Source organism: Polypterus senegalus, chromosome 11, assembly GCF_016835505.1.
Source record: "Polypterus senegalus isolate Bchr_013 chromosome 11, ASM1683550v1, whole genome shotgun sequence".
NCBI classification, from domain to species: Eukaryota; Metazoa; Chordata; class Cladistia; order Polypteriformes; family Polypteridae; genus Polypterus; species Polypterus senegalus.
Genome location: NC_053164.1, coordinates 111755310 through 111870693, shown reverse-complemented (window position 1 = coordinate 111870693; position 115384 = coordinate 111755310). Strand labels below are relative to the sequence as shown.

Below are 115384 nucleotides of genomic sequence, written 5' to 3'. Positions count from 1 at the left end.
CCAGACACTTTCTTCATTAGTCACTAATAATGGAACATATTTCTTCTATCTTAATTTTAACTGACTTGATTTTTAAAATTCAAAACCCTTAATTGTTTCTTTTTTTCCTTAACCAGCATCCATGCAATAATATGATAAGCAAGCCAACAGGCCTATCTCAGGGTTCCCAAGCACATTTACAACCAGTTTCATAATTTGAAGCCAGTTATGGTTGTTAATAAAACACATTATTTTATTCTATGGCTTGTTAGTGCTGTCATTCTGCCACATCGTTGCCTCACTATCTCAAAATGTTCAATGTACTGTTACTATCTTGCATTGTTTTTTTGTCCTTACACAAAAGCTGCTGTAACAAGATGTGTACGTTCATATAAGATCTTTCTTGTTGGTTTTTTTATTTAATATGTTTAGCAGTTAATAACATTAGTAAAATGTCCCATTGCGATATGTATTCTTTATATAATATATATGTATTCTTTACTGCGGAGGGCAGGCGCCCTGCCCAGGGTTTGTTACCTGCCTTGCGCCCTGTGTTGGCTGGGATTGGCTCCAGCAGACCCCTGTGACCCTGTAGTTAGGATATAGTGGGTTGGATAATGGATGGATGGATGGATGTATTCTTTATATAATATACTAGGCCCTTTGTTCAAAACACGACATTTAGAAATTAGACAACTATTGTACAATAAAAAACATGTTGACCTGCTGTTATGAAGATCTTTTTAGAAGAAATATGAGCTGCATATAGGCTTTTTAATTAACTGTGACTGCATCGAATATAATGTAAAGACTTTGCCTTATGGTAACTTAAAATTTTGTAATATAATTTTTTTTTTCTTGTGGCATATTTATTTTAGTAAGTGGTCAGGTTACACTTTAAGGAATAGCTTCATTTGATTTTTTTGTTTTTGAGATTGACGCCCCACAACAGACACCACTCCAATTATACTTCCTATCCCCTGAGCAAATCTCTGGCTTTCGCAACATTTTCATCTCGCTGCTCAGGAACCCACCCAAGCTGTTGCTGTCCCACCTAGCTGATATGAGGTGGCACTGCTGGAGGATGAACTCAAGACTTGGCATTATAAGCAACAAGCGTAGGTACTGCAAAAATGCAACTAAATTTTTCATTTACTCTTATGTAAATAGTCTTTAACAAACGCTTCTTTGGGTCTTCATAACACATAAAACAACATTGGATAGGTTATTCATCTCTGTGCAGTGCGGCATATTGAAATGATGGTAAAATGACTTGTTAATATGAAGGATTTATAGGTCTTATATTAAATATGGAATAGCAAGAGAAATGTTTCTCAGACCACTCCAGAGTAAAATGTTGTTAGTAGGTCACATTGCAGAGATGAATAAGCACTTTACTGATGCTTTGTTAGTGTTATGAAGAGCCAAAGAAGTGTTTGTTACGGTCTTGTTACATAAGAGTAAATGAGTGATAGATGCATTTTTGCAGTACCTAAACTAAACTGTTACCAAAGTTGACAGCAGAATTAGATTTTTTTTTTCATGTCCAACCTACATATAATATGTCACCACTCTCTGGCAGTACAATAAATAAGGTTCTTTAAAATAATAACAAGTTACAATCAGAGACACTTGTACAGTTAAAACTACGTTTAAGAGCTTCAAAAGTGCATAAAGCTGTCTTGGGGTCACATCACACTATCTCCAGTTATGATAACTGTCATTGGCAGCACATCTACTGAATGCTCCATGGTACACATTTATAATGACCAGAATTTACCTTTGTGCTCACTTGACTGAAATGCACATGGTATAAGCAACTGTTAAAGCTAGGGGACTGATAGGTAGGATATAATAATCATGTGGACCTGTTTTTCTCTTTTGTTGGAAAACAGTTAAGAATTTCAAAAGTGTTTCAGGGCGGCACGGTGGCGCAGTGGTAGCGCTGCTGCCTCGCAGTTAGGAGACCCGGGTTCGCTTCCTTGGTCCTCCCTGTGTGGAGTTTGCATGTTCTCTCCGTGTCTGCGTGGGTTTCCTCCCACAATCCAAAGACATGCAGGTTAGGTGGATTGGCGATTCTAAATTGTGCTTGGTGTGTTTGTGTGTGTCCTGCGGTGGGTTGGCACCCTGCCCTGGATTGGTTCCTGCCTTGTGCCCTGTGCTGGCTGGGATTGGCTCCAGCAGACCCCCGTGACCCTGTATTCAGATTCAGCGGGTTAGAAAATGGATGGATGGAAAGTATTTCAAACAAATACAGTACAGTCCAACTTCCATCCATCCTTTATCCAACCCGCTATATCCTAACACAGGGTCAAGGGGGTCTGCTGGAGCCAATCCCAGCCAATACAGGGCGCAAGGCAGGAAACAAACCCCGGGCAGGGCACCTGCCCAACAGTCCAACTTTCATTTAAATAATTGTTACAATGAAGTCACAGTGCTATCGAGAGCAAAACTGTTCCATAGAGAAATGAAATGAAAATACCAAAAATGCTCATAGATGTTGTACTGTAATATTGTCTTAATGATAACTAAAACTTTTAAATTTCTTGTTCCTTTATTGTAAATTTAAGGTTTCCTAGGTTCTTCCTGCCTTGGGAACTATTATTTGATTCTCATTTATTTATACATTTCTATAAATAATGAATAAGAATCATTCATTCATTCATTTTCCATCACTTAACCAGGAGCTACTCACAGGGGCAACAGTCTTAGCAGTGAGGCTCATAGGTCCCTTTCCACAGCCACATTTGCCAACACATGCTGTGGGATCCCAAGGCATTCCCTGACAATCTGGGAAGCATAATCCTCCCAGCAAGCCCTGTGTCTTTCCAGGGGTCTCCTCCCAGCTGGTTGTGTCCATAAAATCTCCACAGGGAGGCATCTGTATCAGATGTCTGAACCACCTCATTTGGCTCATCTCGATATGGAGGGTCATCAGCTCCACTCCGAGCCTCTCCCAGTAGTTTGCACTTCTTACCTTATCTCAAAGGGTGGGCCCAGCTACCCTGTGAAGGAAGCTCATTTTGGCCACTTGTACCCTCAATCTGCTTCTTCCGCTCATTGTCCAAAGCTTCTCACCATAGGTGAAGGAAGGGATATAGATGGACTGGTAAATCGAAAGCTTTACCTTCTGACAAAGGTCCTTCTTCACCACTACAGATTAGTATAACAACTGCATAACTGCGCTCACCACCATGATCTGTCTGTCAATGTCAATATCTCTTTTCCCCTCCACTCATGAACAAGACACAAAATACTTAAACTCCTCACATTGGCCGAGAACAGATCCATCAATAAACCATTGATGTTCAGAGAGTCCCTTTCTGTTGCATTGTTTTTCAGAATACTGGATATTTTGCTTCTGTTTGTGGTTCTTGAGTACTGGATTTCATACAGAGACCTGCTTGCTCTGGATAAATTTTAGGAATACCTTTAGGCCATTTTTGCTTAGCCTTTGCTGATTTAAAATACATTTTTCATTTGTAGAGAAGTTTTTTTTGGACTTATCCCTCAGCGGAGAGGAACGATATACCCTCTGGCTAGATGAGACATGTTTTGTGCATTTTTTGTAATTTTTGGAGTATTTATATTACATTCTAAACCTTTGAAGACAAAAACCCCTTTAGGCCTGCATACGCCAAAGCAGGCCAATAGAGTTTGGGAGCAGGCTGCTTGGGGTGAGGCTTATTTCTGGAAAGGCTAAGGACTGCCCTGGTCTGAGGTTCCATGTCCTTTCACAATTTTGATTGCACTGATTCACAAGATTATTTTCTCTTTGTTGTTTGTGTTTTTATATTAAATTCTTTGTGTGTTGTTATGTCACACACATGTGCATAGGGGGGGGCCCCTTTAAGGCTCAAAAAGGTAAGCACTACCAATTTGGCATTGTTGCTAACAACCCTGTTTCTCCCTCCACAGCTAAGTAATGCAGCCAGATGACACCTGACCACGTCTCCATCCTAGGTCCCACACCTTAAAGGCTAGGAGGTATATAAACAGAAGTCGGGGTCATCATTTGACCCATTTCTGAGAGAGAGACCTCTGAATCCTCACTGAATTAAAGAGTGTACTGATTGGTAACAGTGTTGGCCAATAATTTGTTTTGTACCATGCTATTTTTGTTTTCTTATTTAAATGGAATTTGCTGGGTTGGTACCCAAAAATTTTGAAATTGTGTTCATCCTTCCTTTCTACAATGGCACTGAATACATTTTGATGTTCTTTCATTTTGTTTTGTATAATTAATTTTTGTCTAGATCATTAATCATTTTATACTTTATGTTAAATCTGTTAGTTATTGTGTTTGTTATGCTCCTCATCTTCTATATGTTGAGCCCAAGGGGGCCGGCTACCCTGATGTAGCTATGGGAACTGCCCTCGGTCTATATAAAGCCTGAAGAGTCCTTACTTCACTGCTGAGACATCTGTTTCCCCACTTCTTTGTTTGTCTTGCACATATTCTTACAAAGTAGATATCCCTTGAGAATTGTATGTTCTTGTTTTTGATTCTTCAGTTTTTTGGACTTTCCACTCTTGTGATTTTTGAATTGGACTCTGTTTGTTTTTAGGCTGCTTTCTTAAGCAAGCAATATTTTGTAATTATTTATGTTTTCCCCTCTGCCTCTTGAAATTTACCATCTTGGCATGGCTGTTTTTTGTTTGTTTTATTTTCTTCTAGGCCTCAAGGGAGTACTGAGGACCAAATTTTCTTTTACTAAGGCCTGCTTTTAAATTTTGAGAGCTATCAGTTCATAACACCTTGAACATGTCTATCAAGCTGCAATTCTCTGATAAAAGTAAGAACATATAAGTGGCAGAGAGCTGTTACAACGTAAATAGGCACAGTGGGTGGTGGATAGAACGAGAGTTAGTCAAACGTTCTAGGCAGTGTGGTGTAGTTTTTAAAGCTTTGGACTTCAAACCCTGAGGCTGTAGATTCAGTTACAACTACTGACTCTATGTGTCCTTGAACAAGTCGCTTCACCTGCTGTGATCCAATTGGAAAACAAAAAAATCCAAACAGTTGGATCTTAACTGTTGTAATCCACCTTGGATAAAGGTGTCAGCCAAATAATAGGTAATTGGCACTTAGAAATGCTGTAAGATGAGCAAATTGTGATACACGCTCAAAATATATGATGCCTGAAATGCAGTTATTTCCACGGGATTATCAGCTACATGCAGCATACTGATTTGGCTACATAACAGTCCATCCAATCTGCTTGTACCATTTAGAAGACATTTCCTTCTTAACATGAGCAGCAAGTTCTCAATGTCAAAGACTACCTAGCATTTTTAGTTAAGTAAAACGTGTTCAGACATTCACTCCCTTTCACATTCACTCTGTGCTAAGCAATTAGTTATGAAAGATACTGAATAGAGGAATTGGCTCAAAACATGGAAGTGCATATCAAAGCTCATTAGTAAAGTTCTTAACAAGGCTACAACTAATATGAGGAAAACCATGAATACAGGAAAAAGTTGTTTATTAAACCTTTAGTGCTCCTTGTTTTATTTCATTATTATCATTTATTTCTTGAGAAACAAAATACATAGCAGAAAGGTGAGGCATCAAATTTTGATTGCAGCAAAGATTTGACTCTCACCTCTGATGCCTCCAGCAATCTGTAATACAGCCTATTTGTCCTTTTTTGGGAAGGAGACTCTGTGAATGTTTCTTTTATGACTCTTCAGTCACGGCCAAAGGTTTTGAGAATGATACAAATATTAATTTTCACAAAGTTTGCAGCCTCAGTTTTTATGATGGCAATCTGCATATACTCCATAATGTTATGAAGAGTGATCAGATGAATTACAATTAATTGCAAAGTCCCTCTTTGCCATGAAAATGAACTTAAACCCAAAAAACTCATTTCCACTGCTGTTGTGAAGAAGGCTTCAGGGCACACAACAAAGTCCAGCAAGCACCAGGACTGTCTCCTAAAGTTGATTCAGCTGTGGGATCGGAGCGCCACCAGTGCACAGCTTGCTCAGGAATGACAGCAGGCAGGTGTAAGTGCTTCTGCACGCACAGTGAAGCGAAGACCTTTGGAGGATGGCCTGGTGTCAAGAAGGGCAGCAAAGAAGCCACTTCTCTCCAAGAAAAATATCAGGGACAGACTGATATTCTACAAACGGTACAGGGATTGGACTGCTGAGGTCTGGGGTAAAGTAATTTTCTCTGCTGAATCCTCTTTCCAATTGTTTGTGGCATCTGGAAAAAGATTATCTGGAGAAGAAAAGGTGAGCGCTACCATCAGTCTTGTGTCATGCCAACTGTAAAGCATACTGAGACCATTCATGTGTGGGATTGCTTCTCAGCAAAGGCTTACTCTCAATTTTGCCTCAAAACACAGCCATGAATAAAGAATGGCACCAAAACATCCTCTGAGAGCAACTTCTCCCAACCATCCAAGAACAGTTTGGTGACGAACAATGCCTTTTCCAGCATGATGGACCACCGCGCCATAAGGCAGAAGTTATAACTAAGGGGCTCGGAGAACAAAACATCAAAATTTTGGGTTTATGGCCAGGAAACTCCCTAGACTTAAATCCCATTGAAAACTTGTGGTCAATTCTCAAGAGGCGGGTGGACAAACAAAAGCCCACAAATTCTGACAATCTCCAAGCATTGATTATGCAAGAATGGGCTGCCATCAGTCAGGATTTGGCCCAGAAGTTGATTGACAGCATGCCAGGGTGAATTTCAGAGGTCTTGTCTTGGGAAAAAAAAAAGGGCCAACACTGCAAATATTAACTCTTTGCCTAAACAATGTACTTGTCAATAAGTGCCTTTGAAACTAATGAAATGCTTGTAATTATACTTCAGTATACCATAGAAACATCTGACAAAAAGATCTGAAAACACTGAAGCAGCAAACTTTGTGAAGACCAATGTTTGTGTCATTCTCAAAACTTTTGGCCACAACTGTAAATTGTCCCGCGGAGAGTATGGATTTGTGTGTGTGTGTGTACTGCATTGTTTTAACAAACTCGCCCAGGTTTGGTTTCCAGTGCTACTACTGTGGTATTTATTGAGCAATTAAGAAATTGTGACACACGTATTAATTGTTGCTTCTGCATTAAATCAGACAATTGGAAATTCTGGTTGAGTTCTTTTAAAATGTGATGGGGTTAATTCTATCTCTTTCTCCTCCACTCTCATCTCCTCTATAAGCATAAATCCTCATAACCTCCTGAATCATCTGACTGTTGGTCACAGTTTCTCTTTAGGCTTATATGTCACAGATTGGAGAAAGTTGTATACACAACCTTAATCAGGTGTCCTCAATGGCAGGCAGGTACATTTAGAGAAAACGATTTTAGGCCGTGTCGGTCCTTTTTTGTGTATTTTTTTAAACTATTCCATTTACAAGATCCAGTCATGTCAATAACATGTAAACAGGTCAACTAAATTACAGAGGCCCTGACAGGCCTGATGATAACTCAAAGTGAACTCAAAGTTCTGTAAAAACAAAGTACAGGCAGAAACATACCACTATATATAAAATAGGAATATTCCCATCTACTATATGATAAAACGCTGAAGTCTGTGTGTGTGTGTGTGTGTCTGGTCCATCTAAGCAATCTAATTCGTCAGCTCGGCTTTGGAGACACAACTGAAAGTGTAAGTGCAAGTGTAAGGAGGAGTAAAGGTGTATGAGGCACTCTGAGAGTTGCCTCCAAAGACAGGAAGTATAAAAGCAGACAGGAGGGAAGCAAGTGTCTCGATGCGACAATCTGAGAAGCAGGCTTTGCGGAAATGTGAAAGATGCTGAAGGTACATGCAGGGCAACTAATATTTATTGTGTGTGGCAGATGGCTGGGGGTCCTGCCCAGCCGGGTCGCCTGGAGGGTCCAGGAGAGGAGCACTAACTTCCCTGGGTCACGAGCGGGCAGCTGCCCTGGTCTGCGTGTAGGCCACAGGGGCAGAGCCTGGAAGCTCATCCCGGTTGGGGCCCGTGGTCACCACCAGGGGGCGCCCACATACTTATGGAGCCCTGGTGTGGCAGAAGTGCTGCCAGAAGTGGATTCCAGGTACGCCTGGAGTGCCTCCGGGTGCAAGAGCAGAGCTTCCGCCATACCAGGATGTGCTGCTGGGAGAAGATCAGGAGCACCTGGAGCACATCTGGGGGAGGTATAAAAGAGGCCGCCTCACTCCAGCAAGGGAGCCGGAGTCAGACGGAAGTGGACAGAGCTTGCCTGGGAGGAGTTGGAGGTGATAGAGAAGAAGAAGAAAGTCTAAAGGACTGTGTGTTGGTGATTACTGCACTGGGAGTTGGGTTAGTAAATAGGGGTTGTAATTAAATGCGTGTGTTTTAAGACGTTCTGTGTCTGCCTGTGTGTGTCGAGTCTGAGCATTTCCACATCTGTTATCTACCTTTGACAGGTAATGTGGCTAATATAATAGAAAACTTGTGGTTTGTCTCTTCCCTATTCCAGTTGTGGTATTGTCAGCCTGTGTTATTCTTTCAGGATGCTAAAGGTTTCTAATATTAAAGGGACTGCATTAATGAACTAATGCCCTTTCTTTATCCATTAAGGAACTCAGTCGGTTGGGTGAGAGAAAAAGCCAAGTAATATTTTAAAGTTCAGCCTTTTGGGTGTTCAGATTGGGGTGCAGGCCACACTCCTTGCTTTAGTCACATTTACTGTATATTGTAAACCTATTAAACAGTGATCCATCTTATGTTTTATTATTATTAGTATTAAAAAAGGAAATATTGTAACTGGATTTACTAGCCCAAAATCAAATGAACAAGACTTGTGTTACACTTACTCTCAGTGAATTAATGTAAACTGCAGCAAATAACAGTACAGAGATTTTCAACAGAAATATTTTATTGAAGCAATCAGCAATGAGAAATAATTCTGAAAAACAAAAACTTTTTATTATAGTTGTTAGGCATCATCATCTGATTTGAAAAAGTTAACTATTAGTGCAATTACATACAAAATAAACAGCAGTAAGTGCTATTTTTCTTTCACTTTAAAAGTGATCATGCATTTAAAAAATGTAGAAACTGCAAAATGCATCTTTTTTCATGAAATCAGGAGTAAGTTTTAATGTTTTAACAATTTTTGGCATTTATATTTTACAAGTATTCGAAGTTGGTTTAAAACATCAAATATGCCACAAAATCAGTTTACGGCATCACTGGGCATGAAGAAAGAACCAACATTAGATGGTGTGCCATTTCTTCAGTGGATACAAACAATATCAGGGAAAGCAAAAGATCTAAAATTAAAAACCCAGAGAATGCTTAAGGTGACTTGCTATTGCCTGTTATGACACTCCACATCCACAAAGATACAGCACAGAGATAATAACCTCCTTCTGATAACTAAAACAATAATTCAGTTATGGCAAGCCAAACTGACGAGTAATGCTAACCTAAAATACATCCTAAAATGTCTTAAAATCACAGAACTGATACTGCAGTATATTCTGAGATATAACTAATGTATTTGAATGTAACCCAAATACATTTTCATTTACTGCAAATTTATTTTCTTAAAATAACGTTTTGAGATATCTTTTGTGTTTTTGATCTCTCAAAACAGTATTCTAAAACACTTTTGTTTAGGTACTGCAACACTGCATCTATTGCTCATTTACTCTTGTTAATTTAACAAGACTTTAACAGAACATCAGTAAAGTGTTTATTCATTTGTGCCTACTAAGATAACCACTCTGGAAAAATCACAAGTGTCTCAAGTGAGACATATTTCTCTTAATATTGTACACTTCACTGTATGGCCCTTCATAGTAGCAAGAAATGTTACCAGGATATCAAATACCACACTGCACTGTACAGATGTTTTATAAGTGTCATGATGACCAAAAGAAGTGTTTGTTAAAGTATTGATAAATAAGAGCAAATGAGTAATAGAAGTATTTGTACCACAGCTAAACCTAAGTCTTGGCCAATATTCAGAAATCTTTTAAAAACATCTTTTAAAACACAGCAGAAACACATTTTACATTATCAGTGAAAAATCAAACATATCTAAAAATGTATTTTTGATATCTCAAAAATTAGTCAATGTGAAATATTTGAAATATGTTCTACAGCATAAGATTATCTTGAAATAAAAATGTGTTGAAATATCACAAGTGCATTTACAGATATCTTAAAAAAAATTTATTTTAAGATATTTCAAATCAATTCTGAAATATTCAGTTCATTTTTGTATGGCACTCTTCACTGAGTGCAGGCACAGCAAGAAGTTCTTAGGTAAACTACAAATAAAAACTTTACAAATTACTAATTACATAAGGCATATGCATAAAAACACATGATATAAATAAGCCATGATGTTTCAGTGGTTAGCACTGCAGCTTCAGAGATCCAGCACCCTGGATTTGCAACTTACGCCTACACAGTTTGTATGTATTCCTAACGTTTGCGTGTCCGAAGATGTGTGGTTTAAAATTAACAGGCCACGCTAAGTGGGCACCAGTGTGAGTAAATAGCAATGGTCCAGCACCATGTCTAGCGTTGTTTCCTTCTGCCTGATGCTGCTGATTCCAGTCCAGTTTAACTCTGAACTGGACTTGATAATAAATGAATAAATATGTTCTAGACAAATTCTTTTCATACTATTATTCTTCACAGGACACCTTTGCACAAAGCGATTTATGAGGATTGAGATACAGTATCAAACCCTTAACTAGTTCTCTAATTTTATTTAAGTCCTACAATTAAAACATTTTTGTGATATTATTTCAAAGCAGTTAAACTCAAAATTAGTTTTTTTATTTAATATTAAGAGAGAATAAAGGAAATAATCAATACAGACAAATGTTTGTTGCACAAACATCTCTGAGTTTGTTGGACATCATGTTCCTAAACCGTGGGCAGTATGATGGAGTTTGCCTCTCCTTTGTGGCTGTAACCACCTCCACTCTTCTGGGAAGGCTTTTCACAAGATTTTAGAGTGACTCTGGAAATTTGTGCCTACAAAGCCAAAAGTGCATTTTTGAGTTCAGGTACTGACGTTGGATGAGAAGACCTGGCTGGAGATTGGTGTTCCATTTCATCCCAAAGAATTTCAGCAGGGTTGAGGTCAGAGCTCTGTGCAGACCACTCAAAATCCTCCACACCAAACATGTCAAACCATATCTTTATGGAGCTGTCTGTGTGCACCAGCGCACAGTCATAGTGAAATAGAAAAGAGCTTTCCCCAAACTGTTTCCCACAAAGTTGTAAGCACTCAATTGTGGAAATTGTCTAGAAATAACTTTACTGTAGGCACTATGCAGTCCAGAAGTCGTACAATGGTGACTTGCTTTACACCACCCCAGCTGACACTTGGCCTTGCACACTGTGATTTTAGGCATGTGTGCAGCTGCTCAGCCATGGAAACCCATTTCATGAAGCTTCCAATGCACAGTTCATATGCTGAAGTTGCTTCGAGAGTCAGTTAGAAACTCTGTGGTGACTGAAGCATTTCTACACACTGTGCTCTTCAGCATTTGGTGGCTGCACATCGTGTGTTTGTCTGGTCATGACTGAGTTATTGTTGCTCCTAGCCGCTTTCACTTGACCACAATAGTATTTAATAGTTGAATGGGGCAGAGCTAAAAGAGCAGATATGTCACATACTAACTTGTGGCAGAGGTGGCATCCTATGACTGTGTCACATTTAAAGTCACCAAGCGTTTCAGTATAACCTTAATGGAGATTACACAGCTATATGTTTGATTTTATGCACTTATTAACAACGGGTGGGCTGAAACTTCTGAACCTGGGGCCTCATGCATAACGTCATGTGTAGAATTCACACTATAACATGACGTAAGCACAAAAACGGAAATGTGCTTATGCACAAAAAAATCCAGATGCAGAAATCTGTGCGTTCGCCCACTTCCACATTCATCCACTACCTAAATCCTGGTCAGCGTGAAAAGAAACGCATGTGCAGCACCTGCTGTCCTGCCCCATCTCCTTCCAGAATTATGTCTCTTTGAATATGCAAATCAATATAAATAGCCCTTAAGCTCAGTGTTCTGTGAAAAGGCAATGGCAAAAGTACGGGGGGAAATATAAGAAGTTCAGCGAATACCAAGCGGAGGCAAAGAAAAATGTACTATTTGTTTGGTAAAAACAACAAAAGGAAGTTGATCGAGTGAAACAGAGTGTCGGAGAAACTCAAAAGCTCAAGTTTACAAAATCGCACAGTGCCCGAAATTAAAAAGAAGTTGTCACATATCAAAGTCTCCGTGAAAAGGTGAGTTGTAGCCCACCATCTGAGTTCCATATGAAAGTTTATTAGGGTACAGAGAAAAAAAAATAGGCACACAGTGGGGAAAAAAGCACAAAATGTCAACTTTAATCTCGAAATTTCCACTTTATTCATGTAGTTTATTTTGTTATTTATGTAGAACATCATAAACTTAATCTTAAAATCATTTAATTCCCATTGTAACTAAAGTAGCACGTTAAATGCTTTGTTTTGTATTTGATCTTCTATGTGCTCTATGTGTGTGAATCACTACGTGCTTCTTAAACCGGCTTTCTCTTCCTCTGATAGGACACAGAATCCATTACATTCGTAAATTACAGCTCTCTGAATAATTAAAATACTGAGATATATATGTGATATCATTTTCATGATGATAGGGGTTAAAACATGATATTAAACATGCGAACACGGTGGCGAAGTGATTGTTCATGTCTCATGCAAGATGGATGCTTGCTTTGCCGTGCACAACCTTCGATGAACTAATTTATTGTAGCAGTACTGTCTCTTTCAAACGTACTAACCCCCAATTCCTGTCCTTACTTTTCTTTCTCCAAATACCTAATCGCCACACAATCAGCTCTGTAATAGACGTTAAGCCATCTGTAAGCTTAGAACGCCGATTCTTCAGAACTTTTAAGGAACATTGAAATATCTTCGTAGTACATGTTAAAATATTCTAACCTTCCAGTGTTACGTCAGTCCCAGCAAGCATACAGCACAAGGCAGGAACAATCCATGAACAGAGCGCCAGATCCTTGCTAGTGCAGTGACACCGTGTCCTCACATGTTTAATTATTAACAATATAGATTATTTAAATTAAGTTAAAGTTTTATCTGTATAATATAATAAACATATTTTTATGCATTTCATCTTGAAAATGATATCATCATCATATGTAAATACGTGCTTTATACAGTGGCTCAGGTTGTGCGATATTATAACTATAGTGCAAGTTTACAGTGGGGTGATTGTACTTATAAGTACAAACAGTTCTACAAGGAGCACTTGATGTACTGATTGCGTGCGTTTATAGTTCTTGAGTTGAAACTGTTTCTGAACTGCAAGGTCCGTACAGGAAAGGCTGTGAAGCGTTTGCCGTGTGAGAGCAGTTCAATAGACAGCATGGCTGAGGCACTGTGTGCTTGATGCTGTATACCGATAATTCTCTTTCTGATCAGCTGCAGTGGTGCAGTGAGAGTAATATGGAAAAAGATGATCTGCTGTGGCAACCCCTAATGGGAGCAGCTGAAAGAAGAAAAAGAAGGTGCAGTGAGAGTAACAACGCTAAACCAGCTATGGTATTTGGAATAGTTTGACCATTCTGTGGACCATTATATTGTTACTGGTTAATTACAATCAGATGCATTAAACTAATAAACAGTATGCAGTTAATTTCAGTGTATTTATAAAGCCCCATCAGGGATGTGGTAACCACACTGGAACAGTAGCACTGCTTTGACGCTGTGTGCCGCCAGTCTGCAAAACCGAGCACAGAACTTGCGTACGCCAGGGTATGAGCTACTGTAGAAATGTGCGTGGTTTTACACCAGGTTTATGTTTTATACATCGCGATTTAAACATGGAAATAAGCTTACACAACATTTTTGTGCGTACGCACCGTTTATACATGAGTCCCCCAGTGATTTAGAGGGGTGTCCACATACTTTTGGCCATATAAGGTGTGCTGTTTGCCTAGGTATCCCCATATTTTAATACTCTGAACAGCCACCTTTTCCACTAATAACACCATTATATCTTTAGGGTTACAATTTCCTAGCTTGCACACTGTTCTGGAGTGATTTCACCCGTTTTTATAGACAGATTTGCCCAAGGTTGGTCAGATTATTTGGATGAGGCTTGTGCACTACACTAATTGTGATTAAAACTTTCACAGGGCATTCAGTTTTTCTCATTAAGGAACTCTAAGGTTACAATGGTCTTGTGTTGTTGATCTAGTTGAAAGAGGAATTTTCATTCAAGCTTCAGTTTTTTAGCAAACCTGAGTAATTCCTACAATGGTAGAGGCAGCAAAATTCTGTGGGATGCTTTTCATCAGCAGAAACTGGGTATTTGGTGGAGGTGAAAGCAAGAATGCATTGTAGAAAACATAAGCAAATACTTCAAGTGTGGTTCTTGATTTTTACTACTGATGCGAGAGTATGCTGTGCTTGACTTGACTGATGAAAAGCATCCCACAGCATTTTGCTACCACTACCATTGTAAGTATGGTGTTTATTGTGATGTGGGCAGTGTTACATTTGAATCAGACATACTGTATCTCTTTGAACTTTGGCTAAAATGTTCTGTCCTATGCCCATGTGATCAAAAAACCTTTTCCCATAGAGTCACTCTGATGCTTTTTGGCACACTCCGTAGGTGTTGCCACATGGTTCTTTTGGCTTAGTTTGTGCTAACTCCCTATACAGGCCAGTTTTATATTGTGATATTGCTGACTGGCGCAGCTTTTCTAAGTTGCTTAACCCTGTAGTGCCAACAAAATGATGTTCACAGTAAAGCAACCTTCAATGGCTAGCACCTCAGCAGCATAATGTAGCTTCTACTTCTTGATAATTGAACCAGCAATCCCCAATGGGACATCCCAGTGCTTGAATATTGTGTGGACCATTTTTCTAATTTACATATTCATATTAATTTTCAAATTTTTGGAGCCATCCTTCAGATTCACAACCTTAATAACTCCCTTAACTGTAGACTTTTTTATTGAGAATAATGTGGCAGTTATTTTAATGATTCCCTAGCAGAGGCCAATTATAAGGAATTGTGAACTTAGGCAACTGTTTGTCACCTGTGTAAGTTCGCAGTTTCCACAACAGATGGAATGACTACTTATAAACACAGTACACTGGCTATTTTTTTTCCTTTTTTTTACTACAGCATAACCAGTGTTACCCTGAAAATATCACAAAAAATAAATTTCAGTATACAACTTCAAGAAAATTAGAGAATTGCTTCAGGGATTAAATACTATTGGTGCACTGAAAGGTCAAGTGACTTGCTGAGGGTCACTCAGTGAGACAATCTAACACCATAATCAGAATGACACGCCACCTACAAGACATTGTAATGCTTTACAGTTTATGAACATTTTAAAATGCAGATAATAAATGAAAATACAATTTACACAATTGCTAATTCATTGAGTAACATTAAAACAAAAATCAAGTGATATCTTTATATATAATACGCTACCGTGGCTGTTCATTTGTCTGTCCGGTGTTTTAAATCATGTGTAGCTCGCAAACCGTTTGAACTATTGACCTGAAATTTGGTACACATATACTACGTGACGTCTACTATCCGATTTCTGGGTGATGATTTTTGTTAATCATTTTCTTTTTATTTTATTTGATTGTAGAATCAACTCTTGGCAGCGCACAGCAGGGCGGCCGTGCGGCGCATGCGTATGGCCGCCGTTCTTGTTCCCTATCACCTTCGCTAATCATTGTTCAGACAGATTGAAATGAACATTTAACGAAAATGTACTAAGTAATTGCAACACAAAAACTAACTTAATCAGTTTTAACGCAAAAAAATGCCAACAAAAGAGGAGAAGCAGTGGGCCTCTAGGTTGGAAAAAAGAAGAGCTGCTCAGGAAGCAGCAAGCATATCAACCTCTGAGCAAATGAATGCTAAACAGAGACAGAGAAAGAGTATGAAAACTAGGAATGCTCAAGTCAAGTGTATTCACTGCACGTTATCGTGCAGTACGCTGTTACTGTTTTAAAATAATTCCTTTGATTTCACTGTGAATATGACATTTGCAGAATTCCAGTGTGACTGTGTAAATGGATAAAATATCCCGAAAATTAACTAATCATTATTGTAATTGACTACAAAATATTGTTATATAGTTTTAAAAATAAAACATGCCAAGATTTTTTTACTTGCTATTTACACTCATTAAAGATACAGATGCCAATTAAGATATGACACAAGGATTTTTGTCCTTTGGTTTTGAGGGTGGAATGGGGGCTGTCCTCCGATTTGATGACGTCTGTAAGTAGTAGTCTGTTCTTGCCGTGGTGTAATTGGGTGTGGCTGCTACTCTCTGAACTGGTGTTGAGTTTGGTTGTGAAAAAGAATAATTATTATATACACTACTTCCTGTTGAGGTGTTTAATGTTACATCACTAGCATAACGGTTCCTGACTGATGCTGAGGAGTTAATTTTTGTTGTACTGGTAGCAGAAGTTGTGGTTGACACGTTTGGATTAGACGTTGGCGTGTTTTGCACTAGACTTGATGGTGAATACATTGATCGGATATATGCAGTGCTGCTTGGTGAGTAGTTTAGGGCTTGTGCTACTGATGTAGATGTGGCTGGAGCTTTTGAAACTGATGCGAGAGGATGCTGTGCTTGACTTGATGATGACTGCTGTGCTTGACTTGATGATGACTGCTGTGCTTGACTTGATGATGACTGTTGCGCATTGCTGTAATACATACTTCTAAGTGACGAAGAGTTCACTTTTGCATTATTATTTACAGTTGTGGCTGGCAAATTTATTGAATTGACTGCTGCTGCACTGTTAATAGAGGAGGATATGGCGGGTACCTTGGCAGCAGAACCTGAGCTGATTTGTGGTTTGTTCACTGCTGGACTGAATGCCCCGGATGCATTTTGTCTAAATGCACTGTACAATGGGTATATTGTTGTTACAGTATTAACATTTTTGATTGGTGCATGGCTTGTTAATGTGGAGTCTACTTCATATATATCCCAGTCATTGTCATCGTATTCTATTATATACTCAGGATATATCTGGTGTTTTTCAAAAACCACATAAATTGATGGATTCAAAATATTGTCGACACAACTGTCATAAAAGAATGTATCTCCACCATCTTTTGACGGGGGCCGAACATGGCTGGACTTTCCTTCAACAGAGTCACCCACCAAAACTCGGACAACAAACATGGTTTTCGGCGATGAGAGACCTGTGAAACCATTTGAATATTGAGCATCCCTTGCAAAATAGCTGCCTGTAATGGAAAAACAATAATAAAATTATTAAAGAAGGTGCAAATGATGTAGATATATACCAAAAAACTAACAGTGCTAAGCTATGCACATGAAAATATATTTATGACATTGCTCACTCTGTGGAAGTTTATTTATTTTCTTAACTCAATTACTGGAATATGGAAACAAGTGTTGTTGAAGACAATCAGCAATCTCAATCTGTAGGGGGTGGCATTTACAGCAAAGCACTATATCTCACACTAGGCAACCCAAGTTGTTTCTGAAGACTCCTGAGAAAAGTCACATAGACACAGAGAGAATATGCAGACTTAGTTCTAAACATTATGCAATTTCTATCTGAATAATTCTCTTCCTTAAAATTCTCTCTTTGCTATTTACGTATTTCATAAAACAGTGTGAATATTTAACTTAACATACAGCTCTCAAACCTGTTGTCACACATATCATCAGAGGATTGCTTTCTGGACTCCTCTATAGTAAGTGATATCAACCCGGGGCAAGAGGGGGCACTGTCCCTAACAGTATTGTGTCTTCTTAACACCCAGTAAAGGCAACTAGTAAAAGCAACTGACTCTTCCTCATTTGTTGGATCACTATAAAAGCTTGGATGCCCCCAAGACAGACACCTCAATCTGGATCTGAAATGCAACCATAATGCAGCTCCCAGAAAAGACCCACTCTACTAAGCTGTTAGAACACAAGAGTCATGAAGACTGCCTTTTATTTCTGTTGTTTGTATTAGTTTTGAGCAATTAAGCAATAGTTTTCCTTAATAATATTTACAACCCCAAACCAGAAAAAGTTGGGGCGGTATGGAAACTGCAAATAAAAAAATAGCACAGTGATTCTTAAATTCACTTTGACTTTTATTTCATTGCTGACAGTATGAACTGAAGATATTTCACGTTTTGTGTGGCCAACTTCATTTCATTTGTTAATGTTCATCCATTCCTACATTTCAGGCCTACAACACATTCTGAAAAAAGTTGGGGCAGTAAAGCATTCACCACTTTGTGATGTCGCCATTACGTATCAAAGCACTTCAAAGATGTTTTGGCACTGAGGATACCAAACAGCGAAGCATTTCAGGTGCTATTTTGTCCCATTCTTCCTGCAAACACATCTTAAGGTGTGCACCAGTACAGGGTCATCATTATCACATTTTTTGTTTCAAAATGTTCCACACATTCTCTACCTGTATCCTCTTCTTCCACAGCCATGCCTTTGTAATGTGTGCAGAATGTGGATTTGTACTCCCTTGTTAAAAAAATGCATGGATGTTCCTGGAAAAGATGTTGTCTTGAAGGCAGCATACTGTATATTGCTCTAAAATCTCACTGTGCTTTTCTGCATTAATGCTGCCATCACATAAGTATAAATTACCTTTGCCAAGTGCACTGACACAACCTCATACCATGACAGACCCTGGCTTTTGGACTTGTTGCTGATAACAGTCTGGATGGTCCTTTTTGTCTTTGGTCCAGAGCACATGGCGTCCATTTCTTCCAAAAAAGATCTGGAACACTGTGTGATGGTCCATCCCAGATGCCTCCGAGCCCAGGGAAGTTGACATTACTCCTGGACATGGTTAACATCTATCCATTATCCAACCCACTATATCCTAACACAGGGTCATAGGAGCCAATCCCAACCAACACAGGGTGCAAGGCAGGAACAAATCCCGGGCAGGGCACCAGCACACCGCAGGGCACACACACACACTAGGGACAATTTAGGATCACCAGTGTACCTAATCTGCATCTCTTTGGACTGTGGAAGGAAACCGGAGCACCCAGAGGAAATGCACGTAGGCACGAGGAGAACATGCAAACTCCATGTAAGGAGGACCCGGGAAGTGAACTACCACTGCGCCACCGTGTCGCCCATGGTTAACATAAGGCTTCTTTTTTGCACAGTAAAGTTTTAAGTGGTATTTGTGAATGTATCTCCATATTGTAGTGCTTGACATAGGTTTGCTAAAGTAATCCCTTGCCCATGTGGTTATATCACCTATTGATGTGTCACATTTCTTAATGCAGTGTGGTCTGAGGGATCGGAGATCACGGGTGCTTAGCTTAGGCTTAAACCCTTGCCTTTTACTCACTGAAATTCCCCCAGATAAAAATGATTTTTATGCACTGTAGAGGGGGAAATATGCAAATCCCTTCCTGACTTTCTTTGAGGAACATTGTTTTTAAACATTTCAGAAGAAACTGGAGATCCCCTGCCTATCTTTGCTCCTCAAAGGCTCAGCCTTTCATGGATACTGCTTTTCTACCAAATCATGATTACCATCACCTGTTTGAAATCACATCATTATTTAATTATGTTACCTCATTACTGGCCCTAATTTGCCCCATCCCAACATTTAGAATGTGTTGTAGGCCTGAAATGAAGGAATAGATGTATATTAACAAATGAAATGAAATTGACCAGATAAATATGAAATATCTTGGGTTCATCTTTCCACATTGTTTAATCCAAGATTGGGCACCCGTCTACCACAAGATCCACTCACTTACACACTCTCATGGGGCCAATTTAGACTCTAACATGCACATCTGTGGGGACATGGGATGAAAACTGCAGTACAGTTAAAGGTTAGGCACTGGATTCAAACCCAGGACACAAGAACAATGAGATAGCAGCACTTATCACAGAACAAATGTGCTCCACCATTAAATACCTAAAGGTTATACCTAATTTATTAAAGCTATCTGTTTATTTTGTAAAAAAAAAAATACATTATAAACTTATCAACATATCAATCAGGAGATAAAAATCTAATGCTTCACCTTTTCCATAAGCGGTGCCATTTGTTCCACAGATTCGCCAGTCAAAGTTATGTTTACATATGGCATCGATGTTCTTCAAATCAGTTCCATGAAATAGATTCTTTTCATTGACAGGTTTGCCATTTTTTGTCTTTCTCATTTGTTCTTTTTGCCTGAAATTAAGCAGTTTAATTAATTAGTTAAGGAAATATAAATATCATTTTTTATCACAACAAACATACCAATCACTCAAATTCATGTAATCAGTACATCTAAACATGCATTTGATGAATTTAAACGGGCTCAAAAAAACACTTTGTTTGAAATAAAACATGTTAAACTAAGACTGAAAAAGTGCTAACTAACAGAGATGGTCACAGTTTAGCTGAATCAACTATAAAATACTTTTAAGTATTGTGGCAGACGACCGGAGAGCTTGCCACACCAGGACACCTTGTGATGGAAGGACTGGGAGAGGTGGCATATTGGGGACAATACCTCCCCCAGAACACAAGATGGCAACCCCCCTGAAGCACGTGGGACCACAGGCTTGGAGCTTGGAAGCTCAGCCCTGTTGGGGCCTGTGGTCACAGCCAGGGGGCACCTGGACAATTCCGGAGACCTGGACTGCAGCACTTCTGCCACACCAAGAAATGCTGCTGGAAGAGCATCAGGAAACAACTGGAGCACATCCAGGTGCAACATAAAAGGGGCCGCCTCACTCCATTCGGAGAGCTGGAGTCGGGAGGCAGAGAACAGAGCTTGTGGGAGAGGACTGGAGGCGGCAGAGAAGAGAAAGAAAAACAGAGAAGAAGAAAGAAGGGCTTGAGCTTTATTGTGGCTGAGTTGTGCACTGTGTGCTGGAAAAGAAATAAATCCTGTGTGATGTTGGGACTTCTGTGAGTCCTGTGTCTGTCTGGGTCCAGGCTAATCCACAGTATCTACTGTATAAATATTCATTAAGTATGCTATTAACAATTAATTATACTGAAATTTGCTAGTCATCTTCCATTGACTCATATCATGTTAAAAGGAGCTTATAACATTCAGATTGTTAATTGCTCCTTATAATGTTTGCCTAAGCCAGGGGTGGCAAACTCCAGGCCTGGAGTGCCGCAGTGGCTACAGGTTTTCATTCTAACCCTTTTCCTAATCAGTGACCCATTTTCACTGCTAATTAACTTTTTCCCCATCACTTTAAGAGCCCTGTTAGAAGAGTTCAGCCCTCTGAATTGATTCCTTTCTTCATTAAATGACAGCCAAGCAGAAATGAGATGTGAAATTAGCTAACAGATGACCAGCTAAACTGGGGCTTCAGACTCCAACCAATTTCACTCCAGTCACTTACTTAATGAGAAGTCAATTCTTGCTGTTAATTAAACGCGTTATTTAATTCCATGGTTTGTTGCTGATGTCATTCTGCCACAGTACACATTTCAAAAACTGTTGTTTTTCTATTCTTTCTAAAAGCACCGTCAAAATGTTTTGGTGACCTGAGAGATCAACCTTACCAAGACCATCACCTCTCTTTAATTTCAGATATTGTGTAATGGGCACAGAGGAGCTGGTCATGTGGTAGCTTGTTTTGTGTCTCATTATTGTTTGGCTGCTAATTAAAGAAAAAAAACAACTATGGGGCCTGAGTCAAGCTAAATAAAACAAGTAATCGGCAGCACAAACTGGTCACTAATTAAGAAGATGGTAAGAATGAAAACCTGATGCCACTGCGGCACTCGAGGCCTGGAGTTCGCCACCCCTGACCTAAGCTAATTTGTGACCACAAAGTTGTTACATATTACTAGGACACAGGGTCAAGCAATGAAATAAACTAATAATTATAAAAAGAGACACAGGTAACAATTCTTTTTCCAGATTGTCTTCATTTTTTTACAAAAATAACAAAACTTTGTCAAACCCCAATTTCCTCTAAAATTTCTGAAAGTGTAGTACAAATAGCCAAGGAGGATGTGAGAACATTCATTATATATGGAAAACAAACTTAATTTAGTATCATTCATAATAAAGATCTCAAAACTATTGCAAAGACAGGAAAACAATGACCTAAAGAAGCTGAGAGCTACTATAACAACAATGATTAAGCTACAACTTGCAAAGCGTATTCATATAATATCACTGTTGTGCAGTCATAAAGCATTTGATATAGTAGGAGAAGGTTGCACATGGACTAAGAGATGCCAGAATGAGAACAAGGCCAAAAAAAAACAAAGCAAGTGTTGAAAACCAGTAAGACAAAAGAGAACTGATCATCAAAGCTCAATACCAGAGATAAAAGTCAAAAATAAACTTGTGAAAAGTCCAAGCACTAAAGAAACCAAAAAGCTGTTTTAGAAATAGCAGGCCACCATTTTACGTATGAGAAAAGTGATGAAATAGCACATCATTGTGACTGTAAAATTATGGCAGAGTCTAAGTAGAAACACACAAAATAGTATCCCAATCAAGACACAAAATGGTGATATGGAAATGTCACAGAGAAGAAGATACCAATTACAGTAATCACAAAACAAAAATAAATGCTTAAAACAAGCATGGAAATGAGCTGTGGAGGGTAAAACCCCCAAAATGATGAGGTCAGCATTCAGTATTTCAGCTTTCTGGTATTCTTTTAAAAGCAGTAGTGACAGAATTAAAAACAAATTATGAATTCATTTAGAAAAAAGTTTTATTTCTACCCCAATCATTAGAGGGGATTTAAAATAAGGACTTCCCCCAAGCCTATAAATACTAGATCCCTAGCCACAGTATTACTTTACGTGGTGTGGATAGGCAACCTGTCTATAGGAACTGTATTAAATTTCTCTCTTTTTCCAGACTATTGACTAACTTCAAGGTGCGCACTCCTAAACAGTATTAAGCAATAAGGTCAAAGTTAGAATTTCAGATAAGGAACAGACTCAGTTTAAAAATGTACAGGTCTGTCTCGACAGAAATGATCAAAAATCTGTTAATGTTGGCATCCAAAGGTATGAAAAATATCATCATCATTCCTCCTCGAAAACACATCTAAGGTAATTCGTTTATCTTGACTATCTATCTCTGCTCTTAACCCCTTCGAAATGATACTGTTGTGCTAGGACATGATAAGTGTTTAATAGAATCTTCCGTTAAAGTGCACAACATTAATACTGTAATAAGCAATCTCAATGCACGTAGAAAATCTAGGAAATACGGCATATACTCCAATAATCTAATTAAAATTACTATTTTAGAGGAACAATGTATTAAAACTATAAAAACTGATCACAGATTAAACAAAAAATACACACAGAGCGCTAATAAAATAATTTAGTTCCTATTCCAAATATCAATAACGCACATAGTATTCATCTCTGCACCTCCAAACATTAAATATGGCACTATTAAATGTTAGAGCTTTAACTAACAAAACGTTTTTTTATCAACGATCTTATTAGTGATAAAAAAATAGATTTTATTGCACTAAATGAAACGTGGCTTAACTCAGATGCGCTGTTTTTTAATCGAATCTGCCTCCGATTACAGTTTTACTCGTGCAGACCGCCAGGGAAAAGGGGGCGGATTGGCTAACATTTACTCGAGCGATTAAAATGTAAAGATGTCAGTTTTGGTAAGTTCAAGTCCTTTGAGTATCTCGCGTTGTTATCATGGAGATTCTCAAGTTCTAGTACTATCCGTGTATAGACCTCCAAAATATAACGCGTCTTTTTGAGGAATTCTCTGACTTAATGTCAATTTTAATTACTAACTATGACACACTCCTAATAGTTGGCGACTTTAATTTTCATATAGATAATCAGTGTGATCTAAAAGTAAAAGAATTTATGAACCTCCTGGATTCTTTTGATTTGAGACAACTCATAAATCAGCCTACACATAAAGCAGGTCATACGTTAGACTTAGTGATTACTAAAGGACTGAAAGTTGATATAAAACAGATCATTGATATTGGTCTATCAGACCATTTTCTTCTACTTTTAATATAGAAATAATGATAAAAACACTCATGAGAAGCATATTGTTAAAAACGCTTCTTTGATTCAGCAGCAGCTTTAAAACTTACAAACATTTAAGCAATCAGTCCGTTTATAGTGCCAGCTATAATAGCGAGGATAATGTAAATAGTAAGGTGGAAAGATTTAATACTAAAGTGAGAGCTGCTGTTGACATAGTTGCACCTGAAAAGACAGTGAAAAAATCTTCTAGTATTGTTATACCATTGAAGAGCCAAAGAGTGTCTGATTTAAAGAGAACATGCGAGAGCTGAGCGTCAATGGAGGAAGACTAAACTTACTATCCACCATGAAATATTAAAAGTCAAAATAACAGAATACAATAACACTGTCCGTCTTGAGAGAGCTGCTATTTCTCTAAGATTATAAATAACAATGCTAGTAATCCCAGAGTCTTATTTTCTACAATTGATGCCTACTAAACCCAGGTAACTCAAAGGAATGCCTCCTAAGTGCTTCCAGTGAAACCTGTGAGGCTATCGCTGTATTTTCAATCAAAAATTAATGATATTAGAAATAACATAGTATATCTCCCAACACTAAGGATCCTCCTAAACCCCAGCATCCTGTTATAAACAAATTAAACTCTTTCACTAGGATAGATTTACCTGATTTACAAAAATAATATCTCAATTAAAACCTCCACCTGCCCTTGACCCGATACCAACAAGGTTTTTCAAAGAAGTATCAGGCGTGCTAATTGATAATGTTCTGACATAGTAAATTCGTCATTAGATACGGGGTCTTCCCAGACTGTCTTAAGACTGCTGTAGTTAAACCCCTACTTAAGAAACATAATCTTGACCCTCGCTCTTGAAAATTTTAGACCCATCTCTAACCTGCCTTCTTAAGTAAAGTTCTGGAGAAGGCAGTCATTATGCAGTTAAATGACCACCTAAATAAACATGCTATTCTTGATAAATTTCAGTCGGTTTTAGAACAAATCACAGCACAGAAACTGCACTCGTTAAAGTAGTAAATGACTTGCGGTAAATGCAGACAGAGGCCATTTATCTGTTCTCATCCTCTTAGATCTGAGTGCTGCATTTGACACCATTGATCACAATATTCTTAGAAATCGCCTTAGTCAATGGGTGGGCCTCTCTGGCAGTGTCTTAAATTGGTTTGAATCCTACCTGACAGGGAGAAAATATTTTGTTAGTTGTGGAATTACAACTCGAAGACACATGATATCCATATGGTGTTCCACAAGGCTCTATCCTGGGTCCGCTGTTTTCTCAATCTACATGCTTCCGTTAGGTCAGATTATCTCAGGGCACAACGTGAGCTACCACAGCTATGCTGATGACACACAGCTGTACTTATCAATAGCACCTGATGACCCGATTCTATTGATTCACTAACACAATGTCTGACTTGTATCTCAGAATGGATGAATAGTAACTTTCTCAAGTTAAATAAAGAGAAACTGAAATCTTAGTGATTGCAATAATGGATACAATGAGGCTATTAGAAATAAACTGGATACATTAGGATTAAAAGTCAAGACGGAGGTAAAAAGCTTAGGGGTAATTGTTGACTGTAATCTGAATTTTAAATCACATATTAATCAGATCATTAGGACAGCATTTTTCACTTAAGAAACATAAGTAAAGTTAGACCTCTTATATCACTGAAAGATGCTGAGAAATTAGTTCACGCGTTTGTTTTCAGTCGACTAGATTACTGTAACACTCCTCTCAGGACTACCCAAAAGATATAAATCGTTTGCAACTAGTGCAGAATGCAGCTGCTAGAATCCTAACTAGGAAAAGAAAATCGAACACATTTCTCCAGTTTTGATGTCACTACACTGGTTACCTGTGTCATTCAGGATTGACTTTAAAATTCTGCTTATGGTTTATAAAGCCTTAAATAATCTCGCCCATCTTATATATCGGAATGTCTGACACCTTATATTCCAAATCGTAACCTCAGATCCTCAAATGAGTGTCTCCTTAGAATTCCAAGAACAAAACTTAAAAGAAGTGGTGAGGCGGCCTTCTGCTGCTATGCACCTAAAATCTGGAATAGGCTGCCAATAGGAATTCGCCAGGCTGATACAGTAGAGCACTTTAAAACACTGCTGAAAACACATTACTTTAACATGGCCTTTTATAACTTCATTTAATTTAACTTAATCCTGATACTCTGTATGTTCAATTCTTCATAATAACTATTAATGGTGGCTCTAAAATCCGTACTGACCCCTACTCTCTTTTCTGTTTCTTTGTGGTGGTGGCCTGCGCCACCTCCACCTACTTAAAGCTTCATGATGCTCCAACAATGATGGATGGATTAAAAGGCAGAAGTCTACGTGACCATCATCATCAAGTCCTTCCTTGAGAACCCTAAATCCAAAGAGGACTGTTTCATTTATGTTAGGTAGAATGCCCAGAGGGGACTGGGCGGTCTCATGGTCTGGAATCCCTACAGATTTTATTTTTCTCCAGCCGTCTGGAGTTTTTGTTTTTCTGTCCCCTGGCCATTGAACCTTACTCTTATTCATGTTAATTAATGTTGATTTATTTTGTTTTTTATTGTGTCTTTTATTTTTCTATTCTTTATTTTGTAAAGCACTTTGAGCTACTGTTTGTATGAAAATGTGCTAAATAAATAAATATTGTTGTTGTTATCATGAACCACCCACAGTAGGCCATATTGTTTCAGAATGCTCCACATTTATGATAAGTTTGTTAGAAAAATTTACATCTGTCAGAATATTGGATATGCTTCCTTGTAATCCTTTAAAGACATTATTTAGAAAAAAAGACAAAACGGACTAAGCATGTGCAACAAAAATCCAAGATTTCATACTGACTTATCTTTCTCAACAAGAACACAAACCCACCCTACATAATCAATGGGAAAGAAATTTCTTACATTGTCTAAAACTAGAAAGAAATTAAAATATTTATAGTGAGAAATGCTCAAAAGTTCCTTTAAAGCTTCACATAAATGCATTAACTCTTCTAAAATAATCTTCTTGTCAGTTGCTACAGTTCTCTAGGTAGACAGGAGCTGTTGAGTGTTGGTTATGACTAGCGTTGGATAACGAAATTTGCAAAATTTGTTTTCGCAGCAAATACGCTGTGTTCACCATTGACATTCTTCACCAAATACTTTCCTGCAAATCTGCTGTGATTTTTTTTCCCCATCACCGAGGCTAGCGTGACATCACAGATCTGCTGCAGCCATGTGCAGAGATTTCATACATGGAACTACATTCATAACGGCTAACACGGTACAACACCCTAGTACTACATTCATGCATATTGTAAGACAACTGCCCATCTGCTTTGAGCAATCCAGTCAATTTATACCCTGTATTTATTTAAAAAAATACTGCAAATTTTTATTGATTTATTTATTTTTATTTGAGGGTAACTTAGCTGATCATAATGAAAATATTATGAGTACTGCAAAAGGATTTATAATGCTGATCCCTGGGCACTGGCTTAATCTCCTGCATGCAGCACCAACTTAACTAATTACAGTATGCATGCCTTAAAGGAGCCCTTCCTTCTCCTCAAGTCAAAATGAGACTCTGTGAAATAATAATATGAAAAGATTCATTACTATTTACAAGGCATTTCTGTCTTCTTGATGAGGAAGAAAGGGAAAAACATCTGCATAGACAGAACAGAAACAAAAAAAAAATACATTCCAGATATTCCTGGAGCTGTGACTTCAAACAATGGAAGGAGCCAGTCCCACGCTGCTGCTGCTACTACATGGCGTGATGTGGCCATTTGTTGCATGTTGTTTGTGGTTATCATTCTTGTGTGTCTTTTGTTATTTGAGGCACAGTGGCGGAGTGGTTAGCTCTACTGCCTAACAGCTCAGGTTAGATTTTTGGGCACAGTAATAAGTTCAGCATAGCTGGCATATGATTCCCTAGACCTCAGGGACACTTAAAAGACCACTGCACTATTATAATGCACGTAAAGCTAGTTCAGTTCCTTTCTCCCCATTGACTTCTATCCATTTTGTGGAGTTCGGCGAAATTCCCAAACATGTCCATGATTTCGACAAACTCATGGTGAAGCAAACTCCATTGGGTTTGCTCAAAACAAATTACTATTTATGACTTAATGTAATTACATTTTAAGCAGGAAAATGTAGACTAATTAAACTATCGATTGATCTAACTTTTACATATTAAATTGTAATCTTTAAGTTCAATAAACTCACATTGGTTGTAAAAAAAAAATATATATATATATATATCTGAAAGAACATACCATTGAAAGACCTCCCAGAGAGCTTTGTTCTGGATCCGCTCAATTTTTGTAATTTGAAAACCATACATGGTCTTTTCAAAATGTTTCTTCACCTTACCGTACTCTTCACTTGATTGAAGCAAGGTGATTTTCTATAAGATTTGATAACAGAAAAGTGTTCTATTAGTGATTTTCAAACTTCGACAAAATCTCCCTCCACAGAGTGTAGCCTTTTGACATGACCGTTAGGCCTTTTAGATGTCACAGATGGGCCAAGCAATGTACTGCAGATAAAGATGGAATTGGCACATCAGTTGACAGAGTTAGGGAAGACAAATAACTACTGTAGTTTTCTATAGTAGCACATAAAAGTACAGAGGAACACTAGAGATATATCACTGGTAATCACACAAGTACTTGTGAAACAATGAAAACAATTCCTAAAGTAAAAACAACGGATAATCAATAAAACATTTTTGAGCCAAGCAGTAATGACCAGGATTGTTGAAACGTTGAGAGTTGGTAAAACTTTCATATTGTGCAGAAGGTATCATGACATTGTCATGATCCTTAGTCCAAAAATATTTTAGGTCTCTTAATTGTGACTCTAATTCTACAAATACCAGAAGGACTAGAATAAAATGAGGAAACTGGCATCAAAGCATTCAAATGGGACTAACCTTGTGAAAGAGTTTTTATGGCACTCCTGGAATACACTGCAAATAGCTGGTCTTTCTGTCCATTTGGCAAAAGATATTTCAGCGCCAGACTAACAGAAATCCCAGCACAATAACTCAATCCCTTCATCTATACATTTTTGTAAAGACCATGCCTGTTCCAGCAAAAATTGGTAAAAGGTGGGTGCCAGGCTATTGCAGGGCATACACACACATATACACACTCACATTTACTCATACTGGGCCAATATGGATTTGCAGATTAACGCAGGACACGTTTTCGACAAATGAACCATGTCTGAAACATGTAAATGAAAAAGGCTCCATACAAAGGTTAGTGTCCAGGAACATGCCAGTGCCAACTCAGCAGTAGTGGTACATACAGAAAAGATCCTCCACTGTACATAAGTTGCTGTACTAGCACAGAGTACATTAAAAGCTTTACTTGCACATCCAGCCACCAGTGAAGTAGGAGAAAAAAGATACAAGGTGACAGACGAATATTAAAGAAGGGGAATGTGCTGGTGACATTTAATGACCAGATAGCAGTATAAGTCATTGGTCACAAGATGATGCACAAATTTAAAATGAATAGTTTTATCTTTAGAATAAAATGAGATACTTTTGAAAAACTGTATTGATGGTGGATTTAAGTATCACTTACAAACTGAGTGTGAAGGTAAAGATATTATAAGGTTTTTGATGCAAAGCAGCGCACAAAGTGGAGATTGGCTTTTCATAGAGAAAAAATATAAAAAAACAAAAAGGCAGAGGGATAGAATAGGAGAAGACCGCAGAAAACAGATGGATGAAAGAAAGAGGAGGAACTGGAAAAGATAAGAGAACCTAGATCTCTGCAGTTGCTGTGACTGAAGCCCAGGGTCATTTTAGATGCTTTTAAGAATGATAAACCTAAATAAGAATAAGAAAGAAAAGAGACTGAATGCCCAATGATGCAAACAGCCTCTTTATGAAAGCCAGGAGAGTGACAGCACAGACTCAGATCAGTTATCTTCAAACCTAATAACACCATGTCATAAGACCCAAAGTTATGTCAGAGAAAAGGTGGCTTTTCTTACTATTGCAAGACGTGTACGCCTGACTGTTTTTGGTTAATGGTCATGTCATGACAGTTGCATCAAATATGCAATGATTTACAGAATTGTAATTGCTAAAAGTGCTTACATAGAAGTCGACTAAGACAAGCATAGAACATTAGTGTCCTGCTGAAGCAGAATTATTTTTACTTCGAGATCAGAAGATGAAACAAGAACAAAATGGATTGCGCTGGGTCAAAATCAACGAGACAGACCAATCACTCAACAAGTGAAAAATGTGAGACAAGTATCAGAATCATAAAGCAGAAAGTAAATCTGAAAACTGAAAATGCCATGATGTGCATGTTAAATCTTGTAGTTTTATCTAAAACACATACCCAAATGGTGCATAAATTACTTTTTTAAAGGGTTGTGCTGATGAGGTTGCCTCAGCAATGGCTGATGCGAAAGTCACAAAACAGTGCCACCCATCAATAGTCAAAATGGTGCTGTAATAAGATGCTGAGAATTTACAATAAAGCCAAGAACCAAGACAGGACGAAATAAATGCCTTAATCAAATCCCTCAACCTCAGAAACCCCAGAATAACCACCAAGAAATTTCAAAAACCCCTCGGGAAAATGTAAAAAAAAAATTTAAAAAGAACACCATTCACAATAATTAGGACAAAGCTAGATTATGAAGTAAACAACTTGGTTCCTCAAATTGATTACTGAGTAATGTCTCTGCTGCAGGGATTTTAGAGGGTTTTTTTTTCTTACTTAAGTTACTTAATCTGCAAAAGAAAGTGCCTTTCACTAATTAATAAGAAATGCCAGTGAATATGCCACTGCTCCATGGTGCTATTCCCCTATAAAGATGTTTGTTATATTCATTAGTTGGTTCCAGTTCTTGAAGAAAGGTGAATTGCCTCTACAGTTAGTAAATTGTGAGATTTTGATAATTAAAATACATATCAAGTGCACCTTTCTGATTATATGCTTTTGTTGCTTCCTTGCAAAATTGTAGAATATTTATGAAACGTGATCTCCTCTGTTTAAACCCATGTTGACTGACTGGTAATACTGTATGTCATATGCATTCCTTAAATTATCTTTGATTGCTTCCATTAGTTCATCTATGATACTGTACTTATTCAGCAACCTGGCCTGTAGTTACTAGGTTTGGCTAAATCACCCTTTTATATAATGACATGACATTGATTTACTGTTTCATTTGTTTTCCCTATAGCGTCTGGGAGGTTTTTGACCTGCTGAAAGGTTTTTGACTTTTTTGTCTTGGACAGAGCAGGATGCTAATTGTTGAAATATCTTGTGAAGCAAGGTTGAATGTCAGGTCGCAATATCATTAGATTGTCAACCTCTCCAGGAAGTTTTTTGGATCATTTTCTGAATCAGATTCCAGCCTCTCATCTGGGAGATTATTTGGAACACTCACTGGCCATGACAACAAGGTGTTTAAGAGTATAGGAATTAATGGTATGATTCTCCAGGGAAAATAAAGGGCAGCAAAGAAGAGTCATGTCCCATGGTGTCTGTTTGGGACTTGTCCTTTTAAAGTAAGCCAGATGACTTCTCACTTTCTTGATGTAGTAAACACTGCTCTTAAACATGCAGGAATCTGTAGTCTTTGCAGCAAGCTTGTATCCTGCGGCCGGCTCTACGCTGAGGCAAGAGGGGGCAATGCCCCCTTAAACAAACATCCTGCCCCCTTAAACTTTTACAAGTTGAGAAAGAAAATAATAGATTATCCACAAACTGAATATGGACACGATTTACTACAGTAGTTCAAAAATCCACTAGAAAAGGCACAAATGAGATGATAGGTTTCACCACTTGTTCGCTCTTTCCCTCTTTCCCTCCGTGCACTGTTTGTCCACAGGCTCACACAGCACTTGGCAGAGATCCCCCACTCACCCTCCCCCCAGCTAAACATCCAATCACTGTTAGTATGCAAATGACTCGGTGTCAGGTTTCTCAGTAGGCAGGGATGCGCAACAGAAAGGAGGCTTTGAGGAAGCAGCAAATTTCTGTCATCAAAATCATAGCAACTCGTGAGATAATTAACATCAACTAAAAAATACAGTGCATCCGGAAAGTATTCACAGCGCATCACTTTTTCCACATTTTGTTATGTTACAGCCTTATTCCAAAATGGATTAAATTCATTTTTTGCTCAGAATTCTACACATAACACCCAATAATGACAACATGAAAAAAGTTTACTTGAGGGTTTTGCAAATTTATTAAAAATAAAAAACTGAGACATCACATGTACATAAGTATTCACAGCCTTTGCTCAATACTTTGTCGATGCACCTTTGAAGCTCCATCAGGTTGGATGGGAAGCGTCAGTGCACAGCCATTTTAAGATCTCTCCAGAGATGTTCAATCGGATTCAAGTCTTGGCTCTGGCTGGGCCACTCAAGGACATTCACAGAGTTGTCCTGAAGCCACTCCTTTGATATCTTGGCTGTGTGCTTAGGGTTGTTGTCCTGCTGAAAGATGAACCTTCTCCCCAGTCTGAAGTCAAGAGCGCTCTGGAGCAGCTTTTTATCCAGGATGTTTCTGTACATTGCTGCAGTCATCTTTCCCTTTATCCTGACTAGTCTCCCAGTTCCTGCCGCTGAAAAACATTCCCACAGCATGATGCTGGTATTGGCCTGGTGATGAGCGGTGCCTGGTTTCCTCCAAACGTGATGCCTGGCATTCACACCAAAGAGTTCAATCTTTGTCTCATCAGACCAGAGAATTTTGTTTCTCATGGTATGAGAGTCCTTCAGGTGCCTTTTGGCAAACTCCAGGCGGGCTGCCATGTGCCTTTTACTAAAGAGCGCCTTCTGTCTGGCCACTCTACCATGCAGTCCTGATTGGCGGATTGCTGCAGAGATGGCTGTCTTTCTGGAAGGTTCTCTCTCCACAGAGGACCTCTGGAGCTCTGACAGAGTGACCATCGGGTTCTTGGTCACCTCCCTGACTAAGGCCCTTCTCCCCCGATCGCTCAGTTTAGATGGCCGGCCAGCTCTAGGAAGAGTCCTGGTGGTTTCAAACTTCTTCCACTTACGGGTGATGGAGGCCACTGTGCTCATTGGGACCTTCAAAGCAGCAGAAATTTTTCTGTAACCTTCCCCAGATTTGTGCCTTGAGACAATCCTGTCTCGGAGGTCTGAACAATTCCTTTGACTTCATGCTTGGTTTGTGCTCTGACATGAACTGTCAACTGTGGGACCTTATATAGACAGTTGTGTACCTTTCTAAATCATGTCTTATCAACTGAATTTACCACAGGTGGACTCCAATTAAGCTGCAGAAACATCTCAAGGATGATCAGGGGAAACAGGATGCACCGGAGCTCAATTTTGAGCTTCATGGCAAAGGCTGTGAATACTTATGTACATGTGATTTCTGTTTTTTTATTTTTAATAAATTTGCAAAAATCTCAAGTAAACTTTTTTCACGTTGTCATTATGGGGTGTTGTGTGTAGAATTCTGAGGAAAAAAATGAATTTAATCCATTTTGGAATAAGGCTGTAACATAACAAAATGTGGAAAAAGTGATGCGCTGTGAATACTTTCCGGATGCACTGTACATCTATATTTGTACAGTCAATGGAGACTAGTCCATTGTTCTTCTCACAGTTTCAGTCTGGTAGAAGTCTCGATCCCACAAGCACCACTGTGAGCCTGTCTGCTGCATAGAGCCGACTAGAGGACCTGTGTCTGTCTGTCAGACCCCGACACAAAGCCCCACCCCAGCTTTCAACTCTGCACTCAACCGTTTTCTCATTTCATATACTGATGTAATCCCAGCGATTTTAATAAAGCTTATTCACTTTCAACCCCAGTTTCTAGCAGCTCACAAAGGGAAAGTTAATGCTGTGAGATGCATCCTTTTTTCCAAGCTTTTTAAAAAGTGTGGCGCTGCTCCTGCCTGTACGAATAGCAGTAGCAATGATGCTGCTGCTGGTACATCAGAGACAGCAGCTAGCATGTCTACTCCTGTGGCATCAACAGACACTGCTTCTCCGGTACCTCTGCCAACAATTGCTGCCCCAAAGCAACCTGCTCAGCTACCCAGTGACTTAAAATGGCAATACACCATCCCAGCCAATACTGGGCAGTTACCCCAAATGTGTACTTGGTGGTACTCAATCCTCCATACTCTGTTGTGCGGGACGCATGCTTTTGTTTCCCCTGTCGGAAATATGGCAGCACAGTTAATAAGAGGGATGTAGTTTTTACCTTAACTGGTTTAAACAACTGGAAAGCAGCACTTGATCGAGACAAGGGGCTACAGAGGCATGTGTCCAGCCACAACCATGTGCATGCTTCAACCATCTGGACTGAGCATAAAAGCAGAGAGGCCACAGGGGGGACTGTGGATTCAATGTTGGTTGGTAAAACACAACCTGAAAAAAAACATTATTATGTCAAGAGTATTGATAGCGCTATAAGTTTTCTCTGTGTAAATGAGTTGGGGCACCGTGGGACTGCAGAAACCTTGAGATATGACACAGCGGGTAATGATGATGACATTGCTTCAGGTATTTTTTTGAAAACTGATGGAATATACCTTAGAGAAGGAAGAGAAGCTAGCAAGCATTGCCAAGGGTATCCCAAAAATGCAAAATACACATCTAAGGATATCCAAAATGAAATTATCCAAACACTGGCTGACATGGTGCTTGGAGAGGTCAGGAAAAAATATGAAAGTGCTGATTCTGCAGGTTCTCGCCTCAAAAGTGATGGGATTAAGGATAGCTGCAATGTGGAAAATTTGTCTGTGATAATATGGTTTGTCAGAAATTCCATGCCAGAGGAGCATCTTATTGGGTTGCTTGACTTGCAACAACTTGATGCAGAGTACATCACACCTGAGATGCTGTTACACCTATCTGATGCTGGCTACAGTGCTGACAGTATACTTAGCCAGTGTTATGATGGAGCTTCTGTGATGAGTGGGGTTAGAGGTGGTGTACAAGCTCTGCTCCAAAAGAGGCTTGACAGATATGTTCCATACATCCACTGCTACAACCACCAACTGCACTTAGTGGTTCTAGTTCACTCTACAACTTTTTTCACCACCACTATGTGCTCAATAAACATGATGCACCTTGTCTAAAAAGACTGCTTGAGATCAGATGGACAAGAACTATGAGGTGACAAGGTGCACTGTGGACAATCGAGAACAAATCCTTAGTATCCTATCTGAGATGACAGAGGATGATGATGCTGCAGTTGACCTGTGCACCGAGGCATCAGGCCTGCTATGCCAAATTAAGAGGCATCACTTCTTTGAGATTGGAAAGTTCCTAGTGCGGGTGCTTGGTGTCTTGAAACCAGCAAATGCTATTCTACAGTCTCAGTCAGTTGATCTGTGCTGTGCTTATGAGGTTGTTAGTGCAGCACTGGACTCCTTAAAAACATCCGTGAGGATGACTGTTGGGGAGTGTCATCTCCTGCTGAGGATGAGTCACATCCAACAAAGAGAAGGAGAGCAATGAGCAATCGCTTGGGTCAAAGTGTTGTGCTCTCAACTTTGGGTCATACAGACTCTGATGACCCTACCATTTCCCCCAGCAGTCTCTGAAAAGATCCCTGCTCAACATCCTTGACAGGGCCATTTCAGAAATGGAAACTAGATTTTCACACAAGAATATTGACCTGATGAGAGCCACATCTAGTCTTGCACCCAAATCTAGCGCATTTCTAGATCCCACCCTGTTTCACCCTCTGGCTGTGATGGCTGGCACTGTAGCAGATGTTGTAAGTCTGAAAAATGAAGTTCTTGTGGCAAAACAGTTCAAAGGAAACAGACCTGTCCACTGTGTGTAAACTCCTGCAGGAGTACAAGGAAGCCTTTCCTAAGTTGCATAAATTGTATGTAACAGCCCTGGTAGTTGGTGTCTTCAGCACCATGTGAGAGTTCCTGCTCCACTTTGTCACGGGTCCTAACCCTCTATCATCACACCATGTGACATAAAAGAAAGAGGAACTTGGTGTTGGCTATGAATGAATTTGTAAGGGTTTTTGAAAAGGGAAACAGGAGACTGTTGTTGTAGAGTGGATTGTGGAGAAAGGAGAGTGGAGCTGTTCAGTTGCAAACAGAGAGTTCAGTTGCTTGAAAAACAAACAAGCTTAAAACAAGACAAAAGTTAAACTGTTCTGTTCTAAATCTGTTGCGTTCTACAAATTAGTTTGAGAATTGTACGAAAAGACATGGTGAATTGTTTTGTTTTTTTAAATTACTATGCCAGCCCTTTTTAGTTTTGTAAATATTGGCTATATTGAGAGGTCTTATTTTATTCTTACTTTATTTTGGAAATTTATTTGAGAATTAAGCCATCCAATTAAGGTACATTTTATGTTGTTGGTTGTAAAGATCTGGATGGACTGGCATCCCGACTGGGATGGAGAGTCTTGCCTTACCCAGCCCGGTGACCATAATGGACAGACTGCATGGTTGGAGGTACAACCTGGCTGGGATGGCTCTTGATTCCTACCCAAGTCTGGGCAATCAAAAAATAGATGGCCTGGGGGAGACTGGTTCAGACTCCAAGGTTACAGAAGCTTGAAGGGCTGCCCTGTCAGGATTTTTGGGTACTACCTGAGGTTGCTGCGGGGAGAAGGTCTCCCTACTTTGCAGAGCTTTAGCATTAGCTGGTCGTGATTTCACCAGGCAATGTCATAACATCAGAAGTAGTCCTGAAGAAGTCACCATACCTCATTTGAGGAGTCAGACTTGGGAGGCAGTAGAGGACACTAACCTGGAGTAGCGCAAAGAGAGGGAAAAGACTGTATATTATCTTTTGTTGTATTGGTTTTGACTTTGTCTATTGGAAAAGTTACTGTGACACAAACAAGAAATGTTTTTGAACCCAGAACTGGGTTTGGTCCAATTGTGTCTGAAATTGGGGCTCAGTTGCACTCTGTTGTGGTCACAGCTTACAGGGAAATACATCAAAATCCACATAACCTGCAATAATGATGAAGTAGTGCTAAGAACTAACCTCAATTAACAACTTCATTTATGTGTAAAACCTCTTTTGTGTTGCTTATTTTTAAGTGATAGTTTAACAGGCAAAGCATGCTGTTCTGCCCCACATCTTGTTAGTTGAGACTGTTATTTGTTGAACTGTTCTCCCCCTTCATCTTGTCATTTATTAGCACACCAGTCAGTCACGTCCCACACTCACAGTGGTACTATAAAAGTCTATGAAACTCGCATAATGCACGTAGGTCCCATAATAAACATTTGAATACAATACACCCCATGTCTCTCATGTAGGCACCCCTTTATCTCTGTTTCAGTCACATCCAAAACGTATCCTTAGGGTATATAAACCCCTGGATCTGGTTAGTTGTGGTACGCAGCAATTTGAACCTCTGTCTACGCGCTTCTCTTTGTCTTGATCCATCCATGGAAATCACTCGCCTTGTAAGTGTCTTTTAAAGCTTTATTGTTTAACTAGCAAAATACCCGCGCTTCGCAGCGGAGAAGTAGTGTGTTGAAGAAGCAATGAAAAAGAAAAGGAAACATTTTGAAAATAACGTAACATGATTGTCAATGTAATTGTTTTGTCACTGTTGTGAGTGATGAGTGTTGCTGTCATATATATATATATATATATATAAATATAAATATATATATATTTACACACACACACAAACATATATATATACATATATATACATATACATACATATCTACATATATACACACACAGCTATTTCAGATCAGTGCAATACGCTGTTTGTTAAAACGGATGACACCCGCTCTTACGTGCAAGTCTGCGTGGATATTATGAACTATCGTATTTGTTCAAGTTCTATTTAAATTTTAAATAGAAGGAATTTTTATTTAGTCGACAGAAATATCTTTGGTAGGAATGGTAAAACAGACAGGAATATTATTCCTGAATAAATCAACTCAAACCTTAAACAACTTATAATATTTTGCTCTCCATAAAAATATATCCTGTCTAAATTATACAAGTTAGAAATAAAGTAAACATTAAAAGAACAAACATTCAAATTTCTTTACTCTTATGTAATTTTATATAAAAATAAACTTAGATTTTAAATATCCCAAAAGATTTTGCTCTCCATAAAAATATATCCTGTCAAAATTATACAAATTCAAATATGAACATGCTGCATAACAAAACCTGGAAATATAAATAAAATGTGTTCCTTTCAGCAATAACAAATCAAATCATTCAGTTGTCTTTGCTCATATGTCATTTTAGAGCTGGACGCCTGGCATCTTTTTGGCACAGGTTCGTTTCTGTTTGGTGTGAGGTTCTGTGTTGTGGAGATTCTCAGGATGGATTGCAGGTGCTCATCAGTGAGGCGACTCCTGTGTGCTGTTTTGTTAGTCTTTATCACTGAGAAGAGCTTCTCACACAGATATGTGCTACCAAACATGCACAAGGTTCGAGCCGCATGTAGACGGACTTTTTTTGTTCTTCAAAGTCACCAAAGCGGCGTGCAAACTCAGTGCGCTCAGTTTATCAGCAAAGTGCGTGTTTGGGAACACCGTAGTGACGACTTGGTTTAACATTACTTGGCAACAGGGAAAGTGGGGCAAGTGGTTGTGTCTCCCATAAAAGCAGCTTCACTTGAAATCACTTTGTGATTGTGCACGGGTAAAACGTCCGCTGAAGTGTCAGATTCTTATTTAATTCTTCTGCTTTCTGTATCTTCTGCATTGCATTCAGGTCTTTCAGGTTACCCTGATGTTTTGTCTCATAGTGCCGTCTTAGATTAAATTCTGTAATTACAGCCACATTAGCTCCACAAATGAGACACACGGGTTCAGTAAACATATACTCAGCCTCCCATCGGTTTTAAAGGCTCTATTTTCAGAATCAACTTTTCTCTTCAGCATCGTGTGAGCTAGCTTCACAATAACTTGCAGCATCATAAGGTAGACTTGATTAACGCGGTGTTCGGCAAGGCAGCTGAAGCGCTGCATTATGGGATCTGTAGTTTATTGTGTTACCAGCGCTTCATATACCCGGGCCATTAATAACAATAATACAGTATATAAAATGATCTCGGGCGGATATAATTACACTGGGCGGATGTGGCCCGGCCCTTGAGTTTGACACATATGGACTAAATAGAACTTGAAAAGATATATTTTTCAAATGTGATCGCGCAATTCAGATAGAGTTGACGCGCACTACAGCCTGCATGCCTCAATAAGTCATCCTCCCTCGCTTACTTTTTACCGTTCATCTAATGAATACACTGAGTATGGCTTTACCAAAACAATCATTGATGGCGAATAAAGTATCCATTATTCGAGTATGTAGATCGGGTATATATATACATATATATATACCCGCGTATCACAGCGGAGAAGTAGTGTGTTAAAAAAGCTAGAAAAAGAAAAGGGAACATTTTAAAAATAGCGTAACATGACTGTCAATATACAGTATTTGTTTTGTGAGTGTTACTGAGTGTTGCTGTCATCAAGGATTTGATTATCATTATTTCTTTCAATCAGGTTCGTATTTGTAGGATGTGTTGTGTTCAAGTTACATTCCGTGTTTGTCAATCGTTGTAAAGATGACAGGTTTCATTCATCGATTCGTTTCTTACTGCATCAATAAACAGCTCGTCTTCTTCTTTATCTGAGACCTGACACACTGCATGCACGGGTTTTTTACACTGTCTTCCTTTAGCGGGACATTGACTTTTTCCAACGTGTGCTTTGTTTCCGCAGTAGTTGGATTTATGAATATGCTTGTATGTATGAGACGCTTCATATTTTTGCTGCCTTTTCAATTGTGTAATTGGTTTTGTTCAGCGCTCTTTGGAACTGTTGCTTTTATCTGTGCACTGCGTCCAGTTCACGTGAGCCACTCGGTGTACATGCATCGAAGGTTCCCAGCTGTGCTGGTGCCATCTCCTGCTATGTCCATGGCTGTATTTAATGTTACCTTAGTCCTGGCACTTAAAACTTTCTCTCGCAGTTTCGCTGAGTTTGTGTCAAACACCACCCTGACCATCTCATCTTCCTCTCCATAAGCACAGTCCTTCACCCGTGAATATTTAGTGGCAGTTTGCTATTGGATTGCCGCTGACGGACGGCCTTATATGGGCAGGCACTAAATTACAAACGCCAGCGCAGCCTGTCTATGAACTTAATTTAAAGTGTAGGTTTACATCGTGCTTTGTTTCCGAGTAGCAGAACTCATGAATATGGTTGTATATGTCACTTTCGCTTCGCTTCTTATTGTTTCGCTGCCTTCTCAATTATATAATGCATGTTTTCTTCAGCGCTTTTTTGAGGTCTTCCTGGTTTTCTATGTACTGCGTGATTACGTGGGAGGCGTGATGATGTCACACGAAACTCCGCCCCCACGGCGTTGAAGCTCATCTCCATTACAGTAAATGGAGAAAACTGCTTCCAGTTATGACCATTACACGTAGAATTTCGATATAAAACCTGCCCAACTTTTGTAAGGAAGCTGTAAGGAATGAACCTGCCAAATTTCAGCCTTCCACCCACACGGGAAGTTGGAGAATTAGTGATGAGTCAGTGAGTGAGTGAGTGAGTGAGTGAGTGAGTGAGGGCTTTGCCTTTTATTAGTATAGATGTACACTGTCTGCTATGTATTGCTTTGTAAATCATTATTGTCTTTGATTGTACACCTGTAAATGCCTGTATGTTTCTTTTGTATATATTTCAGTTTACAACAAAGTATGTCCAGTAAAAGCCTACAAGATAGCTCGCTCACCCCTTGTCGTTTTCTATGTGGATGTGCCGAGTTGTTTAAGCTCTCTGTGGCCGCATTGCACAAGACAGTGCAGAGTGAGGCAGAAAACATGTAATATTAGACTAAACTACAATGAAGTTAAGTTGTTTGTAGTGTAAGCATTTACTCAGCTATGTGAGATAACAAAGAAAAAGTACTGCACTAAAACATTTATTCCAATTAATTAATCAAGATCCTGTTTCCTAAGATACTTTTTATTATCACAGTAAAAGTACACAACGCTTAGTCACCACTTCCAAGTAAACATCTTAAAGCAAAGCAAAGAAACTTGTCAGACACACAGCGTGTTAGGTAATAACTGCTTTGGATTCAGCATCTTGTTTTCTCAATTCAAGAGAGTGTACAAAATATACTAAAAAAAAGTCTACAAGGCTTCTGTCACAGACAGTGAGTAGGCTGAGATGCTCTATTTCGTGATTACAACACTTGTGATTTCTTAAATTGGAAGGAGAACAATTTAATTTCTATTTTAGATGAGCTTTCTTGAGTGTTACAACTGACAGATGGAGTTAACACTATGGCTGAAAAGTGCCAGGTTTACAATTCAAATCGTTACTGTATTTGAAAATTTTTTTCTTGGATAATCTTTACATATAGCGTGAAACTAAAAACAGCAAAACTTGCCAAATCCATAGTGAAAAATGTGAGGTAAAAAGCCCTTAAATTAAAAAGACTTACTGACGTATTTTAAGATAATGTTGACTAAACTACAACTCTCTAAAACTCATGTCTGAAAGTCTTGGTTGAATACCAGCTAAATACAAATAATGAAAACTGAGTTTGAATGTTGTTTCTACCTTTGTGTGTTAAAATAGTTAGGTTGCCAGAAAAGTTGAGTCAACTTTTCTCCATTTTAACTGGCTTCAGGTGTGATTGCTATATTGCCAGCACATGTTTCTTGCCACAGGTGAGTTCAAACGAGCATCATACACTGTGTGCACAATTATTAGGCAAGTGAGTATTTTGACCATATCATCATTTTTATGCGTACATTCCAACTCCAAGCTGTATTAACTTGAATGCTTATTGGATTTAAGCACGTCAGGTGATGTGTATTTGTGTAATGAGGGAGGGTGTGGCCTAAGGAGATCAACACCCTATATCAAGGTGTGCAGAATTATTAGGCAGCTAGTTTTCCTCAGGCAAAATGGGCCAAAAAAGAGATTTAACTGACTCTGAAAAGTCAAAAATTGTAAAAAGTCTTTCAGAGGGATGCAGCACTTTTGGAATTGCTAAGATATTGGTGTGTGATCACAGAACCATCAAACATTTTGTTGCAAATGGTCAACAGGGTCGCAAGAAACGTGTTGAGAACAAAAGACACATATTAGCTGCCAAAGATTTGAGAAGAATCAAACGTGAAGCTACCAGGAACCCATTATCCTTCAGTACTTTCATATTCCAGAGCTGCAACCTACCTGGAGTGCCCAGAAGTACAAGGTGTTCAGTGCTCAAAGACATGGCCAAGGTAAGGAGGGCTGAAACCCAACCACCACTGAACAAGAAACATAAGTTGAAACGTCAAAACTGGGCCAAGAAATATCTGAAGACAGATTTTTTCAAAGGTTTTATGGACCGATGAGATGAGAGTGACTCTTGATGGACCAGATGGATGGACCTGTGGATCAGTAATGGGCACAGAGCTCCACTCCAACGTGGAAGTGGGGTACTGGTATGAGCTGGTATTTTTAAAGATGAGCTAGTTGGACCTTTTTGCATTGAAGATTAACTCAAAATCAACTCCCAAACCTACTGCCAGTTTTTCGAAGACACTTTCTTCAAACATTCCTTGATACAGGAAAAAGACCATGATTTTTATGCAGGCCAATGCTCCATCACTTGCATCGAAGTTCTCCACTGCGTGGCCAGCCAGTAAAGGCCTTAAAGATGAAGGAATAATGACATGGCCCCCCTTCCTCATCTGACCTAAACCCTATCGAGAACTTGTGGGCACTTCTTAAACGCTAGATTTACGGGGGAGAAAAACAATACACCTCTCTGAAGAGTGTCTGGGAGGCTGTAGTCACTGCTCCACAAAAGCTGATCGTCAACAGATCAAGAAACTGACAGACTCCATGAATGGAAAGGCTTATGACTGTTATTGGAAAGAAGGGTGGCTATATTGGTCATTGATTGATTGATTTATTTTTTGAAATGTCAGAGATGTTTATTTGTAAATTTTGAGGTGTTTGTTTATTATTCTCACTATAACAGATGAAAATAAACAAGTGAGATGGGAAAATTTTCATTTTTCCTTTAGTTGCATAATAAATCTGCACACTAATAGTTGCCTAATAATTGTCGCACATATGTATTCCCCTGATTATGTTCACACTCACATTTCCGTTGTGAAACATTCAGGTTTCAGGTTTATTAACATTTTGGATGACTGATAGCACTGTGTTTGTTCCATATTAAAATTAATCCTCAAAAATACAACTTGCCTAATAATTCTGCACTCCCTGTATGCTTGAAATAAAACGATTTACCCACAATTTTGAAAAGGTGCCAATAATTTTGTCCGGCCCGGTTTTTGAGTTTTATGTGAAATGACGTCAGATTTGGCTTTTTTTATCTGTTTTTTTGTGTTGTTCCAAAGCACATAAAGGAAATAAACGTGTATACCAAAACATTTGTAATTGCAACAATTTTCTGGGAGAAATGGTGCATTTTCTGGGAAAAGTCTAGGGGTGCCGATAATTTCGGCCATGACTGTATGTCTGTTTCAGACTGATAACAAGGTGGGGTTTGAGGCACGTACACACATTAACAAGAAGATTGTGATTTATAAATGTAATTTGGGTAGAAATGTGCATACGCCAGGTTTTATAAAGCATGTTTTTTTCTATGGCGTACACATTTTCAAGCATGAATCCACGCAAAGTTTTATAAATAAGACCACAGTCTTATCTCTGTGGAGTTTGCATTCTGTTCCTATGTCTGTGTGGGTTTTTCTTCCAAATTGTTCCCAGTGTGAGTAGGTGTGGGTGTGTGTGCCCTGTTCAGGATTGCACCCCATCCTGTGATGACCTGGCGACTTGATCAGAACTGCTTCCTGCCTGCACTCAGTGCTTTGATCCTGAATCAAATTAAGCAGGTTTGACAGTGCATGTTTGCATTTCATAAATATATTGTATTTGCTGAGATTTATTTGAAAACATTTTTGCAATGGTCTTCTTATATGTATGAAGAAATACTGCAAGACAATTTTGAACAAATATCAAATTATTTTAAACTTGCTTAAAAAACAATACTTTTAGTAAACAACACAGAAATAATGAATCTTATCACAGTTTTATGAGAAGTTAATTACTTTACCTTGTATCCAGTCTCAGGTAAAAGTGTTTTGTCCCAGTAAGATGGTACAGCCTTAAAACTTGCAGCACAATAACTTTTAGGTGCTTTTTTGCTGTTCAATACAAAAAAGTGTCTTTTAGTAATAGCAAATTGTAAAATAAATCTAAAGTAATCAATTATATCAGAGGTATCAACAATTAAAAAATAGCATATGTAAACTCCTACAGTTAACTTTGCCTTATTAACTCAAACTCATTGAGATGTCATAAGGAATGACGTGAACCCTTGTACATGGATCCATGGAGTTACAGTATGTCTTACATGACAGGCTAAGGTGGCCGTACCGCTATAGTGTTTTGCTGAATATGCTACATGTCAATCACATCTCGGTCTACAAAATTTCCTGCAACATCAATGAACTGGATCTGCCAGATTTCTTAAAGTTAAATCATGAATCACATACTCAAGGACCAATGGTGGATATTAAGGGTTGATGAAATCTGAACTAAACCACGGAGTAATTTAGGCAAAGTAGAACCCTTGAAGGAGTTTAAAAAGACGATCTAGCTATTAGCTAACCAAATACGCCTGATAGATTAAATGATCTTATGTTTTCACATAACTTGCCAAAGTATTCCTCAGCGTAACCAAATATTTTATTACTAGCAGTTGTAATTCACAATATGCCTGATATCATGACAACAGGAAATTTTGATGGCATGGTTTGAAATAAAATTTTCTATGTTGATGACAAAAAGGTAAGTATTAGCTGCCACTGCTAAGATTTTTACAGATACACTATAACGTCAACATTATTGAGTTCAGGTGTTTTAGCCACACCCATTGTTAAAAGGTACTTAAAATCAAGCCCATGGCCATACAGTCTCTATTGACAAACATCAGCAGTAGAACTGGTCGTACTGAAGAGCTCAATGACTGTCATATGCTGCCACCTTTGCAACAAGCTAGTATGTGAAATCTTCACTGGTCAACTGTAAGTTCTACTATGGTGAAGTGGAAGCATCCAGGAGCAGCAACAACACAGCTACAAAGTAGCAGACCTCACAAACTCACAGAGTGGGATGGTTAAGTGCATATCACATAAAAATCACCTATCATCTATTGTGTTACTCACAAAAGAGTTGCAAACTGCCTCTGGAAGCAACAACAGTACAAGAACTGTGAGTTGGAAACTTCATGACATGGGCTTCCAAGGCTGAGCAGCTACACACAAACCTATGATCACTATGCGTAATGTCAAGTGTTGGCTTGAGTTATGTAAATCATGCTGCTAATGGACTCTGAGGCAGTAGAAATGTGTCCACTGAAGTGATAAATCATGCTTCACTATCTGGTAGTATGATGGACGAATCTGGGTTTACCAGGAGAACACTACCCTCTAGATTGAACAGTGCCTACTGTAAAGTTTGTGGAGGTGGGTTAATGGTCTGGAAAAAGTGGAGGCTGTCATAGCCATAAAGGGGGGAGGGTGCAATTCCAAAATAAAGTTTATGGTTTTGAAATAAGATGTCCAAAAAGCTCAAGGTGTGATGGTCAGATGTCCACAATATATGTTGCACTATAACATTATTTGAGGTGCAGTACTCATAAATAAGGCCCTTTTAATCTTGATGAGTTTTTTGATGTCCTATACTAGTTAGAAATTTTTTCTCATTACATGCTGTATTCATTAACCTCAAATACATTATTCTTCTCAACCTGAAGCCACATGCAAGGCTAATACTGACCATCCTGTCAATTCAATGCAAATTCAACAACCAACACTTTATAGGATGCACATCCATCATTGGAATCAATTTTAGAGTTGGAAATTAATCCAACACTCACATCTATCAGACGTGAAAGGAAATATATGTTGCCTCTCAGATAGGCTCCAGCTCCTATGAACACTAGAATAAGAACGTTATGAAAATAATAATACATTTTATTTTTATTATGTCTTGAATAAAAGAGAACTTTTCAGCTTAAGGAATGTCACTTTTTGTAAAAAATAACCAACTTTTAATGCTTTAACAAATATTCAAATGTAAAACTTCATACTTCACACATACTTCAGCTGGAGTTTTTTTGTTTTTTCTGTCCCCCCTGGCCATTGAACCTTACTCTTATTCGATGTTAATTAATGTTGATTTATTTTGTTTTATTATTGTGTCTTTCATTTTTCTATTCTTTAATATGTAAAGCACTTTGAGCTACTGTTTGTATGAAAATGTGCTATATAAATAAATGTTGTTGTTGTTGTTGTAGTTGGCAGTAATTTGCACTAAAAAGCATTTATACTCTAATTTTAGTTATTACAGCAAATTAAAATTTATAATCACTAGAACACTGCATTTTTTAGATTGCTATATTAACAAGTAAATGCTGAGAGGGAAATACATTAACGGATATGAGTATACTATATGCTTACTTGACTCTTAAATGAGAATTCACTATTTCAGTAATAAAGGCCAACAGTTTTTGCAGAATATTAGACTTGTACCTTTGTTTGATTTTCTCTACATCCTGTTTAGAGAAAAACTTTGGCCGTCTTAGCACAGCTCTCTTAGTTTGGTAGTAACAGTTTATCTGAATCATATCTGCAAGAAAAAAGGTCAAAGTAATGTAACAATTGGGAGTTCTCTTAAATTCTATCTATTTAAACACATACAGTATTATGATACAATTGTCGTAATGTGACTTATGTATACAGTAATCCCTCCTCAATCGCGGGGGTTGCGTTCCAGAACCCCCCGCGATAGGTGAAAATCCGCGAAGTAGGAACCATATGTTTGTATGGTTATTTTTATATATTTTAAGCCCTTATAAACTCTCCCACCCTGTTAACATTATTAGAGCCCTCTAGACATGAAATAACACCCTTTAGCCAAACATTTAAACTGTGCTCCACAAGACAAGACAGAGATGACAGTTCTTTCTCACAATTAAAAGAATGCAAACATATCTTATCTTCAAAAGAGCGCCGTCAGGAGCAGAGAATGTCAGAGAGAGCGCTCTATAACAATCAAAAGCATACAATCAAAAAATCAATACGTGCTTTTAAGTATACAGAAGCACCGCGATAAAGCGGCATTTTGTAGAGGAGCGTCCGTGTCCTCTGTGCAAACAGCCCCTCTGCTCACACCCCCTCAGTCAGGCAGAGAGAGTGAGAAAGATAGAGAGAAGCAATCAAGCTCCGCGTGGGAAGCATATCTTATATCATTGAGGAGTTTTAGTTAATATGTAATACATGCTCTGATTGGGTAGCTTCTCAGCCATCCGCCAATAGCGTCCCTTGTATGAAATCAACTGAGCAAACAAACTGAGGAAGCATGTAACCTAAATTAAAAGACCCATTGTCCGCAGAAAGCGGCGAACCAGCGAAAAATCCATGATATATATTTAGATGTGCTTACATTTAAAATCCAGATAGAGTGAAGCCAAAGTCGGCCTTGATATAGCGAGGGATTACTGTACAGACATCCTCTGAATTAAATAAAACATCTTTACAAAAATGTCAGTACACAAAGAACAATGGCAAAGCAGAATTTTTGCAGATATTGTCAGGCTTGGGTCACAGATTTGCACAGAAACACGGGAAGTTGTAGAGACATGAACTTTATTCAGACACTGCAAACAAACATGACAAGACAGAGATGATAGTTCCGTCAGGAGCAGAGAATCTCAGAGAGAGAGAAAAGCAAAAACAATCAATTCCAATACTGACAGGTGCTGAACAAGCTTTTAAGTATATGGAGTACCGCACAAGAGGTTTATCACACAACAGAGTGTAAATAAGGTAAGGAGCAATGTGAAGGTAGTCTGTCAACATTTTTCAGGGGTTTTGCCAGGAACGTCTGTATTCTCTGGGGGAGCAATCAGCGCAACAGCTCACAATATAAAAACGACTTTTCAATGTGTCCCTACTCCTAGCTAAAGTCGGTCAACTTCACATGTTTTGCTCACGTGTGTACTTGTGATTTCATGTCACATTACCTTGAACATCATTGCTCTGAAAACAAAAAAAAATCACAGAAGAGTTGGACCATTCCTTTGAGTGTGAAACTTGGGGTCATTAAGACATGTAGATACAGGCGAGCATAACAAAGATGAAATGCATGGTCTAAACACTGTTTGTACAATTTATCTGAGTGATTCTGTAACTCCTTCTCCTGCGTATAAAATTACCCACAGTTCTTAGTGAATTGTGGCTTACTGGTCTATGTGCTTAACATTATGGATGGTTCAGTTTAGGTGTGAGGGACTAGTGTTGTATATGTTGTTTGCTAAACCACAAAAGGGTACAATGAAAGCAGGTATAGTCTTATTAAACAGTAATTAAATAAGATAAAGTATCTTATTAGGGCTTGTTTTGATGCCTAATGTTGTTATTGAAATAAATGTGTCAATTGTCATGGAGTTATTCCAGGAAAATGGAAGTAATTGTTTCGGGTCTGGGACACTTAAAAATTTTTCCTGTTTAAGTTAATGGTTATTATGTGTTAGCGTTAAGAAAGTTGACCTTATGAAGGTGTTTTAGCAATGGCTTACGTTAACTTAACAAGGCGGTGGAAGCCTCTATACTGTACATTCTCAAACCTGCAAAGTGGCTGGAACCTTTTCTGGCACAATTTTTTATTTTTTTATTATAATATTAGCCAGTTGCACAGCTAAGTAGTAGATAGCACTGCTGCCCTACATAGCCAGTGTCCGGGGTTTGAATCTTGTGCCCACTCACTGCTCTTAAGGGTTTGCATATGGGTTCTTCTCCAGAAGCTCTGGTTTTCCTTCTATATTCTAAAGACATATTGGGTGAAATTAGGTGACATTGGCCCTGTGCAAGTGTGTGTATGAGTGGACCCTATAATGAACTGGCAATGATTTCAGAGTTCCTGCCTCACAGGCTCTGGTGTACACAACCCTAAAATGCATTAAGCGTGTTTAAAAACTGATGAATAAAGGCAGCACGGTGGAGCAGTGGGTAACTTCCCGGGTCCTCCCTACGCAGAGTTTGCATTTTCTCCCAGTGTCTGCGTGGGTTTTCTCCAGGTACTCCGGTTTCCTCCCACAGTCCAAAGACATGCAGGTTAGGTGTACTGGCAATTCTAAATTGTCCCTGGTGTGTGCGTGTGCCCTGTGGTGGGCTGGCGCCCTGCCCAGGGTTTGTTAAAAATTAAAAAAAAAATAAATAAAAATTGATGAATAGATATTTTGTATGATTTTTTTACAAGCAGATTTAGGCTATATTTAAATATATTAGGTATAAAGGACTTTCCCAGGAACCAATGATATACCATCATGGTTGTGGTGAAAGATGGTAAATTTTATACAGTCTTTTCTGTTTTTACAATTGCTTACAATATGTACAGTATTATACATTGACTGCATAAGTAATAATACAGTTTTAACCTAGCATATGTTGAATTTAAATTAGGGTAACAGTAAAAGTTTTTTATTCTGACAATCCAAATTTCTAGCATGTCATGTCACTAGAATAACTGCAAGCATATTGACAGAGTTGGTGACTTTTAATTTCAGTCATAAAAGGGATCGTGACTGTGGACAATTTACTAGACGCAACAATCACTCAAGACTGCTTTTTATAGTTTAATACTGTACTGCACTGCCAAACAGATGCCGCCTACCATGCTGGCTACCAACCAGATTTCTTCAGTTGATTTCCAGCTCTCAACACTGGATAATGAAGGCTGACAGCAGTATTGTAGGAACCATATAAAATCAAGAAAGCATACACCTGGCCATAAGAGATAGGACATGATATACAGAAAAACACTCAATGAAAAAGTCTAAGACTAATAGAAAGCATAAATGCAATAAATAGTGAAGATGTGTTAACAGAATAATTAGTGACATTGAAAGCTAAGATGACATACACAATAAGAGTAAGAACTGAAAAGCAGTACCGACTGACAGATAGTTTTTAGTATTTATCTCAAAATAAACATGCAGTGTTAAAGCTACTAACACACAAATTCACACAGAACTCACTTAAATACTCTAAAGTAAGATTTATTACAGGTGGGTCATTAAATAGTTAATGAACATTGAACTCACATTAATTATGTTGTCTAAAAGACAGCTTCAATGTAAAATTATATTTATGATTGAAAGGGCAGTAGTTTTCAATAATTAACTATCCTCTTTAATAAAAGCCCTGTGTGTGCCCAGGTATCCGTGTGTGTGTGTCTTCTGCTGAAGTGCGCATGCGCGGGGCTGCGACGCACATCGCGACCGCGCCCATGCACAGCACCTTGGTCGCACACACACTCGAAGCTGGGCACACAGTGAATTGCCTTGCCGCGGCAGCGCATGATAAGCAAATAAAAGACATCATTGCTGGGGAGATTGCTAATTAGGTAGTCGCGGCCGCGCACATAAAATCCGTTGCTGGGGAGACGCCACACGTACAATAATCAGCTACACGCCAGCACAGATTAAAATACTTGCTGGGGAGACGACACAGTCACGATTATCAACTGCACACCACACATTACATCAGTTGCTGGGGACACTCTGCTGATTGACCACTGTTGTGACAGAAAATTAAAGTCATATTACGGACATCAAAGCCAGTATTACTGTCAGAGAAAATTACAGGCATTTTACGGAAATACAAACCAGTATTACTGCGAGAGAAATTTAAAGGCACACAATACACTGGTGCATATTATAGCCACATACAAGCCAGTATTACTGTAAGAGAAAATATTACGGACATATCTACTAACAACATGCCACCCAAAAAAAAAGGACACGTCATGTAGGACAAAAGACACAATCAAATCCTATATAAGTAACATCTCCTGGATGAACGGTCAGCTCAACGAGTAAAAATCAACAAAAGAAAGGCTGAAAGACAAAAAAAAAACACGAACAAATAGATCGATTGAAGAAAAAGAAAAGGAGCGTCAGAAAAACGCTAAAAGAGAGAGACTCAGAAGAGCGAACCTTACAAAAAGTTGGCATTTACTTGCCAGAACCAGTATTCAGCCATGATCAGTTATATGTTGCATTATCAAGAGTTAGAAGTTATCCAGATGTTGTTGTCAAGGTTGTAGATGGTCCTGAACAAGGCAAACTGTTACCAAACTCAGACAGAGTATTTACAAAGAATGTTGTCTATAATGAAATTTTATAGAAAAAGTTCATGAGGTAAAAAAATAGACAATTTTTCCTAAATATCTTCTTCAGATTTTGTGTATTGCAGATTGTTACAAAGGTTTACACTAAGGCAATATTAATTATACTTACTGTATTGTCATACATTTCTGTTTTATTTTTATTATTATTTTACTTTAGGATTCTTGCAAAAATATTTTTGACAAAAAAAAAAAATTAAGACAAGAAACAGAATGAGGTCAGGGTCCCTTTCCATTTAATATACAGTAGACTGTTCCTACTAATGTTTATGCACTACTGTTCTAGCGCCCGTTATTGTAACCGGCTTAATGTCTAGTACATACATAAAAAATCACACAAATTAATTTAACTGGGATAATAATGACAATGAGAACTATATTGACAACTTACCTTTGAATTTAAGCTCATATTGTTGGCCCCCTGCTTGAAATTGGACAATTGCATTTTTGTCTTCCAGGTATTTTTTTTCAAGATCTTCGCTTGAAATAGATGATGTATTGTGAGCCCCATTCTAAAAATGTAATTGTGTAATCCAAAAAATAGGTTAGTTAGAAATAGGGAAAAAAGGACCCAAACAAAGCTAACCACTTTTCTTTAGCTCTACAAACTTCTGTATAATGTAAAATGTGAGTGTATTTATACAATCACTTAACAGTTAACCAGTCACCTCATCTGCCATTAGCATATTACACTATTTTTGATCATGGACAACTTAGGGTGTGTTGTGGCAATAAAAGATCAAGGTTCCAATTCTCAATGAATTTAACCACTTCATCATTTTACTTCACAACACTTTTAATCTAATTTTTCTGATGAGATCAAGGTGGAAACATGCTAAGTGGGACAGACTAGTCCAATACATCAGAACCTGCGTTTTCTAGCTGCTCACATGGAATTTCTGGATGTTTCCAGGGTGGTTGAGAGATATCATTCTTCTAGCATGTCCTTAAGGTCTTCCTCTAGTGGGGATTTCCTGGAACAGAGTGGTACACTCTCTGTGGAAGATGTCCAGGGATACACTTCTCATTCAACCCACCTCAACTGGCACCTTTCAATCCAGTGTGGCAGATGCCTGGAGGGGGTGACCCGGCCGGGATGCCTTGGAGGACCTGAAGAGGGCATACGCCCACCTCAGACCACGTGGGAGTGACTGGTTGCTATGGGGACCACGGGTACAGAGCTTTGAAGCTCGACCCTGTAGGGGCCCGTGATCACCGCCGGGGGGCGCCCCGATGCCTTAGGAGCCCTGGACCTCAGCGCTTCCACCACACCCGGAAGTGCTGGGGAAAAGACGTGCAGGGACACCCGGTGTGCTTCCAGGTATGCAGCTGGCACTTCTGCCACACTGGGGAGTGTCGGTGGAAGACTGCCGGGAAGCACCTGGAGCACATCCAGGTGCATATAAAAGGGGCTGCCTCCCTTCAGACAATGACTTGAGTCGAGTGGAAGCAGGACAAGGTCTGGGAGGAGATCAAGAGGCGGCCTGAAGAAGTGAAGGCATTGTGTGTGTTGGCCAGGATTTTGGGGACTTTTGAGGACTGTGGCACTTGTGTAAATATGGAGCACTATAATAAATGCGTGTGGGGTGACTTAAACATGTCTGCCTGTCTGTGTCCGGGTCATGTTCCACACCAGATAAGAAGCAACTCTGTTCAAGTACCTTAATTTCATTGTTTCTGCAAATTTTTTTCCCACAGAATTTGTGATGACATGTGAGGTTGGGGATGTAGACTGACCAGTAAATTGAAAACTTTGTTTTAGGTCTTAGTTCCATGTCTTCAGTATCATAGTTTAGTACAACATCTACAAAACTGCTACCACTAGTTACAGCAACAGTAACCGCACCCCACTTGTAAATAACACCCAAAGGACCTAGAAATCCTCCAAGTGGGGCACCTGTTTCCCCAAGTACAAGGAGAGAAAAAGCCATACTTTTCAGGAAGAAAACTAAGACCTTATAATTGGAAGTGGTAATTCTCATTCCTGACTGCATTCCAGTGTGCAACACAGATAAAAGACTGATAAGGCTAAGTAGGACAACATCATCAAACAGCACAGACACAATCCTTAGTTCACCAAACTGGTCACTTTCTAAACCTCAGCTGTGCCCTAACAGACCGCTGATGAAAATCAAGAATAGGAAAGGAAACAAGGCACATTCTTAGTGGAGTTCAATACCTACAGTTCATTGAACAGACACAATTTATTGTGGCTGTCAATTCATAAATATAATATATGGCATTTCAAAAGATGCATGCTGACAAAATAAGCAAGCAGTTCTAAGAACCCAAAAAACCTGAATAAGTTTACTGCGTTGAAGCCACAACCAAGTCAGATAAACAAGATGATAAATGGAATACGTGCTGTCTAGCAGGCCTCTTGGACACCCCTTTTTGCTGATGTCTGAGGTGTTCCCATATTTGATTTGATATACTTTATTAATCCCGGAGGGGAAATTGTCTTTTTGCATGGCCTTTGGGGATATGAGCACAGGGTCATCTATTGTATTAAGCTTAAACGCATATGGAGAGAGGGAGGTGTGGGGGGCACATTTTCATTTAACCACAAATATACATTATTTTGGAGCAGCACAAAGATTCTTTTGAATGTAGACTTAGACTTACTGATGTGCCATACTCAGACCACTGGAAATATTCATCCTGCCAATACCAGAGCCAGCAGGTTGTCAGGATATAGCTGGGTTTCGTAACAGAGGAAGCTGTTGACAGGCGTCTGACTTTAGCTGCTCCTCGAGTCATTGAAGAGAAATTTATAGAAAAATTCCCACTGCTGCAATTTCAAAAGGGAGATGTTTTAATTTGGACGTGTAGTGTACGTCTAAGCAAGCTTACTTTCAGGATACACCTAGTTTTGGACTTGCTTCTGACTATATTCACACAACTTCTTTCACTATAATGACAATGAAGGTCTGATTAACCAATGATTAGTTTGTAGTTAATTTTCCTTTTAAGTAGGACTTCACAGGTTTTTGTCTGTTTCTTTCCGTCATGTACTGAATTAAAAAAAATGTTCTCATCATCACCAAAGACGTACGTTAGGTTAATTAATGTTAATTGTTGCCTCTAAATTGTGGGCATGTGCATTACTCTGTCCTGCAATTGACTTCCGCTTTGTCCAGTAAAATTTTCTAATGTGTACCTAAATGCCGGCAGGACAGGCTACTGCCACTAGTGAGACTATGTTATATGGGTTGGAAAAAGTGGCGCTAACAAAACGACAGGAGACAGAGCTGTAGGCGGCAGAGTTAAAGATGTTAAGATTTGCATTAGATGTGACGAGGATGGAAAGAATTAAAAAGGAGTACATTAGAGGGTCAGCTCAGGTTGGATGGTTTGGAGATAAAGACAGAGATGCGAGATTGTGTTAGTTTGGACACATGCAGAGGAGAGATTCTGGATATATTAGGAGAAGGATGCTAAGGATGTAACTGCTAGGCAAGAAGAAAAGAGCAAGGTCTAAGAGGAGTTTATGAATGTGGTGAGAGGGGACATGCAAGTGGTATATGTGACAGAGCAAGATGCAGAGGACAGGAAGATATGGAAACAGATTATCCATTTTGGCAACCCCTACCAGGAGGAGCCAAAAAAAACAGAAAGATAGGATTTATTATTTTTATTTTTGTTTATTTTAATTTAAGCCATATTCAGATGCCTCTTGATAATATCATTAATGGTGAGCGTTGTTGTAATAAAGCCCCATTTTGCTCAGTGCGCATTTATGTCGTGCAACACTGCATGTTATATCCTGAGAGCCATATTTAAAATGAAGCAATGTATTATTAGTTAGTGTATGCAATTTTTGAAAGTAAAGTTTTGTCAAGCCACTTAATTCAAGAAGTTCTAGCGACTTTGACTTTGTTTTGCCATTTTATGTGACTGCTGTTTTGTGGTGAATGATCTGTGCTATGTCATCAATCTTGTAAGAAGAATTTCTCTCCCACTCACAGGTTAAAAGCAGTGGTATTGATTTAATTCAGTTTTATTGGAAATCAAAACAGTTACAGCAAAAGTGATCTTTATGGCATTATGGCTGCAGAATGTTGTACATGCTTACATTGGTTTATAGGAACATTTTCAATGATTAAAACAGTTGCATAAATGACCATTTTTCCCACAGTCTGTTGCTGTGTGTACCATGCTTGGCATTCATTGGCCACTAGTTCAGGAAGTACTAAATGAGTATTTTCATAAATGTTATTGATATTTTAACATTTATTATTGTATTAAACCATTTTTAAATATTTTACCTTTACATTTAAAGTGCAAATGGCACATTTAAATAATAAATGTTTTAAGTATGCTGCTGGAGTCATAGTGGATAAATGTTTACTTTATAATCATTAAGATGAGGAGTTCATATGTAAACTTTGCTTTAACATGTATCATGTACTGCAGTTATACTTCAGTTTATTTTAATTCTGGTATACAAGATTGTTATTGTTCATGGCTGCTTCTAAAGATTCATAATTGCAGATGACAGCCTAGCCACGAGCAGTAAAACCTTGAGTAACAAATCTTGTGTTAATGAAAATTTAAAACAAAAGACAAAATGTGCTCAGTCTGAGTTTTCTCCTAATGTTGATCAATAAGGGACTTCTGTCCAGACAAAAGAAATAATCAGCTGCAGTGTTCTCCCAAGCGTCTTTCAGCCGGGTGCTTCGCCCGGCTAATTTAGTTGAGCGCCCGGCTGTCATCTCGCATGACATTGTGCGATTACAGCCACAGATCCACAGGCACAGGCAGATCTAAAGATCTGCAGAGATGGCAAGGGATGAGCGGGCGGGTGGGCAAATATTTTAGAAGCAGGATCGTATGTGGCGAGGGGAGAGGCACGGGGCGGGATGTTTGCCAATCACTCTATGCTAAACAAGCTAATAGCGGGGACGAGGCAGAGCGGAGTTCACAAGCAAAGAGTATGGAGAGGTGGGCGGGCGAGAGGGGGCTGTACATGCTAATAGCGGGAGAGGAGAAAAGTTCTTTACTAGACTGCTCTGGCCTATGCTGTATTCAATCGCCGCATCAGAAAAGACGTAACAAATCTGGCCACAGACTAGAGAGACCATGGTCTGGGACTCCATGCATTTCATCGAAGTACAGTGTGTGCTTCACACTTTACAACAAGAAAGCAGACGTGCTAGCTAAGAATACTGACTTTCACCACTAAAGGCATGGATGTAATTTACAAAACACCTAATCTATATAACTGAAAGATGCTGATTTTTTTCAGTAAAGAAAACTATTCTGAAATTGTACATTTTGAGTGAAAAATTCCATAAGGAAGCCAGCTGCAGTTGACATGAAAAGATGAGTTGATCTTGTGACGGACATCAAGTGAGGACTTGCATTCCACCCCGGAACAGTTAATCAACCATTACCTGGCCAGGATGCCAGTTTGTTGGAAGAACAGAGGGAGAATTGCATAGACAGTTTTCCTCACTGACACAGCAGGTGGCAGTCCTGTTGGACGATGGTACCTATGTAGAGGCCCACACCGCAGGCTGGCTGGGTTTATAGTCTAGTAGCAGAGCCCTGCGGGGTTACATCTGTGCCACAAGGGGGAACTGCAGGGGCATGTTGTCCTTGCTTCAGGGAACTTCCACCTGACCCTTAAGTGCCTCTGGCTGGTAGTGTCGTGACAACAGAAGTTCTCCTGGATCCAGCATAAAAGAGGCAAAGTTTCCTGTAGATATGGTCAGAGTCGGGAGGCAGTGAACAACGATCATCAGGAGGAGAGAGAGAAAAAAAAGGGATGGAAGAGAAGGAAGAATTGCATTCTGTGATTATTACATCACATTTTCTAATTTAGTTATAATAAAACTGCCATTTGAATTCACATTTTGGTTTGGTGTTGGTATATTGGTGGGTTTGAGGTTCAGTGGTGACCCAGTGTGGTCACAATCTATATATTTCCCTCTATTATAAAAAAAAAAAAAATCTTGGAAGGAGACAAGACGTGATTTTCTCGGAGAGACACTTATGCGTCCCGCGAGACGAGTCTACGCCTGGGGCCAGAAATAAAGGACAAAGAGTTGATGACAAAGTAGAACATCATAAAGAATTCAGAAATGTTGGCGCGGTACACATGCAGAGCAAGGTAGAGATAATGGAAGTACGAAAATTTAAAAGTCTCAAAAAAAGGATTGGAAAGATCGCATTAGCACAAACAAACAGAAATTATTACTCGGTGAAATAACGAAACAGCAAAAAGAGATCGAATATATTGTTTGGATTTAAACTTTAAGTCGGAGACTTGTAGATCATCTAATTCGTGTTGCTAGCAAGAATTAAAGGATTCCAAAACGTTGGCATGGTATGAAGTCCCGTGAGACTGAGACTTTTAACATGAGATTCTTTCAAGTCACACCCTACTTACAACTATTTTCAAACAAGACTACAGTCATCTAACCTCAGTCGTGTAAATGCTTTTGGAGAGCTCTCAGCTCTCGTTCTAGATGACACGTCAACGAAGCGAAGAAGAAAGACCATGGACAAACATTCAAAAAAGTCGTTTTATTTACTAGAGAGAACGATATTTACTCACAGGCAGTTAAACGTTGCGTTGTCACAATGTAAGTCCAAACACGGAATCAAAATTCAATGCAATCTTGAAGAAAGGTTAATTCCAAACATTGTTTTTACTAAAGTTTTAAAGTAAAAGTGAAAATAATGTATATGTAACAATTCACATGAAAATAATAACTGTATAAATTATAAAATATAAAATTGTATATTCGGTTAACCAAATCTGGGGGTGGGCGGGCGAAGCGAGCAGGAGGCAGAGCCTTCTAGTGTATTAAAAAAACAACAATCAGGGAGCCATTCAGTATCTAATTACATTATATTTGCATGTACTATAATGCACAACTAAATACCTAGTAAATTATTTCATTAGTTTTTTTATAACATTGTAGTTCTAGTGTGATTTAAGAAACACACAGCCTTCATTTTTATAGTCACAATGATTACCTTCAAACTGTCAATGTATATCCAACTCACTTCTGAGTGTATGCTTTACTTATGGGCCCTCAATAAGGTCTTTTTCTCTAGGTAGGAGGTGGAAGCCAACCAGGGACAAGAGGTCAGTCTACTTTTTCTTATGGGACTTGAACTGTATTTTTTAATACATTTATCACTTTAAGAACTGTTCAAGTGAACTGAGCTTGTTTTTGAATAAATCAACTTATAGTTTAAGATTGGCTGCCACCACTGTGCCTTTGTTTGTTTTACTCTGCCTCTCACTTTAACTTTGGTACCAGTAGGCACCAAACTACTAGCAAGCTGTCTGTTCCACAGTTGGCTTGTAACACTGGGCACACGCACTCAGTCATATGTGGCAAATTTAGAAGTGAAATTAATCAAACACATGCATCTTTAGAAAATGGGAGAAAACCAGAGCATCTAGAGAAAATGTCCCATAGACAGAGGGAGAATTTCATACGCCATACAAATAGAAAATGGACTGAGATTTGAGACAAAGACTCTAGAGCTGTAAGATAGCTACATGAATCACCATGGCACTGTGATATCCAAAATAGATTCAACCAATTGTTTAGCATGTTAACTATTAAAAGGCACAAAAGAGTCACTAATTACTATTACATGTTCCATTTTATACCCTAATGTATCCGATCTTTATGCTAATGCATTGTCTTTACCAAGAACATACATTATTTCAAATTAAATGCTGCAAATACTGTTTTTGAAAAATTATTACAAACCTGCAAGTTCTAGCTGGATTACAAAATTCCTTTTCAATTTGTTCATTGTCTGTGAGGTCTAACCAGCCTAGGCCATCCCATACCTGCCACTGGTAGGGCATGCGATGGTGTGCTTCAAAACATTTGTCTAAAAAAACAAGCAAAAGATCAAATGATTCAGACTTCAAATTAAGGGTCCTACAATGTAACAATTAAATGTTTCTAAATCTGTAGCAAGGCTATTTAAAATATTTTATACAACAGATTTTAAATGAATAAACACATACTTACTTCCATGTTTGCAATCTTTTCTTACAAAGAATAAGCAGATCTCAGTTTTACCTGCTGACAGAAATATTTTGTTAGAACTTGTTAAGAACTGACAGTTTTTATTTTGCAATGGTTATATAATATATTGTGACTTAAGTGTTTTACTTTTCTCTAAATATCTTAAGTCTTCTTTTTATTGCTGAGCTGAACTGTTTATGATTCCCTGTGTCCATCTAACCTTTTTCTGTTTGCTTTTCTTCCTTTGAAATATAATCACTGCTAGATAAAAACACAAGTGATTCTACTAAAACACAGAGAAAGCTTGAGCATATTCATTAATGTGGGTAAAATATACTGATTAAATTAAATCGTCAATTAAAAGAAAGTGAAGTATTGTATGAAGAATATTTAATTAACATGCCTTCTAGTGTAAGTTCACAGTGAATTGTGTACCAACCCTAAGCAGGAAACACACATGCACACACCTACACTCCCTCACACTGAACCAATTCTGAGTTGCCAAGCTTCTTTGAGATATTTTCTTATTTATATTTGTCAATTTCTATAAATACTTTATTGTGGACATTAACATTTTTGTTTGTTTTTGTGGCCAACTGCACCCATGCCTTTTGTTGGTGATGACAGCACCTGTTGCTACCATGTGACATCATTGTATGATGGCAAAGTGCTACAGCTGGCACCCAAGTTTCTAAAATCCCTCAGAACAAATATCCGTGTGTTTAGTGCAGAGAGGGCTGAAGAACTTAAGAGTTATTGTCCCTGACTTATCTTTCATCTCCCAGCTTATCTCCTGTCCTTTGGCTTGCCATTTTCCAATTTGGTTCTAACACTTCTCTTTGAGTTTCTGTTGCTACTCAATGTCCTTGGTGACTAGCAGCAGTTCTTAAGCATATACACTTTTAATATAATTTTCACATGCTTGCTTGTGAGTACAATATTCTTTTCTTGCCCCTTGCCACTTTATATGACTTATGAATCTCCTCTTACAAATAAGCTTTAACTCGCATGCAAATTCCTTTCAGATTAAGAAACCTGGTGTATGCTTGTTTATGGTGGTAAATATTACAAAGCATGTAAAACTGACCTTCTAATGTAAACTAAAATACAGAGATTTCACATAGAAATCAATCATGAACACCTTTGTGATGTAATATTAAACAAGAACCACACCTCTGAACCACCCTCAGTACAAAGAAAAATTATTTCACATTTCTCCAAAAAGAAAATAAAATGTTGACAGTCTTTAAGGCCCCGACCACATGGGCGTTCAAATTTTACTTAAATGAATTCACTCTGGGCGACCTAGACTTTTAAGTTGCATTCTGTAGTGGCGCTTAATTAACTTCAATATGACGTTACATTTACATACATTTGCCTCTGGTAAACGCCAATCTGCAGCGCTTATTGTACTTTTGTGTGTTCTCCTGTGGGGGGGCAATTATCAGGCAGTCCAGCGTGTTTTTAAACTGGGGTTTGATGTTCATCCTTCATTGGATTCATGAAATATGGAACAGTTGGCTTATTTGACCTGGACCTTGACCTCCTTGTGTTAAAATTCCTACTGATATGGCGACACAGGCAGAGAAAGCATTGCCGCCAGTACTGGGTTCACCCTCTTACAGCACAGCATGTGTGTAATCTATGAAGAAATGCAACAATTTCTGTACAAATTCTTCAAATGCTGTTAGATGTCAGTTTTGAGTTTTGATTGCCTACTGCAGCTGGTACAACAATATTTTACACATCGGTCAACCAATATGCAAATCAATATTAGCCCTGAAGTCAGGCTACTTGTCACCTAAAGATAAGCAATATTCAAACAGTACTCGCATATATATGCACTCACCAGCTGTCATCAGTTTTCCATAGTAGCTAAGGTTACATCATTAACACAAACCTACAAACTGTTTTTGTTGATAATGTGTTTAAATGTCTATAATAATGTCTACAATATATATATTATGCAAGGACCGGTGGGAGAGGGCAGCCCCCCTGGACAGTTTCTGAGCCCAGGGTTGCAGCACTTCCGTCACACTCAGAAGTGCTGCCGAAAGAAGATCTGGGAACACCTGGAGCACTTCCAGCATGCCCTATAAAAGGGGCCGCATCACTCCATTTGAGGAGCCAGAGTCAGGAGGAGGTGAATGAAGCTTGCGGGAGAGGAGTTAAGGCGGTAGAGAAAGAGAAGAAGAAGGGACTTTGTTTGCTTATTGGTGCCGTGTTGACTGTGCTGTTGGGTAGGGTGGCTGGTTCGCCCCCTGGTGGTCCATTATATATATTGTGGCGGACGGCCGGGATGCCCCTTTGCTATATGTTCAAGGGGCGTAGCCTTGGAATGTGCAATACCTCCCCATGGACGCTAGATGGCTGTCCCCCTGGGTTGGAGCGGTGCCTCAGTTTCCCACAGGGCTCCATGGGAATTGGAGTTGGGTGCCGCCCTGTTGGGTCCCGCAGGAGTCACCAGGGGGTTATGAAGTTCTACTTTGTCTTTTACTCTTTCTTTTAATTCTGAGCCGGATTGGACGTGCCTTTATTTCAGTTCCACTTGTTCTGGGCTGATAATTACTTTTCTTATTTTCTGAATTTGCACCTCGATTATTCTTTTTCTTTTTTGCTCTTTTTTCTCTTCAACGCTTTTGAGTTTCTTTTCTCTGCGCTACTTTCTTCTTCGCTTAGATGTCAACATTTCATTTATAATGTATTGTCCTTATACGCTTTATATGCGCTGAGACCCTGGATCTGTGTGTGCTCAAAGCCTCCTTTACACGACTGAATGTTTTGCTGCCTCTTGGCTTATTTGATATTGATTGTAAGAGGGGCGTGTCTTGCAAGAATCTCATGTTCCACGTCATCGTGAAACGGTCTTGGGTCAATCTCTTGGCACAAAGTCTCATGTTTAAGGTCCCCGCAAGACGCTCCGTGGCCATCTCGCGATTTCTTTTAAATAACTCTTACTCTGATCATGGTCCTTGTCTCTACAGCAGTTTTTATACTCAAGTTAAACCAGCATTTCAAGTTAAACACTTCTGTTTTTTTCTTTTTAATACTTAAGTGTGTCATTTTTTTGCTTTTTGTTTTGATGTTTGTGTGGGTGTTTTTAGATTAGCACTATACTAGAGATAAAAGAGTATTTTTCTGGGAGACTGTATATAGGTGACATTTTCTTATTTATTTGTTATTTGAACTAGATGTTTGTTATTTTAACTACGGTAATATTAATTGCTACTCTTAAAATTGACCAAAATATTCCACATGGTTAACTCATTTTATCTATGACCAGCGACCAGTAGCATAACAATATGATGGACAATGAGGAAATTTGTTAAATGGATGGAGGGATGGAAGACTGTTGCCTTCACATAATAGAAACAACAGATTGCTTTATGCAATACATTTGATTTTTTGCTTTCAACACCTTTAATTATATTCAAGCTGTTTGTTAAGGAAAAGGGAATACACCAAGCAATTAGTGATTACAACATGACCTTTCCTAAAAGATACCTTTGCACAGACATTCCTCTTAGATACAAAGTAAATATGTATTTTTGATAGTATACATGTAATTACCTTACCCTTATCAGTTGATGCAATGTTGCCATTTTTCATATTCAGTTTATTTAAGTAAACATTCTGAATACTGGAAATCAGCTCAGAAGTCAGTCCCCGGTCTTCTAGCATCTTTAATGCTTCACCAGTGTGCAGGTCATGAGACTTGTAACAGCTGGTGCCCTGTTTGCAGGACCCCTCAAGGAACTTCTCACATATATGGAGTCGTCTGCAGTTAGCCATGTCAGGGCAAGCACCATACTGCCCACTTCCTCTATTATAGGAGAAACACACCTGTGAAGAAAAAGTGTGTTTAACATGTGTGTATCTAATGCTAATTTGTTTTAAAATGATAATTTGAATAATAAAACTTGTAGCTTAGGTGCTTTGCTCTGAAGCAAAAAACAATTAAAATTGGGGAGGGGGAGTGGTAGGGAGCACATCAAATGTCTTATGGTTCACCATCTAAAGCATTAAACCTCATATTTGGGTGTTTGTATGCACACAAGTCCCAAATGTGAAGGCTTCTAGTTTTGTGTCAATGCTTTTGTCATGTGCCTTGTGAGTGGTCCCTTAAGAGGTGAGACCCACTGCCCACAGCCTTACAAAGGTGAGGATTGCCAACAGTTCCTAGCAGTTCATTGTCGAATGCGCTACGCAATGGTGAGTTCTTATGTTTTTTATAATTTACTTGCGCTTTTCTGATTTACTTGTGCTTTTGAGTTTTTGACTCCACTTTGGATTTGTGATTTAGATTTGCCTCTCCATGCATGGAGCTTTTTGTGTTACAGAGCATTTTTGTGCAAAATAAATCTTTTTATTTTATAAAGATTGTACGTGGCCCTCTATTTATTTTGATGGGATTTTCTTCTCTTGTGGGCACTTTTGGAACTATTCAGAACGTATGCTTGGTAACTCTCGAGTGGCATAACAAATGCATTGACACATAGGCAAAATCAAATACAAAGAAAAATTAAAATAAACAAAAATAATATTAATACAAACACAGAATCAAAAATGAACAAAGAAGACATAAAATATATGAATCCCAGCCAGGAGAAGCACTCTAGCTGAAATATAACACTAGTCACTAGGAAAGTTAAGTAAATATGAAATGCTCTTTTCACTTTTTGTGCAGACACTGGGATCTGACTTTGTGGTATGGTGACAATGATCATTAAATCAACTCATTCTCTTTCTTTTTTTCATTCTGTGCTTCATTTTTCATAATTGTTGCTCAATTCTATTTGCAGAAACTGCAGCAAATTATTACGTATAAATGTAATGTTTGAAGTGACTACTTTGGTGGCTGATGCAACTCACAGCAATGTGTTAGCCCAAACATTCAATGAAGTTCAAAAATTAGCCATGCAGTTTTTTGTTTTTTTTTAAAGAAGCACAGAATAGATCAGTTTAAGCAACCCTCAGTTTTGGTACACAGGCAGAAATCACACTATTAAAAACCTTAGAACAGTACAAGACAGAATGCTTAGGAAATTGTGATCCTAAGTTTCTCATCTATTTTTTCCTTAGTACCATTTTGTGACCCCAGGGGCTCAGGGCTTCAGCCTTAGTAATCCTGTTCATTAGTAAGTCATTACTTTGCTCACCATCTCAAATATAAAAGTACAATGGTTCAAGGTTGGTTTTTTTTTGTTTTTTTGTTTTTTTTTACTTATTCTAAAGGTGCAGAACATTACCGGAGGGAGTAGTGTTTGTTCATTCTGGAGCAGTAACTGGCAGAGTTCCTTCTGATTCAAATCCTGCAGATTATTGTCTCTGAGAACCTTGGAGTTCTGTTCTGATGAAAGATCATGGCAGAATCGACATCCTCTTCTGCAATTGATATAATCCATTAAGTTGCAAGAAATAATACATATAAACGGTGTCATCATGCAGATATTTTCAGCAATCTGTGTAATATTTACTTGCAATGATAATACTTTACTAGCATATAGGCAGAAAGCACATGACAGGCAGCTATACTTCATAATGACAGAGCTAGTGGGGTTGTGTTGTAGGTAGAGGTCATGGAGTGATATGCATTTTAAGTATGCTGGATGCTCCAGAAGGAGATGGAATGATATAACATCATAAATGAGAGAAAGAGTGGTGCAACCATGAGGAGAATAGATGCAAACATTTCTAAAATCCTGTTTTCCCTTTGTCGTGCTAGACAGTAGATTTATACTTAATGTGGGGAAAAAATAAATTTAAATGATTTTTCAACAAGGTTGCTACATCACAAAATGTGGAAAAAAATGAAAAAAGTGAAGGTGTTTTAATTCTTTTTAATGCACTGTAAACACTCTCACTGGCCATTTTATTAGGTACACCTTGCCTTTACTGGATTGGATCCCTTATTGCTTAGAATCAACAGGGTGCTGGAAACATTCCTCTGGGATTTTTCCCTATTTTCATATGATAGTATGCAGCTGCTGCAAATTTTTAGGCTGCGCATCCATGATGTCAATCTCCAATTCCACCACATCCCAAAGGTGCTCTACTGGATTGAGATCTGGTGACTGTGGAGGCCATTTGAGTACAGTGAACTCATTGTCATGTTCAAGAAATACGTTTGAGATGATTTGAGCTTTGTGACATGGTGCATTATCTTGCTGGAAGTAGTCATTAGAAGATAGCTTGACAATGTCTACATGACTAAATAAATCGAGCCATCTGATTGGCTGATTAGATATTCATCTTAATAAGCAGTTGAACAGGTGTAACTAATAAAGTAGCCAGTGAGTGTATATACTCTGTGTGTGTGTGTGTATATATATATCTATAGTAATAAAAGGCAAAGCCCTCACTGACTCACTCACTCACTCACTCACTCATCACTAATTCTCCAACTTTCCATGTAGGCAGAAGGCTGAAATTTGGCAGACTCATTCCTTACAGCTTACTTACAAAAGTTGGGCAGATTTCATTTCGAAATTCTACGCGTAATGGTCATAACTGGAAGCTATTTTTCTCCATATACTGTAATGGAGTTGAGCTGGATGGCCGTGGGGGGGCGGAGTTTCGTGTGACATCACCACGCCTCCCACGTAATCACGTGAACTGACTATCAACGCCGTAGAAAACCAGGAAGAGCTCCAAAAAGCGCTGAAGAAAACATGCATTATATAATTGAGAAGGCAGCGAAACAATAAAAAGTGAGCAACTGACATTTACAACCATATTCATGAGTGCTGCTACTTCGGAAACAAAGCACAGTGTAAACCTAAAGTTTAAATTAAGTTCATAGACAGGCTGCCGCTGGCGTTTGTCATGCCCACAGGTAATGCGGGATACAAGTTTAATGAGAGGACACAGGATATAAACGAGAGTTTTGATCACTTTGTAACTAAGTTAAAATTGCAGGTGAAGGGCTGTGCTTATGCAAATTCCGAGACTGTGTTTGTGGGGATTGACAGTTAAGGGTGGGGAGTCACGTCATCATCTCCCCTCCCATTCATCTAATTTCGCTCTGAGCTGAGCTCCGCGGCTAACGCACGCAGTGTTAAGGAAGCGACTTTGTGACGCTGCCACCAAATACTCACAGAAAAATCCACAAGTTAATACACACCCTGTCTCTAGAGTTTCTCCACACTCAATGTATTCCTCGCGTCCCCTTTATACCCTCTGATCTCCCATTTCAGTTCAGATGCCTCCAATTTCCAGTAAGGCTCTGCTGCGCGATGACAAGTAATAAGTCTCAGGGACAGACCCTACAAAACGATGCCATTGATTTCAGGCAAGATTGCTTTTCTCCTGGACAACTATACTTGCATTCTCAAAAGTGACCTCGCGCAGCTTCGTCATATTACAACCGGAGTGCAGCCAGAAACTTTTAAGTGCAGCCAGAAACTTAAGTGCCGGGTCTTAACATTAAATTAACCCGTGGACATCGCAACATCACACAAGAGAGCAGCTCACGTGAACTTACTGAACACAGTACGAGTGATCACTTCCATGCATCAAACCTGTTCAAAAATTACACAATTGACAAGGTGATGGCTTTATATTGCATTCGTTTATAAAGCAGCGAAGAGGCTGTGTGAAGGCAACTACACAAAAAAACAGCAGAGCGCCACACTCTGAATGTATTCCTGTCATCACCGTTATACCCCCGATCTCCCATTTCAATTGAAATACCTCAAATTTCCAGTAAGGCTCTGCTTCGCGATGACAATTAATAAGTCTCAGGGGCACACCCTACAAAAGGTTGCCATTGATTTGAGGCAACATTGCTATCCTCCTGGACAAAACTATACGTTGCTTTCTCAAAAGTAAATAATATATATATACACACCCCGATCTACATACTGTCAAATAAACGAACCACACACCCTAGCGCAACATGAGAGGCTTCGCCTTTAGCGCTGACGTCTGAGGTTCGATTCACGAGAGTGGGTGCAGTGAGTGTGTACTGCCTGATGAGCCCATCAGGCAGTTGGATTTAGTCTTTAAATTTCTATGGTGAAGAAAAATTTATGCAATGATGATTAAATTTAACTTTCATTCCTACTAAACATATTTCTGTCAACCAAATAAAAATTACTTATATTTAAAATTTAAATAGAACTTGAACAAATACGATAGTTCATAATACCCACGCAGCACTAAGTACACGTAAGATTGGGAGTCATCCGTTTTAACAAGCAGCATATTGCACTGATACGAAATAGCCTGCCCATTTAATTATTTAGGAATGGATAGATAAATTAAGATTTTGTACAAATAATGTTTTTAATTTTTCTTCCTCAATGGATTCTGGCACCCCCAGCAACAGCTGCTCGCACCACAAAGGAGATATATATAAATATATAAATATATAGATAGATAGAAGATATATAGATATATATAGATAGATATATAGATATAGATAGATATATATATAGATAGATAGATAGATAGATATATATGTGTATGTAAATGTGTGTCTGTATATATATGTATATGTATAGATATATATATATGCCAGCAACACTCATGACAATGACAAAACAATTACATTGTCAATCATGTTACGTTATTATTACAATGTTTCCTTTTCTTTTTCATTACTTCTTTAACACACTACTTCTCCGCTGCAAAGCGCGGGTATTTTGCTATATATGTATATGTATATGTATATATGTGTATGTATATATGTGTATATATATATGTATATGTATATATATATGCATATATATGTATATGTATATATATATGTGTGTGTGTTTGTGTGTGTGTATGTGTGTGTGTCTGTGTCTATATATATGACAGCAACACTCATATCAGTGACAAAACAATTAAGCTGCAGAAATATCTCAAGGATGATCAGGGGAAACAGGATGCACCTGAGCTCAATTTTGAGCTTCATGGCTAAGGCTGTGAATACTTATGTACATGTGCTTTGTCAATTTTTTATTTTTAATAAATTTGCAAAAATCTCAAGTAAACTTTTTTCACGTTGGCATTATGGGGTGTTGTGTGTAGAATTCTGAGGGAAAAAATGAATTTAATCCATTTTGGAATGCGGCTGTAACATAACAAAATGTGGAAAAAGTGATGCGCTGTGAATACTTTCTAGATGCACTGTACATATATATATTAATAAAAAAAAAATTGCGATGAGAAGTGATCTTTTGAAGAGAGACAGATTAGAAGAGAGACAGAGAGACACTTTCACGCCCCACGACATGATCAAGTCACGTCATACTGACATCCTTTGGAAGCAAGTCCCGTAAGATGGTGACCTTGGCAAGTCACGCCCTACTTACAAACATTTTAAAACGATATCATGCTCATCTAACCTCTCAGTTGTTGCTACAAACAACTAAGCAAAGAAGAAAGAGTAGCTCTAAAAAAATGTGTAAGTTAAAGATGACACATCCACGTCTAAGCAAAGAAGAAAGAGCAGTGCGTTAAAAAAGAGACCCAAGAGCATTAAAGAGAAAAGAATGCCAAAAAATCGGCAAAAAAGAACAATAATAATCTATGTGCATATTCTGATAAGGAAATTAATCAATGACTAAACGAATAAGAAAGATCTGCATCGTCTGTCGCAACATTACATTATTAATGTGTATCTAAAAGTCAAAGTCTCTTCTTTATTAAATCTAATCAAGTAAAACTTAGAATGGAACATATGCAAGGTCTCATTGATCACGTTCAAAATACAAATATCAATAGTTTAGATAAATTCAAAATAGGTAAAGCAGTAATATTACCACCATCATATTAAGGTAGTCCAAGAGCATTGCAACAGTTATATCATGATGCAATGGCAATATTTCAAACTATTAGTTGGCCAGATTTATTTATTACAATGACGTGCAATTCACAATGGCCAGAAATCTGCAGATTCTTGAGAACAATGCCACCGGCTACATCGGCTCTGGATATTCCCACTTTTGTAAGTAGATTGTTTTATCAAAGTCTTATTTTTATTGAATGAACTTGAAACAGTGTTCGGTGAAATCAGAGCCCACATTTGCATGATCAAATTTCAAAAATGGGATTTTTCACATGCATTTATTGGTTACTTTGCAAAATAATTTATTAACTGCTGATGATTTACATTGCTTTGTCTGTGCTGAAATTCCAAACAGAGAAACCTATCCTGAATTTTGGCACAAAGTCATGAAACACGTCTTACAGACCACGTTTAAAAAATTCAGTATGTTGGGACTCAAAAGAAAAAAAGTGTTTAAAGAAACTTCCAAAAGCGTTCGTTCAAACAACAGATATGACTAAGGCTGGCGTTACAGATTATCGCCGAAAAGATAATCATCACGAACAACACACTTATAACGGAAAAAAAGATAGTAAAATTGTGATGCTCGATAATTCAATGATTGTAACATATAACCCATATTTGCTCAAACGATTCGATTGTCATATTGATGTCGAGTATTGTGCATCGGTTATGAGTATTAAGTACATCTACAAGTACATTCATAAAGGGCACAATAGAGTACGCGTAGCTTTATCGAAAGAACAGTCTCAGGACAAAGTTCAAGCATATTTAGATACCCGGAACATCAGTGCAATGGAAAGTGGGTGGCATTTAATGGAATTGCAAATGCACGGTTGAAGTCATTCTGTTGAATTATTAACGATTTATTTACCAGGTAAAAATATGATTCAATTTAAAGAGGGCGAAGAAACAGAAGCTTTAGAGGTAGCGAAAAATAGAAATACAAAATTATTGGCTTATTTTGAACTTAATAAAACAGACATAAATGCAAAAACATATACGCATGCGCAAATTCCTCAACATTACACATGAAAGAAACAAAACAGAGTGTGGCATCCAAGAAAAATTAATTGCAAAAGTGTTGCTCAATTAAATATTATATCACCAAAAGATATCGAATGGTTTCATTTAAAATTGTTGTTACGTGAATTGAAAAGAGCAACATCGTATAAAGATGTTCTAACTATAGATAGAACTACGTACGGTACCTTTCAAGAAGTGGCATGAGCAGCTGGCTAATGTTTGAAATGATGTTTGATGCCACTTCTGTAATGATGCCTGACAAATTAAGACACTTCTTCATATACTTAATTATGATGTGTGAAGTTGATGTTTTACAATTATGGGAAGCGTTCAAAGGACCATTATCTGAAAAGTCGAATGAACAAACGGCTCTTTCGAACATTAAAAAAATGTTAGAAGCAGAAGATTTAACAAGGCAGCAATTTGGACTTCCACAAGAAATTAACGAATCAGAGGTAAAGAAAGAGATAACAGCAGACGGAAATTTAACAGTGGAAGACCATAAAAAATTATATCAGAAAAAGTTAATTCCAAACATTGTTTTTACTGAAGTTTTAAAGTAAAACTGAACATAATGCATATGTAACAATTCCCATGAACAAAACAATCTCTTTAAATTGTATTTCCATAAAAACAAACCGGGGCTTGGCGAGCAAAGTGAGCAGGTGGCAAAGCTCCCTATGTATATATTTATATATATATATATATATATATATATATATATATATATATATATATATATATATATATATATATATATATATATATATATATATTGTGGAGGATGGCCGGCCGTTTATCCTGGCCAATACCCTCAAGCCGCCAGGTGGAGCCCTCCTTGCAGCATTGAGGTCCCCAGAAGACCAGCAGGGCATCATGGACAATGGAGTTTTTATGCACCGCCCTGCTGGATGCCATGGGGGCCACAAGAGGGAGCTGCAGGGAGGACCGAAGATTTCTTCGTGCCCTATGACCCGGAAGTTCGTCATAGGAAGAGCGACAGGCTTCCGGGTTGAAGAAAAGAACTTTTACCTGACCCGGAAGTGATTGAGAATCACATGGACTGGGGATTGGGAACACTTCCGGGTCAGGGAATATAAAAAGGACTGTGGGAGCTCCCAGATGGCAAGTTGAGCTGGGTGGAAGGGTGGCAACGCGTCTGGGAGCTAGAGGATTGTATTATTGTGTTTATTTGTGATTGATTTATGAGTATAGTGGTGGAGAGTGTGCTTTGTGCACTGTGGAGATTAAATAAAGTCAACTGTTGGACTTTTCCCTGGTGTTTGGAGTCGTGGACAGGGGTTCAAGGGAGCGAGAGTGCCCCCTATCTACCACAATATATATATATTGTGAATGTTACCCGGACACAGACAAGCAGACATGTTGTAATCCACCACCACACGTTTATTTTACAACTATTTACAAAGTCCAAAAGTGCACAGACCCCAAGTCCCCAAAGTCCTGGCCAACACACAATGCCTTCACACTTCAGGCCACCTCCACTCTCCTCTGCTTAGTCCTTCTTCCACCCGACTCCAGCCTCGAATAAAGGGAGGCAGCCTCTTTTATTAGCACCCGGAAGTGCTCCAGGTGAACTCCGGCAATCACCCACCGACACGCCCCTGTGTGCCGGAAGTGCCGGCTGTTCTCCCGGAAGCTCTCCGGGTGTCCCTTCTTCTCTTCCTCCCAGCACTTCCTGGTCTGGAGGAAGTGCTGAGGTCCAGGGCTCCAAATGCATCGGGGCGCCCCCTGGCGGTGACCACGGGCCCCTACAGGGTTGGGCTTCCAAGCCCTCTACCCGTGGCCCCCAAAGCAACCAGGGTGGCGGCCCCCATGTGATCCAGGGTGGGCGTAGACCCTCTTCCGGTCCTTTAGGTCGTCGCCCCTGGCATCCCTGACAATATATACACAACATGTATATAAAAATGCATGTACCGAATGTACTGTAACTGGGTCCAAATTTTCAATATATTTTCAATATATTTACATATTTTATGTATATCCAAATAAGATCAGACTACTTTTGGAGCAATATGTGTGCACACCTCCTTTTGTTTGTCAGTTTATGAGTCTCTAAAAATTATAACTCAAAAATAAATCACTCAGTCCAAATGAAACATAGCACAGTCATTATCATTGTGAAATACTGGAAGCCTCGTGATTTTAACTGAAGTTGCTCCAGGAGATGTTGCTGTAGTGAAAGAGATTTTTTTGTGTTGTTTTTTTTTTTGTATCCCACACCCATCACAGGCAATGATGGAGAATATAATTTTGTTCAAAGAGATATTATTGTTCCATTTCATTCCACATAAGAAATCACAGTTTCATGCAGAAAAAGTCATATGTTGGACTTATCATATTTTTAACCCTTGTATATTGTGGACTTTAAGGAAACACTATTCCATACCTTGTAATCAAGTCACCAATAACTAATGATGCTACGCCGATTTACATTGGCTAATTTTCACTACAAAAGACTGGATTGGTGATTGTTAAACTGGCCAATCAGACAAAACGATTTTTTCAGCATCTGGTTTTCTAAGCTTCATGGTAATTTACTTGTGGTGACCCTTTGTGTGAGGTATTTAAAGTAGTCTTTTTTTTTTTTTGCTGCAAACATCCTGTACACAGACATCATTAAGGCAAACTTTACTAGAGAGAGAGAGAAAACTAGAATGTTAGTCTTTACATTGAAGAAAACGGAGTAATTAACTGAGAAAAGGGAATCAGCGGAGTTGTCCTGTGGAATTAAACAAACAGTAAGAAAAGCTACTTGAATGGATTTAGACCTTTTTATTTTGTTCTTTAATTAAAACGAACGCTGCTTGGATGGAGTATCAGCTTGTGTTAAGTATAGCAGCTTACATTTTTAGTTAGTAAAAGGAGATAAAAAAGAATGAAATTGCTGCTTAGTAAACAATAGGCATGTTAACTTAAAATCAAAATGTATTTTATGTGTAAACCTGTTAACCATGTTAGCTTTGCATCTGCTTGATAAACATTATATAAACATTTGATAGATCTCTAGCTTTTTTAAAGGTTTGTACTGTGTTTATTATGTGTTTGTGTGTCTCATACAGTATATGTTTTGACAAGAAACAAGTGCTGAGTAATTAAAATGGTAATTCATATTTATAGTTATACCTCAAGAATTAAAAATGTCTGACTGGTACACTGGAAAAAAACATTTTTGGTAGTAAATTGTTGTGAATAAAATGAATGAAGCACAACTGTGAGAACTGCATCCACACTGTTTCATACGATGTCACAGTCTGCTAGTTGCCTGAGGTACGTATGTATACCAGGGCAAAAACTGATAAGCAATGGGTAGAGAACAGTGGCTTGAGTGTTTTAAAAAATAAATTGATTGGTGTGCTGAAATATCAGTTGAAAAGGAGTTGCCAGTTGTGTATTTGTACTTACTGTATACAATTGCACTTAACATGTGAACTGGAAAAAATCAATTTCCAGCTCACTCAGTTAGACATAAAGAGAGGTGACCGCTTATTTATGATAAAAGTGTTACTGCAGATATTTATGCCTTTGCATTCATATTTACATTTGTATGGAAAATCAATGTTTAATTAGATTTTAATATATTAAATATTAACTATAGAAATTCTATAAAATGTTTTTATATTCATATTTAAATTTTAAAAAAAATTTAGCAAGATCTTGCTATTTCATTTATTAACTATAAAATTTTGCTTAAAATTACTTTCATATTTAAATTTGTAAGGAAAATAAATGTTACGTAAGATTTTACCATATAATTTATTAACTCACTTAAAAAAGGTTTCACTTTACTGTTAAAATTTCTGGATATATATTTTTAAGTAGGCCTGATGCCTTCGCCAACTTTGTGATTTACACAGCCGAAAGAAGAAGATCAGACATGACATGGGAATAAAAGAATTTTCTCATCCTTGAGGTATACAGGTTTAGTCCTCAATTTATTTTTTTATTTTAGGAATTCAGTTCTTCCAGAACTAGTTGCACAATTCAGAAGTGCATTTTCTTTTAATTGTGACTTGTTTAGCAAAAAATGTTAAAAGACTTTACCCCTTAGCCATATAGCTTACTGTGTGGAAAAGGGGTAACTCTTAAGTTAATTTATCCTGCCTACAGGGTTGCCAGGCATCCTAATTTGAGCGGATCTGTCCCGAGTTCAACAGACAAATCCAGAGGCCCAAATTGCCTCTGAAAATCCCGACTGAATAAAACTTGTATGTAGAAAAAAATCTTAATACAATCCTTATATTGAATATCTAGTTAACGAGGCTTGCAAAATATCAGTAGACAGACCAGCGTACCCCCTTTTATGAATCTGTAACTGTCAGCTGAATCCGAGTGTTTGAATCATGTGTATTCATGTACATCGTGTGCTTGTGTCGTTGTACATTGTGTCTCTTGCTCATTATGGCTGCTCGTGCTTGTGTGTAATTCATTTTGAAAGTGAAATGATACTGATTAACACTTTTCGATTAATAAGGTAGTTTGTATCTGCATATCTGCATTCTATTTACATACAGTATATCGTGTCATATTATATGAAACATAAAATATGTTACAAGTTAAATCAAACATACCTGTACTTCTACTTTATATATGTTCTCTTCTATTTATGTACTTATTTACATATACTTATATGATTGCATTATACATGTTTATACACTCACCTAAAGATTTATTAGGAACACCTGTTCAATTTCTCATTAATGCAATTATCTAATCAACCAATCACATGCCAGTTGCTTCAATGCATTTAGGGGTGTGGTCCTGGTCAAGACAATCTCCTGAACTCCAAACTGAATGTCAGAATGGGAAAGAAAGGTGATTTAAGCAATTTTGAGCGTGACATGGTTGTTGGTGCCAGACGGGCCGGTCTGAGTATTTCACAATCTGCTCAGTTACTTGGATTTTCACGCACAACCATTTCTAGGGTTTACAAAGAATGGTGTGAAAAGGGAAAAACATCCAGTATGCAGCAGTCCTGTAGGCGAAAATGCCTTGTTGATGCTAGAGGTCAGAGGAGAATGGGCCGTCTGATTCAAGCTGATAGAAGAGCAACTTTGACTGAAATGACCACTCGTTACAACCGAGGTATGCAGCAAAGCATTTGTGAAGCCACAACACGCACAACCTTGAGGCGGATGGGCTACAACAGCAGAAGACCCCACCGGGTACCACTCATCTCCACTACAAATAGGAAAAAGAGGCTACAATTTGCACGAGTTCACCAAAATTGGACAGCTGAAGACTGGAAAAATGTTGCCTGGTCTGATGAGTCTCGATTTCTGTTGAGACATTCAAATGGTAGAGTCAGAATTTGGCGTAAACAGAATGAGAACATGGATCCATCATGCCTTGTTACCACTGTGCAGGCTGGTGGTGGTGGTGTAATGGTGTGGGGGATGTTTTCTTGGCACACTTTAGGTCCCTTAGTGCCAATTGGGCATCGTTTAAATGCCACGGGTTACCTGAGCATTGTTTCTGACCATGTCCATCCCTTCATGACCACCATGTACCCATCCTCTGATGGCTACTTCCAGCAGGATAATGCACCATGTCACAAAGCTCAAATCATTTCAAATTGGTTTCTTGAACATGACAATGAGTTCACTGTACTAAAATGGCCCCCACAGTCACCAGATCTCAACCCGATAGAGCATCTTTGGGATGTGGTGGAACGGAGCTTCGTGCCCTGGATGTGCATCCCACAAATCTCCATCAACTGCAAGATGCTATCCTATCAATATGGGCCAACATTTCTAAAGAATGCTTTCAGCACCTCGTTGAATCAATGCCACGTAGAATTAAGGCAGTTCTGAAGGCAAAAGGGGGTCAAACACCGTATTAGTATGGTGTTCCTAATAATCATTTAGGTGAGTGTATATCTATAATTATAATTTAATTAAAATTATGTTTTTGTCTTCCTTAGTTCCTTAACATTTTTTTTTTTTTTTTGGTCGAGCGAAATAGTGGATGTCCCAATCTGTGATTCTGGAAATCTGGCAACCCTGCCTTCTTATGTCGCTGCCAGTGCCAAGTCACACAACCTTTGTCACCCTGCTTGTGCCTGAACCTAATGTGCCATCTTATCTCAATTTATTGTGCTTGCTTAATCAGACTGGCATTCTATTTGTACACTAACTTCTTTAAAGTCAGTAAGTCTGGAAATTTAGCAGCAAGTACACACATAAGGTGTCACTTACATTAATACTACTGTATATAGTTAGAGACATCTAAAATAACATGTTGTGTACAACCAACAGGCTTTTAATCTCTCAGTAGGGCACAACTCATTTGTCCAGTACTGAATCTACATAATTCACTCCGGGGTCAAGGGTTGTAAATATCAGGAACAAGGCAAGGAAAAATCCCACAAAACGGTGCTGATTAGGGCAGGGCAGGTTGACCCAATATTTGACGAACATCTTTGAGAAAATTAGAACGTTAAAATACGGAGAACACTCAAACTCCACACAAAAATTGCACCGAAAGCGTCTTTGACCTTAAACAATGCCTGCCATACATCTGGGCATTTTGAATAATTCTGCTTCTATGTGAAATTCGACTGCCCTTATAATCCAGCAGCTTTTGGACTGGGAAGATGGAGGAGCGCCAGCAGGAACATTCACGCGCCTTCCAGTTAATTGTTCACTTGTTTACCGAACGGCACATCTTTGAACCATATTGGACTGCCCAATGAAATCGTGTGCACGTAATGAGAAAGATAAATTTGACGTTTATTCGTGCTTGACACCGAAACATGGCGTCATCGTGTCGCCCCAGGATCACTTGCTAAACAGAAACGCTTGTCCCAGTTACGGATCAATTTCTAGCCCGCTGATGCTTTTCTTGGTCGCTTACCTGGTCCGATTGAACCTGCAGTCCCCGAACAAGTAGAATTTACACAGGTGTAAGCCAGAGCAGCCCTGGCAGCCTTGGGCTTTGCACAGTTTTACCGACGTCTTCGCTATGATCCTTCTGCTGCCGTCGGCGACTGTCACTACGGCGAACTTCTGGTAGTCTGCGAGAGTCCTCTCGAGCTCCGAATCACCGCCGACGTTGGCCAGCAGTTCGTCGTATCCCATCGCTCCATTATTTGCACACAGTAGTCTAGTAACAGCTGCAGCTAACATGGTAGCCACGCGGTTGAGCCTCCCGTTTTCTAATCTTGTAATCCTCTCTCTACCAACCTGCCTATCCCTGGTACTTTGTTTACCCCTGCGAGTCTGCACTGCAAAGCCAACTTCCTATTTAAAAGAAATGAAACCGAAACTAATTCGCCAGCATAATCTTTCTCCCGGATGTTACCTAGCAAGCAAATCTTCACTTCGATTATTAAATAAATACAAATCGGTCTGTGCAAACATTGTCACTGTTGTACAAAATTTGACAATGCGTTAATTGTCATCTTTAGTGATTTAAATCGATGTTAGATTAAATGATGCAACCAAAGTGTCAGCTCCAGTGTTGCGCCAGATGTTACTCTGTGGAGTGTGTAAAAGACAGTCCGGAAAGTGGATGAAGATTTACATAATATAACTAAAATTCGATCATAACGTTTATTTACCGCTAGCAAATGAACAGCAAAACTACTTTTTGCCTTGTCCACAAAGTGTTGTCCTTCACCCAGAAAACAGAAAAATAAAGGGATTGTGATCAGTTAGAAGGATGTGGGGTGTCGTTCATCACCAGCAGTAACAAGATAAGACGATGTACCCACACAATCACAGGACATGATTAACAGCATATACGGCCATGTGTGAGTGAGCGTCCTCTGGCATCCCATCCTGGGTTTGTTCTAACATTGCTCAGAATGAATGGATAAGGGTTTGCAAAGTAGATGCATGCACCCATCACCATTACATTTAAGCCTACCTCAAGGACATAAAAATGTAAGGCAAATGATGACCTCAGACAGCCAGGCTACCTTGACACATACCTGATCAATTTAAAGTTACCAGTTAACCTATCGCACACATCATTTTGGATATTCTGAATGTGGAAATATTATACAGTGTGTGAGATTTGTAGCGTGCTGGATCTGGGCTGTGGGAATATTAGAGGACAATGTTGACTTCTTCGCACATCTTACCACATCACTGTACAGCTGTCACCAAAGTACAATACAAAGTAAAACAAGTGCAGCTGTGTATGGAGGAGTGAGTCTGCAGAGAGCCTTACAAGAAATGCCCATCATTACTCAACAAGTCCATCTCTGCAGTTACCTCCCACAGCATTGCTGTGAGCAGAAACAAAATGGATAATTGAAACAAAGTAAAGTGCATGTATGAGTCTGATAAACAGATGCAAGGAAGCACAGCAGACATGAGAGAAATTCAAAGTACAGGCCAAGGACAGATTAAGGTGAAAGTGAAGTTCAGACAAGCTTTGTACATTCTCCTGACATGATATAGTGGTACCAAATATACAACAGAGAAAATAGGCAGTATGTAAAAAAAAATCTTAAAGACCTCAATGTACAGTATTTAATTATCTTGTGATAACAAAGGAATAGAGATATCAAACAACATCTTGAACAAGCAAGCAAAAAGGAGAACATCAACAAAAAAATGTCCACAGTATGTACACAAAAGGCTGCTGGTTGCATTTCTGATAATGCACTAACACTGAGGAAGAAAAGGCTGTCAATCTATGATGAAAATAAACTTATGGGAGAAAGGGATTGTTGAAATCTGATGATACTGAGTGGGTGCTGTTTATGAAAGTAAAAGGGGTGCACCGAGGGGACCACCCTCCACAAGTTTTCGATGCCTGATAATACCGACTGCTCGCTATAGATGATGAAGGGCAACATCCGTCAACCCACCTAGGGATTCCAAATGGACTTTGACCAGCACCGGAAAACATAACACAATATACTGTAACATTTCTCCAACCTGCTTAATGCAGATGAGGGTCATGGGGAGCTACAGCCTACCCTCACAGCATTGGGCACACAACAGGAAACCCAACTACACTAACACTGACACATTGCAGATTTAAAACTACCAGTCAACTTGACCAATATCTTTGTGGATGTGAAGGGTAAACTGAAGTACCCTGAAGAAATCCTACACTTTCAAAAATCCTGGTTCTTTAAAGGCATTTAATGGTTTACTTTATTGTTTTACAAAACACTGTTTCATTCTGGGAAAGGTTCTTTGTATATGTACTTGGTTCTTTGTGAGATCTTAATATGTATAAAAAACAGAAATCCTTAATGTATGGTAGGCTACTTAGCAGGAAACTAATAGATTAAGAAAACCTGGAAGTAGCCTGTGTTACTGTATGCAGCAATGGTCCTTTTGAAATCAGGACCCATTGGTAATTATTGGAACTATTACCACGTAGTCCTGGCTATTTACTGCATGGAGTGTGTTTGGATCTAAATAAGTAAAGATTCTTTCTGGAACCTTCATGTGGATGGGTCTTTTGGGACCCAAAAATGGTTAGCCTATAGCACTGCTCTAAAGAACCACTCTGACACCTTTATTTTTAAGAGTGAAGAGACACAGTAAGGACTGGGAGTGGGAGTCAAACCCAGGAACCAAATGGTCTGAATGTCAAGGCAGTCTGCTTCAAGGTGGAGTGACAATGCTGTTATTTGCATTCATTTATACTAATAACAATTACAAAGCCATCTACTTTATAGCAGACTTTGCACTTTTTGACATTTAAGTTTTGTTTACTTTGTAAATTAAGTAGCAGTGAACAAGACAGATCAGTCAAGGACACAATCAATACTACATCTCATATATTTATGCTCTACAGTATATCAAAATTAACACCCCAATCTTACCCAGTTCAGAAAACATAATATGATATTAAGACATCAAAACAATTACCTGAAGTCCAGTTTTATTTAAGTACAGTATAAAGATTGTGAAAAAAATATTGAGGTAATCCCTTATTTATTTCTAATTTTAAATACAATAAAACACCATTCCATGTTCTGGAAAGTGAATTACAACTCAGTATGACAATTCGCATTGCTAGTCTTATTATAACTATATTTTGAATAATCCCAATCGTTGTTGGTGTGTGCAATGTACTATTTTTAACTGAATTACACCACATTTTGTATAAAGTGATGCAGAGTGCCTCTTGTTGATGCCTAAGTTCTGTTCATTATCTGTAATTAAATACTCTAAAAGCTTTTGTCCCTGAAGTTGCTTTAGATAATTGTAGAGGTGCACTGTTTAAAAAGGTGGAATATGAGGATGAAGCCTGTATCATTATCATTAATATTTAACTACTTTAGATAATACAGTCCAAACATGTGGCTTCTTTGCCTTAAAGGAATACTCCACCCAAAAATTGTGTTTTTTTTAGTTTGTTACTTACAGCCTATAGAAACCTGACCAGAAAGCTGTTATGGCTACCAAAGCTGCATCGACTAAATCCTGACATTAAGGAGGTCAATCCTTATTTGATCAGTTTATTGAGTGTGTTTTATTGTCATACTTTGTAAAGATCTGTTTCCACTTTGACATTAAATAGTCTTTTCTGTTGATTGGTTTCAAAAAAGCCCAATTATATCCACTGTGATTCAATATTGGATAAAAATAATGTGAAAACCTCAAAGGGGGTTGTAATGAGTAAACCAAACAGTCATAATAAAGGTAGAATGAGAAACAGGAAAGGTCAAAACTAGAAGCTGAAAAGGAGAGCGATCAAAACCAAATCACAAACCAAAAATCAAAGTCAAGGAGGAAAGTCATTTCAAGACCCAGAGATAAAAAGTAAAGAAATCCACAAATCATAGTATGCTATCAAGTGATCCCTCAATGTCAGGACCCTCGAGGCCACACCCCAGACAGCCGGGACTCACGTCATTGAGAAGGAGTCCACAAATGTTGGCGTCCATCATCAAAACAAAATGGTGTCCAAAAAAGACGTTAAATTAAATTTAGTTTTAAAATGAGGGCTCCAAGTAAGAAGAAAATTACAGAATTGAACTCCATGAGTATAAAACCCCAGAAAATGACAGCAAGCTGATACTCACATCACAAGGAAAGTCCAGAAAAATTTAAATTACAAGGGGAATAACAAAGGCAAATACTTTTCATTGGTACTGTATGATGTTTTTTGTCCATTTGTGTTATAATTGATCCAGGGCTCCTGTTATGGCTGGGATTCTCATTTCTTTCTTATGTTTTGTTTGTTATGTTATTGTTACTTTTGTTAATTATTTGCCTTATTCCTATAGTTTCATGTATAATTTTATGTCAAAGTATCCATGTTTGTGCTACAAACCATTTGCTTTGTGGGTAGTACCCGCAAAAGGTGGGGGCAACCTGTCTGTGACTGTCAAGAGACTGCCCTTGGCCCTATAAATGAAATCTACAGTCCCTTGTGGTTCATTGAATGCGCTGATGTTGTTGGTGTTCTAGTGTTGATTGCTTTGTTTATGATTTATTGTCTTGGATTTTGACCTTTTCCTGTGTTTTTTTTACTGTTTTTTCGATTTATGTATTGTTCACTTGCAGGATTGCCCTTTTAGGATTCTCCTTTTGCCTTTTGTGCTCTTCCTAGCTTTTTTTTGTCACAGAGCATTTTTGGTGAAAATAAACATTTTATCTATACTGTACAGGTAGTCTTCAACTTACATCCTATGTGTCTTACAACCATTCGACTTATGAATGCTACTACATCTCATGGGCAAACAACAGTTTTCACCATGCCAGCTCCGTATGCCATGACTCATTCATGTCAATCTCAGTTTATTACCTGCAGCGGTTTGAACTATGTTCAGTTACATTTGTCTTACAATTACAGGAAAAGGGCAATTGATCTTGATACAAAATTGAAGATGATCAAGCAGTATGAGGGAGAAAATAAAGCAAATGCAATTGCATGTGACTTTAAGTTATCCCATTGTAACCAGAGTGTGCCGTGTGTGCTGTACTGCTGCGCTCTGGTTTTCAATCCAGTTAACCTCCAAAGCTTCTGCGTTGTGACTCATGATGTGCCGCTTCATGCAAACTGCCACAGAGTGTTAAAGGAACCACTCCTAAAAGAGAAAAGATATGAGTGCTCAAACTCTGCTGGTACAATTACTCTTCTCACAGCTAACACAATGAACACTGGGAGAGGCCCACACTGATGGCGTAACATAACACAGACAAAGAAAAGATTCATGAAGCTATTAAAGATTTAGTACCCATGTGAGTAACAGTAATAATGAAACAAAGTAATAAAAAAAATGTACAAAAAAAATGATAAAATATCACAATGTGCTAAGAATGATGATAAAAAAGGATAAAAAACAAACAATATGACTTAAGGAACTTATTATACTATTATACAGTATTATGCATACGGTCAGGTTTATATATATATTGTTATGCACGTGCGAGTAGGGGGCCGTGGACGGACCCAAATGATATCGCAAAATCATATGCCAGGAGGGAGTGGTGGGGTACTAACCTTTCTCTCTTTGTTTCCCGCAGAAAGAAAGACGTACCGCCGCCATGAATCTGCCTGCACCACTACCCGCACTACGCTACTTCCGCCCTTCCTCAGTATACTATTTGTGACGTCAGCAATCCCACCATTCAACTTGGCTCCTACCCAGCATACCTCTCTTCTTCCGGTCGCTCCTCCATAAATGTTCCTCCTCTGCCATCTTTGGGCGGTCGACTCTGTGATTCAATCACGCATTGACCGTTGTGGATGTATTTCATAATTTCTTTGATATTTCTACAGTATACGGGGCCGGAAACCCCAAACCTTTATGCTTGTTGGTGTGTTCTTTTACAATATATATGTATGTATATATATATATATATATATATATATATATATATTATAAATATATATATTCAAGGCATTCGTAGTCTGACTCACAGTCTGACTGTATGGGTGTGGTTGGTCAGCAAGTCAGCTAACATTCGCCACGGTGCCCTCTTTCAGTTGCGAAAAGCAGATCATAGAATGGTTGAAATAGTTTTACTGTCAAATAATGCAGAGAGTACGCGACACGTGTTTCGTCCTAATTCTGGGCTCATGTGTCATGTACTCTTTGCATTATTTGACAGTAAAACGATTACAACCATATATACAGTGGTACCTCAGTATACGTCTGCTTTGGAATAAGTCCAACTTGGTATACGTCCTGTTTGGACACAAAAAATTTTGCTTGGTATACGACCTTTGTTTGGAATACGACTCGCGTGCTAACCTTGTTTACCTCTCTCGAGACAAAGCCACGACTGCCCACGAGTGTTAGTGTGGCAGTTGCTAGCATTCAGTGAACAACCCGCGCTATAACTCTCTGTGAATTTCACGTGTGTTATAGCGGGTCCACAGCTCCTGTCAAAGTCCAGCTTTAAAATAAATAATCACCGAGCTCGCAGCTTGGTGAGGGGGCGCGGTGGTTATGTGGCTGAAAGTTGTCAGGGCGATTAGCAATGTGGGCGTTTCTCAGCAAAGTGCACTTGTGAGGGGCCGTCCGCATTCGTGATTGTTCCTGGGGCTGCTTATCTTGATAAACAGAAGCGCGAGTTGGCTTGAAGGGGAGTAAAAAGAAAGAACAGACGGGAGGTTGAGTGAGTGAGAGAGAGAAGGCTGCTTATCTTGATAAACAGAAGTGTGAGGTGGCTTGAAGGGGAGTAAAAAGAAAGAACGGACAAGAGAGAGAGAGAGAGAGAGCGCATGTATGAAGTGGCTGAAGCAGGCAGTGCGAAGGTCAGCTGCAAGTAGGGCGACTCCCCAGTTGAGAAGCAGGCACCGGGCTTGTTGTTGTTTTTTTTTTTTAAAGAATGCTTCCTGCTTTTAACTTCGTTGTTATTAAGAAGACTTTTTTCTATTGTTTTTAACCTCCACGTTTCACTTCTGATTATTCATTGGAACTTTGGAGACTGCACTTTAATTTGAACACCTTGTTTTGTTAATTGTTTTAATAAAAGCACTTTGCACTTTTTCACCATCCCCTTGCTTTGTTGTTACCGCAGCAAGGCACATTACCGACGGTGTAGGATTTAAGGGCTCCTCGGCAGCAGATGGGAGCATACAGCAAACCTGCATCGTCACAACGTGATTTTGTGTTTTTTTCATGTAAATTTGAATTGATTGTTGAAAAGTATGAAGGTGGCATGTGTATCCGGGACATGGCTGTTGCATACCATTTGCCGAGAACGACGGTATCTACGATTGTGAAAAACAATTATTAAAAAGTAAAGTGAGGTAAAATTTTCATTTATTTCATCTAATTGCTTTTGTATTTATGTATTTTAGTATTAAGCAGTGTTTAAATTATTTTATACAACCCCATCAATGTATAATATGCCAATAGCAATAGGATTTTTTTTTTTCATGGGAACGGATTAATCATTTTCCCATTATTTCTTATGTGAAAAATTTGTTTAGTATATGTCCTGTTTGGTATAAGTCAAAGGGTCTGGAACGGATTAAGGACGTATACCGAGGTTCCACTGTATACATTATATATAGGCACACTTATAAAAACACAAACGTTTTTATTTATTCCTTGTTCGTGTGGAACGTCTTCCCTGTCCCCAAAACCACACCAGAATTCTTACTCCTCTATCTCCACTAATCCTCTCTGGCAAGCTTCATCCACTACCACCCGACTCTGGCTCCTGGAGTAGTGTCTGCTGGTCCCTTATATAGGTCAACTGGAAGTGCTCCAGGTGCTCGTTGACAAGTTCCGACAGCACTTCCAGGTGTGGTGGAAGAACCGCTCAAACGGGCTCAGGAATAATTGTAGCACACCCTGGTGGTGTCCCCGGATCACGGCTATAATGAACTCCAATTCCCATGAAGCCCTGCGGAAGTCCAAGGTACTGCTGCCCTCCAGGGGGGCTGCCATCTAGTGTTCCGGGGGAGGTGATGCTCTGTCCACACTTGTTCCCCCGGCCCTTCCAAGGCAGAGAGTGTCCATGATAATATATATATTGTGGAATGCCAGCCCATATCACAGACAGAGTCGCAGACTCCCAATGGAGTAAGACGGATGTGCTCCAGGTGCACTCTGACTATTTTCCTGGTATGGCAGACGTGCTCCAGGTGTGCCCGAATTCTCTTCCGGGCAGCAGTTCCTGGTGTGGCGGAAGGCTGCAGTCCATGGCTCCAGGACCATCCAGGCACCCCCTGGTGATGGTCATGGCCTCCAATAGGGTTGTGCTTCCAAGCTCCAATCCCATTACCCCGATGTAATCCAGGGGGGCTGACCTCTTGCGTCCCAGGGGAGATACTGCCTCTCTCCCAATCCTTCCGTTCTCCAGGCGTCCCAGCCGTCCGCCACTATATATATATATATATATATATATATAGCATGCACATCGATCCCAGAGAATCCTGAAAGTGGCTGGAATAGCAAGAAATTCAGGCTGGAATTCAGGGTTTGAATGTGGAGAGTTATGACGATATTCCAGAAGATGACATGACTATACAGTAATCCCTCCTCGATTGCGGGGGTTGCGTTCCAGAACCCCCTGCGATAGACGAAAATCCGCAAAGTAGAAACCATATGTTTGTGTAGTTATTTTTATATATTTTAAGCCCTTATAAACTCTCCCACACTGTTAACATTATTAGAGCCCTCTAGACATGAAATAACACCCTTTAGTCAAAAGTTTAAACTGTGCTCTATGACAAGACAGAGATGACAGTTCTTTCTCACAATTAAAAGAATGCAAATAGATCTTCTCTTCAGGAGTAGAGAATTTCAGAGGGAGAGAGAGAGCGCTCGCAAAGAAAAGCAAACAATCAAAAAATCAATACGTGTGCTTTTAAGTTTGCCGCGGCATTTTTTAGAGGAGCGTCAGTATCTTCTAAGCAAACAGCATCTGTGCAAACAGCCCCTCTGCTCACATCTACTCGTCAGGCGCAGAGAACGTCAGAGAGAGAGAGCGAGATTAAAGCAAACCATCAAAAAATCAATAAGTGTGCTTTTGAAAGCACCGCGATAAAGCTGCATTTCTTAGAGGTGCGTCCGTATCCACTAGGCAAACAGCTTCTGTGCAAACAGCACCTCTGCTCACACCTCCTCCATCAGGCGCAGAGAATGTCAGAGAGGGTGAGATAGAGGCAGAGACAAGCAAACAATCAAGCACCACGTGGGAAGCATATCTTATACCATTGAGTAGTTTTAGTTAATATGTAATACATGCTCTGATTGGGTAGCTTCTAAGCCATCCGCCAATAGCGTCCCTTGTATGAAATCAACAGGGCAAACAAACTGAGGAAGCGTGTAGCATAAATTAAAAGACCCACTGTCTGCAGAAATCCGCGAACCAGCGAAAAATCTGTGATATATATTTAGATATGCTTACATTTAAAATCCGCGATAGAGTGAAACCGCGAAAGTCGAAGCGCGATATAGCGAGGGATTACTGTATTTGGATAAATGTATATTGTTGTACATAAATAAATATAACACATCTCCTGAAAATAAGCCCTAGTTTATCTTTTGGAGTAAAAATTAATATAAGACCCAGTCTTATTTTCAGGAATATACTGTAGTACCAAAATATTAGCAGACTGGAGAGGTCCTCCCTACTTTTTCAACATAAAAGGATGTCGCACTTTTTAAAGGACCTCACTATTCCACCTTCTAAGAAACACTTTTATCAGAGTATTGAACCTAATGAAGTGAAGAATAATATACTGAAATAAGTTGTAAATGGAGTAGTGTCCTGCACATAAAAAAACTGGACTAAGTTGTATAGGTTTGCCAAACTGATGTATATTTTTTGGCCTTTTAAAAACAACATGTAGATCTTGAACCAGTGGCTTGTTTTATGGCATTCATGCATTCTTTTGGACCAAGAATTTGATTTTTATTGTAGTCATGTGACTGGTCCCGAGTATACTCAGCATTGTGTGATATGATCAGAATGATTTGCACCCCAAAATATGAGGTTATAGTCACCACCTAGAAAACAGTAATTTGCTCTCTGTACCCCAAATGATAAATATTAAATGTCCCAAGGGCTTGTTCATGAGTAACGTATCTTTGCTAAGTTAACCAATAGACCACGACAGTACTGTATACCAATTCATATTTTCAACCAATAGACCACGACAGTACTGTATATCAATTCATATTTTCATTTAAATGATCAATCTACAACTTCATCTTTACTGAGGTTAAAAAGTTTTAGGTGGAACAAAAGGATTAAGACAGCAAAATAAGGTACCTTATAAGCTCCTGGGCCTCTCTCAGGGTAGACCTGCTCTGCTCCTCTGGATTTGATAGGACAATCTTTTGAGGAAACCCCCTTAGAATTACCCATAGGTGGTGTATCTAGCATGGTATACTGTAAAGGTGGGGTGCATTAAAATCTATTCCTAATGTTCCTAAATGGTTATATCTATCAGGTAATTTGGAAATATTTAAATTTCCCAAGAAGAGTGGAGTATTATGGGATATTGACCATGTGTATGTGTAACTTATGTATTTTACTAAGCTTGTAGAAATATGGATATCGTGCTGGCTGCTCGTTCTCAGATACTGGAATGGAAGATACAGAGTACTGGGTGCCAGGGCCATTGCTGCATGCCACTCACTGAGTGTGTTTGCTGAGCTAAAGATCTATACATACTGTATATTTTTATGTAAAGTAGGTGTAGAACTCTTCAAAGGTGGCCACTTGCCTGTTTATTTTTGCAAATGGTATATCAAGGCCCCACCGAGGTGAAGAGAAAATCAGTTTTTGAACACATTGCTTCTGTTTGCAGATGATGATGTCTTCTTGGCTTCATCATCATATTATCTCTTGCATGTACTGGAGAAGAGAACTGGATGAGAATTACAACCTTCAAATCCAAGTTTATAGCCATTTCCCTGAAAATCTAACTTGGTTTTTGCTATTTATTGCAAATTCTAGTTGTTCCAAGAACCTCAGAAGTTCACTATTCACACTTTTTTTCACCTCCGGTGCATGTAAAATTCTCTCATTTGTTCATTTAGCACACCCTTTACAAATCTCCTGGGGGACTGGGTCTCGTGAGTTATCCAATACTACTAAACATTTTAATGCCACAGACTTATTTCACAAGGGCCTGGAAGGAAACATTTCAACATGCTCCTTTATTCAGGCCAGTCCAGTTAGTGGGGTTCTGTCATCATCCTATCCCTGCTGGGCCTTTTTCACATCCTGATGGGATGACCCTCCTTGAGGGTTCATGGCACTGCTACTTAAAATTCTCAGCACTGGCAGCCCTGCCTTTCTTCTGATTACTGCAGAAGCAGTCAATCATTAGGCGACAAAGGCAGTTACTAGGGCGCCATCATCTGTATGCTGCCATATATGAAAGATAATGGCTGTACACTGCAGACAGTGAGGGGGAAGTTTGTCAAACTCTTGATAATGTGTGAGTGCTGTTACCCGCTGGGTGCCATTTATGAAATATGCATGCTCCATACACCAAGGGGAGCACCATTTGCGCAACTAAAGAGGCATATACTGCAGCCACCGAGTAGGAGCCCTACAGGTGGTTGAAGTCTAATAATATTGACTACCCACTATGGATGATGAGTGACACATCCATCAACCCCGTCAAGGGTTCCAAATGGGCTTTGACCGGCAGTGGTCACTGCTGTAGCAGATAACATATATTAATGGTATGGCAGAACATGTAGTACTGTTAACTTCCCTTGCACCTGAATCCAGTGCTACGAGAGCCCAGGTTCAGCTTTGGGTTTCCGTACGCAATTTGTATTCACTGTGTTTCTCTTCTATGTCTATATGGGTTTTCTTTTGGGTACTCCAGTTATGTTCTCACAGTAGCCTAGGAAGGACAAGGAAGCAAAGCATCTCCTTTAGCAAGCCTCAAGAGGATTTGTAGGAGAGCCTTGCACAGTCATTAATGTTTGCCTTGGTCTCAATGATGCTGGAGAGCGGGGTGGGGTTGACATTGCAGGGAAACTGGATAAGGTTAGCCGTGTGTTGTTACTCAGGTTGCATTTCTTATTTTGGAGACAACAAGTGGTAAGCGTGATGTAATCAGTCTCATTAAACTCATACAAAAACACAAAAAATAAGAATATGATGGTGGAGCTTATTATTGTTCAAAAAACAAGCCTGTTACTAGTCTAAAATTTTATTGATTGTAGTTCAGTCTTTCCATTTCAATGATTGCTACAACATGCTCAAACACAAGTTCAGAAAATGATCATTTTGTTTATCTTTAACCTGCCTGACCTATGAAATGGCATGCTTCTGCCTTCTATCTTAACTATTAGAGCTGCAGTGGTGGTCTATGCATTTTATTTTATGGCATGCAGTAATGACCTTGATTCAAATGATAAAATAGTCATTTTAATAAGGCACACACTCCATCCAAGTACACGTCTCATGAAAAGTGGCAGTCGTGTATCATACTGGTCAGAGGTACAAGGTAGTTTGACTTTTGATTGCAGCTTTTGTATCTGTATATGATGTGATTCATCCATATTAAATAGCCATTAAATAGGCACATACTAAGTGACATAACAAATTTACTGTATATTCAGGATTTTTTTTTTAGACAACCCATTGATTATCATGGATTTTCTCACACTTTGCCCAAGTGTTGCCCTGATAAGATCCAAAAGTAATTCTTAGCTGAGCTGCTTCTTTGCCTTCCCATCTTGCTCAAGTTCCTGCCTCTAGTCCAACAGGGATATTGAAATAGATGGATTTGTCTGTTGAACAAGTCTGACCCTGGTAGGCAGATAGATGGGGGGGGTCATTGATGAAAGATGCAATAGTAGTATCACTATGAGTACGTACACTGTTATTACCTGTTTAGCAACATTAGAATAGAGTGGATAGAGATTGGGGGATATTTTCTACTTACTAAATGCAAGGATGCTGTATAATCAATCAGAAAACGTATACCACTATACATATAATAACGGTGTTTCCCATCTTCCCCGGGAAATATCCTAAAACAGTGAGCCTTAGTTATAGTCATGGCATTTTCTAACCTGCTCAGTCCACAATAGTCGTGTTGGTGGAGAGGAGTTTGAGCCATTTCTAGCCGGTGTAAGGCACAAGGCAGGAACAAACCCTGAACAGGCTACTAGTCCACTGCAGGTTGATCATATACACACAGGCCAATTTAGCATCACCATTTCATCTAACCTGCCTGTCTTTGGATAGTGTGAGGAAACAAGAGCACCTCCACGCAAACACAGGTAGAGCATGTAAAATCCATGCATGGAGAACTCAGGATGCAAACGCTCGTCTCCTTGCTGTGAGGCAGCATTGCTACCACCGCACCACCCCATCCTTAGTTATAGTCCCATTGGTTAATCTGATGTATCAGAAGTACTATGTAATGAACTAACATTTGTAGATTTTTTACAGGGGCAAATATTACCAAAATAGCTCACTGGAGCTGCTTAGTCTTGAACACTCTACATACAATTGCCCATGAATAAAACATTTCTGCCGTAGATCCATTCCTTCTTTTCCTAGTGATTTACTGGCTTTTGGTGATGATCAAAGAGAAACACAATTTTACAGGAAGCTGTATTCTTTTGAATTGAAACAGGTTAGATAGATAGATATATACTTTATTAATCCCAAGGGGAAATTCAAATAATCCAGCAACAGAATATACTGATACAAAAAAAAAACAATATTAAAGAGTAATAAAAATGCATGTAAAAACAGACAATAACTTTGAATAATGTTAACATTTACTCCCCCGGGTGGAATTGAAGAGTTGCATAGTGTGGGGGAGGAACGATCTTAGTAGTAATCAGTAGTAATGAGAATTTTGAGCATTTATGTGCATCTGTCTTAATGCTTTCTCTCAGCCCAGCTCAGGATAAAGCAGGTTTACAAAATGAATGGTTGGATTACAATTATTGAGTTATTATATGTTAAACAATGTTAATTTGTTTACATAGTTAGCATTAGTTTTTGTACATCTCAAAGGACTTCAACTAGAGAGTCCATAATAGGCTGTGGTAAAGAAGCCTCCATCCTCGTTGTCAATGTTACATAAAAAAAAATGAAGGAGACTCAGCTTTTGCACACATGTCAACAGCTGTTACACACACACATGTCAGGTGGTCCTTTGTTTGAACATCCCATAACTTAGACCAATCTGCCATCGAGCAAGGTCATCAACAATTATTGTTCTGCTGACAGAACACAACTAGCACACACTCACTGCCTTAACAGTAACAATGTGGTGATTGCTTCACACCTGTCATATTCACCAGATCTCACTCCCTATGACTTTGTGTTCCCAGAATTAAAACTGAGACTGAAGGGAAGATGATTGCTACTGTGTTAGAAATCTATGCAAAAATTGCTCTAAGCATTGTAACAAAAGTTCAGTATAGGAAGTGTTAACAGAAATATGTGAAGCTCTGATTCAAGTGTACTGCACCTCCAGGTAAGTATTCTGATAAAGGGAATTGAATAACACTTTCTCAACAATTCCAGGAATCTTTGTTGCCCCCTTGTGTCTGTCTATATGTTGCACTGTATATACTATTTGTTTTTTGGTACCACATATTATTTGTCAGCTATTCTGAGTAAACATGCGTGTAAGAATTGCATTAAACCATGTACACACGACAGTAAACTTGACATGACCATCTGAACAACTCCCTGTTGGACTTTTTCCATACTATCTGCCGCATGAACTAACTTTGTTAGAGTGGTTTATGTACCATGACATGTTGGGGGTGTGGCTGCAGCCTAAATTATACTGTGTGCAAAGGCAAAAAGTGTTAGACAGTCAGAAACTTGGTCTCTGATTGGGTTGTGACTTTGGGTCTGCCAGATCTCATCCTTATGAGGTTTTTTTTGTTAGTTTGCAGTCTCATCTGGATTTTGTGGGACACCATACTCACTGAATATTTTTTTTTTGCAGTTTTTCTAAATGAAAGACCTGCACTTGAAGGGCAGTAATGCTCTGTCTCATTTCATTTGTTAATCACTATTTCCTTACCATTTTATCACTGGAGTATCGCTCGAGTAGCACTTCGGAGGGTGTAGTATCAGTCTATTGCAACTCTGCTTTAAAACAGACAGGTATTGCAACTCTGCTTTAAAACAGACAGGGGGGTTTTAGGTAATCAACAGAAGTTGGGACACCTGTGCAAATTGTATGCTTACATCTGCAGAGATTTATTTTAACTGCTGCTGTGGATGAAATCTCAGACCCGACAGCAGGTGCGGTTATAAAGCTGCTTTATTTTCAGAGTCACGGTGAGAAGAGTTTCAGATAAACAGACACTCAAATATACATGACAGCGTCAGGGCTCTTCTGAACCCCGTCTGTTGGGTGGGGTCCAGTTTCATACCCCCTAGAATGCGTGATTTAATATTATAAAATGTAACAGTGAACACATTTATTATACACAAACCTTGAGCCCCTTTAACGTCCCTTGTAAAACTTGATTTCTTGGCTCCTTTTGTTATGGCGTTCAAATGTAAGCGAAGAGAAAACGTGATAAGGCAGACTCATGTGTGGAATGCTTAGACCTTGAGTCCTTTGCACAAACATTTTTCTGTTTGCTAAAACAAAGCATGCTATTACATGGTTTTGTAAAGCTTACTTCTCAGACATGAATTAGTACAAGGGAACGAAGAGAACATTCGTCTTCCACACTGCACAACATCTGTAGATTGTAACCTATTAGTTGTTCCCTGAAGAAGGCCCATTTGTAATATTGTGATGTTTCCTTTTTTATTCAGCTTTTGCTAACCTACACTTTACAATTAAACCTCTGGCAGTTTACTGCCTACATTTTCGCCATTTTAGGTCATTCATTGCATTACAACCAATTCAATTTAAAGAAAAACTGGAAAAACTGGTGTTTGAATGGTGCATTTATACAGGCAAAAAACATATAGTCAAGCAATTAGCAGTCATTTATTTACAATGTTTTGTTTTCAAATTATTTTAATGTTTAACCTGTTTTATTTTTGTCAACTCTGAATGAAGCTGAGAAGGCAATTTTCATGTCTTCTTGTGTGAACATGACTAAATACAACCCTTAAACCTGAAGCCTTAACCCTTATTTAATTAGGCTCTGACACCCTTTGTTCCTGACCTGAATGAAAAGACAATGTGTTGTTTTCTGCACGAGTCTTCAGAAATTTCCCAGAGCAGTTTCTGCTGCAATCTTGGTGCCACTGAATGGATTGTTGAGCTACTTTTCTATACTTAATTACCGTTTGCCAAGGCCTGATGATGGATACAATGCTACATCCCAGGCAGAGTTCTGGGGAGTCACCTGGATAAACAACAATAAAGATGATCTGCAAACAAAGGAAAAAAGGACGAAAAATCAATGTGCATAAATTTTCAATACAAAAGGGAATAGTCTACACTATCTATGATAAAGGAGGAACCAACAAAATCAAGAAAAGTACAAGTCATGCTTTCTGTTCTGCATGATGTCTGACATCTATAAAGGACAAGGTTCAGTAAGGACAAGCTGCAAGGCGAACTTGTCAAATATTTATATGTAACAAAGCACTCACTGCTAATGTTATTTGAACCCATTTTATGTGTATTTGTAAGGAAAGTGGCAAAATGGTGCCATTTTGATGTCTTTTCTGCTGAAATGAATTGTCTAATGATATACTGTACACTCATAAAAATAATGATTCTGTGAAAGAACTTTATGGTTCTTTACTGGGTTTTATAATTTATCATAGAACTATTGCTTGAAAAGAACCATTTAATACTGGGAAGCATTCTTTGCATATGAAGTTGATTCCTTCTGCTTTGAAAAACTTCATATTATGTAGAAAAAAAAACGAAAATGTATTGTAGGCTAGTTACAGCAGGACACCAACAGATTTAAGAAAGCTTGCACTTAACCTGTGTTATTATACATATGCAGTGAGGTTCCTTTGAAAATCATGGCCCATTGTTATTTCCCGTATCTGTTACCATCTATTTATGGTAATGTATTGTTGAAGTCAGAAGTTTACATACACTTAAGGGTACACTTAATTCTTTAAAATACACTTGATCACCCCTCCGCAGAGTTTATACTTACAAACTAAATTTGTCACATTGTTTAAAAGCAGGGCAAAAGTAATTTTTTCCAACAATGTTCACAGACAGATTATTTCACCTTTTATTGACTATATTGCAATTCCAGAGGGTCACAAGTTTACATACACTTTGTTAACTGTGCCTTTAAACAGCCTGGAAAATTCCAGAAAATGATGTCAAGCCTTTAGTCAATTTGACTATTAGCTTCTGATAGTCAACATGTGGATGTATGTTAAGGCCTACCATCAAACTTAGTGACTCTTTGCTTGACATAATGGGAAAATCAAACGAAATCAGCCAAGATCTCAGAAATAAAATTAACTAAACCTCCACAAATCTGGTTCATCATAGGGGAAAATGTCCAAATGCCTGAACTTTCCATGTTCATCTGTACAAACAATAATAACCAAGTATAAACACCATAGGACAACACAGCTGTCACACTGCTCAGGAGATGCATTTCTGTTTCTTAGTGAAGAACATACTTTGGCAAGAAAAGTGCAAATCAATCCCAGAACAATGGCAAAGGACCTTGTAAAGATGCTGGAGGAAATGGGTCGATGATAAGTATCGATATCCATATCCACAGTAGAATGAGTCCTATATCGACATAACCCAAAGGCTGCTCAGCAAGGAAGAAGCCACTGCTTCACAGCTGCCATAAAAAGTCACACTGCAGTTTGCAGTGACAGAAGGGGACAAAGATCTTTCCTTCTGGAGAAATGTCCTCTGGTATGATGAATGCAAGATTGAACTGTTTGGCCATAATGACCACCTTTATGTTTGGAGGAAACGGTGAAGCTTGCAAGCCAACAAACACTATCCCAACCATTAATCATGGAGGTGGGAATATCCTGTTGTGCGGGTGCTTTGCTGCAAAAGGGACTGGAGCACTTCACAAACTACAGGGTGGTCCAGATCTAATTATGCAACTCTTTAATGCAATGCAGGAAAACAATACAATTGTGGGTGATTGGTGATACCATTCCGGTCAAACATTTTGTTGATTTGGGAGATCGTGTTCCTATGAACTGCAGGCGGTCCAAATTCCTCCAACATCCTGCTTTGCACGTTGTTATAGCGTAATGCATAGGAACACGATCTCCCAAATCAACAAAATGTTTGACCGGAATGGTATCACCAATCACCCAAAGTTGTATTGTTTTCCTGCATTGCATTAAAGAGTTGCATAATTAGATCTGGAACACGCTATAGATGGCATCATGAGGAAGGAAAATTATATAGATATATTGCAACAACATCTCAAGAGCTCAGCAAGGTAATCTGAAGCTCAGTCGCAAAAGGTCACCAAATAGACAGGGACCTCGAGCATACCTCCAAAGTTGTGACAAAATGGCTTAAGGACAACAAGGTCAAGGTATTGGAGTGGCCATCACAAAGCCCTGCCCTGACCTCAATCTGATTGAAAATTTGTGGGCAGAACTGATAAATCATCTGTGAGCAAGGAAGCCTACGAAACCTGTCACAGTTAAACCAGTTCTGTCCAGACAAATTAACCAAAATTCCAGTAGTATTGTAAAAGGCTTGTGGAATGCTGCCCAAAACGTTTGGCTCAAGTTACACAATTTAAAGACAATGCTACTAAATATTAACCAAGCGTATGTAAACTTGTGACCCACTGGAATTATGATATACTCAATAAAAAGTTAAAAAGTGAAATAATCTGCCAGTGAACATTGTTGTAAAAATGACTTTTGATTTGCAAATCTGTGGAGAGATTATAAAGTGAGTTTTAACAAATTCACTACAAGTGTTTGTAAACTTGTAAGTATGTTGTAAATAAATAAAAGGATCTTTCTGCATCCTTCACGTAAATGGGGTCTTTTTTGGAAGCAAAAATGGTTGACCTATGGCATAACTCTGAAGACCCATTTAAAAGAGTGTACACACAACTAGGAATTGAACCAGGAGAAAATTTCACTATATATATATATATATATATATATATATATATATATATATATATATATATATATATCTTTTCCATCTATATTTTCATCTCATCAGCAAAATTATTTCAGTGCCAGTGAAGGACTACAATTCCCATCAGGTAGCTTTAAAATGGTTTACCTTCATATAAAATGTTTAACACTTGCAAAAGTTGGATCTCAAAAGACTATCAGTAGAACTGGTACATGTTTTGTCTAGAGATGGCAAGGAACTTTGTCTCATTGCCAGTATTTTGCTTAAGCAGTGAGCATTTACAGGCAAAAGTGTGGTCTTTGATATAGTTCCACGATAATCTGATAGGCAACAACAACAACATTTATTTATATAGTACATTTTCATACAAATAATGTAGCTCAAAGTGCTTATCAAACATTGTTAGGTACAAAGACGGGTCTCATGTGTTAACTCTCGTATGTATTTTTTCCACAAAGCAGTTCTAAAGGTAATAAGCTAGGTCAGTTACTGTATTTTAAATATTTAACCTGCTGTCCAGGATGCCAATGAAAGATAAAATGGCACAAATTCCAAGAGCTATAAAGGAAATGAAGGGAGACAAATAGTCATGGAAGATTTTTTAGGGCTGGAAGAACCACTCTTTCAAATTATTGAGTCATTCTTACCAGTCCTTCATAACCTCACATGCAAATGCAGAGATATTTTGAGTACAAAGAATACATAAAGATTAGGTCATAGTGAGTGGAATACTGAGCGGGAGATGTTTTCCCTATAGAGTGGTAGAAAAATCTGTTAAAAGATACAACCTCATTGATGAAGACAGTAGAACAAGAGTGCCCCGTCCTATGTGATGATGGCTCTAGTGGCTTCATTTATTCAGTTCTAAGCTTGCTCATACCAACATTGGGAAAGAAATGCCCCAGGCTAGCTTTGGAAGAACTCCAAGGACCATCACTGGACAAGCAGTCAGGCTCAGAGTCAATTTGACAATGCCAATCAAAGTAACCTGCAGGTCTTTGAGGTGTGAGAAAAGCTAACCTATATAAACACAGAGATATTGGGATAACATGCAAACTACACAATGATAGAGCATAGGTTGGGATGAGAAACTAGGGATTTGGGGCTGTAAAGTAGCAGTACCACTGTACCATTGATTTTACTTATTTCAGAGCCATTCATTTATTTTCAAACCTTTTAAATCCAGTTCAAGGTTATGGAGTTGAGAACCAGAGTCCAACTTCTTCTTTGGCGTTCATCATTTTTCAAATCTGAAGGTGGCCCATTCATATGGTACAAGACCTCTCTCCTGTTGTTTGATTTTTCAGGATGTTTGCTAATCTCTGCCATATTATGTCTTGAGAGGTCTTAAATCACCAAATAATGTGATAGACAGTGGCACTTTGGGGACTTTCAAAACCTGACTTGTTAAATAATGTGGAGAATTTAGATGGGCTGAATGGTCTGTTCTTAGCCAAAGTGTTATTTTTTTTTGATATGGCACTTCATTAGTTCTATTTGGACACAAAATAATTCACATTCTCCATGTATTCTGCATCACTTAACGATTTGCTTTAACTTAAGGCTCCAGTGTCCTGTTGTTCAGGAGTGGTGTCATCCTTACAGAACATGCTGCCAGAATATGCTCCGTTCAGCTTGGCTCTGGTGTGGTGGTTGCACAATTTAGCAGGCTGCAAACAGTGTCTGTGTTCAAAACGTCTCAGTAAGCGAGTCCCTTAAGAAGTGTGTGAGCATGCCAAGTTATGTTACTGCATCACAGTCAAATGCCGAAACAGTAGGCCATACTAACTAGCTTGTTTCTTCCCCACTTATGAGCCAGGCAGGTGGGAGTGAAGTGCTGGAAGTATACCTTGCAACACAGTGCTGCAAGTGCAATTAACATGTACGCTAAGGTGGCTGATGCCAAGGATCTCTTTTCTCACATTGAATATTCCTTGACAACTATTCACAATTTTTTTGCTGGCAATGCTACCCAATGTTGCCCAGGATGGAGGGCACCAACTGACAGACAGGGTGACCTGATTCTCATGAAACCAATACCAAAGGTGACATTGTTTTACATATTTACTAATTCTCTGCTCCAGTCGTTTCTCAAATATATTACAATATGCTATAATTTGCCTGAGGTGAAGGCACCAACTAAAGTTCAGAATAATGCATTGCTTATGGCATTCCTCCTATATGAATGGCGAACCTGAGCACAATTTGGCCAAGATATGTTCAAGAGTGTTGCTTTGCATATCGAACAAACACACAAGCACATTCATCTTTACAATTTATATAATTTGAGTACAGAGCATTTACGTGACCTGCTCATAATACTTACAGTATAATAGTATTCAATATAGCAGACAGCGTGAGCTAACATAATAAGCTTGAGTTACATTAGAGCCTGTATCAAAAATGAACAAATGAGAATAAAATTTTCAATATGATTAAGGACTATTCCACATTATAATATCCATTGAAGCCAAGTATCAAAAATGAAAAACATTTTTTACAAAATGTAAGTAATAATTACTCTTATTAATGTCTTAAGTAAAACCACAGCTATGTTACCTTACTGGAAAAAACAAAGAGGAAAAAATTCAAGTGTTTTAAAGCAGTAAATGTTTTACTATTTTTTTCACATTTTCATTTTTTTAAACTATGGGAAATAAACATTATTGACTGCTCTTGAATTTTGAGTTAGTGTTTATAAGCTTAATATTATGTGTACATTGAACAGTGCAATTCTTACTTGAATGTGCTGATCAACATGCAACACTTTGCCTTTCTCCGGCCCCATGACTTGCGAACAAAACTTCCTTACCTTATAATGTCTGTCTCCTTACTTTAATTAACGAACGTGCCTTGAAACGTCTGTCTTCTCTATTGGAATAATATCAAAAACACTCATGACATAAAATGTGGCATGCACCATGGGTAATTCCACTGATAATCTAAAAAATGTATATATCATGTCAGCTCGTACCTTCTACTTATTTAGACTTAAAAAATTGTAAGACTTTGACCTTTTATTGATAATGTAATCCTGCCAAACTGACAAGACACTTGTAATCCTTCGACACTGGCCTTTCATTTAACTAAAAATGAATTCTACAACTTTGAAGTTGAATTGTACCTTGTGTGGTGGTTTGTTTCCAGCTGTGTGAGCATTATTAGTTCTGAACGCACTGTTTTGTCCATCAGCTACATAGCCTTGGGGCTTCCTAGTTCTATGGACTTGGCGTGTGCCATCAGGGTCGATGTACATTAAGAGCAAGGGAGTGCATTCTAATACCACTTTTATAGGAATGCTAGCATATTTTAGTATGCATGAAAATCAACTGTATCAGAGAATTACTAAATATTTGAAACAATGCCCCCTGTTGTGTTGGTTTCATAATATCTGGTCACCATCTTTATATAAACCAACAAAACAATTTGTATGAATTGCTGACCCAGTTATGTGGCAATCATTACTGCTTGCTAGTCGTCTTTATCATGTCGAACACCTTGCCACCCTGTGTACCCCGATAGCCCTGAACTGGAAAAAGGGGTTAGAAAATTTATAGACACTGAAAATTTACAGAAAGAAGTATACAGAGTGACATCTGCTGAGTCACCCCTCTTTTCCCTTTATCAGCATATTTACCATGTCAGGCTTACGCACTTGTGTCCTAAAATCCAGAATTTACAAATTTAAATTGTAAGGAGGAAGGAAAACTAGCATGCAAGGTTATTCAGGACTGGAAGAACCACTCTTTCAAATGGATTTAAGTCATTCTTACCAGTCCTTCAGAAACTCACACCTAAGCATTGATGGGGTACAAATGGAATTTAAGAGATTCTTAACAGCAGATGCAGTAGACTGGACCCCCATTACCAAGCACTGTATATTAATTAACACCAATGGACATTGTATGTACAACTACTTAAAGAAGGCTTTCAATTAAAGGTGGCAGTAAATGTTTTTGAAAAAAAAAAAAAAGGTTACTTTTTAGGACTAGTTTGAATTTTTGTCCTACATTTGGGTGTGGTGCCTTTTTGTAATCATACCTCTAAAATGGTAAGGAGAAGATCAACAACTCAACAATTGTGAATTTCCCCTTGGGATTAATAAAGCATATCTAATTTAATCTTTATTAGGTAGGTAGTAGGTGCGACACTTTTTACTCTCTGCATGAAGAAGAAAGAAAGTATTCACTCTTCACTTCTCTAAACTGATAAAACAAAGATGTGCCATCTTACATTCTCAGTACAGGGCGAAGTAGTCTCTATAGAAACAGGGCAGCAACAGAACATCAGTTGGCCTAAAGAGAAACAAGAAGGAAAAAAATGACTTCTCTTTGTAATATTTTAATAATCTACAAAGTTGACTTATTATTACTAGCATTGGTTTAATTTACAATATATGTTTGCTTCTATCATTCTGTGCAAGTCACCAAGCTCACTTAACATTTTCAAGTTTTCAACACTGTTTTGTTCTTTAATTATATTGAAGTTATGTCTTAATATCACTTTTCAATCTGTTTTCCCTAGAAATTTTAAGGTATTCATAAAAAGCTGGGCTGTGTTCAGAAATGTAAATGCAGTTTTCTTCTGTGTAAATATAAACATGCATCATGAATTATATACTTTATCGTTAATTTCTGAATCTAATGGCCTAGTTTGACATCAATTACTTGAAACAGAAGTGTTTCAGTTCTTTATTGCTGTGACATCTAGTGAACGGAATTTGATTTACTAAATGCAGCCATCTTTTTAGATAGATAGATACTTTATATGTATTTGTAGTGTGATATAGCACTCAGTTCAACAAAGATAAAACTCAATGTGTGTGTAGAAGTTACATACGTTGGCTTGTGAGTCATTCCCTGTGACTTGTGTGACCTGCAGGGTCAGCTGCAAGTGGCCCGTTTGGAGTACAGCACAAGTTGATGTACAATCTTCTCACATCATCCATACCATATGTAGTTTAACCTGTTTTGTAAAAAGCCTTCCTATTGTTACACAGACTGCATCATTAATGGTCACTCTAAAGCTTCTGTACTCACCGGAGATCATAGGGAGGCCATCATGCAGTCTATGGCGGACAGTGCTCATTGTCCTCTCTCTGTGCCAAGTCAGCAAAGCAGCATCTACACCTGGACTAAAAAAAAAAAAGTATTTATTAGTTCTGGTGATAAACTCCTAGCAAGGAAAATGCTTGCTAACAATACCCTTTTAATCCCAATTCAAGGAAGACATCTTCCCTCTGGAGTGCTAAAAAAGCAGACATCTCTATATTCCCAGGAGGACAATAAATGTAAACCCATTTTTAGCGCAGCACCACGATCAAAACCTGCATTGGGGTATCATTAGAAACTCAGTAAATGTGGCTCTTTTGGGCTTTAACCAAGTCAAGAGCCTCCTACTCTACCTTCCTGGGCCCTTGGAACCATCTTGAGCATATTCTGAGGCTGAGCCAAAGCCTCTCCCAAAGCCCAACGATACCTTGACAAATATGTTGGCCTCATCCTCAGGACTCCATTATGTGTTGTGTTCTCAGGTTTTAAGACAATTAATTTATACCATTCTGAGTGTCATTGTATTCCTGTTGGCCAATAGAGGACATTCTGGAGTATTCAGAATGAAGGGGATCTCAACCAAAAGGAATGCACAGTAATCCTGTTTCCTCCAGCCATCAGCAAGATATCTTCAGAATGACAGAAGCTGATAGAATAGAAACCTTATAGGGGAATGGAATAGACCACAACTCAGGAAACAGACTGTACCATAGACAACTCACCTAGGAGTACACAGACTTGAGAGGCAATAAAATAACAAAAATCAGTTAAAAAATTAATACGTTAATAAGTATCAAGCAGATAGTAGCAGTAACTACATGAAATTCTTCTACATGTATATAGAACCTGTCAAATTTGAGTTTTCTTCTCGGCAAGTGTGAGCAGCTATCCTCAACGATGGAGTTTAATTGCAGCTAAATCCTGTTCACAACCAAAGGTAGAGAGGTCCAGGAGAGCAATTGCTGTACTTTAGGCATTGCACTGCTAAAGTGGTGAAGCTGAAACAAAATGCCTGGATAAAGTTCTCATCTGAGTCTACAGCATCATCTTTACTAATAGCCAATTGCTTTGGGTAGTCTTGGAGAGAATACAATTGTACATAGAAATAGCTGAAATAAATTACCTCCATACAGGTTTGGGGGATCAAGAATTAAATCTGAACCATTTCATGATGTGGTTAGGACTGTGGATCCAGTACCAATTAGATGAAGGTTAAACCTGCATCCATGTGCTATGAGAGTGTTTATGGTCAAGTCAGGTTTATTGTCATGTGTACATAGTACAATTAAATTCTTACTTGCATGTCAGCTCAGAACAGTTGACAAAAATACAAATTACAAAAAATAACTACATAAAAAGCATACATAGCAAAACATACTCATGTCAAAATGTAAGTACACCTCATGGAACTTGTTGACTTTTTCAACATATTTGAACAGCCAAATATTACATCTTCATGCAAACTTTGCCAACTGATAAAAGTGATATATTTCAATAAAAACACATGTAAATTTGCCTTTTAATAATTCATTCAATAAAAATATCAATAGATCTAATGGTCTTCTGGGGCAAAAATAAATACACCTTAGGCTGGTATAGTTCCCATTAGCAGAAATTAATTCTTGTAGGTGTTTTGCATAACTGCCCAGCAGTTTCTGACATAACCAGGCCATATCCCCCCATTTCTTCTTTTTGAGCCATTCTTTGATGGATTTATTAGTGTGTATTGGATTAATATTGTGTTGAAATGTCCATTTCACATTCATCTTCACCTTTTAAACTCACATTCTCCTCTAGCACACTTTGAAATGATGTACAATTCCTAGTTGGCTTGATGACTGGAAGCCGCCCAGGCCCTCAGGTAGCAAAGAAACCCTAAACCATAACATGTCCACCACCATGCTTCACAGTTGGTATGAGGTTCTTCTCTTTAAATGTTGCACCAAACAAGTCTACTGATACTGTGGCCAAAAAACTCTTTGATTCATCTGTCTAGAGTACATTGTTCCAGAAGGCTTCATCTTTGCCTAGAGCAAACCGTAGTCTTGCTTTAATGTTCTTTTTGGACCGCAAAGGCTTTTTTCTGGAACACCTTGCACAACGTTCAATCTCTTTCTGATTGTAGATGCATGCACTTGGATATTGCTTGCAAGAGTTACCTGCAAATCCCACGACGAAATTTTGAGGTTCATAGAGAGTTCATTTAGTATTAAATGGTCCTTGACAAATTAACAGTCATTTGAAATCTACATCGCTTATAGACCATTTTCCTTACAGTGGAATGACTAATTTCAAATAATCTTTTTATAAAGTATCTATCTATCTATCTATCTAAATCCCTTGCCATACTCATAGACATTCACAACCTTTTTTCTGAGGGCTGTAGAGAGCTTTTTTGATCTTCGTATAATGACAACATGCACATTAATATTAAGTAGAACATCAGTCGCTAGATATCTGCTGTTCAAATAGGACAGGTTCCACCTGCATACTCTCTAATCATTGCCACCTAATCACCAAATCTGGAACACCTAATTATAATTTTATTGGTCTGAAGTGGTGATAAATGTGACAAATCTGCATTCTTGTCAATTTACAGTAGATTATGAGAATGAATACAAAATGTTGATTTTATGTGTCATTTGTTCAGGAATATCACCTTTAGCTGCAGGCACTGTTTTCATGAAGATCTAATGTTTGTCTGTTCAAATATGCTGGAAACGTCAACAGCTTCCATGGGGCGTATTTACTTTTTCTTGTGACTGTATATACATACAACTGTATACAATATGAATTTGGAAGCACTATATATTTATAAATACTGTTTGCTGTATTACAGTATTTGTTCTTATGACCAACTGTTAGCAACTTTATGACTTATGGGTAGAAATTGTCCCTCAGTCTACAGGTGTGTGTGACAAATGCAGCTGTGCAGAATTGCTTTGATCTTTAATTATTATCCCCTTTGCCTTTCTAAAGTAGTGAGTGTTGTACTGTACATGTCAGGAACTGAAGACAGCTTAGTGCCAGTAATATTCTGTGCCACCTTCACCACCCTCTGCAGGGCTTTACAACCTGGAGCCAAGCAGGTGCTGTACCAGGATGTGATGCATCTGATGAAGATGAACTGTACATATCCCCTGTGGAAGTTTGTGAGATCAGATGGAGCAATGCAAGCTTTTTTCAGATGTCCAAGAAAATAGAAGCATTGGTCATCCTTTTGTGTTGTACTTATTTCAGTTCGTCAGTGATAATCACTCCAAGAAATTTAAAACTGCTCACTCTGTCAACAGTATCCCCTCTGATGTAGTTGTCAGTGCGTCTTCCTTCTACTTTCTGAAGATCAACTGCTTTTGCTGATACAGTTGCCCTGGATAGCACTGCTTTAGCAGGTAGACCTCTTCTCTCTTAGCCATCTCCTCATTGTTGGGGATTAGGTCTATGATGGTGGTGGTATCAGAAAACTTAATAATGGACTTGGTATTGTTTCTCTTTACTTAGAGGTGAACAAGGAGTATAAAAGAGGGCTCAGCACACTGCCATGTGGAGTGCCTATGTTGAGTGTCATCTTGGAGGATGTGATGTTGCTTATGTGCACATTCAAAGGCCTGCTGGCCAGGAAATCTAAAGTTCAGCTGCAGAGGGTGGTGTTGAGTCTTAAATAAAAGAGTTTAGTGGTCAGATCTGCAGATACCACAGTGTTAAATCCTGAGTTGTATTCTATAAACAAGACTCTAGTGTAACAGTTTTTGTTATCCAGATGTGTCAGATTGGTATGAAATGCAAAGGGTATGGCATCCTCGGTGGACCAGTTGTGCCAATATGCAGACTGGGGGTTATGATGGCTGCCAGGAATATTTCTTTTTAATGTCTCTCAGTCTTTCCAAGCACTTCATCACACCTGGAGTGTCATCATTCATGGGCACAGGGTAATTGTTGTCCCTTTAAAGCAGGGATTCTCTCAGTTTAATATTAAAGATATCACAGAAGATGTCACATTTTCCCATTTTCCTCCGTTTATGTGCTCAACCTATTGAAATTTTGGGAGAAACACAAGTTCACTGTTGAAATGCTGTTTGATTTATACAAATGGCAGGCAAAAGATTTGTTTTCAATCTTGTTGGAAGATAAAAAGCAAACACTTTACTTAAGTTAGCTGGTGTATCTTGGGTGAGTGTACTTAATGCACAGAATAAAAGCAGTCAGAAATAAAGACAGAATCAGGAGTTGGAAAATACAAGTATAAACTAGTGAAAAACAGGGATATATTCTATAAAACAAGCTTGCTATGCAGAAACGTAAATCATAGTCATGGAGTGAAGCAAGAGATTCGGCAACCAAAAACTGTACATAAACTGAGCCAAAACATAAGCTGAAGTTCTGTATGTGGTCCAAAAGACAGAAAATGGGTTGTAACTAGGGATCAAAATAGAAACAGAAAGAGAAAAAAACGCAAGAGACTTGCTGTCATCTGGTAACTAAGAAAACACAACACACACTAAAACTAAAATGTTGTCGCAGGAAAATGGCATTTGTTTTTAATTTAGTTAGAAACACATTTAACTTGAACATAAATATAAATAATGGATTTTGTGACCTCTAAAATCTCCTGAGAACATTTAAACAGTTGTAGAGGCCACAAACAAAAAGTCAAATCATGACAGTGCAAAGATCCCCAAACTGCAATTAAGAACTCTGGAGATAATTTGGCCCCACTTAGGCCAGCTTGGGGCCACAACAGAAATTGTAACAGACATTCTTGGGCAAAGAAATAGTAAAATGTAATGGCTGAGCATCAAACTTGGATTTCGTTGTTGAAAGGCAAGAGTGCTAACAATCATAGCACCATCACAACCTGAGTGGCACTGTTTCTTTGTCCATAGATAACACTGTAATATTTCATAGTACTTGCTATTATGAAAGCGCAGCTGTCAGTACTCGTTCTGCTCAGGCATAATTTCCAAACTGCTTAAAGTGGGGGAAAAAAATTTTCATTTTTAAACTAAATGTAATCATTGATCCCATTTCCTTATGAGATGTCATTTAGGTGTGAGGTTATGACCACTTTCTCCGCCTGCCAAGATAAGGCCAAAAATTCAATTTTAAAATCCAGAATTGTGCAGCTTCAAATATGACAGAGGAACAGTGCTGGGTAGGTTGTGATGGTGTTGTGAAAGTAAGAGGTTACGATTACCCCAAATTGCAATAAATAACTCCTGAGACAATCTAGGGCAGCTTAGGCCCATGACAAAAATAGATGAATATTCTTGATTAAATACAAACTTAGATATAAAGGAGAGGAACTGAAGCAGGATTTCTTGATAATCGTGCTAACCATCACACTACCATAACAGTCTGATTGTCGCTGTTTCCCCATTAGTAGATCACACTGTAGTATTTATAGGTACTCACTCCAACCTCAAGCTGCTCTGTACCACCAAGGCCAAGAGTTAATGTCTAAAACTTGACTTAAGGCAAGAAGTAGCTGTTTGCCACATTTCAAGTCTGTGCACAAAGAACAAGCAAACAGATTGCACTTTATAGATAAAGGGATTGCTCCAAATGCAATACAAGTGCAAAATGTAATTTCTGATCTTATTTATTTTTTTATTCTGTATATCATAATGAGATGGGAGGTCAGGTTTTTGTTACAGCTCAGGTAATACATTTATATCTTAATTCTTCCACTAGTAGCTGTCACATGAAATGTCCTACTGGAAAGTTCCCATTTCATATAACTCTATAGTATGACAAAATGTCACCGTTAGGAAAGTTGCGACTTGTAGAAGAATCCAACAGAGTTATAAGCTTCCATCTTCTCCTCAGTCTGGGAGTCGCTGATCCTGTTGGAGAACATTAATCCCAACCTCATTCCCACTGAACACCATGCTCTTTCCTCCTTACATGTCCATCTTTTGGCAAGATGGAAGCAGTGTCCTTTGTGTAACAGTCTAAGCGCTCATCCACTTCCTTCACAACTAATAACCTCAACAATAAACAAGGGTTACAGCATCAGACCCCAACCTTTAGCAGTGCTCTATGGGCTTGTGTTACATCATACATTGATAAGTTGCTTTGAGTGCACCTTGCCTTGAATAAGGAAATTGGTTATAACCAAATTATAGAAAATTGTAGAAAAAGTATACAAAAGGGTACATCAGAATAAAAGTTTAAACAACCTTGAATTTGAAATGTTTCTTTCAGATATAAATTATTTACCACTTTTCACTATGGTATTCACTGATCGGCCTACTGTTATCGGATGGTATTGGTGTCTCATGGATCTAGGATGGTGATTTTCAATCCTGGTACTATTTGTTATTGTTTTTTTTTTACCTTTTTCTTGTGTCTATGTCTGTAGTATTAGGGTTTTGTACCATGTAAGCCATTATGGATATAACGAGAAGTCAAGCAAAATGACCCTCTTTTATTGGCTGACTAAAAAGATTACAATATGCAAGCTTTTGAGGCAGCCCAGGCCCTTTCTTCAGATTACATCTTGCCTGAAGAAGGGGTCTGAGTTGCCTCGAAAGCTTGCATATTGTAATCTTTTTAGTCAGCCAATAAAAGAGGGTCATTTTGCTTGACTTCTCATTGCCTCCTTGTGTTTATGTGAAATTTCCACTGGTTACTCCAGTTTATCGGCCTCCTCCCCAAAAGCATCCTGGTGGTTCATTCCAAGTTGGACATGTGTTGGTATAATCTGATTGTGTGCTCTGTGATGGACTGGCACCTTATCTGGGACTGATTCTTGCCTACCTGCCAGTGTTGCTAGCATATGCTCCACTATGAGCCTGTAGACCCCGCAGATCTTGTGGGTTTGAAAATACATTTAATTTGTAATATAATTTAATTTTCTTTACAAACAATATTTTCTGAAACAACTGTGCTTTAATGTTTTGTGGTTTAAGCATTACCTAGAAAAAAATGTAAATGTTAGATTGGAACATTCTGTGTTATGGGCTGTTTTAAAAATGGCATATGCAGCTAATAATATGATCAGTCAGTCATTTTCTAATCTGCAAAGTCTTGAACAGAGAGAGTCACAGGGGTCTGCCTAACCTGCATGTCTTTGGACTGTGCAAGGAAACTGGAGTACTCAGAGGAAACCCACATGGACATGGGGAGGACATGCAAATTCCATGCAGGGAGAACCCAGGATGTGAGCTCTGGTTTCCTTTCTGCGAGGAAGCAGTGCTGCCACTGTGCCACTTTGTAATAATATGGCGCCATCCTGCTAACAGAAGTAATACAGGTGGAATCACTAGCGAATACGGTGCGGCTTATTGAGGGACAGGCCGGCAAAAGGCATGTTCAATTGAGAGATCATCTTAGTGACTCCACGTTAGTTGCATCAGGAGCTAACAGAGGCAATGCCAGCATCACATAAATTAAGGGGGTTTCATGAAAGGAGGGCTCAGTGTAGAATGTTCATTTGCGAGACTGTTACAGCAGGTCATGGTGAGAAGGTGAGGCCAGGCCAAAAGATCTCAAGCAGTAGGAAGCTCCTTGTGTTGAATCCGTGTTGAACCAACACAACATGAACGTGAGAGTATGGACAATTGGAGGCTGGAAAAAGAGAGGGTCATTGATGGAGAGGCTGCCGGAGGATTTTAACTGCTTTTATTTAGGACAGTTCCTTTTCTTATGTAGTGTTTTTATGAATATTTATTAAATTACAACTTGGACATTTTTTAATTAAAAAAATATTATGGTTTTGAAAAATGTGAACTTGTTTTTTGTCTCTCACTCATCGCTGGCTCACTACTAGGGGATCAATAGCAGTGGCGACTGCTCTAAGACTACAAGGGAAGCTCCGCTTCCTCTACTATGTCAGAAAATAAATGCTCATATATGCACTGTCGTATTTATATTGGTTTTAATAAAAGTGCGCTAGAACGCGTTCAACTTCATGACTAGCTCGTTCAGAATAAGGTATTTATTGTAGATTGTTTGACGCGATTTTCTTCTCATACATTTCCATGCAACAAAGCGCATTAAACCCTCCTGAAGCCCAGCTTCACTGGAGCTCTATGGGCAAGCACAGATGAGCTTTTTTCACTGCAGAAAAGCTGGACGGTAATTGGATAAATGCACCAAAATCGTCACTTCCAAGGAAGCTCAGCTTCTCTGGGAGTGAATGGAGCAGTGGGCGAGCCAGGACGCTGGGATGCTGCATGATGATTGGAGGAGCTTTTAAAGGGCGGGCCCCCTTTTTTGATTGACAGCATGTCTTAAGTATACATCAGCACTACAGAGATTCGAGTTCAGTCCCATGCGGATTTGCAGGTGTAGTCGTACGACAAACTGCTGCGCTCTGTATTGTTTGCTGGTGATATAAACTATTTTAGTTTGTACAAATTATTCTTTAAATAATAAAAAAAAACATATTATAGCGTTGCGGTGGGTTGGCACCCTGCCCTGGATTGGTTCCTGCCCCGTGTTGGCTGGGATTGGCTCCAGCAGACCCCCGTGACCCTGTATTCGGATTCAGCGGGTTAGAAAATGGATGGATGGATATTATAGCGTTCTTGACTTTGCTCCTTGTTTCAGCATTGTAAAGTTAGTTCGTTCATATTATTAAAGTAGCTCGTGGAAGGGGAAACTAGCAAGCTGTGCATAATGGCAGACGGTGCTAATATTGTTGACCTGCTTTTGGCAAAACCATTTAGTAGTCTTCCTTAAGAGGAGAGACTCAGAATTAAACGGCAGGGCAGACCAACGCCCAAGATTGATCTGGTGCAAAAATCAGGAAAAAATAACGGGTCTTTTCAGCTCTCCTGGTATGACAAGGTGAACTGGCTGACTGGAAGTGCTGTGACAAAGAAAATGTACTGTTGGCCATGTCTCTTGACGAAACCTCAGGGAATGGGATGTGTTTGGTCAAACGTGGGTTTTGGGGATCTGGGTAACTTTGACAGGGCATACAAAAGGCATGAAAAGTGCAAAGAACATGTGAGTTCATGTGCAAGGTTAAGTTGTCTGGGCAGGGTCAGGGTTGAACATGCAATCAATGAAGGTCTTCGCATTCAGGTGGCGAAACAGAATGAAACAGTAAAAAAAAAACGGCCTTCCTAAACCGTCTAATTGATGTGACTTTCTTGCTTGGCCGTCAGGAGCTGGCATTCAGGGGGCATGATGAGAGTAGTGAATCAGCAAATAAGGGGAATTACAGGGAATTTACAGAAAATTTAGCTAAATATGACATTGTCTTGGCCACACAATTTCAGTCATCAGCTCTGTTTTCTGGTATGTCCCACTCAATCCAAAATGACTTGATCTCTGCTCTCGCAGCCACTGTTTCTGATCATATAAAAGGTGAAATTCAGACTGCTCCTTTTTTACATGGCAGGTGGATGAAGCAACTGGCATATCTTGCTATGCCCAACTGTCTTTCATTGTTAGATATGTGGATATTGCAGGTAAAATTCAAGAGTGCTTTATTGGATTTTTGGATGTGTCAGGGGGTCGAGATGCCCAGTTTGTGTTTGAAGTTTTAAATGAGAACATGCAGAGCTACAGATTTAGAGAAAAACTTGTGGCACAAACCTACGATGGGGCTGCTGTCTTTGCTTCATCTCTCAGTGGCCTACAGGCCAAAGTTAAAGTAATAGCCCCTAGTGCAGTGTTTGTGCATTGCTATGCACACAGACTGAGCCTGGTGTTGTCCCAGGGTGCTAAATGCTTGCCTGAGTCAAGAATATTTTTTGCATCTCTCTCTGGTTTCACCAAATTTTTTTCAAAGTCCACAAAAAGGATGTCTTTTCTTGAGTCTGCAGGGTCTTCAAGATTACCCAGAAATGCTCCTACTCGATGGAATGTCACATCACAGATAGTAAGCACTGTGGCAAACAATTATGATGGCCTCCTGCAGACTTTTGACAAGATTACCCAGGATGAGAGCATAACAATAACAACAACATTTATTTCTATAGCACATTTTCATACAAAAAGTAGCTCAAAGTGCTTTACATAATGAAGAACAGAAAAATAAAAGACACCGTAAGAAAATAAAATAAGTCAACATTAATTTACATAGAATAAGAGTAAAGTCCAATGGCCAGGGAGAACAGAACAAAAAAAAAAAAAAAAATAATCCAGACGGCTGGAGAAAAAAAAATAAAATCTGCAGGGGTTCAGAGGTCATGAGACCACCCAGTCCCCTCTGGGCATTCTACCCAACATAAATGAAACAGTCCTCTTTGGATTTAGGGTTCTCACGGAAGGGCTTGATGATGATGATGGCCACGTAGACTTCTGGCTTTTAATCCATCCATCATTGTTGGAGCCTCATAATGTTGGTCATACAAGTCAAACACAGAAAACTCCCACTATTGGCCCAACAAGTTACGATATGCTAACGCCCAAAGAGAGAGTCACCACGGAGCACGTGCCCTTTATCTTCCTATGTATTGTGCCTACATGACCACACGGTGATACCCAAACTTTTCCGAAGCGACATTTGCACTGTTTTCTGTTTTTTTTATCTCTCACACACCTTTATCGTAAGAGCATCAATTATCTACGATGGATCGGTCGATCAGAAGAAAATACGAAGCTGGTTTTAAATTAAAAGTCGTTGAAGTAGTGAAAGAACTGCCACAAAATTCAATGTGTCTGAGAAACTGATGAGAGAATGGAGGAGGCAAGAAGATGTATTAAGAAAAACGCACAAGACAAAAGTGTGCTCTGCGAACTGGCATTGCCAAATCATATCACCAAACCTACACAGTGGAACCTCGGGCCATGACCGGAATTGATTCCAAAACCCTGGTCGCAACCCAAAGCAACTTCCCCCATAGGACCGCATGCAAACACAACCAATCTGTTCGGGATCGCACGAGCTGCATAGAAACTATATATATATATATATATATATATGGATGATGACACATTAGATGCTGCCAAAGGCTTCATAATGAAACTGGAGGATTTTGAGTTTGTGCTCATGTTATACACATATGAACAAATATTCTCTGAGACAGATGTCGTCTTTGATATTGTCCAGCAAAGGGCTATGGATGTTCTTTACTGCAAAAAAAGAATTGCGTCTCTCCTTGCTTTTGTCAAGGAGAAGAGGTCAGAGGAGGCTTATCAAGCAGTTTATGCAAAAACAGCGAATCTCACATCAGACCCTCGAAATGAACCTATTAGAAAGCACCGTCTGTCACAATTACAGGATCCCCAGGACCACTACAGAAATTTGTACATGGACATCCTAGACAATCTCATGGAGCAGATTTCTCAGCATTTTTCAAATTTGGAAAGCATGAGCTTCTTAGAATTAGTCAATCCAGGGAAATTTGATGAAATGAGACAAGTGTTTCCAGAGGAGGCATTTGAAAGTGTGCTGAAAAGTTATGGCCATTTCTTTGACTCAGGGAGACTGTGATCTGAACTTCAAGTACTATATTCAGATCATGACTTACAGGGCAGCAGGGGTAAGCTGTGTGATTTCTTGGTGTTTTTTAAAGACATGGAGTTGGATAGTGCAATGGCTCAGCTATACAAGCTGTTGTCGTTAGTGGCAACCATTGGCGTAACATCAGCAGGTGTAGAGAGGAGCTTCTCCTGTTTAAAACGAGTCAAGTCATACACCCACAACACGATGGGCCAAGATCGTATGAGCGACCTTGCTCTCCTGGCCATTGAGAGGAAACTGGTTAAGTCCCTGGAAAAGACGGCCAATTGGTACGACAGGGTCACAGACCATTTTCTGCAAAAGGAACGGAGGGCAGAATTTACATACAAATAACATAATGAATTTTATGATGAAGGCCTAATATGAGCTTCCCCTGTTTCAAAAGCTAGCAGCCGCCACTGATCAATAGTACTGTTTGGTGTTGGGTACATACCCTGGAGACAGTGACCCCTGCTTTTTTAAACATTCATGGTTTTATTTTAATGGTTGATACAAGGTTCTAAAGTGTGTATTTATATACACCTGAACATATAAAAAAAAGAAAGACATGTCAATCAAAAAAACCAAAAGGAAAGAAGAGACAAGAGAAGATGGCAGAGCAGTTTTGTAATTAGACTTCTGCTAGTCCCAAGTGGGCCGAAACCTGATAACTGAAGCACAACTCACCATCAATGTAACACATGAAACAGATAAACTAAATAAGACATCAATAATGGTGATGGTTTAATGGAGTTTTCTGAATGGTAACACCCAGTAACCTTCTCATTCCATTGTTAAGTAGGTTGGGTTGGGTGCACGCACTGGTAGCGCGTTGTCGCACCCACCACATGATAAACCACCTGGACTGGGTGACACCTCAGCACCATACTGGAACAGTGTGCAGTTTTTTTATTGTGCATGGAGTGCCAATCCTGCCATCAACCCCCAAATTTTCCCTGCAATGTTACCATATTTATAAAGCCTTGCAAAAAACGATGCAGTCACCATGGGCCCCAGTACGCCTGCCCTGCCTGCGCTACCTATAGTTACACCACTGGGAAGGCCACGGCAAGGGTGGCACAGGTCAAGAGAGTTCCACATCAGACCTTCAGGGTGAAGAGAGACAGAGAGAGAGATAAAGGCACTGGCACATGCTGGTGTGGACCGCAGGGTCTGGTAGAGTGCATTGAACTGAGTTTGAGTGCAGAACACTCCAGAAGCACAACTAAAAAAGTCAGAAACCAATTAGGTCTGGTTGGGAACACAATGCTAGAGGGCAGGTGACCTAGCCAAAACCCCAACTGCCGGGCAGTAATCAAGATATCCTTGACACAACGCACGTTTGCTAGATGAGAAAGCCCAATATAGGGCATGCCTGGAATAGACTGGTAGATGGCTGTTACTTACCCACGAATCCATGCAAGAAGACATGATGCCAACTGTGAATATAAAAGTCTGTGTTGTCCTTCCAAAGTAGTGATTTCTAGATTTAATCCTAGTGAACACCCTGTGGCTTTTGGCATGTATTTCAACCAAGTAAATCAACAATGCATCATTGATACTTTTAATTGATCTTATTGATTCTAAGAAATACTTGTGTAAAAGAAATTAAATACACCGATCAGCCACAACATTAAAACCTCCTGCCTAATATGATGCAAGATACCTTTATTGGTATCACTGTACAATACAATGAAATATTGTTTGGAGCAAGTCTATAGATGCCTTAGATAAAAGTATATAAGAGAAGACAATAAACTAAGTAAACATTAAACTATGAGAAGCACAGCTACTATTAACAGTTCCAAATATGCACAGAGTAAAAGTAAAGGTAAATATGTAAGCATAAATACCTAAATAATAAATGATGTCACAGTGAGAATTTGAGTCAATGCAATGGTTATGAATTCCACATGGGTCATGTATAAGTGTGTGGCTATGTGTAGATGATGCAGGAGTTAAGTTCAATCAGTGCTGGTTTCTGTTAAAGGAAGGGGAAGTGATCACTGTGCATTTGATAAACTGATTGCTTTGGGGTAAAAGATGTTCTTCAGCCTGGTAGTGCAGGCATGCAGGGCTCTGAAGTGCCTGCCAGAGGGCAGGGGAGTGTAAATACTATGGCCGGGGTGGGTTGTTCTCTACAAATTTTCTTTGCTTTTCTGCTGCAGCGGGTAATGAAGATATCTTCCGGTGATGGATGCTGAGCACCAGTAATTCTCTCAGCCATTTTAATGATATGTTGTAGGGTCCTCCTGTTCCAAGAGGTAAAAGCAGAGTAATAATGTGTAGGTTCCCACTTTGACACATCAAGGCATGGACTCCCCAAGACATCTGTACTGTGGTTTCTGGCACCAACACATTAGTAGCGGATCCTTTAAGTCCTGTAAGTTGCGAGGTGGGGCATCCATGGATCAGAGTTGCTTTTCCAGGACATCTCACAGATGCTGGATTAGACTGAGATCTAGGGAATTTGGAGGCCAAGTTGACACCTTGAACTTTTTGTTATGTTCACCAAGCCATTTCTGAATGATTTTTGCATTGTGGCAGGGCACATTATCCTGTTAAGAGGCAACTGCCATTAGGAATACCATTGCCATGAAAGGGTGCTCATGGTCTGCAACAATCTTGAAATAGGTAGTATGTGTCAAAGTAACATCCACATGAAACCCAAAGTTTCCCATCAGAACACTGCTCAGAGCACCACACTGCCTCTGCCAGTTTGCCTTCTTCCCATAATGCATCATTCTACCATCTCTTCCCCAGATAAATAATGCTCACACAATCGACCATCAACATTATTTTAAAGAAGATGTGATTCATCAGGCCAGGCAACATTCTTCCATTGCTCCATGGTCCAGTTTTGATCCTCACATGCCCATTGTAGGCACTTTTGGACAGGGATCAGCATGGGCCTCATATGACCCATACACCACAAGCTGCGATGCTCTGAGTGTTC

The 115384-nt window shown here is 38.8% G+C and overlaps 1 protein-coding gene across 2 annotated transcripts; it reads right to left on the bottom strand.

Annotated features, from left to right (window-relative positions):
- Positions 1–15564: 15564 nt before the first annotated feature.
- LOC120539437 (protein mono-ADP-ribosyltransferase PARP12-like) lies at positions 15565–77305 on the bottom strand. Of its 2 annotated transcripts, none has more exons than XM_039769488.1 (12): positions 76906–77305; positions 64478–64613; positions 62804–63071; positions 59232–59285; positions 58962–59088; positions 53848–54013; positions 51614–51734; positions 46566–46662; positions 44084–44174; positions 28263–28393; positions 20030–20181; positions 15565–17233 (listed from the first exon to the last, which is right to left on the bottom strand). In XM_039769488.1, the coding sequence occupies exons 1-12, from the start codon at positions 77175–77177 to the stop codon at positions 16170–16172; spliced, it is 2679 nt and encodes an 892-aa protein (XP_039625422.1). In that variant the 5' UTR covers positions 77178–77305; the 3' UTR covers positions 15565–16169. The 2 variants fall into 2 exon arrangements, with proteins under 2 accessions (XP_039625422.1, XP_039625424.1); XM_039769490.1 differs by having other exon boundaries at positions 59232–59282.
- Between the last annotated feature and the right edge of the window lie 38079 nt (positions 77306–115384).

Bases quoted from the DNA above. Each gene is read 5' to 3' on its own strand.
- LOC120539437 (XM_039769488.1), bottom strand. From the start codon at position 77,177: ATGTTAGCTGCAGCTGTTACTAGACTACTGTGTGCAAATAATGGAGCG. The intron at 59,286-62,803 runs GTAAGGTAATTA...TATTTCTGTCAG, and splicing joins CATTGCATCAACTGATAAGG to CAGGTAAAACTGAGATCTGC. The intron at 28,394-44,083 runs GTAAAGTAATTA...CAAATCTTATAG, and splicing joins TACCTGAGACTGGATACAAG to AAAATCACCTTGCTTCAATC.